This window comes from Carassius carassius, chromosome 15, assembly GCF_963082965.1.
Source record: "Carassius carassius chromosome 15, fCarCar2.1, whole genome shotgun sequence".
Taxonomy (NCBI): Eukaryota; Metazoa; Chordata; class Actinopteri; order Cypriniformes; family Cyprinidae; genus Carassius; species Carassius carassius.
The window spans coordinates 13,264,876-13,409,054 of record NC_081769.1 but is presented as its reverse complement, the minus strand read 5'-3'; the positions used below and the strand labels follow the sequence as shown (position 1 = coordinate 13,409,054).

At 36.6% G+C, this 144,179-nt stretch overlaps 10 protein-coding genes and 1 long non-coding RNA gene across 26 annotated transcripts in view; 7 read left to right on the top strand and 4 right to left on the bottom strand.

Moving 5' to 3' along the window:
- gsdmeb (gasdermin Eb) overlaps positions 1–4,901 on the top strand; it is a 7,849-nt gene extending 2,948 nt beyond the window's left edge. Inside the window, exons 4-10 of one of the 2 annotated variants that reach the window (XM_059567464.1) lie at positions 1,822–1,990; positions 2,147–2,273; positions 2,420–2,536; positions 3,444–3,571; positions 3,667–3,838; positions 4,005–4,078; positions 4,540–4,901. In XM_059567464.1, the coding sequence (XP_059423447.1) occupies positions 1,822–1,990; positions 2,147–2,273; positions 2,420–2,536; positions 3,444–3,571; positions 3,667–3,838; positions 4,005–4,078; positions 4,540–4,770 (1,018 nt within the window). In that variant the 3' untranslated portion in view covers positions 4,771–4,901. The remainder of the gene's footprint in view (positions 1–1,821; positions 1,991–2,146; positions 2,274–2,419; positions 2,537–3,443; positions 3,572–3,666; positions 3,839–4,004; positions 4,079–4,539) is intronic. The other variant, XM_059567463.1, reaches the window with a different exon arrangement.
- Positions 4,902–9,116: 4,215 nt separating this feature from the next.
- pals2a (protein associated with LIN7 2, MAGUK p55 family member a) lies at positions 9,117–23,668 on the bottom strand. 4 transcript variants are annotated; one of them, XM_059567459.1, is made up of 14 exons: positions 23,564–23,668; positions 21,383–21,460; positions 20,681–20,782; positions 19,361–19,479; positions 16,739–16,891; positions 16,393–16,542; positions 15,643–15,870; positions 13,413–13,544; positions 12,940–13,036; positions 12,739–12,810; positions 12,393–12,554; positions 11,984–12,186; positions 10,923–11,051; positions 9,117–9,868 (listed from the first exon to the last, which is right to left on the bottom strand). In XM_059567459.1, the coding sequence occupies exons 3-14, from the start codon at positions 20,709–20,711 to the stop codon at positions 9,692–9,694; spliced, it is 1,653 nt and encodes a 550-aa protein (XP_059423442.1). In that variant the 5' UTR covers positions 20,712–20,782; positions 21,383–21,460; positions 23,564–23,668; the 3' UTR covers positions 9,117–9,691. The 4 variants fall into 4 exon arrangements, with proteins under 4 accessions (XP_059423442.1, XP_059423443.1, XP_059423444.1 ...); XM_059567460.1 differs by having other exon boundaries at positions 21,383–21,442; positions 23,564–23,654; XM_059567461.1 differs by lacking the exon at positions 20,681–20,782.
- A 14,013-nt stretch (positions 23,669–37,681) lies between these two features.
- uts2r3 (urotensin-2 receptor 3) lies at positions 37,682–42,152 on the bottom strand. Of its 2 annotated transcripts, none has more exons than XM_059567004.1 (2): positions 41,950–42,152; positions 37,682–39,317 (listed from the first exon to the last, which is right to left on the bottom strand). In XM_059567004.1, the coding sequence occupies exon 2, from the start codon at positions 39,164–39,166 to the stop codon at positions 38,021–38,023; it is 1,146 nt and encodes a 381-aa protein (XP_059422987.1). In that variant the 5' UTR covers positions 39,167–39,317; positions 41,950–42,152; the 3' UTR covers positions 37,682–38,020. The 2 variants fall into 2 exon arrangements, with proteins under 2 accessions (XP_059422987.1, XP_059422988.1); XM_059567005.1 differs by having other exon boundaries at positions 37,682–39,314.
- A 10,956-nt stretch (positions 42,153–53,108) lies between these two features.
- On the top strand, positions 53,109–62,247 carry LOC132158152 (uncharacterized). 3 transcript variants are annotated; one of them, XR_009437670.1, is made up of 3 exons: positions 53,109–53,705; positions 61,204–61,271; positions 62,035–62,247. It is a non-coding gene; the product is annotated as an uncharacterized LOC132158152 (long non-coding RNA). The 3 variants fall into 3 exon arrangements; XR_009437669.1 differs by having other exon boundaries at positions 61,201–61,271; XR_009437668.1 differs by lacking the exon at positions 53,109–53,705 and adding an exon at positions 57,857–58,067 and having other exon boundaries at positions 61,201–61,271.
- A 33-nt stretch (positions 62,248–62,280) lies between these two features.
- On the top strand, positions 62,281–69,294 carry kcnj14 (potassium inwardly rectifying channel subfamily J member 14). Its single transcript, XM_059567443.1, has 4 exons — positions 62,281–62,351; positions 62,434–64,673; positions 67,222–67,539; positions 68,519–69,294. The coding sequence occupies exons 2-4, from the start codon at positions 63,462–63,464 to the stop codon at positions 68,777–68,779; spliced, it is 1,791 nt and encodes a 596-aa protein (XP_059423426.1). The 5' UTR covers positions 62,281–62,351; positions 62,434–63,461; the 3' UTR covers positions 68,780–69,294.
- An 8,966-nt stretch (positions 69,295–78,260) lies between these two features.
- myh14 (myosin, heavy chain 14, non-muscle) lies at positions 78,261–109,077 on the top strand. Of its 8 annotated transcripts, XM_059567435.1 has the most exons (44): positions 78,261–78,425; positions 82,057–82,263; positions 83,876–84,032; positions 84,772–84,799; positions 85,292–85,409; positions 86,051–86,098; positions 86,341–86,352; positions 87,406–87,498; positions 87,597–87,660; positions 87,900–87,998; positions 88,106–88,249; positions 88,360–88,574; positions 89,463–89,615; positions 89,699–89,872; positions 89,976–90,149; positions 90,238–90,352; positions 91,639–91,710; positions 92,194–92,399; positions 96,207–96,328; positions 96,460–96,529; positions 96,740–96,900; positions 96,983–97,091; positions 97,892–98,023; positions 98,135–98,341; positions 98,415–98,552; positions 98,634–98,757; positions 99,205–99,376; positions 99,484–99,696; positions 100,580–100,724; positions 100,839–101,045; positions 101,601–101,705; positions 102,428–102,580; positions 102,671–102,919; positions 103,526–103,738; positions 103,884–104,096; positions 104,206–104,367; positions 104,588–104,716; positions 104,807–104,895; positions 105,067–105,190; positions 105,272–105,480; positions 106,240–106,348; positions 106,737–106,909; positions 107,249–107,275; positions 108,371–109,077. In XM_059567435.1, exons 1-44 carry the CDS (start codon positions 78,267–78,269, stop codon positions 108,558–108,560), a joined length of 6,183 nt encoding a protein of 2,060 aa, XP_059423418.1. In that variant the 5' UTR covers positions 78,261–78,266; the 3' UTR covers positions 108,561–109,077. The 8 variants fall into 8 exon arrangements, with proteins under 8 accessions (XP_059423418.1, XP_059423421.1, XP_059423419.1 ...); XM_059567438.1 differs by lacking the exon at positions 86,051–86,098; XM_059567436.1 differs by lacking the exon at positions 86,341–86,352.
- A 3,586-nt stretch (positions 109,078–112,663) lies between these two features.
- LOC132157701 (uncharacterized) lies at positions 112,664–115,341 on the bottom strand. Its single transcript, XM_059567003.1, has 3 exons — positions 115,117–115,341; positions 114,440–114,573; positions 112,664–114,364 (listed from the first exon to the last, which is right to left on the bottom strand). The coding sequence occupies exons 1-3, from the start codon at positions 115,338–115,340 to the stop codon at positions 113,007–113,009; spliced, it is 1,716 nt and encodes a 571-aa protein (XP_059422986.1). The 5' UTR covers position 115,341; the 3' UTR covers positions 112,664–113,006.
- A 2,022-nt stretch (positions 115,342–117,363) lies between these two features.
- Positions 117,364–119,120, top strand: si:ch211-120k19.1 (uncharacterized protein LOC563199 homolog). Its single transcript, XM_059567002.1, has 5 exons — positions 117,364–117,509; positions 117,771–118,223; positions 118,356–118,426; positions 118,540–118,569; positions 118,643–119,120. The coding sequence occupies exons 2-5, from the start codon at positions 117,779–117,781 to the stop codon at positions 118,760–118,762; spliced, it is 666 nt and encodes a 221-aa protein (XP_059422985.1). The 5' UTR covers positions 117,364–117,509; positions 117,771–117,778; the 3' UTR covers positions 118,763–119,120.
- Positions 119,121–123,592: 4,472 nt separating this feature from the next.
- On the top strand, positions 123,593–129,521 carry rpl18 (ribosomal protein L18). The gene is made up of 7 exons (XM_059567458.1): positions 123,593–123,657; positions 124,270–124,356; positions 124,433–124,540; positions 124,692–124,790; positions 128,919–129,042; positions 129,226–129,295; positions 129,382–129,521. Exons 1-7 carry the CDS (start codon positions 123,655–123,657, stop codon positions 129,455–129,457), a joined length of 567 nt encoding a protein of 188 aa, XP_059423441.1. The 5' UTR covers positions 123,593–123,654; the 3' UTR covers positions 129,458–129,521.
- A 5,512-nt stretch (positions 129,522–135,033) lies between these two features.
- Positions 135,034–137,533, top strand: LOC132158144 (hemicentin-1-like). Its single transcript, XM_059567434.1, has 8 exons — positions 135,034–135,083; positions 135,189–135,312; positions 135,402–135,616; positions 135,706–135,927; positions 136,018–136,326; positions 136,512–136,769; positions 136,920–137,038; positions 137,181–137,533. The coding sequence occupies exons 1-8, from the start codon at positions 135,053–135,055 to the stop codon at positions 137,298–137,300; spliced, it is 1,398 nt and encodes a 465-aa protein (XP_059423417.1). The 5' UTR covers positions 135,034–135,052; the 3' UTR covers positions 137,301–137,533.
- A 59-nt stretch (positions 137,534–137,592) lies between these two features.
- The window catches only part of plekhg6 (pleckstrin homology domain containing, family G (with RhoGef domain) member 6), a 16,522-nt gene continuing 9,935 nt past the window's right edge, over positions 137,593–144,179 (bottom strand). Inside the window, exons 13-15 of one of the 2 annotated variants that reach the window (XM_059567432.1) lie at positions 142,678–142,793; positions 139,623–141,052; positions 137,593–138,002 (exon numbers count right to left, since the gene is read on the bottom strand). In XM_059567432.1, the coding sequence (XP_059423415.1) occupies positions 137,816–138,002; positions 139,623–141,052; positions 142,678–142,793 (1,733 nt within the window). In that variant the 3' untranslated portion in view covers positions 137,593–137,815. The remainder of the gene's footprint in view (positions 138,003–139,622; positions 141,053–142,677; positions 142,794–144,179) is intronic. The other variant, XM_059567433.1, reaches the window with a different exon arrangement.

Below are 144,179 nucleotides of genomic sequence, written 5' to 3'. Positions count from 1 at the left end.
TGCGAAAAATATGTTTATTCAAGTGTGCTATTAATATACTTCTTTTAAACTAAAAATAGGAAAGTATGCCTTTAGTTTACTTTTTATGTACTTCTCAGAAATGCGCTTACGTACTCCTCATTTAAGTATACATTTAAGTATAATTGACTTTATACTTACAAAAATTATAAATATATTTGAGCTATTACTAGAATCTGTGTTTTCATTATTATACGGTAGATGGCGCTAGTACACATCTTCTGCACAGAATTTCCCAAAAAAACACAAGTGAAGAAGAAAAAAGAAACACCAGATAATAACACATCAAAACTGTAACGTTATGGAATAAAATGTCGACCGATGAAGAGGTAATAATTACAGTCAAGTTTTGGAGTGTTGATCGACTCCATTTATGTTTTCATTATCATTCTGAATTCAATTCACAGTCTTTTTTCAGCTTTTCGTTCGAAATGTTATTCATTTTTTATGAAACGCATTAAAGTGTTAAAAAAATAATGCATGAAGCTAGTTTTTGTTTACGAGCAGATGCCCTGTTCTTTCTTTGGATGTTTTGTATGTTATACAAATTCAAACCTAAATAGGGACATAGTAGTATACTTATGTGTGATGTAAAGTTCACTTAAAGAAAACTTATGAGTATACCTGCAGTAAAAACTACTAAACTAGTAGTTTACTGAGACTATACTTCAAAGTGTACATAGTCTTTAATTAGTAAACTATCAGTGTACCTATAAGTTCACTTTTAGTATAATTGCAGTATAAACTACAAACATAGAGGAAAACTAGTTGTGTACTCAATGCTACAATGCTACTGTTATACTTAAAGGATACTTAAAAGTATACTTTTATATACTAGAAAATGGGCCAATTTAGTCCCAAGGAGTATTGAAATAGTACACTTACAAGTATACTACTAGAACTTTACTTAAGTATACTTAGTAAAATAAATTTGAAGTATACTACTTTTTTGTAAGGAATTGCAAGATAAAAACTTCTGAGGTAAAAAGTCACAATTACCTTTTTTAATTTCTTATTCAGTGGCAGGTTTCCGTAATAGACTCATGTATATATGTGTGGGGAAAAAAACAGTAATTGAACACTGTTTTTAGAAATTTTAAAACATTTCACAAGGTTTTATTTCTATGTGCAGATATGTAGATTTTCTTCTTTCATTGTCTTCTATGTCCTCATTTGTCATATATCTAAATCTCCTTTTACGCGTTCATGCTTTTTGAATGTTTTGTCATGTGACCTAAAAATATTCTTTGTCTAAATTGATTGGCTTATTTGTCTAAATCTTGACAACACCAGCAGGAGAAATGTAAAGCTAGATATATCTCCAACCGTTTCTTTTTTTAAAGTTAATCCAGGTGTATTGATGCAGGTGAAAAGTTTTAGACAATGAAGACTTGAGACACACCTTGCACGTGTAGACTCATGCATTTTTGACAGTAAATCCATGTCACACACTTGTTTATTGTGGGGAAGTTGTGGCCTAGTGGTCAGAGAGTTTGACTCCTAATCTTAAGGTTGTGGGTTTGAGTCTCGGGCCGCCAATACCACGACTGAGGTGCCCTTGAGCAAGGCACCAAAACCCCAACTGCTCCCCGTGTGCCGCAGCAAAAATGGCTGCCCACAGCTCCGTGTGTGTGTGTGTGTGTGTGTGTGTGTGTGTGCGCGCACTTTGGATTTGTTAAATGCAGAGCACGAATTCTGAGTATGGTGCACCATACTTAGCTGTATGTCACGTCACCTTTACTTTCATTGTGTTATTATTGTGACATAACTTTTGTCAAACTTGAATCTCTGCTGTGGTTGTAGAGTTCTGGACCTGACGCACTCTCTGATCAAGCAGACACGGGAGTCTCAGAGGGAGGTGCTGACGCTCGTGAAGGAGCGAATCGTCACCACTCAGCCCTGCACCATCACAGAGGACGTTCAGGAAGGTGGTACCTGCACTGGAATGTTTGGGTTCAATAAAACCATAAAGGTAGGGCTTTTGTGATCACACATTCTTCTTTTCTGATGACAGTCTTGGGTGTATCACCATCCAGTAACAACATTCCAGGGGGACGTGTCCGGTCCTGCCTCCTGTCTCCTCTCCTCCTAATACAAACTGTCCCGCCTGTCTCTTGTTTCTCCGCAGGTGTCAGTCAATGATAAAGAGAAGCCTTTTGTCGCGTATGACACTAATGTGTCGATCAACATCCCTCCCAAAACCACCATTGCTTACAGTGTGATTGAACTAGAAGTTGCTCAAACTGGACACTACGGTAAATCCTTCATTGGAAGTTTTGTACCAATTACATTCCAGAGGTTTTTGCTTGAGGATCCAGATTTAAGGTCATTGCACAGAGTCTGACATTTTTACACATAAACATAAATACAACCATGAATGTACTCTCATCCATTTTGTCAGAAATGTGCCTGCTGCCTAATGTCAAGGGTGGTTTTGAAGTTGACGGGCCAGTGAAGGTGCAGAAAGCAAGAACAGTTAGTGCTGCACCCGGGAAAACAACCAATAAACTACAGGAAGGTAACATCACAGTAGCTACTCTAACCATCTTTCATTGAAAACAACAGAAAAAAAATGTGACAATAAAATAAATCATTTTTTCTCAGAGTAATTATTCAACGATAACTGTTAAGTGTGCAACTGCAAAGTTAACTTCCCCAAGTGTAAAACAATGAATCTGTTATTTATATACATCACAGCTAGCCTAACACAGCAACCTTGGCTGCATCATAAATCGCACACTTCCCTACTATATAATAGGTGAAAAATGGGATGTGAAAGGGTGGTGTGTTTGAATTCACAGTATTCACAAAACAGGTGAAAGGAAGTGAATTCTTTACTAGTTGTGAATGGCTGTAAAGTGACACTGGTGGGTCACATGACCGTGCCAATATAGTCAATACAGAACGACTGGATTAATTTCATAACACATTCATAGTATATAGAACATAGGATTTCATGGTTGAGCATGAATTGCTTATTCAAAAGAAGTACCTACTTACTTTTATTCCTGGTTTATTAGTTGAATACGTTTTTGCCACCTGTTTTTTTTATCTTATGCATATTTGTCACACTTAAATGATTCAGATCATTAAACTAATTTTAATATTAAACAAAAATTACTTTTTCACATAGGGCCAGGTACAGTTTTTTTCCCTTAATAAATGAAATCATTTTATAACTGCATTTTGTATTTACTCGGATTATCTTTGTGTAATATTCAAAGTTGTTTGGTGATCTGAATCTTTTAAGTGTGACAAGTACGCAAAAAATTAAATAAAAGAACAGGAAGGGGGCAAATTTTATTTCACAGCACTGTATATTGCCCTAATGGAGTTTAAGTAAAGACAGTTGGTTAAAACTATAGAGTTTACATTATTTCCATAAATAAAAGCTTTGATAAAGTTGATTTACTTTCCCTCTTAAGATCTGGAAGGACTCCAGGGGCAGCTGACAGTTCTCTCTAAACTCCCATCCAGCACTCGCTCCTCATTATTCCAGCAGATCTCTCTGCTCCTGCAGGACAGTGCAGCCATCAGCGTGCTGGAGGACGCAGTGAGTGAGACACGGGACCTTACTGACCCCAAACTTTTGAACAGTAATAATAGACAGATGTTGGACAGCTTTAGACTTGTTTGTCTCTCTCTCAGCTAGAGGACCTGTGTGATGGGACGCAGCCTGAACCCAGTGCATTAGAGAAGGTGCCTGCTCTGAAGGCCACACTGGAGCTTGTACAGAAGACCGCTGGTTCTAGCCCCTCTGGAAAGCAGAAGAAACTCAGCACTCTGACTGCCACCCATCTGCTCATCAGCTCCTTAGTTGGTGAGTTCAGTTAAAGTGACAAATAAAGGTCATGGATTGTGTTTTGTATATTATTAACTGGTCATAAAAGCAATCAGTAGTTTCACTTTCAATGCATCGTCATTTTCCTGATGGTTGTTTGTTATCATACACCTTTGTTCTCACAACCAATCATGTGCTCATCTAGAGATGACTGACTCTGCGCTGCTTGAGCTCAAATCCTGCTGCAGTTACACAACCCTGCAAGCTTTACTTCATCTTGTGAGTATCTTCATATTAAGTAACTGTACTCCATATTAAGAACAGATTCATCAAAGAAAAGATCCATAAAAAAGGAAGCATAGCATTAAAGCCAAGTAACAAATAGGGCCTGTCTAAAGGGATAGTTCACCCAAAAAATGAAAATTAGCCCATGATTTAGTCCCCCCAAGCCATCCTGGGTGTATATGACTTTCTTCTTTAAGACAAATACAATCAAAGTTATATTTAAAATGTCTTGACTCTTCCAAGCTTTATAATGGCAGTGAATGGGTGTTGAGATTTAGAAGTCAAAAAAAGGTTGTGTTAAATACAGGCTTTAATCTGCTCATAAATACAGAGCCATCATTGTAAAAAAAATAAACAGTCCTAGGTGAAATCATTACCTTTACCATGCTAATTATGTACATGTAAGGAACAGAACTACCTTTTACTGCCTAGATGACGTGTTTATTGTCCTGCAGGTGCAAAATATGATTTCAAATAAGAAGTCCTCTCTGAAAGATGCTGCTCTGGCTGCGTTAACCGATGAGAAGGTTTTCAAGAACGTTACATCACTCTTTGCTTCCTGTAACGTGAAGCTGCTTAAGCAGAAGGACTCAGTTGCTACAAAAATCAGCAACCCACAGGATCGCCTTCCTCTCATACTGTGCATTGCTGTTAAAGGCTTGGCATCTCTAGTGCCCCCTGTCTGACTGGAGGACAACCGCAAAGCTAAAATATCTGATGTAAACTGTGGACCAAAGGGCACTTAAAGCTGTGGACAATCTACTATAAAAAATTATTAATCCTTAAGTGGCCTTTCAGTTGTTTTATAGAAATTTTCTATTCATTTTAAAACTTATTTTAAAGTATCAAACCTTTAAAGTGAAAATACAGTGTTGCCAAGTCCACGACCCCAATAACATGGTATTTATCCCCTGAAATGCAAATTTTACCACAGGAACCTTACCCAAAATTAGTCTTTTTTTTTTTTATTCCCCAGAATGTGATTTTTACCAGGGGAACCTCCTTGAAACGCGATTGGGCTGGTTCAGAGTAGCAACTTGGCGGAAATCTGGCAACCTTGGAAATACACTCTTATGTAAAAATGTGTGCAAATGCACAATAAATTGTTTACATCATATTTTGTCCATGTTTTCATAAATTCCTTAACTCAGTTTTTTTCCATCTAAACTTCAACAAGAGCAAATCTGCACCTTGGGCCTCATTTGTAAAACGTTGCACAGAAACCATTCTAAAACTAAGCTAACGATCAATTCTTATGCGTATGTGTGATTCATAGAATGAATGTATGCACAGAAAACACATACGCCTCTCTTTCAGATGTGAAATCAATGAATGGCAAATGATCTTTAACTTGCGCACAACTGGTTTCAGCTCTCTGCCTTCTAAATGACTCCTCATTAATGTCATTAACATATAAATGATCACCAGTCATCATCCAGATCCTTTTTAATGTGGAAGAGTGAGCTGCAAGAAAGCTTACAGGTGCTGGTCATATAATTAGAATATCATCAAAAAGTTGATTTATTTCACTAATTCCATTCAAAAAGTGAAACTTGTTTATTATATTCATTCATTACACACAGACTGATATATTTCAAATGCTTATTTCTTTAATTTTGATGTTTATAACTGACAACTAAGCAAAATCCCAAATTTAGTATCTCAGAAAATTTGAATATTGTGAAAAGGTTCAATATTGAAGACACCTGGTGCCACACTCTAATCAGCTAATTAACTCAAAACACCTGCAAAGGCCTTTAAATGGTCTCTCAGTCTAGTTCTGTTGGCTACACAATCATGGGGAAGACTGCTGACTTGACAGTTGTCCAAAAGATGACTATTGACACTTTGCACAAGGAGGGCAAGACACAAAAGGTCATTGCAAAAGAGGCTGGCTGTTCAGAGCTCTGTGTCCGAGCACATTAATAGAGAGGTGAAGGGAAAGAAAAGATGTGGTAGAAAAAAAGTGCTCAAACAATAGGGATAACTGCAGCCTGGAGAGGATTGTGAAACAAAACCCATTCAAAAATGTGGGGGAGATTCACAAAGAGTGGACTGCAGCTGGAGTCAGTGCTTCAAGAACCACTACGCACAGACGTATGCAAGACACGGGTTTCTGCTGTCGCATTCCTTGTGTCAAGCCACTCTTGAACAACAGACAGCGTCAGAAGCATCTAGCTTCAAATATACCAGGAATATAGACTTCCAGGTCCAGGTATACCAGGAAGATTTAGAGCACTTCCTGCTGCTGACCAACTTTATGGAGATTCAGATTTCATTTTCCAACAGGACTTGGCACCTGCACACAGTGCCAAAGCTACCTTTACCTGGTATAAGGACCATGGTATCCCTGTTCTTAATTGGCCAGCAAACTCGCCTGACCTTAACTCCATAGAAAATCTATGGGGTATTGTGAAGAGGAAGATGCGATATGCCAAATCCAACAATGCAGAAGAGCTGAAGGCCACTATCAGAGCAACCTGGGCTCTCATAACACCTGAGCAGTGCCACAGACTGATCGACTTCCTGCCACGCCGCATTGCTGCAGTAATTCAGGCAAAAAGGAGCCCTAACTAAGTATTGAGTGCTGTACATGCTCATACTTCATTTTCATACTTTTTAGTTGGCCAATATTTCTAAAAATCCTTTTTTTTTTTTATATTGGTCATTAGTAATATTCTAATTTTCTGACATACTGAATTTGGGATTTTCCTTAGTTGTCAGTTATAATCATCAAAATTAAAAGAAATAAACATTTGAAATATATCAGTCTGTGTGTAATAAAGGAATATAATATACAAGTTTCACTTTTTGAATGGAATTAGTAAAATAAATCAACTTTTAGATGAGATTCTAATTATATGACCAGCACCTGTACATTTCCAAAAACCGGCAGTACTCCTACATAAAAAGTGTACGTCTGCTCAGACCATGATGTGACGCTAAGCACCTTTCCACATCAGAGGCAGTTTTTATAAATAAGAGCATTGACGTGGATTTAAGTGTACGCACACCAAGATCAAATCTGAGTGTACGCACACTTTATAAATGAGACCCCAGAAAATAAAGACTTAAGTGATCCAAAATTAAGATTAATTTATTAGACAGTGGTTTAATTTGAGAAAATACAACTCTCTGTATCGCAAAATATAGAATTTTCAAGTGAATACACAACCTGGATAAAAATCAGTTACAAAGCCTTGAAAAAGACACTGGAGCAAGACACCAGAGACAGAGGTACATCACTACATACAGCTAGATGACAGGTTATGAATCTGTGAGGCCAGGTAGCTTGTGATCACGACACACTTGGTCTATATTCCATTGAATGTGAATTTGTGCCTGTGAGAAAGGCATTTAGCTAAATACGGTGCTGATTCTGTATACTAGGACATACAAGCAACACAATGACATTAGCTCATAATTCTATAAACCCATGATATTGCATGCACTTTATTTTATAGTACATGCACTTAATATAAAAGGTAATATAAATGTATGGTAACTTGGACTTGAGTTAAGGTTAGGTTTTAAGGTCGGTTTACACAGAACAGGCTTTTGCTTTTAAAAACTACAGATGCCACATAAAAATATCCAGATGCAGAGGTGCAGCACTGATAAAGAAAAAAAAAAAAATCAGCCAAGGTTGGCCATTTTGCACAAGACACTGAAAAGAAGCGAGACCCATGAATAAATGAAATATATATATATATATATAATGTGCAATGGAACACAAACTTGTTCTGTGTGAACTGGCCCTTAAGCCTAGAGTGTACTTTCTAATACTCCAAGTATATTATTTTTGCAGTACTTTTGCAGTACATGTGCATTTAAATTTTTTGTTTTTTAATGAGTGGCCAGGGATGTTGTTTAGAGTTGAAAAATAAATGAAAACAGAACAACAAATTACCGTAGAACACAATAACAATAAACACCTGCATTGACAAGCATTTGTGTGAGGTGGTTAAGAGACAAATGCAACTAATTTAAAAATTTTACACAGTGCATGTGACGTAAATTTTGTCATAAGCACAGTACTTGTGTACTGTATGCTGTCCTTGATCCAAATTCATGTCTCTGCAGGACAGTAATAGGTTACTAGATCAGAGGACGTGACCAAAATGAGGGCGTTTTCAACTGTGTAACCTGATTTGCTGCTGTGTTTAGGGGTGGGGTCAGGTAAGGGGCATCATTTTAATTGCATTATTTAGAAACACATACCAGTTAGAAAATGTTCACTTTCGTTTTGCAGAGATCAAGCTCTTGGTGCATCTGAAATCTCTGTTATGGGCATTACATTTGAATTGGAATTTACTTTGCAGAAGTATGTACTATATAATATGAGAATGGGTAGTATGAACGAAATTCAAACATACTACATCTGCCATGTTACTGTCTTGTGACCTACTCTCATCTGTTGCATTGCTTTACCGTCATAAATCCTCTGCCGAGGCCTCTTGGGATAGTAAAATGTCCATTGAATGCACACTATAGTTTGCGTACCATTTTAAAACAATTTTTTTTTTTGCATACTATGCAGTAGGGAAGTGTTTGATTTTGGGCACAGCATCTGTCTTGATACGTTTTTTTTTCTTCACAAGAATTGGTTTGTCCACAAGGTGGCAACACTGAACTGGCCCATCATTTCAGTAGAAATGTAGTAAAGTAGAAAAAACACACAAGGATGGGATGACGCAATGAAGCAGGAGTTCACAAAAGTTACAATTAAGTCATCATTCACTCACCCTAAAGTTGTTCCAAACCTGAATGCATTTCTTTCTTCTGCTAAACACAAAAGATGACATTTTAAAGAATGTGGGTCACCAAATGGTTTCTGGTCCCCTTTGACGTTCATAGTATTTTTCCATACCATGTAGGTAACCATACAACTGTTTGGTTAGTTACCCACACTCCTCAAAATATCAGTGGAAAGGAATTCAGAACTACATGAGGGTGAGTAAATAATTTTTTTAGTGAACCACCCCTTTAAGCATTCACGTCAAAACTGAAGTATACTCTGGGCTATAAATTTAGGTTCAGGATTAGTACCTAGTTATTATAGTACAAACATAACAGGACTGTAAAATAAAGTGCTATTGTGATTTTGTAAAAGTTAAATTTGGCTTTCTTGAATTGAACTGATAAGAAAGGATAACACTTAGAATAGAATGACACTTATAAAGATCTTATGTTTGAAGCTGAATAAACTAAAGCTGCTTGACACTGTAGTGACTGAACTGTATGACAGATAAAGAACTGTGAGATGAAGCCTGCACCGTAAACCAACGTTTGTAACACTAAAATTACAGCAAGAAAACAGCCCTCTACTTTAAATACTGTAATGCAGCTTATACTTACTTGGAAAACTGTTAAAATCACTATTTTAATGACAAAAAAATCCTATTTGCTTTTTCCCTCCCAAGTTTTTAAGTTTAGTCAGTAGAAAATAAAATAATGTTAATAAATAAGTACACTTCCCTTATGTCTGTCGTGACTGAATGGCTAGTGTACATTTGTATAGTGACTGCTGGGTCCGTTCAGTGTGAACTTGTGTTCTGTGCCTCAGATGATGATGATGATGATGGGGTGTTTGGACGGCTGTATGTCTCAGTAAACCCAGTTGACAGGGACCCACTGTGGTTGTGTGGTCAGCTGCTCCACAGCTGCCTGCAGTTTCTCAAAGGCCTTGTCCAGATTGTCATTAACTATAGTCAGATCAAAGTAGTGATTGTACGCCCGCTTGATCCTGGCACTTTCGTCCACTGTTTTCTTTAGGTCCGTTTCCTAAAAAGACAGAAACAGAAGTCGTCACACTTGAGGCTTCTAAAGAAACATGGGCCAGTTTTACTAAACGGGCCAATTCCAAAACAGCGTAGACGGGCGAGGAAAATTCAATAAGCAATGCAACATCCTAGTTACATATCTAATAATGTATTATACCAAGCGCAGAGCAAATTAGCATAGTCGCAAATAAAGAATGAACCAATAACAAAGCCACAGTACATTGTGAAGAACCAGAGGCCAAAAAATTTTGTTTTGATAGAGCTGGTATTGTGTGACTCCTAGTTGAGGATTCCAAGTCATCTTTTATTTCCTGAAGCGAATTAAAAATAACATGGCTTGGTAAACAATATGTATTCAAAATAAATTAATTCGTGAAAAAAAAAAAAAAATCCTCTCCCTTCTACCACTCGCTCTCTGTTCTCTGCGGTGCCTCTCCTAGCAACAATAAATAAAGCCTTTTTTGGGCGCTAAATAATGCCCAAATGCCAGTAATTTGACGAGCGCGAATGTTAGTAAAACGCATTGCGTGATTCATTTGAATACTCTCCTATAAATTTTGCATCGTTTGCAAACTCCTACAAATGCATATTTAAAGTCAAGTGCAAAAATAACTGTCCACAACTTTTCAGCAGCGTTGCCAATCCGTGTTTTTGCCGTGGAACTGGAGTACTTTAACACGGTTGCTTTTCATGTCTGTGGGTTGAAGCGACCCCAATAACAAAAACATGTATTTAGCCCCAGAATGTGATTTTTACCAGGAAACCCCTCTCGAAACACGATTGGGCTAGTTTTGAGTAGCAATTGGACCGGTTTTGTTGCAAAAACCTGGCAATCCTGCTTTTTAGTGCTAATTCTTCACATGTGCGTCTTAATTTTCAAGTAAATTCTGAAAGTATGATTATAAGAGCAAAAGATGGTTTACGCTTACACTGATGCAAGCTATTAGTAAAACTGGCCCCATCTCAAACTCTGAGCTTATGGTAACTCCACTGTTTTCTACATTATTGGGAAAGAAACTGAGAAAGTGAATTTGATGGACAGAAATGAGGCTGACCGTCAGTAGTTTGGTTGTGATCCCAGCATCCACCACAGCTTTGTGCATGTCCCGTAGTGTATCGAGCTCTGGGGCAGCAATGAAAACCACGAATGGCATAAACTCTGATGTCTTCAGTACCTTTAGCGCCTGCAGAGCACATTTATCAAACAAAGTCCAAGCGCAAGAAAAACTGTATAAATGACACCTTTCACAAACCAATTGCAAATGCTTTCAAAGTGTAATCTTCAAATAATTAAACACCATTAAATATGAAGGTTCTGTAAAATGTGTTTTATTCATTTGTAATTCTAATAGGGTAGGTGTGTGTTTTCAGACCAGGCTTGGCAAACTAGCTCAATTAGAAGCAATTAGGTATAATATTTCTTTCTGTATTATATATAAATCAAGCCCTTTAACAACAATTGACTTCAGGACAAGAACTGTCAATCGTCAAAAAGACAGATCTATTCCTATTTTCTTGCACAATATGCAACAATTATTGAACAAAAATAGCATTTTGCGGTATGAATTTTTGTAATGTATATCCAAGACCTAAAATGATCAGAAACCACAAGGGTTTTGAGAGTTCATAAAAAGCTGAACAAATAATTTTATTATTTAAATTATTTAATTAAATAAGAACTATTACTTTGGATATTTTTTTACTTTGCCACCAGGAAATAATGTATAATTTTGCAAATATCTTATTGTGAAGGTTTCAGTTTTTTTTTTTTTTTATCAAAATGTAATCTCAAGCTACCAGTAAATCATCAGACATCTCTCTGGTGACATATGCCACACTTTTCATACAATCAACTTCCATAATAAGTGTCAGATGGATTTACCTCATAATATGGAAGAAAATGTCTGTCGCTACTTCCATTTCATTACAACTTTAAAATCTAAGTAGATTTTTTAGGTCAAAGGGGTTAAGGAATCCCTGGACAGGATTATGAAAATATGTAGTTCATCCTTTAGCACATCCTCACCAGCTATTAATATGTAAAGACATCACAGATTACAATACACAGTACAATATCCAAGTAAAACATCTCTGTGTCATTAACAAAACCACTCACCTGTGGGTTGATGTCCAGTATGCAAGTCCGTCCTGTGTGAACGACTTCATGGATCGAGTCAATTTTGGTTCCATATAGATTGCCATCATATTCTCCATGCTCAAGGTAGCGACTTGCCTTGATGTCAGTCTCCATCTCCTCCCGGGACACAAAACGGTACGACTGGCCGTCCTTTTCATCATCGCGTGGATGCCGAGAAGTGACTGAGAAACAGATGAAATTGAGACGAGCCAGGCTTTTTATTAGTAAAATGACAAATGTAGTAATTAACAATATTAAAGGGGTAATTCACCTTCAGTTGGTCCCCATTGACTTGCACTGTGTTTTTCACCCTTACTATGGAAGTCAATGGAGATCATGGACTGAAGGTCAACTATCCCTTTAATGTTAATGTTAATTATATACTCACAAGGTACAGTGGTTCCATATTGCAGCGGGTTTAACACAATCAGGCGGTTCTTGAGGCTTCGGCGACCCACTCCTTGTGCACCAATCAGCACAAGAGTTTTTCTCTGGAATGGAGGCATCTTTGCCACTTCCTCATAGATCTGTAATTCATGGCGGTCAAATTCTATTACAAAGAGAGAAGTTTTGAAAGTTAATTTTTACATTTTAAAAATACTTGCACTACCATTCAACAGTTTGGATTTATTTTATTCATTCATTTATTTTTTTTAAATGGTAAGACTTATTTTTTACATTTCTGAAAGAAATCTCTCCTCCTTACCAAATACAACTTAAATTGCAAATCTAACCTGCATTTTTCGCGGTCAAGTACATCATTTTCTTTTTCTTCTTTTTTCCAGTTAATGTCCCGCAGAGGATTCCTAAAACAAACCCACAGGTGGAACTTTTACAGCATAAATGCAAATAGAAGGAACTTTGATATTCCTAAAATATTTGAATCCAGAACTAGGGAAGAAAAAAGAAGAAAAAAAAACCTTGAACCTCTGTACCTGATCCATCCAGGTCTCTCCTCACAAATGCCTTCCTCTTTTCCTCCAGAAACTGACTGGGGATCAAACCAGTGCGGCCTCCATTAATATTACATGCCTAGACAAAAAAACGTCAATGTCAAACATTTCAGAAAAAACGAAAACAAATCTGACAAAAGAACTGAAAACAATAATTAAAAAAAAAAATAATAATAAATGGAAACACTAGTTTGGGGGACCAATTCTCACTATTAACAAGTTGCTTAAAAGCATACCCATTAATATATTTATTATTACTTATAAAACACATTCTACATCCCCAATCCTTCCCAATACCCAAACTGAACTACCTCACTAACTATTAATAAGCAGAAAATGAGGAGTTTGAATGAAAAAAAAAAGTCATGGTTAATGGTTTGTTAACAGCGAGAACTGGACATTCAAATAAAGTGTGACCAAAATAAATAAATAAATAAATATCAAATGCTTCTCACTTGCCACCAATTGGGGTCCTCCTTGTTCACTATATGCAAAACATCTCCTTTAGAGAAAGCCAAACCAGCCTCTTTACAAGGGATCAGATTATCAGTGTCAGGATTGTAGTTGAAATGTGGCTTCAGATACACCTAAAGGGCAAAGAAAGTGTTGTTACACCAGTTTATTAACATCTGACTTATTTTAGGCGGCTAATTACAGCCTAAAAATACAATCCTGTCATAGCTTACAGAGAAAAGATATCTAAAAAAAAAAAAAAAAAATCCACGCCAAGACAAAAAAAAAAAGGCAGGCTAAAGCATTTTGATGTTGTATTGACAAAATCTTTGTTGTGTAATGCTAGGAGCCAATTCACATTGTCAATGTTTTGTCTATGGAATACTGCTTCCTCCTGGGAAATAAATGAATAGTAACAGAGGCGGTCTATGTTGGTGTGTGTTGTAAATTGGCTTCTCTATGAAGGACAACAGTATGTTTTTTTAAATGAAATATTTATTGATCCCGGTGGATGTTTATCAGTGAGGATTTCCCAACAGCAAACACACAGCGGTCATTCACTGCACATAACCAAGTCACGGAGTAAAGTTCAGGTCTAAAAAAGACAGAACTGAGGTTTGGCACAAGGAACAGGTCCCCAATGTTTGCTCTCGTGAGAGTTTTTCAGACAGCATTTATGCAAGGAAAGTGGGTAAAGGATATACTAGCTTAAAAGTACAAAAAAAAGGTAATGACTCTGAGAATTTGAGGATCTATTTCTCTCCAGGCCCAGATCTCCTTAGAGTAGAAAGTAAGGGTGTGCGCATGTTTAACTCCTCCCATCTGCCCTACTTAGCACCGGTTGTGTTATTAATAGGGATAACCATGTTCAGTTTCAGCCCGATGGCATTCTGAGTCACCAGAGGCCAGGCCTCTCCTTGTTCCTCCTCAAGGATTGTTCGAACCCATAAGCTATCAGGAGGTTATACAGACAATATACGGACAAGATTATTTTGTACTCTCAGCATCTGATTGTAGGGAAAGATACCAGCAGTTCAGATGAGGATGATCTTGTACAAACTCATGCCAGTTCTTCTTGCAGTCCACCAAATATGTGGTTGTATGGGTTTGTCCCGTAACAGTCACAAAAATTTTAGACAATGTAATAAATTAGGGATGCACCGATACTGATACTGTACTCGTTAAAATGCTCCTATAGCAAACACCGATACCACACAGCATGTGAAGAGATAAGAATCACAGACAAAAAAACAAACCGAATAGAATGGAGTTCTTAGAAATTAAGGATGTCTATTAAGTACATGCATGTAATTAATATAATGTTAAATATCCAATGTTCAAGCGAATATCCCTTTTTCACAGACGTCACTGGAAAGTTTGTAGTTTGGTCAGGTATGTCAAAAGCAAATAAGTAAAACAATGCACAAGTTACTCATTTGATGATAAGGTAAGAGAGAGAAACTTCTGTTGCATGATCGTTATTGCCGTTTGCTCACTTAGCATATGCATCATTAAAAATTTTAACTAAATCGTAAATAAAACAATTATAGGAGCAATTACTATAAACAACATTTATTTTAAATGTCAAGCATACATTTATCTAAATCAAAGCGAAACTAGCAGTCTGTGTGAAACCTGCTAGGATATATGCATCTCTCTCATTCTGCACCAATATAAATGTGTGATGAACAAGGTTTGATTGCATTATATGAGTCGCTTTGGAATATAAGTCGCAGCACATTTCAGATAAAGAAAAATGCGAATTATGTTTCAGAAAATGTTCATTATTTGTATATAAAGAGTGATTCCTTGCATTATTAGAGGAAGTCTTGTGATTACAGTACTGAGCCGCTACAATGGAGTAGCTCTAATGTGCTAGCAACTTGAATAAATCGTACCATAGGGGAAAAAAATTATTAAATGAAAAAAAAAAAAAGGGAAAGAAACAAAAGCTTGTAGAACACTGAGGAAATATTAATTTAATAAATGAACTAAGCCACATAACATTATACATATTTTAGTAGTTGTACCCAGTATTTCTAAGAATTATAAATGTAATGCAAAACAACAGAAAATTGGTTATGGGCAAGTAGTACCAAAAATAAAAGTATCGGTAAATTCTGGAAAAAGGGATATCTAAGAACCGCCGTGCATTAAAAGGTGGATGAATATTTTTTAACTGGGAGTCATTTAACTTTGACTGGGTTTGCTGTGAATGGGTGATGTGCTGACCTGTGCGGGTGGAGGTGTGTCCCTGTAGCTGGGCAGGATTTTGAGTGTGATGCCTCCATTGCAGTCCCTCAGCATGTGCTGTAATGCCATGGGGTCTTTGCCCACCTCTCGGCCATTCACCTCTCGGATGACATCACCTGCATGCAGCATTCCTTGCCTGTCAATCATGCTGCCGTGCAGAACACGCGCAATGACCAGGTCGCCATCCTCCACCCGGAATGTTACACCCTAAAAAAGACGACGCCATGAATTGCAGAAATGCCGGCACAACGAGTCTTAGAGACATACTTTTTATTAAGGGATTATGGGGAATTTTATATTATAAAAGCCACTGGAAAAAACATCATTCATTCATTTATTGAATATCGCATTATATTATTATATTAAAAGGCACTGAAAAAAAAAAACATTTCTTTCAGTGACTTTTTGTTTGAAATATTTCAAAACATCCCTACACATTTGTTAATTTCAGTGGCTTTTAATATAATGAAATGTGCAATCAATAAATGAAGGTTGTTTTCAGTGGGCTTTCTGACCTTGGCAGAGACACAATGACATTTTACTAGGTGTTAAAACACTGCCAACTATAGCTCTGCTGCTCGCGGCTGGTTGGCCTTTTTCAACGCAGACCAACCAAATGGCACTGCTTGGATTTGAACCACAAGCTGTTAGAAGAGGGACTCTACAGAGCTAAAGATCTGACCGTCTGTGGGATCTAATCCTGTGAAACTGAGAACATCTGTCACTCACCAGAGGCTCTCCAACCTTCTTCTGGATGCTGATCATGCGAACCGTGTCAGCCGGCATGAGGGATGAGCTGGTCATGCTGGTGGAATTGGTGCTGGTGGGAGGAGCTTCATATGACTTAGAGGCCACCTTGTCATGAGCTTCTAACAGGGACTGAAAATACATTACAAACAACAAATTACTAAATAAAATCAACTTCCTTGTCCAATACGATCAACTCATTTGTCCAATTTCTCAAGTGCTTGTAGGTAATCTTGCTTCCTTTTCTGCGAAGAAGGCTACATGATGAATAAACAGTTGTACATAAACAGTCAACATATTTTCATAGAGACACAAAGAGGTTAGGTACCTGGAAGTGTGGTTCCTTCAGGATCTTATAGAGTTCTGCTGCACTTTCATCATGAGTGGTCAGACTGCTCATGTCAGACAGGATCTCACTCACTAGCTCCACGTTATTACTTTGCACCGCCTCCAGCTTAACATCCTCCAATCGCTCGTGAGCCTGAGAGAGAGTGGGCGGAGACTAAATAACTTGAGTGTCTTTGCCAAGAAAGCGATTAATGGATTACATCCAGATTAACAAATGCACTGCCGGGTACACTTCAGAAGGGAGAGAGGGTTCTAACAACTGTACCAAGTCATTAAGAATAATGATTTAATCAAGCGTCTCAGTGCTTCATTTTTATTAAAACAGATTTTTTTAAATATGAAAAAATAAAACTGTATCAAGCCTTTGTTATTTTACCCAATATTCTATTAATACATTTGATTGTTTTACTCTTGATCAGACTTTAAATCTTAAATGTTAAAAGTCAGTCAGTCACTGAAATGCATGAATGAATAATTGTGTATGGTTTCAAAGTTGTAAAAAGCAAAATTTGTTCTCAAATCGTGCATATAACATACATAAAACTCAAAAACTTACGAAAAAATTCTGTAAAAAATGTTAGAAACGTCAATCTCACCAAATTATAAAAATGAATACATTGTTTGATATGTGCTTGAAATTGTACAGTGGTGGGAATTTTTAAGACTTTCAATTTGGGTTTTTATTTTTGAGTTCTACATGAATATGCACAGACACAGAATGTTATTAAACTAAAGTTAAACAATTTCTTGCTCTCTCAGTTTGCTCCTTATCAGGTGTTTGCAAGAATAACCTGCACAACACAAAAAAAAAGGAAATAGACTATACAAACTGGACATTAATGCAGATCAAACTGTCAGACACCTGTAAACTAGCTCTTACTAGAAAAATCAACAGTAACATGGACTATATGTTTCTCAGAAAGAAGTGTTAGTTCCTAATCAAACAACGTGAAACTCAACCAGTAGATCTCACAATCTAAACAATTTCACACAGCTATATTAAGAATAAGAAGAGGCCCCCTGTACATCACATTCTTATGACCTGTGACACAACAACTGATCCCTGGGCTCATGAATGTGTGCACATGTGAACGTTTATGTTGATATTTAGGAGGCAGATAAAAGCGGTCTTATTAATGAATAATTTAAATGGTTTAAAAAAGTAACATGTACAGTCGTGGCCAAAAGTTTTGAGAATTACATAAACATTGGAAATTGGAAAAGTTGCTGCTTAAGTTTTTATAATAGCAATTTACATATACTCCAGAATGTTATGAAGAGTGATCAGATGAATTGCATAGTCCTTCTTTGCCATGAAAATGAACTTAATCCCAAAAAAACCTTTCCACTGCATTTCATTGCTGTCATTAAAGGACCTGCTGAGATCATTTCAGTAATCGTCTTGTTAACTCAGGTGAGAATGTAGACGAGCACAAGGCTGGAGATCATTATGTCAGGCTGATTGGGTTAGAATGGCAGACTTGACATGTTAAAACGAGGGTGATGCTTGAAAGCATTGTTCTTCCATTGTTAACCATGGTGACCTGCAAAGAAACGCGTGCAGCCATCATTGCGTTGCATAAAAATGGCTTCACAGGCAAGGATATTGTGGCTACTAAGATTGCACCTAAATCAACAATTTATAGGATCATCAAGAACTTCAAGGAAAGAGGTTCAATTCTTGTAAAGAAGGCTTCAGGGCGTCCAAGAAAGTCCAGCAAGCGCCAGGATCTTCTCCTAAAGAGGATTCAGCTGCGGGATCGGAGTGCCACCAGTGCAGAGCTTGCTCAGGAATGGCAGCAGGCAGGTGTGAGCGCATCTGCACAAACAGTGAGGCCAAGACTTTTGGAAGATGGCCTGGTGTCAAGAAGGGCAGCAAAGAAGCCACTTCTCTCCAAAAAAAAACATCAGGGACAGATTGATCTTCTGCAGAAAGTATAGTGAATGGACTGTGAATGGAAGAATAAAGAATGGTACCAAAACACCCTCCAACAGCAACTTCTTCCAACAATCCAACAACAGTTTGGTGAAGAACAATGCATTTTCCAGCACGATGGAGCATCGTGCCATAAGGCAAAAGTGATAACTAAGTGGCTCGGGGACCAGAATGTTGAAATTTTGGGTCCATGGCCTGGAAACTCCCCAGATCTTAATCCCATTGAGAACTTGTGGTCAATCCAAAAGAGGCGGGTGGACAAACAAAACCCCACTAATTCTGACAAACTCCAAGAAGTGATTATGAAAGAATGGGTTGCTATCAGTCAGGATTTGGCCCAGAAGTTGATTGAGAGCATGTCCAGTCGAATTGCAGAGGTCCTGAAAAAGGGCCAACACTGCAAATACTGACTCTTTGCATAAATGTCATGTAATTGTCGATAAAAGCCTTTGAAACGTATGAAGTGCTTGTAATTATATTTCAGTACATCACAGAAACAACTGAAACAAAGATCTAATAGCAGTTTAGCAGCAAACTTTTTGAAAACTAATATTTATGTAATTCTCAAAACTTTTGGCCATGACTGTATAATGATAATCAATAATTCGATTACCTCTCCCGGTAGCTATCAAACTAAAGGAGTTCAAATGAAATATTAGTTTATACCTTAGCAAGGGACCGGACTATGGGACTCTCCATAATGCCACGGAGGAAGATGAGGTCGATGTCTTTGGCTCCTGTTGAAGGCGGCAGCTCCTTGAGGTTATCCAGCACCTCCTGCATGGCTGAGGGTCACCATTTCCATTTAAGACAAAATATAGTTTAGACGAAGTAATCAAGCAAAACAAATCATGTTTATCTGATCATATTTACAAAGTAAGGCCCAAAATGAACAAACAAGCTTCAAATTGGAGGATTTATTCTTTTTGACAGATAAATAAATATTAAATTGTTTAAATGTGGAGCTACAGTCAGTCACAACACATACTGAAATGGAGTCAAAATAGAATAAATACAATTAAGCACTTCTTGCATTGAAATTGGCTTACTCCAACAGTTGACACTGAAAATGATGCATTGGTTTTTTTTAGGGCATTGGTTAATTTCTTACCACTTTGACAGTGTCAGCTTGCATATTTTAATCATATTTGGGAATTCTCTTTAATGTATTTGCCCTGATTTGATCGGTTTCCATGAAAAATGTGGCCTATTTATTTTTATTTAGACCGTTAAAGTTTTGGGCCTTTTTTGTTGGGGTGGTGGGTGGTTTTAGCAATCTTTTGGGCTGGAAATAGTCCATACAATCTGGCAACACTGCCAATGGCCTACATGGATTATTAGTAATTCAACAAATGTGTCTAATGATGTGGTTTTTAAGGCATCATTTAAGTCCCATCTTGAATCATTGATGAAAACGGTTACAGCAACAAACTTAAAAAATATTCACTCCCTCTTACTGTTAGATGCAAAGATATATATATATAGGGTGACCAGAAGTTTTGTTGGAAGTGGACTTAAATTTACATGAATTGCAAGTCATAGGTCAACAACGAATGCATAGACTCCTGACATTAGTCAACACTACACAACCTAATGCTTTCCAGTAACAGAGAACGACAAAAATCCATGTGTATATTACTGCATCAGAAAGCACTCAGACAATTATAAACAACTTGAGAGCCTCAAAAAGGGCATATTCATCACGAAGTGGAGTAATTTGCATAATGAAAACAGTAACCATTTCGATGATGAACAAACCCACACAGAGACCTCTCCCTCAATTAGGCAACAAACCACACAAAACGGCAGAGAACGCACCTTTATTTTGTGCATAAGCAACGTTTATACATGAGGCCCCTGGTCACTAATAATAAATATTGAGGCATGCCGACTGTCCCATATAAGTGGATATCACAAACATCATGACCCTAATGATCTACTGTATAAAGCATCCTATAAACCTGTCAGAGGCTCTAAGGTGCTTACCTGTGCCAGACTTGGCATTGGCAACAGTCATTATTCCTATATTGCAGGGAAAGTTCACGGCTAAGACAAAATTAGTCTTTAATAGCAATGAGAACCATGCACCTGGGGACAGGAAGAAGCAGGTCCACATCAGAATGTTTATTCACTCCATCATTCTGTGCTACTTCTCCATTTTCATTAAAAACAGAATGATAAAGTCAAACGGTTATGATAAAAACCAGCCAGAGACATTGCTTTCCATGCAGTGTCAGCTAAGTGCATAAGAACCATCCATTAAGTAGTCTTTGAAATCTTGTATAACTGAGGGCCTTGAACTACGAATGAGGTGAAATTAAGAGAAAAGGACTTTACCCACAAAAGACCATCTTTACACACAACAGTCCATCCACATGATCAGAGACGAGCAAACAAATATATTCTACAAACTAAATCTGGAGCAGTTTCTGTTGAGTGCTGATTACAGCTATACAACCCTATAATGTGTGTGTTTATGAAGAAGCACATACAATATGTTTTGTGTAGAAACAAACCAAACAAGAAAATACTCAGTTGGACTTTACCAATGGCAACAGCTTTTACTTCAGCATCTCTGGATATAATAATACCACCCATAATCATTTGAGGAAATTTGTATTTTCATGCACGTCAATTCAGCACTGAAAAGAGGATACAGAATATAACAATACATATGCATTAACTCACCTGCAAAATTAATTTCAGGGCAGTTCACAGAACCTCTGCTCAGCCTCTTCTCATCTGGAGCTTATGAAGACAGAAAACCTTTAAGAGGTCAGATTTCCCACATTACTTAAAAACAGCAATACACAGACAAAGAGATTGACATCTGATTAAAATAACTAATACTTGTTTAATGTGGAAATAACTAAATGCAAGCAATATTAACATTCCATATTTTTATATATATATATATATATATATATATATATATATCTCACAAAAGACTGCAAAGTTTCTCTGAAAGTAGTAAAACACACTTCTGCATGATCACAGAAGATGGTGTTTCCACTAGACTTAACATGTGCTTAAGCAGAACACACATCATTAAGGAAACTAAAATCAAATTCAGATACGCTACCATTGAAAAGTTTGGGGTCAGTATATTAATACAGCATATTATTATAATTCAATAGGGACGCATTAAATTGCTAGTAAAAGTGACGGTTAAGAATGTTATGGTGACAAAAGATTTCCATTTCAAATAAATTCCAAATAAATGCCGAACATTTAAACTTTCTATTAATCAAATAGTCTTTTTAAAAAATAATGTAGAATGATTTTGTGGAAACCATTGCGGGCAGCACAACCGTTTTCAACATTGATAAACATTTCTGGAGCACCAAATTGTCCTATTAAAATGTTTTCACAGAAATCACTTCCATTTATAATTGTCATTTCAATCAAACACAGTATAAAACATGAATAGTAATGCACACCTGTAGCACAGGGCAAACAAATCATGTCTTAGAAATTCCAATAAAATACATATTCCATTTCAAGACTCTTGACTGGTTAAGGAAGTAGAACAATACTACAACTATGACGGCAGGTGTATGCGACAGATTACGAATAAGTGTGGAAATTTAATCTGATTGGGAGTCATTATGAGATCAAGACAGCAGGCTTCCCGTCTCACATCGCAGGGAGCAATTTTGTGTGAAACCAAAAGAAAAGACAAAGTCACACATACGGTTTCAATTACTCCATCCAACACCATTATTAATTGGAATAAGACTACTGTTTTTAGGAACCTAATTTTAAAGCCCATCACTGTTGCACAACTAACAGTATACTTGTGTGGGTGTGCTATGAATCATTGCACATGTGCTGTTGTAGAATAGTATGTTCACACTTACAGCTTGAGGCCGGGTGAGAATCTAACTAGGCCAAGCTGTTTCAAAGCAAAGAGAAGCTTGCATTCAACGCAACTCTAAAGTAAAAAAAAAAAATTATAATAAAATAAATAATAGCAGCTATATACACACATCAATATTGCTTTTTGGTTTCTGCTCTCCCTTAAATGTGATGTTCAAGAACATAACTACATGGAAAATATAATTAATTATGATTATGAGTCAATGAGATGATAAACAAATCACAGCTGTGCATGATTCAGTGTTTTTCCCTCTTGATTTGCTACTAAACTATGGTCATTCAGTAGGTTGAGAAACACGTAAAGTGCTAAACATGGTTGGCTAATAGTGAAATTTGAAATATACGTAAATGGCCCTACTAAAGTAGTATCTGTATAGCTGAAGTTCAGCTCTGCACTTGTCCTGTGTGTTGTAATTGAGTTAGAACGCGACAAAAGGCCAGTGAACTGCTCTCATTGTTACAGGCAACTCGCTCACAGATGACTGTCCTGGCAGTGGCTCGTTTATTCAGATACCGTTACAATTCATATAACCTACCATTTGTAAATGTTTCAGTCACGCTGGACAGTACGCATTAGATTTTTATGATGGAAAGAAGGGCACGTGCGGCCCATTCAACTTCAAGGAAACGCGCAGCGCGTGGCTCTCGCTGAGCTACTAACGTACAGCTTTTACAAACCGGCCCCTTTTTTTCCCCTAAGTTATAAAGTTAACATAATGGGTTCGGTCGGTTCTTTTTCATAGTTATTTCATTCATTCATTCATAGCTAGAATTGGCTGCAACGGTTAGCTTTAACAGTGTAACGTTAGCCGCGGAGCGCTAGCAGCAATCAGCTGTTTATTATTAGACTGCTAACTGGATTTAGCTGGTTAGCGCTCCAATCAAAAGTGTCCCCAGTGTGAGACAGCTGTATAGACAGCCACGTGTAGAGAACTGCTCACAGACACCCGCATTTACAATCCCAAATCATTCATAGTCCGCGAGACTTACCTCACTGACCCCCCTGGATGGACCTGTGTCCCGGTGACAAATTTAAAGCCCCATGAATTTCCCAAGCAAGCAGACAGAACAAGACACTTATCCTCTATAGTGCTCTATATGTCAGTCAAGACGGTCGGACCCGCCCCTTTCGTCGACGCATGTGTGGAATAACCAATCAGAGGCACGGGATGCGAGAGGACACGCCCACTGGCCGTGGACTGTTCCGTGGGATTACTATAAATTAGCATGCGCGACTCACTTGTGAAATATGTAAGACGTTATGCATTTTCTCCTTCCTTTTACTTGCTCAGGGTGTGTATGACCATGCACCAGTGTTGAATGTTATGACATGTATTTATAAATCATTCTAAATTGCAAATGTAGTATTCCCTTTATAAAGAATCGATTAGGGAACTAGAAGTTTAGACAACAGCCATATTACTAACCATTATCGTCATGACATATTCTGTTTACAATAATGGGATCACACTTTAAGCTGTGTACATCTTCAGTTGGTGACCTCTGTTTTAAAGAAGTAGGAAAAGTAAATAAGACACTTCTTCCTCGGCTGGGATCGTTTAGAGACGTTTGAAGATTAATTGAAACTGCATTTTGGATGTTCAAACGAGGGCAACATAGAAGTCCACTATATGGAGAAAATAATTTAAATGTTTTCCTCAAAAAAAAAATTCTTTACAAACTGAAGAAAGGCAGGATGCCTTTAATGTTATTGTCCAGAAGAGGGCGACAGCAACACATTTAAAGCATTTATGTGCAATAGATGTTGTATATAATGGAAGTTCTCTAAGCGGCCATGCATTATAATTTTTTTCCTTTTTGTTTTCTCGTTATAACGACTTAATTTTCTCGTTATCTCGACATAACGAAAGTCGTTTTCTCGTTATAACGACTTATTTTTGTCGTTATCTCGACATAACGAAAGTTTTTTTCTCGTTATAATGACATGACAGTTTTACTGTTGCTATAGTAACGAACTCAACTTTGACAGGCATCTGATGGACAACCATGCAGGCGCTCTTACTGTAGCATATATTTCAGCAAATTTTGCTTCGCCTAGGTAATAACGTCTACAATACTGTACATAAATAAAGACTGATCAATCACTGTTGATTTTTCCAGAGACAGTACACCAAACGTTTTTTTTTTTTTTGTAATTAACATGTTTAAATGGCAACACCGCGAACACAGACGGAGTGCCTTCTATGCAGAACTATTCTAAGATCTTGAGGTGCTTGGATTAAACTCACTTTTAATTTTCCCTTTATTTGAAATAAAATTATATATAATTTGTAATTTTTATTAGTCATTATATGCTGTGTTAGATATCATGTGCGTTACAAGCTTCTGTTTGAAAAGATCGTTCATGTGCAGTGTATGTGTGTGTGTGCAGAAAAAAACGATTATAACATTATAGAACAAAACTGAATTTAATTAGCCTATGCATTTTACATATACATCACATTTCTCATCAATATGGTTAACAAAAAAGATTAATAATAAGGGAAAAAAGCACATCACAAATAGCCTACATCGTTAAATCCTGTCCTACTGTAGATACACAGAACATTTCCGCTTATTAACTACCTAATCATGTGCCTAAAAGAAGCACAAATTAAAGATATAGGTGCAAACAGAATACAGTGACATCAACCTTGGTTTTGATAAGCAGTTATTTTATGACCCAGAACGCGTTGGTGAAATCCATGCATCTAGCAAGAACTTAATACACAAAATAATCATGTTGATTAATGCATTTAACATTTATGAATTAATTAAATGTCAGTAATGAACAAGACTGCACAAATTATAGCGATCACGAGGAAGGTCCGCGTACAGTAAAGTGGACAGTGTACAACACCCCATCAGTTATACTCAGGTCTATAGTGCCACCTGCTGGCGCAGTTTTGTAACTTATTAGAGAAAATTAAGTCGTTATAACGAGAAAACGACTTTCGTTATGTCGAGATAACGAGAAAATTAAGTCGAAAACAAAAAGGGAAAAAACTATAAAGCATGGCCGCTTAGAACTTCCGTAATATATTAACGTTTGAAAAATTATATATAATTTTATATATAAATTGAGGGACTCTAAAAGCTGATGTCCCACAAACTTCACCATACAAATGTGTTTATGAGAGATGACATTTCATATCATGGGCACTGACCTTTATTTAATCATATATCATATTGCATATATCCTAAGGAGTTTTAAATAAGTGTTTTGTTCTCTGTTGATATCATAATATATTTTAGAAATTCAAATTTCTTGTAAGGTCTGTAAAGTAGCCAAAACCGACGACTATATTCATGACATTTTCTGTATCCAGTTCACGTACACTCTGTTGCACCATAGCATATTTTCATGCATATTTATGTTTACATAATGTAGAATGTGTACATTCTGTGTATAATGTGTGTAGTGCTAACTGTAAGTATGTCTATTTTCAAGTAAGTAAGTAAGTAAGTATGTTTTCGTCTGTATGGTTATACGTTAATTGTTTCTGCAATTTTTTGAGCACGCTCCCAAGAATTTCACTCACTAAGGCACATGTGGTGTGGTGATGTGACAATAAAAGTGACTTGACTTCTAAAATGTTGTTAGTCTTTTATGAGGTTAAAAACGTGTTTGGTATTTAATTAGTATACAAAAACTATTATTAATTTCTTCAATGCATTTAATTCACAAACACTGCATAATAAATAATACAGAAGATAATGACCAAAGTGAATGAAAACAGTATCAGAGCAAAAGTTGCACACTGCCACTCTCTGGTCACCAATGATATCACTTAGTGGATGGCAAAAAACTGAAGACACATGAAAAAGAGAGGGAATATTATATATTTATATATATATATATATATATATATATATATATATATATATATATATATATATATATATATATATATATATATATATATAGTATATATATATATATATATATATATTAGGGGTGTAACGGTACGTGTATTCGGTACGTGTGACTGTTAATGTTTGCATTTCTTTCCCCTTACTGTACCGAAAATGAACCGAACCGTGACTTTAAAACCGAGGTACATAACGAACCGTGATTTTTGCGTAACATTACACCCCTAATATATACATATATATATATATATATATATATATATATATATATATATATATATATATATATATATATATATAGTACGAGTTTCATTATACAGTCATTATACAGTCATTTTACACAGTTTCCCCATGCATGTGTCTTTTATGTTCTTCTGACGAACTGAAGCCGATTGCTCTTGTTTTATATATGGAGGCATCTCAAGAACGACAAGACGGCATGTCATCATTGTTACACAAAGTCTAAGAGAGGTACTCTTAAGACAATATGTAAACTATTCGACAACTTTGCAGGGAAAAACTCTCAAACGCCCTGAATGCAACTACTAACAAGTAGGTTATTCAGACTTGTCGCATCATCTCACTTTAATCGATGCCAAATGTGCTTTAAAACCAAGTACTAAGTTAAATGGATAGTTCACAAACACACACACACACATATATATCATATTTTACTCAGCCTCATGTCGTTCGAAACCTGTTAAGACTTTTTTTCATCTGCTGAACACAAACTAAGATATTTTGAAGAATGCTGGTAAAGAAAACCCCTAAAACAAAACACTGAGACATTACGTTTAATATTTTTTTTTATGTTCCAGAACATGATTCAATCATACGGGGTTGACGACATGAGAGTAAATGACAATTTTCATTTACCAATGAACTATTCATTTTACCATGACTTTGTAAAATATGAAAAATGAAGGGGTCTGAATACTTATTGGATTTACTGTATGTCAAAAATCTCTCTTCAAAAGAAAATTTTAAAGCCTTATATTATATAGTGTTATATTGTAGTAAATGTACTTGGGTCATTCAATCAGACTACTCTGTAGTTTGATTTCCAATAAGTGAAAACCATTGTCACATAACACTTAAGATCTCACCCTGATGAGCTTCTTCTTAAGTGCCATATACTGTACCTTTCATCAATGCCAGGACTGATGCATTCAGAAAAACAAGAGTGTTTAGTGGAGTACCAACAACGATGGAAAAACCAGGTGACCTATCCAACTAAATCAAATCGACTGACAATCTCTGTATTTCCATTGTATTTTCATAGTCAACGTACAAAATGTAGAACAGAGAAAAAAAAGACAAAGCAAAAACCTAATATGTGATATTGGTGAGAACAAGAAAAAACAGCTCTGCATTTTGCCAATTATTCATGAAGTTGTCATTTAGTAGTCCTTGAAGTTCACTATAATAAAAACTACACCATAAGAAATTAAAACCACTTTTGATAAATGGGTTAAACCGATCATGCATCATGTTATGCATGTTGTTTTAGACAGGCTGCTATAATCAAAAAATACTTGATCATCTTACAGTTATGTGCAGGTAGTCTCTGAATAAATGAATCATGGGTGACTGCTGCTGAACGGGGTATTTTTTCTGCATTTCACCAATTTCAGCATAAAGTGTCATATCATCTAACAAAACAAATCATTTTTACCCACTTATACTTAATGAGTGCAACAAGTGGAGCACTTTGGTATATTTTTGGAGCATTGGTTCAGGAACTATTTTTCTCATTCATTTTACCCATAGGAATTTTTGTTTAGGAGTTAGAAATAAAATCTGGATTCACAGCTTTTTATGCACCTTGTCTTCTGTTTGCTGTTACACAGTACACCTGTACAAGCACTTGTCCTCCTATCGTGCCCCATAGACCTACAAACAAAATAGAAAAGAGATCTAACTTTTTTGACCTTTCCTATTTGACCATATATAACTTGCCTTGTGTGAACTCGGTCCTCCCATGAGTATAGGTGCACTGGGGCATTTTTCTGTCAGCATTATCTTCTCATTTATTTTGTCTGTCACATTCTGATGAAACAAACACCATAAAAATAAAAAAACACACTACATATTACAGCGGTTAACTATACTATAAAGCAAAAACCAGCAACTCTAAAAGAAATGTTGTAGCAGTTACCATTTTTGATTTCATAAACTAACAATACCATTCAGTTCAATATGGCATGATCAAAGGAAAAGTTTAACTTACCCCACTTAAACAATAGTAAACAATAAATATTCAAGCTTACCTGAGCCCAAAGCGCGATGTCATCCACAACATGAGTGACATCCATCAGTTCCACTGGATCACTAAAAACATAATTCATTGATCAAACATTAGCTCGAAGGCAGCGTTAAACCCATGAGAAAAGATGCCACTTACATGTTTCAGGCTGAATCACTGACTGATCCATGATATTTGCCTGAAGTCAACAACATGGCAGACATTATACTAGAAGTTTTAGCTTTCCGCTGGCTTCTAACTTTTAGTTTTATTTTGAATATGAAGACTTACCAACATTTAGCGACCTGCTACTGAAATGTCCCTTGATAGTCCACATATCGGTCAAAATCGGTCAATTGCGGTTTGTTAAATTTTTTTAAGTTAAATTGCTTGTGTATAGCCAAAAAATATACTGGTAATAATGCAAACTGTTCAGTTTTAAGAATGAGTAAAGTCACCAAAGTTGAATTAACTTAGATGTCAAGTTGTCTTGTCTTTTTATATGCAAATATTTCCACTGGGTAATATTTTATTTTGAACTACAACTGAACATTAATTTAGGTAAATGTAAATCCCAGGGAACACATGATAGTAGAAAATTGTTAGCCTGAATGCAATGTAAGTCGCTTTGGATAAAAGCGTCTGCTAAATGCATAAATTAAATGTAAAACAACAATTAAGAACCTTAATACAAAATCAAATAAAATAAAATCTTGTTTTTGTATTATGCGAACAACTCGATATTATAACTCAAATCTTTTCAATTAATCATTTGAATCAATCTGAACTAAATGATAAAGAATAATAATCCAAGCAACTTCACAAATCAACATCCGAAAACTGAATGAGCCAATAATTGATGCATGAAATTGAGACACATGCAATTAAACACTCTTACTGAAATCTTCTTATTGATACAACTTTAATATGATAAACAGCAATATGCGCACAAATATGTCTTCGAAAGAATCGATTTGCGAATTTTAATTGAAATAATATTGGTATTAAGTATGTTCCTGTAAAAATAATACATGATGTTGCTGTAAATATAATATAATATAATATAATATAATATAATATAATATAATATAATATAATATAATATAATATAATATAATATAATATAATATAATATAATATAATGCTTAACATATCCATTCATTAGGTTATAATGGTTATTTTGATATGATATGGTCAGTATGATACAGTATAAATGATAATACATAATGCAAATAAGTATTGAATTTAGTTTTTGGGACAAATTATTATAGCCATGTACAACATCTAACTCTTGTCTTACAATTTGCAGAAACATAAAGCTCTAACTAAACTAAATATAACTCTAAACTAGGCTATATATATATATATATATATATATATATATATATATATATATATATATTTTTTTTTTTTTTTATGTCAAACTATTTTACTATTCTCAGTAATAGAGGAGCTAAGCAAACAGTATGATACAGAGTTACAACTATTTGTACACTTTTAGATTTTTCATTCTAGCAAATGCTTTTGGTCCTTTTTCTTACACCTGAGCAGCAGCAAGATCATGATTTCATGGAAATGGAAATATTGTTTTAACTGAATTTACATTTCTGTAACAAGCATCTGCTATTGAGCAAACTACTGTTCCAGATGATACTTACTGGTTGAGCTGATTGGTTAAGTATTGTATATAAATTTTTTATCAATGATATTGATAAGATACTCTTTTGAGAGGACTCATATGTATGTGTCCACCCCCAGATACATTCTCCTTCAATGTGGACACTATGAAGCATGAAGATGACACAGATTGTTGGTGCTATAGCAGCATGCAGCAGGTTTCGGAGATGTCTGTGGATGTTGACACTTTCTCTCAACAAACTGAAAGAAGAAACTGATCTTTACTCTGGAAATGGCAAGTAATCTCTCACATTGTTATATGAATTTAATATGAATGACTTATTGATAACCAGAGAAGTGGGATATTTTGTGACAATATTCAATAAGAACAAAAATATTCAATAAGTATTTTTAAGGATGCACTAATTAAAATCCTGTTTAGATGTTAATATTTATTTTGAAAATTAATTTTAAACACTTCAAAACTACAGTATGAACAAATAAACTTTAGTTATAAATTAGCTTAAGATCATATTTAACAGTGTTATTGTATTATTTGTGTTTTTAAAGATTAAGCAAATATAACCTAAAATTAAGAAATAGGGCTGTCAAATCGATTAATTGTAATTAATCACATCGAAAATAAAAGTGTGTGAGTGTACTGTGTATATGTATATATAAATACACACACATACACATATTTAAGAAACATTAATATGTATATTCATATTTATATATGATTTATACTATATATAGATTACAAACATATATTACATACAGAGTTTGAAATTAACCTTTTCACTTACCAGCCAATTTAGCTAAAAAAAATGTATAACCTCAACTAGCCACCCCCCCCCGCCCCCAAAAAAGCAACAATACAGAAATAAACCAGATTAACAAGGTCACAAGTTCATATATAAATATATTTATTATACAATTTATATATATAAAGGTTAAGACTTTTTAAGACCTTTTTAAGTAATACAATTAATACCATACAGTTCAGTTACAGGTTTTCACACAAGCAAAAAGTTTTCTCCACACATTCCAGCCTTTAAAACTTTTTTTATATAAAGGGATGATTCAAAAGTATCAATTATTTATTACATTACTTTAAACAATTATTGCCAATTAATTTGTATATTAATTTAATAGCATTTAAATATATCCTAATGTCTTAATTGTTTGATTTTTAAAATGCATTAACTTCTTGTTGATCCACTGGTTCACATTTACAAGTGAGTGTTTGCTGCATAAAAATATGGGTTGATTTTCTTAGTGGTCTGCACAAAAATAGCAGAGGGGCTTATTGAAAATGCAGATTCATCCTCTGCCAGCAGGAGGCGCTTTTGGAGTGGAAGAATACAGCAGTTTCCATGGTAACAGCTGTACAGCAGCAGCTGACTTTAAAACTGGAGTGCTCATATTATTCAATGAAATCACAGCCTTTTTAAGTTTTATTATCACATTAAGCTATATTGCTGGGACCAAAGTGCAATGACATCAGGAGAGTTCAACTGGACAGTAAGAAAATTATTAAGAGAATTAATTATTAAGAGAATATTTTTTTTGCATAGTGAAGGGTGTGTACAGCTATGTAAATGTGCTGCACAATTAGGCTGTATTTAACATATCATGATTCCTCACGAGTTCAGTATTTGCGCTAAATCTGCGCAGATTTGGCTTACATTGATTTCCCCGAGAATTTAGTGAGTTAAGAAAAGTTACCCGCCAATTAATCGATTTGACTGCCCTATAAAAAAATAAAAATAAGTAAATAACCAATAATGACAAATAAATTAAAATACTATTCCACATATACCTTCAGAGAGTCTTTTACAACCTCTCAGAAGTCAAATGTTCAGGAAGATGACATTTTTTTTTTTTTTTTATAATGAGATGTCATCTAGTTCACTTAATATAAATCTTTAAAAACATTATTTAACAACACAGTAAATATCAATTCATTTAATATCCAGCTGTACAATTTTCAAGCTCTATAATATTATGATACTAACAATTTATTCACTAACAATTTATTTTGTGTTTAATTTTTCAATTATTTAGACAATATTTAGAATAAGTCCATAGTAATACTTCCTCCAGTTAAAAAGTCCCCTGTTGTCCTCATCCATCAAACCCAATGATATATTTGTTTAGAGCTGTTTTGGACTGTTTTCCCTAGTAAATGTAAATACAACAAATAAAATTATTACATTAAACAAAAACAAAAAACTTAACAATATTCCCAAGATATTCCAATTAGTGTGATACAGTACAGTATAGTACACTACATATTAATTATTTTCAGGAAACTGTAAAGAGGAATTATGGACTTTAGGGGAAGTAGAACTTATTCACTAAAAATTATCTGTGTTTTAAATGTATTACCATGAATAAGAAGTGGTCAAAATGTACAGTTCATCTAGGAGACCAGCTCAGAAAATGGCTCATATTTGTATTTTTTTAATTATTATTACACTGTACTTCAACACCATTCTGAAGGATTTATATGGAGAGTGAAGATGTTTCATTCAGTTTATTGACAAATTTATTATGGTGCTAGAGAGTGTTTACCTTTACATTCTTATCTTTTGTGTGTGTGTGATTTTTTATTTCATATACATTTTAAGCCTTAATTTCATGGTGAAATCAATTTAGAGACTCTATGAAAGGCTAAAACAATTAAGGAGTGATTTTCAGGTGCTGTCAGTTACATCAGACCACAAGGAGGTGCAATATCTCTACAAAAGCCCCAAGCATTATACAGTACAGCTGATAAGTTGTATTGCAGTGTCCATACTACAAGTCCAGTATTGAGAATTTTTGTCCGTAAAACCTAGAAATAAGTTTTCAAAAGCTGAGAAGTGTAATATAAAGTATGGCATGAAATTAAGACTTCTTAGTCACTAATCAAAAGTCTACACAATTATATTATTTTAACCCTGCCTCATTGTACAGAGTGTCATGTTCTTGCATTCATTGGATCATTCTCAAAAAGCATGATCATCAGGTTTGGCGAGAGGTGCAGACATGGCATTTTTACAGTTTTGCTGGTCAGAACCAGACTGTGAACAGTGGCTCTGATGTTCATTTATATAACCTCCAGCCTCCAAAGTACTCAAGCCAGGGTCTGGCCTGATCTTGGCGGCTGACATGGATGTGTGAAGACAGGGATTGAGGCAGGAGACGGGTGCTTTACGGCACCACAGCCCCATGGTCTACAAAGAGACACTTGTATTGCTGGCCTCTTCTGTTTGTTGGCAGTGTAAGACAGGTTTTCAGTCACATCTGCAAGATTTGCAACGTGCTGACATAAACGTTCTGGTGTATGTGTGTGAACATAAGTTATGGTAATAAATCAGCACCCTTGAGCAAGTCATTGTTGGTTGTTTCTTGCTTCAAGCATCTTTGTAAGCTGTCTCAAATAAACGTTACAAAAACTGATCAAATGCATCATACTATACATCATATCATACTTGATGACCAATGGCCCCATAAGTATTTGGCACTTCATAACTATTTATCTTGTCAAATTGATAGCTTATTCATAAACTCCCGCTGTCTTGTTTATATGTGTAGGTTGTAAACATATGTGAAGGTGGACCTTCATGCTTTTTCTAAAAATCATGTTTCCTTATGAACCACGTTGTACGAATTCACCTCATAAATTATTTTTTTCTCATTAAATTGGGTTGATTTGGACCCTTAAGCTTCTGATTGGCTGTATTGTGTTGCGTCATGCTCCATTTTGGCGTTCATTACATACAAAGCACACATTTTTATTTCTGTAAAATATATTACTAGAAGAATGCCTGTTTTTTTCAGTCAAGAATCAATTTTGCTTCGCAAAATGATTCAAAGCACTCAGAACATCTGGCTGAAGCCTTGTAAATGCAACAAGTAAAAACTCAGTAAATATCAAAAGTTTTATGACTTTTTATCAACTTTAATTACCTTACATTTTATACTGGCTCATTCATGAGTTCACTGATCAGCTGTAGGAATCCTCATTTACTCAAATCAGGTTTATTTTCATCTCAAAGCATTGATTTGTAAGGTTTGTGAAGTTTAGAAGCTTCTTAACTTGTGTTTCCTACCCCAAACTTTGATATTTTGTTTGCAATTACAAGCATATATTTAGGGGCAATTGTATAGGCTATTCTTTAACTGCTCTTAAAGAGGGGAAGAGGGATAGAAAGAGCAATGGGTGTACAAAGAAAGAGAGAGAGAGAAACCAGATGGGAATTTTGAATTTGAGTCTGTGTATGTGTATCTTAGAGAAAGGGAGCCTCTTATTCTCTCTCAGCAGGAGCTTGGCCTAAACTTCGGCCTAGTCTCGTCTGCCCAGCAGGAGACTTTCCTGAGCTGACTGCCCAAGGGAGGGGCACCTGCCCCTGCCACAAACACTGCAGCACAGGCAAGGGAGCGTGAGGATGGAAAGACACTCAGGATTCCAGGAACAGGAACATGTGTTGGATTTATGAAGCACGCAGGTAACACAAAACGATGCAGTGAAAAAAAAAGAAAACTATTTCCCCCATACGTACCTCTGAGGTCTGTCTTACTGCTGCCTCCTTCAAAACGAAAGGTTTCTCTCTGACACAGTCGCAGCGGTTATTGTTGGAAACCTCAACTATACCAGCTCTTGGTGACTACCAATATAAACTGACAGCTTATGGATTTGCTGCCCTCCTTCATGGCAATATTTTCCACTGTTTGGGTTTGCTGGATACTAGCATATGTCTGAAGTTTATCACATGCTCAATCATTCAGACCCTCTTGAGAGAGAACAACGGAGAGAGGGTCCGAGTTTAAGACCCCAGACTCCTCCAGCTGAACTTGAGTATTGTCATTAAACTATGCGGCACAGAACATTGCCCAGAAGACTTCATGTTAAATACTATTAAATGAATCTATCATCCCTGCAACCTAAATTAAAGGACCAGTTCTTCTCGTGAATTAACATTTACTTACCTCATTCTGACCTCTTATATTTTCCATTTCTTTTGTTAAACACAAAATGTTATGTTTGGCAAAATGTTCAAGCCTCTCTTTTCCTTACAGTGAAACATTGATTTATACTGCCAATCTCCAAAAAAGCAATATAATCTCACAGGAGTTATCCATATGATTAATGTGCTATATTTCAAGCTATATGGTAACTCTGTGTGAAAAACTGACCCAATTTTAAGCCATTATCCACTGATAATCTTCCCCGTCATTGAACATTGAAATAGCATATGGCTTCAGCAGACTTTAAATATAATGACTTAGTCTTAAGAGCTATTTTCAAGGAACTTTTTTGGAAGCTTATTAATCATTCCATTTTACTTGTTTGGAAGACAGAAGCTCAGACACGCTGCTTAAAATACACAGGAAATAATACATGGTTGCAACAACGTGGGGTGAGTAAATTGTAAACTATCATTTAATGTATAAAAATAACTAGATAAAATATGCACGCCAAACCTGTTTTTCACAGGTGCAGTGTGGATGAGTGGGACAAACTGAGCCATATTGAGAGGACATCATTTATGTCTTTCAACGGTCACTCTATGAGGTAGGAACATGTACATATAACTCCTTCAATGTGCTCTGATGTTCCTCAGGTAAATGGAAACACATGCCCAAGGAAAATGAAAAGAGTATAGAGAGGTGCACACATCAGGTCCTCATGGAGTCCCATGTTAGATGGCGTTCATCCAAACTACATCATACAGACTGGGTGGATGAGTTAAACCAAACGAGGAGAACATCAGTGTTGTATAAAAATTGTGCTTAAACACAGATTACAGTAGGTGTTTGATGATTAATTGTTTATGTATCCAGATTATCTATCTCAGGGTGTCCCACATACATTTGTCTTTAAAAAATACCTTCCATAACTGCCAAGTCCCAAAAAGATCCCCAAGGAGCTAAGGACACCCCATGACACCCAGACAGAAAGGTCTGCAGTATTTTCAACAATATTTGTTCATGTGCGTCACAGAGCAGCAGGCAACCACAAACCAATACAGTGCTGCCATTCAGCAATACGCATGAATTTCACACAGTGCAAAAACAAGATTTCTTCTGGGTAGTCTGTAGTTGTCTATGATGATGTCAATATGTCACAAACAGCATTACCAAGTTTGCTAACCTCGCATGAAGGCGCACACACATTTGTGTGTCAGTTTCAGAAAGTGCAAAAAAGCTGATACAGACTCAATAAGGCTCATATTATCCAATGAAAACACAGTCACATCCAAGCACTGCAGTGCAATACACACACACCCCATGCAAGACCCACAAAAAACTGAATGCTAGCAAAAGCATAGTCTGCCAATGCAGACACATAAATGAATGCTTCCTGAATGAAAACCATATTTCATTTTATTTCATTTGCAGTCTCTCTTGTTCTTTTCTGTGTTTTTCTCTTTATCTCTTATTAATTTCTCTCACATTCCCTCTCTCTTCACTGAAAAACTCACTCATCTGCTATTGTAATAAGGAGAGTATTGCTTTACAGTGTTACGTTTCTGCAGTATCATTTAGGCAGTGGGGTTCTTCAGGTCAGGAAATCTTCGAAAACTTCCCAAAGGACTCACTTAGTTCATAAACCATTCCGCTGGGGTTCTTGCATAGAATATTTCTTTATTGCATATTATGATAAGCACCAGATTTCATTTACAGATTATTTCAGGCGAGTTTTCTTGTGCAAAGCAATGCATTATTTAACAGGAAAACATAACAAATATAAAACAGATATGCCAGGATTTTTTTTTTTAATACAGTATGATTTAACATTTCAATATTTTTTTTTAGATATACAGAAATATTTCTCTATTGTCCATTAACATGCATAAACAAGAAAAGGGATGTAAATGGAACAAATGTGTCAAGATGTGCTACTGGGGAAAAAAAGTATAATTTTAAGATTTTCTAAATTTTGTTTAAAATCACATAATTCATTTAATAATAAAAAAAGACAAATTAGTCATATAAGGTGCCAATTAATACACAAAGTCAGTACTATAACAGATCTGTTGGCTAAAAATGAGGTTTTAGTTGAGAATAATGAAGTACCTCATGGAGAACGTAATGTCCTATTGGAGAATGGGAGATTGTGTACCTTGGCTTCATGACAGAAGTGATTTATCCTCCTCAACAGAGCAAACTCTGACACGTCCTTTAGCTTTGAGCCAAATCTTTACTATGTAATTTCTCCTTTGCACTTAGACTAATAAACCAATTTGGTATTTAAATGGTTCACACCTGTTGTCAGACCATCCCGGGGCAATTCATCCTGACAAAGCTTGTTTGTCCCTTTCAAGTTGCCCCATAAAACAGATGTTTCGCACATTTTAGTCCACTAATATTAAATAGCAGTTTGACCAGAATTGTTTGGTTTCTGCTTCAAAGGTGATGAACCCTAAATATTTCAGAAACACTTTCATAAGAACTCGTCACTTAGTATTTCATTTTGGACTGCAGGGACCTTAATACACTATGCTGGTCAGATTATCTATAATTATAGATGTAGTCCAGGGGGCAGAGAAGGTACACCATCATTGCCTTGGATTACAGAGTATTACTATTTGCACAACACATGTGTAAAGCTATAATCGTTAAGCCCTTAAGAACCAAAATTAGTAATCTGTTTAATAAAGATAACTATGCACAGTCTTACTGGTCATGGGCTGCATGGGGGACAAAAAAGTGGGCAGCTGTTATTGTTGTTCAGAGCTGCCCTTGTGACAAAGTGGGGCAGCCGCACTTATGGTCTTCCTGCTGGTCCGCCTGCGCTTGCCTGTCAGCAGTGTGTAGAAGAACGGATTCACACATGAGTTCCCATAAGTCAACCCTGTGAGGATGCGATTAATGGTCACCTGCGTGCCCACCGGCACCACACGCAGAACCTCAGGTCGGTACAGTGGTAGAAGCTGCCAGATCCAGAATGGAAGGAAACAAGCCCAGAAAGTCAGCACAATCCCCAGGATGAGGAGCAGGACTTTAGGGCGAGGTGCACGGGGTGGGTAGGCGTTGCCCCCTCCGACCCAAGCTGGTTGCGTCTGAGATACCCAGTAGAGTCTCCCTAAAGCTGCATACAAAGCTCCGATGGCCAGTCCTGGGCCTAGGATGCTGGTGCAGAAGAGCACACTGAGGTAAGCTTTTGAACTCTGTTCATCCCAGGCGGGAACGCACAACTTGCCTTCATGGTTCTCTCCATCTTCCAGGTGCAGAGTGATCATCATGGGCAAACTGAGAGCCACGGCAAAACCCCAGGCCAAAGCGACCCTCAGGAGTCCAGAGGAAGGTGTGGACGAGGCTGCCAATGGATCGGCCACAGCTCGATACCGATCCAGGCTCATAGCAGTGAGGGTGAAGATGCTTGCATGCATGGTGAGCAAGTCCAGGCTGAGTAGGAGCCGACAGCCTAGTTCACCGAAGGCCCAGTCAGATGCCAGGCTGTCGTACACAATGAAGGGGGCAGTGGAGAGGTACACCAGGTCTGCCAGAGCCAGACTCAGAACCTGCAGGTGGAGGGAAGAAGACGAGGAGGAGGAGGTGGGAGAGGAAGAGGGAGAGAAAGAAGGGGAGGAGGTGGCGAGGCAGGGGTAACAACAGGTAGGAGCGCTACGCCGCCTTCTTGACATCCTACGGCGGCGAATGAGAAGCCCTAGGGTGTAGAGGTTGCCAAGAATGCCCAGCAGAGAAAGAAGGGATAGGAAAAAGCAGAAGAGAGCTGTGGAGGCTACACTCGGGGATGGGGAGAGAGAAGGAGAGGACGAGGGAAGGGACAGGTTAGTGAGAAAGGGGAAGGTGTATGAAGGGGAAGGGGAAGAGGAAAAGGAAGTAGAGCCAGAGACGTCCATTTGTCCTGGACAGCAAGAGTCCCAAGATGAGTACCCGTCCGCTGAGAGAAGGAGCCCAATGGTAACTTCAGAAGAGTGTTTTAGAGTAACTAGCACTGAGCCCAGGTTATCAGGGAGTCCAAATTAGAAGGGGAGAGTTGTGAGTGGACTGCTTTAATGGGTGAGGTAGAAGAGAGAAACAAAAAAGAGAAAAGGAATTTTTTTATAAATTTTATAAACTTTTGCCTTTATAAAGTCTTTTTAACATCTCTACCTAGGTTGAGTCTGACAGGTTTAAAAAATGTATCTTTTAAGAGTGTTTTAAAGAAACTTTTCAGTATCAGACAAAAGTTACATGTTTGTCAGAGTGTGTTAATAGGCGCTTTTGAACGAATGTCATGTTGGTTTAAGGGGTAGTAAATATAGCAATAGCATGCTTAAGACGGAAAAACGTCAAAAGTACCCTATCATTATCACTTTATCGTAGATTTACACTTTTTTTTAAATAATTACGATAACTTCTATTTATTATTATCGTTCTTTTGTAAAAAGTCTTCAAGATTCTGAATTCATAATTTATGAAACAGAAATAATTGCGTGAAAAAAACTGCGCATGCAAAATAAATAGACAAAATAAATATTCACAGAAATAAGGCGACCCGTATACAATAATCATTTGAGGTATTTTTTTTTTTTTTTTTTTATTTTTTTATTACACCGAAATACACGAATAATAAAGACAGCAAATAGGGTTAATACAGGCTATGTATAGGCCTAACTAGACTAATAGCCTATTATTTTCAAATGATCCTTATTGTTTTTATTATTATAATTAATAGTATTATTGTTGTTGTTATTAGCCTATTATTATTATTACAGTTATTGGTCAAATATCCCACCATCACATGTAAAGTGCGCGATCATTTTCTTCACAAACTTTCGAAATTCCTGTCTGAAAAAAATAAATAATGAGAAACCCTTGCTTTGAATATGAAGAGTTTATTTGCAAAAACAAATAACTCCGTTTTTATTCATTTCCACGAATCATGTTTAATTTCTTTTTAATTATTATTATTGTGTTGTTATGTTTTTATTGAATTAGTTAGCTGTATTTTTAGTAGCTAGTTATTATTATTTAGTTTGATTAATATTAATTGAAGTGCAGGATAAAAAAAACCTTGATATTTGAAAATTTTTAGAGATATCTGTTTTTGCATATAAACTCTATATATAAGGTCTTTAATTCTTATGCAGCAGACGTCATAAAGCGCAAGGCTCTTGGGAATTCTATTCTTCATGACGGGTGTGAAGATCAAAGCCCTGCCGGGGGGCGCGCGGACGCTCGGGGGAAAGAATGTAGGTGGCACATGGTGACCCTGAGAGACGGGTTACGAGCTGCTGTTGAAGTGACCCACTGGCACAGGCACAGCACCCCTTTACCAGAGGGCTTTAAATAACACATTTCTTAATAGACTGACACAGCGACTGACAGATTTGCTAAAGTTAATTCTTTTTTTATTCAATACAAGTACGTTTTAGATAATCATAAAATACGCAGTAAGGCAATTTAATACACAAAACAATGATATTGTTCGTAATAAAACTAATTTTTGACCAATTTTAGGCACTGAGAGTTAACAGTGCCAAATGATTCCAACTCTCAGCATAGCAATTTTAGTTAATGTAATTTATTGTTTTCATAATATAATAATGTCGAACACGTTAGGCCTATATCTGCGCTGAATTATGAAGGGGAGATCGGGAATGTTGGGACACGTAGTGAGCTGTAACACTATCAGTGAGTAAAAATGAACGGCAGGGGTGACATCACTCATTGATGAGGTGACAGCAAAAGTATGTATTGCGTGTAGAACATTTAAACGTTTTACAGAGGGGAAAATTATACTGCGGTAAGAAAGTATAATGCTAATAAATATAAAAATAAATGTTAAATGACATAGCAGAAACGCATAGATTATCATGTGCTATTACTGTCATCTTGTTTAAACTGAATATAAGCTCAAATTCACACAAGCGCTTCACCTGTTAAAAATAAATAAATAAATAAATAAGCTAGTACCAGTTGACCAGACGGGGAGGACTGTAACACTTTCCATACTTCTATGCTTTAGGCTACCGAAAAACTGGACAGTGTCATTTGACAAACATAGCCTACACTGTTTGTTATGTTAGCATGTTTTATGGATTTCTCTATTTGTTTCCATGTTAGAGCCTACTCTAAGTTCTTTGTTTGTTTTATCTGAAATAAGTGAAATGAGTTTCGGTGTGCGATAATTATTTTGAACAAGTAAAATTAATAAGCACAATAAATTCATGTAGCCTAGACTATAGGCTTCAACATGTAAAACGTCGTGGCTTACTATTAACCCGATAGTGGGAGAGATTAAAAGAACACTCTTTTTACTTGACATGAATTTAGTTTAAAGATATGACTTCGTTGTAGATTTCTAAATTACATATAGCAGACAAATGTGGTGACATATAGCTAGCCTATCAAAGTTATCAAAACGCAAAAAAAAAAAAAAATGTCACAACACTTTCCGGTCGTCCCTTGTATTAATTCGAAATTAAAAGGCTTCATGGTTGTCGCATGTGAGAACGACATTTTCATAGACAAGACATCTGAGATTGTCATTTGTTATTCTGACATAATTTCTATATAAGAAACAAGACTGTAATAAATACAACAGTTGCTAATTTATGTAATTTATTTGACTAATATGCTAATAGGCTACTGTAACCTACCTAAACGATATTTTTTTATAATCCGAAAATCATCTTACCCTTAATTGAGTATTCAGAGATGGCATGTTCCATACGTCGACCTATATCCACACTTCAAGAGACGAAAATCCCACTCTGGGATATCCTAATTAAATTGTGTCTTTACAAGGTATAAATCAAGAAGCCCAGCGAGATGTTAATGTTCCTCTAAGGACAAACTTTAGGATGGTGTAGAATATCTCTGAGTCGCAGCCAGTCCACTCCTCTTCCTCTCACTCTTATGTTGTCTGAAGCAAATGAAGGAGGGATGAGGAGAATGTGCTGAAAGACTGAAGAAAGAAGGGTGTCTTTAACAAAAGACCCACACGATTATGAATTGCCTTGGATGGAGACAATTGATCTTCATTGGCAAAGGACTGAATGTGATTTAAGGATTTAGTCTATAACCCTGACTGATGTTTGTGGTGTTATCATTAACTTCTCTCTTGTGATTAGATACCTTCAGCTCATTCTTAACCAACACTTTTATGAGCGAAAAGTCAGTGCTTTGGGGCAGTATTTACTAGTGCCAAAAGCAATACAGTCAGTATACCATAGGAAAAACACTTGTAAATGTCAGAGAACGATATTTATGTCCACCATCCATCAAAGTTATTTGGGTTTGGGAGCATGCAAGGAACATTTTAGGAAGCATTTATTAGATAATTGTAAGAATTAAAACAACAAACATGAAAAGGTGCATGAAATGTTTTCAGTTACAGGTACTCGGAGGACAAATGAACATATTATTAAACCCATTATTTGAGGCTGAACTGAATCATGCGTGAAAAATGTTGGATGACATTTTGATATGCGTCACAATCCAAACCACAGCTGAGGCAGTGAAAACCATTTAATCACTTGAAATATTGTATCGCTCTCTAACGACCATACAGAAATACATAACCATTAATGGACAGAAAACGTTTCAGTGGAAAGACATTTTCACCTCCTTAGTCATGCATGGTGGTGATATCTTGCATTTCTGATCAGACTACAGTATGCTGTCCTTTAGGACCACATGAATGGATTCTTAAAGGGATAGTATACAAAAAAAGAAAGAAAAAAAAGTGATTTATGCACCTCGTATCATTTTAAACCTTTATGATACGTTCTTCGATGGAACACAGGAGATGTTTTGAAAATGCTAGTTTTTTGTCATACAATGAAAGTCAATGGGGTCTAATGTTGTTTCCGACTTCATGCACTGACTTGAACTACCCTGTCAGGAAAAAAAGGTACAAAAGCTGTCACTGGGTCAGTAACTTTTTAAAAGGTTCACTTTTGTACCTTTTAGATACTACTTTTGGTACTACAGTTCTTCTACAGTAATATAGAATAAGAGGGTCCGCCCCACAAAACAGTAAGATTTTTATTCACATAATATTTTAATTTCTTATTGATTTAAGCAGATTGTGTGCATTTTGGCACGTGTACAAAAGAGTCATTTGCACAATAACTAAATGCATATGGCTTGTTGATCAAAACTGATGAGTTGATTCTCAATAAAATTTCCAAAATTTTCAGAACTTCTAAACATTCTCTCATCGTGTCAGCCGTCTCATGCAAAACGATCCATCCAGTTATTAAAATCTGTCAGACATGAGTGTACAGTATATCCATAAATATCATGGACATGGAATGCCTAATTGCCAATTTGGCAAATGGAAAACCTTCTGGAAACTTTACCGAATTTTTAAAGACTTTCGGGAATCTTCAGAAATTTACAAATTTCAGTTCAGTTCCTTTGCCATTGTACTAAGAATCACAATCTTACCAATCAATCAAGTTTGGAAGCATATATATATATATATATATATATATATATATATGGAGTTTGTCCAGCACAATCACCATCATTTTTTAACAAGGAGGAACATCACAACCCTAAACAGCAGCAGCCACACCAGTGCTGTATAAATAAATTTATATTTGTACAGTACATTTATCTGAAAAATGTGTTACATGTAAACTGAAATTTCACAGTTGCTTGTTATGGAAGAGCAATAGGAAGAACTATTGTAAGAATGTGTGGTGGTGGTGTTAGCGGAAGACAATAGAGTGTGTACAAATTAAAAAGCAATGGTGAATTTTCAGTTGACGTAACACATTTCTACAAAAATAAAGGTACTGTATAAATAAAAATGTTCATTTTCTTTTAATGTACTACTTAATTGACTTTCCCCAATACATTCTTAACTCTTTGATGTGTTACACAGTCAAACCTGACATTCTTGTATCCTATAAAATCAGCTTGTCAACAAAAGAAAATTTAGCATATAACAAATATGGAATAAAATTGCATATAACAAAATGAAATTTGCATATAATAAATATTTTTATGCTGAAAAAGCATCTAAAGATTTTGACCAGCATGGCTTACACAATGACAAAAACTATTTTTATGGTGGTTTTGAAGCATTGCTCTTACAGTTAAATTTTGTACAAAGCGATTCAGGAAGACTCTAATATGAAGCTTTACCAATATGGACCCTTTAGGTACAGGGTGTGCCTTTTGAAAACTATTCCAGTGACTGAGAATGCCTGGAAAAACTATTCTTTAAAATATCTTCTTTTGTACTCTACAAAAGACTGAAAATCCTGCAGGTTTGGAATGACATGAGGGTGAATAAATGATGACAGAATATTAATTTTTTAAGTAAACCATCCCTTTGAACTTTTGTTAAACCTAGAAGGGAAACAAAAAATTGGGAAAGTGATACTTGAGCTCCATACAGTTTTGATTATGGTGACTGGTTTTCCTTTGTTTTTATATAATTTTGGTCGGAATGTATAATCCACATAAATACCAAAATCGCGTTAGATTCTAACTGGGAAAATAAAATAAAATAAAATAAAGTTATTTCACGTAACCGAGATTTATTATACAGAATATCTATTAATGTTAATTTATTTCAATTATTTATAAAGTGATCTTGAATGAGCTCTACTGTTTCTAGATCTTTGAAGCACATGAGCAGTTGGGTCAGCAGACATATGTTCTTTCCTGTAAGATGAATATGACTCATAAGATGAAGGAGGTCCAGGGTAAAGCAACAACCGGCATAAATTACTGCCTAGTGAGAAAGAAAGAGTAATAGAGTGAGAGAAAGAGACAGACAGAGAGCAAAAGTTATAACCCCGTCTCTTTGTGAGCTACTGACACCAAATTCAGCGCTGCACTGCGTGCCAACACACATCTACACGAGGCCAACACACACATATCTGCTCATCTACAACACTCCCGCCAACACACACACCGCAGACACACTTCAACTTAACACCACCTCTGAACACCCGATACGGTCAACACTCAAACACATCTAATCAATGAAGTAAGAAGAGTATGTGTGAAGTTGACTGCAAGAGACCAGCAGCCAACTGGCTCATCATAGCAGTCTATGGAGCTTCTGCTTAATGAATTAACTCTTCAGTATTTTTCAATACACTTATTTTGTGACCGCAGTAAAATAAGTGGAAATGAAGGCATTTGAGTCACGAAAATATACACTCAAAGACTGAACTACTGTCAGACTGCTAAAGTTTTGCGAGAGTTAAAATATACTTATAGAGCTTAAAAAGTGTCAGACCACTTTTCTTCAGTCCGAAATGGTTATTTTGTAACACTAAATTCATACTTTTAATACTGCACTGTGATGTCAAGTTGTATGAAATGTATGCAACCACATGTTAGTTGTTCAGTAATATGAAAATATGTTGGGTATTATGAAGATTTTAATATAATTAGTTTTTGATCTTTTTAAGTTGCTGTTTTTTTATTTCTTTTATTATAAGTTTTTTTTCACTTTTCAAATTGATAATTTAATTGCGCTCCTGTTAATTGCACTCAGGTGTCTTCACTTGTTAGTCATTATCCTCCCTATATTAACCAGTCCTTTTCTGTTTGTCTGCATGGAGTCCTTTCTTTCCGTCACCCAGTTTCCTTGCCTTCCGAGTTCCTCGTCTTCCGAGTTCCTGTTCCAGTTCCTATTCCTGTTTATTTGTTTGTTTAGATGGATTTTTGGTTTTGACCCCTGCTTGTTGATTTTGTATTTGGATTACCCATTAAAACCCCTCTGTTACGATCGGAGACCCAGGGAAACACAGGAGACAAGAGATCCAATCGCAGTGAGGGGTTTTAATGGGTAATCCAAATACGAAATCAACAAGCAGGGGTCAAAACCAAAAATCCATCCAAACAAACAAATAAATAAACAGGAACGGGAACAGGAACTCGGAAGGCGAGGAAACTGGGTGACGGAAAGAAAGAACCCCATGCAGACAAACAGAAAAGGACTGGTTAATATAGGGAGGATAATGACTAACAAGTGAAGACACCTGAGTGCAATTAACAGGAGCGCAATTACTGTGATGAAGGGACAAGGCTTTGTGGGAATTGTAGTGCCTACGGTGAGGTGACAGAAACAGAGACCAGACAGCGTGACACAGTTCTTCTAAAATCAGTTTTTAACATTTTAAAACTGCAGTGGAAGTTAAGATAACCAGTGAATAATTTTTATTTCAGTCTGTTACTCTCACAAGCTATCATACGGCTTCAGAAAACCTTGAATATGATCTAAGTGTATGGCATTTTCAAGATTTCTTTGTTTGGTTTAAATGGGTAGTACAATCAACAAAATTTATATCCTGTCATCATTTAGCTTTTCCAAGATTGTATTACTTTTGGAACACAAAATAGGTTTTATTTTTTTTTTTTTTTATTAACAATGAAAATCATTGAGACCCAGTGTTGTTTTGGACCCCGCTGAATTTCATTTTCTTGGACAAACATAGTTAAAATATTATTCTAAATATCTTTTGTAGCAGCCAAGGTCACTATGAACTTCTGGAAAAGAACTTTACGTTGCTTTATTAAATTGTTGTAAATAACAGCACACCGGTTTGGAACAAAGTGAGGGGGAGTAAATAATAAAAGGATTTTAATGTTCATATTATGCGTGTTGAGGCATTAAACTGATAATCCTTTCTCAGACCACGGCTGTGTTGGTCTAAAATGGGTTCTTACTCTTGTGTGAAGTCTGCAGGATTTAGAGAGGTGATCTGGGCTTAGCGTGTCCCAGGCATGTGCTGTATATTTGAGAACACAAGATGGACAGAGACAGGCACCAGGGCCAAGACGAGAAGAAGGGCAACATACCTCTCCCTGCGGGGTGTGTGGAATTTCAACAAATACCTGGCACAGGCCTGCCAAAATAGGCAAAGAAGAGAGAGATTAATAGAAAGAGAGACAGGCGGGACAGAGACCAAAAAGCAAGAGAGAGACAGAACGTTTGTCTGATGTCTTAGTAAAGAAAAAAAAAACAGACCTGATGTGACAAAGATGAAAATACAACAAAAGCATCATCCTTACCTAGGAAAATATGATGTAGATATATATATAGATAGATAGATAGATAGATAGATAGATAGATAGATAGATAGATAGATAGATAGATAGATAGATAGATAGATAGATAGATAGATAGATAGATAGATAGAGTTGGGGTTTTGTGTAAATTTTGTTTACTTTAATATTTTCTCATTTGAATGTTCCTCATTTGGAAGTGAAAACATTTTTGAAGGGTTTCCAAATCAAGAACATTAATCATGCAACTGCTTTTAAATTTTCAGGTTAACATTGCCCTTTTCAACCCCTCATAAATTTCTGAATAAAAAGACATTCTCATTTCTCACTGATTGCTGGCGTGAGGCTTCTGTGTAGATTAACACATCAGATTTCCTGGTGGTCTTGATGTCTAAAGCTTAAGGGTAAGGTCCTGCCCTTCCCAGGGTGTCTGCCTTCACATCAAAGGGATCATAATTGCCAGACACACTTGCCCAGCCCCACGAGACCCCATGTTGAACCTGCGTGTGTGTTTCTGTGCTGTGCCTGTGCACAGGGGGTTCTAACAAAAAACAATCTGATTATGGTACATTGACATAAATAATCACAGACCCTTTAAATGGCTGTGAACCGCCCTTGTGCTTTGCTTACATTATGTTAATTAATTCTCCAAAGTCTTCATCAGCCTATTGAGAGATTGCCCACTTGTTTGACTTCTCCGTACAGCAGATTTAATTAAATGGGCGGACATTTTTGCGCATAATAAATGGTTTTGTTTCCCTGCAGACTGATTAGTGGAGCTCAAGATGAAATACTGATCCTCCATCTCTGGTGTTGACGTTTATAGTCACGTCACTTTCAGTAGTCCTCTGTAATAAAGACAAAAGACTGACATTCCTCCAAAACAGTCTGATTAATGCTCGACTTGCATGTTAATTAGATGCATCGAAAATCTTTAGACGTTCTTTTGCTGTATCTATGCTTCAAGTACCATGCATGTTTACGCACATACACGTCTGTTTTTATCAATTCATAATTTTGACCAAAAACTTGATCAGTGAGCAAAGCAGGCAGACGTAATATCACACAAGCTGTTATTCACAAGCAACACTCAAAGTACCATCACTAAATGAATCAGTGGTTTTGAATTAATAGGTTATGTGAATAATTCAATGACTGTTGGGGAGTAACTAGTTACATGTAACCGCATTGTGTGCATTTGTTTGCACACAGCATAAATGTAACTGTAATCTGTTACAGTTACTGAGAAAAGTGTGTAATTACATCTGAATCATTTTTAAGCTAGTTATATAACATTAATTCGTTGCTTTGCATTTTTTAATGTGCACAATGCCTCATTCCAAATGTAATCAGTTACATTACTTTAATAAATTAATTGAAATAGTCACTACTAATTACATTCTGAATAGGGAGATTTGTAATCTGTAACCTAATGCGGTCCGTGTAGTTTTGCATCCATTAATTTTTCACTTTTTAACCATGAAAAAAAAAAAAAAGGAATGGCTGTTGTCTTTTTAAAATGCAGTGCTGAAAAACGGAATTGAAATTAAAATTGTACACAAAATGCTGCCCTAAGAAAAGTTAAATATTATATGTTTTTGTCTTTTTGAAAACTTTAATAAACATGTGAACAATGCTCAAATTAATATAGAAAACTGTCAATTTTAACCAATTTTCTTTTGCAAAATAAGAAAGTGGTTCATTTGACAAAGCCTAATCATCACTGCAGAATCCTTTACAGAGCTTTCGTCATGAAATTATATTTTGGGGTAGCCTATAGTTTTTCAAATTGTGTGATATTGGAGAGGACCATGCATGGTTGCTGAAAGAACATAGATCACATTGTGTTAGAGCACTACAAGGATTTTGTCATGTCCGCTGTCTGATCACCCCGTTCTTCAGTGTGTGTGTGTTTTTGTATATGTCTGCATTTCGTGTGCACATGGTGTTTTGTTTTGGTTTTGATCGTTCGTCTTGCACCTATCAGTGGCGTTCCTCCCTCCCCCTCATTACTACAGTTTCCGCTTCTAATTGTTTGACTCCACTCACCTGAATTCAATGTCTGTCCATCTCTTGCTCTATTTATTCCCATCTGTCGCGCCAATCGGTGCCAGATCGTTGTTCTACTATAGTCCATGTGTAGCCATTCTGTCTAGTCTTGTTCTGTCGTGCCATTGTCTGCTGCTACTGGTTTTGTTTTGTTTTCTATTTTTTCCCCTCCCTCATTTCCTAGACCGGGCACCTAAGAAAAAAAAAAAAGTATATCTAAATTAACAATATTTATTAAACAGTATAGACAAAAACTACCTGGAGCACCTATACTAGCTTTGGCAAAATTTTGAAGTGTACGCTATCTCACGAGGACAAAGGAGAGGATTTGACATTAAAGATATTTGAGGTAGGACACATGACAATGACAACATGCTGAATGTCATAAGTCCAGAATACATTCATACCACACACATTCATATTATATACAACAGAGATAAACAGTTATGAAGTAATTCCTTAAAAGAAGTAGGCTACCTACTCAGAGAGTATGTGATTTTGGACACAGCATAGATACAGCAAAAGAAAGTCCAATGATTTTCAGTGCTTCTAATTTATGTTCAAGCCGACCATTAAACAGACTGTGTTGGAGGAATGTCTAACGCATGCCTAACAAATTGGTTTACTTGAATGATTTAACATCTCACTCAAAATAGAGGTACTTAGCTGATTTACTATGCACTTACTAAGCACTTTGTAGGGAAGGGTTTCTTTCTTTCAGAGGTCAACTTTCTAGCTAGGTCTAAAAACTTTCTAGCTAGGTCCAACCCTAATTAAACACAACTAAACAAGCTAATCAAGGCCTTCAGGATTACTAGAAAGTCCCAAGCATGTGGGTTTGATCAAGGATGGATCTCCAGATTAGATTAGAGTTGATAACCCCTGATGGCCCTGTCCCAAATGGCGAACTTCATGTGGACTTTCGGTCTCGTGGACTTAAATTGTGCGTGGTCACCGAGTCTACGAGTCCGTAGGCCATCCCATTCAGCATTTTAACGCTCTGAAGTGTGCTCAGCTAGGGGGCCTTTGTACCCTTGAAGCGGTCTTCAGCGAAGCCTGCATAGATGCAGGCTCCGCACACTTTAACTACCCAGGAATCCTTGCGAAATGCCAATTAGACAACGGATGGGAGGAGATTTCGCTCAAGAGCAATTGATGACATGGCTGAGAAGAAAATATTTAAGTGTAGGTATCATTACGGTTTTTATGACCTAGGTGTACCAGTTGTTACCTACAGTTTATACAAACATTATGGTCATCGACCAGTGGTTGATATCGCAAACATAATAATAGCGCATTGAATAATACGATCGCATTATGATTCATTAAATAAATAGAACGGAATGTCAGGGCTTTACTGAGTCGTATGTAAAACTACTATTTATATTTAAACCTTCATCTAGAACTCACGCACATTTATTATGTGTTAAAATTGTAATCTTAGTTCAAAAGGAACATTATGTATTATTACAGCTGTATACATTATTTAAATAATCATGTATATATTGTCTAATGCCCAGGTGGCATAAGCAAAAGCAACCAGACCATACCAGACCAGACTGTTATTTCCGGCGTGACGATCAAGTCTGTCCCAAAAATACCGGGACTAGCGCCAAGGGCCCTAGGTCTGCACTAGATGACGTCACCCTGAGGAAGTCCACAAGTCTGGAGTGTGCCATTTGGGACAGGGCCGATGTAGGGTTAATTCAAGATAACTGGACTATTTTTTTTTAAGTTTCCACTTTTTTGGAATTTTCTGTGTGGGGACACTCACTACTTAAATGGCGAAAAAAATTTGGGACACACCTCTTGTTTCATTCCTGAAAGAATCAGTGCATTTAAACTAATCGTTTAACTGAATGATTCAATGACTTGATTCAATGATTGAATGATGAAGTCGCTTGTTATCACCATCTATTGGCATTTCAAAGTAACCTGCAGAAATGACTCACTAAAAATCTCCATCCAGTATGTAATCTTTAATTTCACTTAAACTAAGAAGTGTGCATTTGTTTTATGAGACTGAATTAATTTTTGAAATTGAATCCAGGGTTTTACTAGGCCAGCCGATGACAAAAAAATTTTTTATAAATCCATCATTTAAATTTTTGCTAAATTGTCTATTTTTTTACCCCGGCCATACAGGAACATTGTCTTCAGAGAAATGACGTTCACACATTTTCTAAATATGTTGACTGGCAGAATTTCAGTAGTAGTTCGCTCTTATTCTATTACTCAAAACAGAGCATGCCAAAAGTAAAAGGCTTCTACTACTACTACTTTTTTTGATGGTGACATGAAGAAATTAGTTAAAGGCTAGTTAACTCAAATTTATCTCAAAATTGTGTTGTTTTGGATCTTTTTCCACTGCTAGAACAAAAAGCAAACTCAGTGAATCTGACTTTCAGTTCAGCGTTTTATAGATCTGGCAACCCAAGGTTCAGCGAGTGGATCAGACTCCAGTGGAGATTGGCTTCTGTTCAGCTGGATGTTTATCTTATTCCAGGACCACACTGAACATGTGCTGAAAGCTAGCACAGGATTACATCTGCATTCATGAAAGTTAGATTATATAATCCCTGTTTCCATTGAAATTAACCAGTCATGCTTTCTGAGAACTGACATGTGTTGAGATGCATCACTTAAGTGGGCTATTTGCATAATGAAATACCATTTTTATTAATTGGGCAATTTTCCAATCATATAATGAATCTGGCCATTTCATGACATAATAGCCAAAAGCAGTTTGTGCGTGCCCTTGCCTAACATCATTGTACTTGATTACAGACAGAAAAGCCACACAGAGTTCAGACATTATGTGAGTAGAAGGACACTTAATTCCATGCCCCTTCAGAAGTGGAAAGTGGCAGTTTATTGTTTATAGCCTATATCACTTTATACAGTGGTATTAAATAATTATATTTTTATTTAATTAATTTACTGCAATTTTAATTTTTTATTGAAAGCATATCATCCAGTCAGGCAGAACAAATTATAATGAAGAAGTGTGGAAAAACAGACTAAAAACAGAGAGTGGTACCGGAGGGAATCGGCATTTCTCGAAAACAAGTCCAAATGTCCTAAAGTTTATTAGGCTGTACAAAAAAATAATAGTACATGGATATATTGTAAATGGGACGTTAAAACTGTGAATGTACATGGCTGTTAAAGCCACCGTTATCTTGTTAAACTTAAAACAGATCCATTTTATTGTAAAACCACACATTCTTTTACATTTTGAGGCACATTCATTCCACCCTCTAAGTCAGTCACAGTATAACCATGTCCAGGTGAGTTTCTTTTTTCTTCTTCTTGGTTTTTTTTTTTTTTGCACTTATATAACAAGCCACCTTTTCACAGTGAACCGTGTTAGCTGTAAAAATGTATACTGGTTCAGCAAGTGCACAACTCCTTTGGATGAAAACAGTATTCTCTCTCACTGAAACAGTATTTTCACACCGAAAATGGAGAAAAATAGAAACATCCCGCCCTCTAGCGGTTTATATGCGCAACCTCAGCTCACGTGAAAATAAATGAGGTTGACTGTTGGTGTCATTTGAATCATCAGTTGAATTACTTAAATGTATTTGTATCAGCTAATCCAACACCTCCACATATTTGGTCATTTGTAAAATATAATCCAATCGTTTCATATTTATGACCAACACACGTTGGCTATACAGGTTAACCAAATATTTAATAATGTCATAAATAAAACATTACTTAACAGTGGATAACCAATCACTTCTCTGCAGTCACGTCAGCCTGTCGGTCTCTATCAGCCTCTCTTTGCTTTCTGTTTCCGTGCCTGGAGAGCATTTTCCATTGATCAATCTCAGTCTTTTTTCTTTTTTGGACTCATGCGAGCTATTTAAAGTAGGCATTTTTTAACATACACATTTTATACTCTGCTGCTTTATGTGTCTGTCATATCCACTTTAGAGTTTAGATATAAGCCTATTGTACTTACTGTGTTACTGCGATCCAAACACACTGCTGATGATGTGACGTAACATTACTTCACCAAACCATTCAGATTACCGTTACTGTAAATTCAGTGGCATGAGACAAGGACTAAGTAAAAAGGGAGAGTTAGACTGAAAAGATGCAGAGAGGGTGAGGAGAGGATGCAGCTTCCACTTAAGTTTTTCGTGTGTGCTGGTGAGCGCGCGAGGAGCAGAGCGCGCGGACAGCGCCCACGCAACACTTCCACGCGCTGCAAATCTTCTTAAATGCGACGCATCCTAAATCAGGAGACGCTTTATCTTCTGAACAGGAAAAGTTTTATATAAATTAAATAGAAACTGAAAAGAAATAACGCTCATTTGGACTATAATGTGATGACAAGTTGTGCACGAGCCGGTGAGTGTCGTTTTTGTTCTTCTAACTTCAGATTTGACTTCCACTGTCAGTGCTGTTTATATACTATTAAAGTAAACCGATTGTACATATACTATAGTTGTGAATGACATAGCTCATTACTATGCCTACCAAATTAAGCCATATAGCCTGTCTGGTAATGGTTTAGAAAACACGAAACAAAAAACATTTCATAGTGGATTTGCTCAACATGTAGGTCAATTGTTTTTAGTATGCTTTTGAGGTCTTTGTTACAACACAAAAATATTTACATTACATTTTACATTTACATTTAATCATTTAGCAGACGCTTTTATCCAAAGCGACTTACAAATGAGAACAATAGAAGCAGTCAGGTCAACAAGAGAACAACAACAGTATACAAGTGCCATGACAAGTCTCAGTTAGTCTAGTATAGAACGCATAGGTAGGTTTTTTTTTTTTAAAGACCAAAATATGAGTATGAGAATACCAAAATATGAGTAATAAAACTAGTTAACACTCAAGTCTCAAGGTGAAAGGCATTTCAGTCAGGCATCATTCACAGCAGCCTTTTTCAGCAAAACACTGTCAGCTTTATAGGCCTAATAACCTTCATTAATCATTAAGTAATTAAAAATATTGTCGAAAATATGTCTCACGTTCAGTTGCATACGTTTTTATGAATGTACTCTTTAAATATATGATATATTCATATATATATATATATATATTCATAATATGAAATATAAAATACGAAATCTGTGAAAGCTTTCATAACATTTATATTATAATGTTTGTTAATATAATTATTAAAAGTTATAAAAACGGTTCCTCAAGGCTTATACTGTAGATTTAATAGTAGCTATATTTATAGTATTCTACATGAAGAGGTCTAGATTTGTAGTTGATACTGTAGTTTGTAATATTATAGTCTAATTTTTTGCATAGCATTTATAAACTGCTGCATTAACTTTTTATTAAACTACACAGAAAGACAATTGCACACTAAATTTGGCCTTTTCCACCTTTTAGGATCGAAATAACTGTCCTCCTTTAGTGCCACTGCAACGAGGATTTTTGTTTCATTTCTCTCTTCTTCATCTGGTGCTGTTTACAGTATTATTAGTTTGTAGTTGAGAGATTAACCTCAAGGTCATTAGTTCTAAGAATCAGCGCTTTCTTTATTTGACTCACAGAGAGAGTAAAAAGGTTGATTTCTGTAGAAATGATTTTATAGCAATGTCATGATCACTTTTATTAGGAGAATTTGTGCTTGAGTTTATGTGGTGATGTGAAAATGAACCCTGAACTATTTGAGACTAAAGGATTAGTTCTTTATCTCCCATCCTCTTCTCCTCCACGTGATCGAGAGAATCTGAAAGCGATAGCGTGAGAGAGTGTTATGCTTTCTCCCATTTAATCTAGCCATTATTATTATGCAGTGTATAGTTATGTATTAATTTGACTTTTCATACATCACATGAGAATGAGCCTACGATATGTGTCTGACAAACAACATTTTTTAATTTCTTTTCATGTGTGCAGAGGATGAGCAGAAGAAACGCTGCAAAGTAAAAATAACAATGAGATGAAAAGATTGATGCATTATTTCAGTCCAACAATTAATCTTCGAGAATGCGAGAGGCAGAGCTGTAGGAGGTACAGAGACAAATTGAGTCTGAGATGGTTGAGATGATGAACATCGGAGAAGAGATATTTCTATTAAAATATACTCGCATGTAAGATTTGTGGAATATAATCAGCATTAATCAAAAATCTATAGGCTTCAGCAGTCTTGGAATTGTACTCCATCTAGACAATCTGTCAGTCTTTTAGTGGGGATTTTTCATTGAAACATTTTTCGGGTAACTTTATTTAGACAGTAGGTGGAAGTAAGTGACTGTCTTTATCATGAGGAGCCATGAGTCATTGAATCATCAATTCAACCAAATTACATCGCCTGCAACTTTCAAATTTGTTCATTTCTGATTGGATGTCAGTTATGTTTTTGTTCATCAGCTGGAAAATATTCTTCTGAAAGTGATTCCAACAATTATTTCCCTTTATAATTTTTGTTATCGTACAATAAAGTTTCAATTTGCCATTCTAATTCAATGAGAATAGGGAGGTCCAAAGCACAGCTATAGTGATAACACAGAGGATCGTTGGAATCTCATTGAGCTGATGAATGATGAAAAGAGTGACAGCCAATCAGAATTCAGAGCATTTAAAGTGACATAACTTTATAGATCTGGAGACATAGGAGACTATAGATCTATTTTAGTGACAAATTATAATACATTGGTGTGGGCACTAATTAAACTTTTGTTTTAGCAATCTTTATAGTTATCGTTTTTGGATTTTTGGTTATTTGGATTTAAATATTGTTGGCAACTTTTTCTAAATGATTTGGACCTTATGATACGGACCTTCTCGGACATCCACAATAAAGGTCTGCAGGGTGTCCCGTGTGTCATTGAATGATTCAGAGCGGTGCTCATGAGTACCATTTGAGCAACAGGGCCTTTGACAATAGGTGTTTCTTTCCATGTCAACCTGTGTTCTTGAGCTGTTGTTCGAAAGTACAATTTAATTTCCTCGCCAACTAAACATGCACTAGCTTGCTCTTATCATAATGAATATGTGCACACTATTGGTTCTATGATAAGACACCATGAGGCAGTTCCTCATTGAATTCATAACCCATAAAGTCAATGTAGTGTCCTATAGAAATAAGGTTGCAAAAACCAAGAAATAGAGTAAGTTCTGTCAGCGCTGGCTCGTCCATACAAATTCAGCACTCCCACGTATATCTAAGGTAACACAACATTTTAGAAGCTCTTGGGGTTGAAGTGGTGCTGTCTCAGCAGCACCAGACCACTGTGTGGAAACCAGGGAGACAGAGAAGTGAATGAGGAGCACCATAATATGTTCAGGAGAGACTTTAGCAGAATTAGGCATATGCTATGTTACACTATGGAGAAAGACAGGCATAAAGAATGATTATGTATTCGAAAATGTATTCATTAAGGAATATTCAGGGTTTACTTCAAGTTTAGCTCAATTGATAGAAGAAAGAAAAACAACAACAACAACAAAACTAAAAGAAATGTAGATTAAGATTAAAAAAGTAAATGTGGCCAGTATTTGTAAGTTTTAAAAACAGAAATCTGCGTATGAGCTCTAAAAAAATATATTTTAGGCTTGACAAGTTAAAGTTAAATTAGATATATCTTTAGACAGAAAATTGTAGCACAAAAGTGTTTTAGTAACACTTTACTTAAAGCCTTTATGTTTAAAGGGTATAATGCATTATAATTATTTATAATGTGCATTATAATACATTATATTTTGTCATAATTTTAACTGAATTTAAAACACATGGTGTAACAATGAATTAATAAGTTTACCAGTGTTTTTTTTTTTGCAAAAATGTAGAGCTAATAATTCCATAATTATTTTTTTAAAATTTGTGTATTATTAGAGCTGCTTAAATTACAGTCATGTTTGTATAATCAAATGACAAAGTTGTAAAATTGGATATACATTTATACAGAAAAGGTTAATAAGGAATGGAGAATTTATAAATGTATGAAATCATTAACATTAATTATTCTGTTAAAACTTGAGTATTATTTGAGCTGTAAAGCAGTTTAAATTACAGTCGTTTTTGTGTTGTCATGGCGTCAAAGTTGTAAAACTTCATGTTTGTTTAACAGAATAAAATCATGTTAACATGCAAATTGTTTACATTGTGTGGCAATAACGGTCCGAATTTTAACACTTATGAACTGGCCTCTATCATGTCTGTTATTGTAATGGGTGAGTTGAAATGATTTTTGTGGTAATTAATTACCATAACACAAATGCTCTTGAATGATCTTAACTTGTTCCGAACTCAGAATATTCCTTCGAGATTAAAAATAACGGTCATTACTCTTTCATGCATTTAACAGATTTAGTTTGGCTCTTCTTGGCATACATTAGGTTCTAATGATTACGAGACTGCACTGAAGCCTATTGTGTAGAAATGCAGTGAGTGGTGATGTTATCTGTAGTTAATACTTTTCCCATTACTCCACTCAGATTAACATGAGTTAGTTCCAGCCGGGCTTCTGCAGGCTGACTGGATCATATAATCTCATCGCACACTTCTGGCATATCTAGACTGAGAGAGATGGAAGCAGACAGAAAATCAGGGAATGAAAGTGAGTTAGAGATATCGAGAGTGAGTCAGAGAGGGAAACTGAGAGAGACACAGCCTGGCCATGTGAATCCATGGACATTTTGTGGCCTCATTTCGTGGCATAGAGGAATCGATGACACTATGGATTGGTTGTGCTGAATGTGGGCTGTTGGATTACTGCATGTGTTCTGCTGCAGGTGACATAGCATGCATTTCCACCATCTACCAATACTACTGATGTTGTTACAGTAAATCAGCATTATCATTTGAAAACAATTAGTTCTTTTCTAATAACGTTTTATTCACTTAATCAGCATTTCCAGTACGTCTCTGGTCAGTGTAGTTTTAGGCGTTGATTTTCTGCAAATTAAATTTTGCCTGTTTTACATTGTTATTGCTCTCAGTATGAATCTTGTGTTTGTTGCATGTGCAGCTATAAATGTTTAAAAATATGGGTAACACTTTACATTTCCCATCAATGCATTAACTAATATAACTAATGAGCAATATATTGGTTACTGTATACTGGTTACTGTACTGTTAATCTTTGTCAGTATTAGTCAGTAAAAATACAAATATTCACAGTTAGTTGTTAATGTCAGCTCAAGTACATTAAATAAAATGAACATACAAACATAATGCATTAGTAAATTTAGAAATTAACGTTAATAACTAACTATAATAAATACAATTATTTTTAGATAAACGATAGGTTTTTATGTTTTCAATGTCAGTGAAAAGTAAACACTTTATTTATTCATACAAGAATTATATTAAATGTATTTCTTATTTGTTATACTGTGTTTGTTATTCAGTTGAAATCTCAGATTATCTAATTTGGCAATTAATTGCTGAGGACAATCAAAATTGCATTCTATTGTTCCAAATGTTTTTGTAAAAATAATTTATGGAAACATTCAGGAACCAAAACTGTTCAAAAGTATCAAATCAAAACCAAAAATAATATTCCCATGGTGGTTTAGAACAAAACCCTTTTTGGTGGAAGTATGCTGCCATGTATAATTATGCCGCTCCTTGGTTACGTAAAGTTTATTTGTCTTTATTTGTTTATTTGTCATACTATTTGTCAATTTACAAACAAATGTTTATCATATGCAAAGTGCCTGTAAAAGCATAAAGTGTATAGAATATGAGTCTGTATTGTCAGTCCTTGATAAAGTAAAATGACTTTCACATACAGTACTTTAGAAATCATCATGACCTCAGCCATGTGATGTAATAACAGCATACATCTAGAGTTTCTCCAGAAGATTATCCCCATCAGATTTGTGAAAAGGTGAAATAGAGAGTATGTTGGAGAGAAAAGTTCAAAAGGTTATTCACTGTGCAGAATATTATTGAAATGATTTTCACAGGGACTTAATCTCTCTTCATAACTCTTGAACATGGACATGTAATCTGGGAGAGTGATAGAAAGACAGAGAGAGAGAATTCAGGATGGATAGAGTGACAAATGCAATCTGAGTGTCATAGAGATGAGAGAAAATACACTTGTGCTGTTGAAAACAATGAGATTCATAGAGCACTGGGAAATTTGTTGAAATAGCTTATCCTTAAAAAAAATTCAACTTCTGTTATTAAAATATTCTGGAGTCAGATGGGGCAGGTACAGCTATTAAGCTTGTTATGTAGTCTAAGTTGATTGTTGTGTAACCTCTGAGCTGATTTACATAGATTTCAATAGTTTCCTGTTAATTGCTCCCGACATAAGTCTGGCACTGCTGCATTGTTGCTTTGCCAGCAATTATTCTAGAATGTCCCGTATCACGCTGACCTTGGTCCCATATCTCACACATCTGAACACTGCACATGCTGGAGAGGATCAGGGGTGTTTGAGGAGCACTCAGCTCTCATTAACAGCATGGGAGATTTCACCAGACACCTCCAACATGAGGCACAGAAAGATAAGGAGAGAGAAAGTTAGAGAGTCTGACTGGTTTTTTTTTATTAATCTGAGACCACTAGTGGAAATTTAGTTTTTTTTTGCTTTACAAATTATATTATCATAATGCTTTAATTTGCTTTAGTTCTCAAGCATCTTGTGCTTCAGAGGACACAAGAACGTCTGACCTTTTGTAAAAAGAAATTCACAAATAATAAAAAAAATTGCTTAGAAATAGTGGAAATTGCAAAATATAGCTTATTTTTTACAGGCTTTTTTGTTTGTTCGTTTGTTCATTTTACTTATACTTTTTATATTTCAATGCTTTAATTTGATTTTTACATCCTTTCAGTATTTTGTTTGCATAATAATTCAGTATGAGGTCAAAAAGACCTCCAGTCCACACACAATAATTAAACAGTTATAAAGTATTTAAAGGTTGTTTTTTATTATAGTGTTAAAGTGTATTATATGCTAAGGTTACTTTAGAAACAGGATTGTTGCACTCAATTGTCACTTATTTTCATTATTTGAGCACAATACATACAAGTGTTATTAAAATAATATCTGTTGCACGTGAGCTTTTTTAAAAGGAGCAACATTTCATTATTCGTATTAGTCTTTATTAGAGATAACTTATTACAATATGCATAGTTAACTGCTGCAGATGATCTTATTAGAGAAAATGAATACCGTATAGCTCTGTGTCCATGGCATATTTTCAGCAGCATTGGTGCATGTGTTAATCAATAGGTTTGGTGCTCTAATGAGATCTCTCTCATACACACAGCCCTAGGTTACAGTGTGTAGAGGTTAGAGTCAGAGGTCAAAGACTGGTGGTGAGATAAGATGTGACTCACACACTCTCCAAATCCTTTAGTGAACCACACACATGGCACTAAGAGCAAAATATATTTGCTTAAAAATTACTTGTGACTTGTGTATTTAAACTTATTCAAAGTCAAGGCCAAGGTGGTTTTTCATATATATATATCAGAATCAGAATCAGAAAGAGCTTTATTGCCTTTATATATATATATATATATATATATATATATATTGGGGCACAGGGTGGAATTAAAAATATATAATTAGCAATCATAATCATAATGGAAAGTATTGTAACATTTGACATTTTATTTTGGTTAAAGTCTGTGCAGTTTACATTGAAAGTCTATTTATTAAACAAATTGAAATATAGTTTTTTTATATGTTTGATATTAGAAATAAACAAATACTACATTTATAATTTGTATTACTGAAATATGGAATTACTCATCTATGGTTTACAACTACAGAATTACTTTTTATCATTTTTTTTTTAATTAATGGATCGATCAATTAATTAATTAATACATTTTCAATTTGAGGGGCCGGTGACTTTTTAGGAAACACTTATCTTTTACATAATATTTGTTCTTTTTCAGCAGATTTCTGCTGACCGAAAGGGCAAAGAAGACACGGGATGATCTATGCACTTCATTTACTGCCAGCACTGGTAATTATATTTTTTATTTATATACAGTACAGACCAAAAGTTTGGACACACCTTCTCATTCAAAGAGTTTTCTTTATTTTCATGACTATGCAAATTGTAGATTCAGACTGAAGGCATCAAAACTATGAATTAACACATGTGGAATTATATATGGAATTATATACATAACAAAAAAAAGTGAAAAAACTGAAAATATGTCATATTCTAGGTTCTTCAAAGTAGCCACCTTTTGCTTTGATTACTGCTTTGCACACTCTTGGCATTCTCTTGATGAGCTTCAAGAGGTAGTCACCTGAAATGGTCTTCCAACAGTCTTGAAGAAGTTCCCCGAGAGATGCTTAGCACTTGTTGGCCCTTTTGCCTTCTGTCTGCGGTCCAGCTCACCCCTAAACCATCTCGATTGGGTTCAGGTCCGGTGACTGTGGAGGCCAGGTCATCTGGCGCAGAACCCCATCACTCTCCTTCTTGGTCAAATAGCCCTTGATGCCTTCAGTGTGACTCTACAATTTTCATAGTCATGAAAATAAAGAAAACTCTGTAAATGAGAAGGTGTGTCCAAACTTTTATATATATACTTATATATATATATAAATTATATATATATATATAAAAAGTTTGTTAGAATTTTGAAATGGAATTACAACATTTTCTTGGAGATAAATAATCAGACTTAATCAGCATATATGTCACATAGCGATACATTTATTAGTTTTATCTAGTCCTTAAATTTCATTTTAACTTTCATATTATGCTTTCTCTCTAGGAGTTAACAGAGACTGTGATGTCCTCAATGCAAAAACCGCAGATTCGAATAATAAGGAACGTGACAGGGCCCTGACAAACTGTTCTTGAGTTGTATTTGCCGTGGATATATTCTACCACAAATATTTGAAGATGAAACTTTGTCATCTCTCACTTTAGAAATTTTCTTTTTCTTTTGAGTGTTTTGTTTTCTAATTTCATCCTTGAATAAGCTCCTGTTCAAGTGGACTTTTCATGACTAGACACTGTTTTTAAAAATTCTCTTTCACATTCATTCAGCCTCGAACTACAGGTTCCTCAAAGGAGGTGTATGAAAAGGTAACACCACTTCAGTTCTCCTATCATTTTATTTTTAAATCTACGACATTAAAAATTTATCTGACTTAATGTTCATTTTTAGGAACATTTCACCAGTTGTATGTGTTTTGTTGATGACCAAACTGGACTTGGACTCTGAAGAAGATCTCAAAGAATCTCCTAGCTTTTTTAAGCTTTTGGAGAGATCAAAGTGAATCAACAAGTCATAATTCAATTCACTCTAAACCTCTTACTATTGTTTTATGCGCACTATAGTAATTCAGTTATAGAACTTCAATCAAGAGTTTTTCTTGAGCAAAATTATGCTTTCTTTTGGAGAACTGGGCTCTTGGTGTTTGGAGATTGGAGATGGAAACATGACTGTAACAGAATGTCACTGTTTGACTGTTTAAATTGTTCTGATGTCTAATATGATTGAGAAATGGACTTGTTCTGTTCCAGAGTTATATTTGCACAATATTGAAGGCAAAGAGGTCCCATTTGTGAAGTATTAGGAAATGTTGACTAGTTCTCATATTAATTGCACGTCTCTCTTGTGTCTTTAAACATCTCACCATTTAAATAAGGAAAGCTGAAGAGGTCCCAAAGGGAAAGATTGGTCTGTATATGCACGTTGTTATTTATTACACACATATGTTCTAGACAGTTTAGTGCATGTTCTTTTCAGTTTCCCTCTATATGTGAGGCTTGTTTATGCTTTTCCTTCATGTTATGTAAGTTCAGTTTTCCTTCATCCTTCTGCTCTGCCTGAGCATCGCCTTGTTTGTTTGTGCCTTTTAGTTGCTCACTTTCTTATGAAGCTGCTATATGTTACGCATAGACCTAAAGCAGCACGGTTTTCCTCTGTCTAGTCTCTGCCCACCTCCTAACCTTAGCAAAACTACTGCTAAAGCTGAGAAACTGCATTGAAACTGGATTTTTTATTTTTCTTTATTTACTGCATCTAACAACTTTGGAACTTTGCGTTCAGTACAATAGTCCAGGAATGCTGGTTTATTACTAGCAGACAGTGGACGGACCACTCAAGTGGAGACTCTTTGATGATGTCAGAGATGATCTCTAATGCGATTGTGTTCCGACTCTGGGCAACGATTGGGTGCCGGGATCTGAATGATTATACGGTCTCTTTCAAGCCATAAGCCTCACTGTAGAATACAGTCTACAATTCATAGTTTGGATATATATCATTGCGTCTCTATATTGACCCTGGATTTAGCTGGCAAGGCTTATTTTCCTGAACATTTTGTAGTCACCTTGCTGTCACCAATAATGGGCGCTGCTCGGGTAAAGAGGCGCTTCAGTGCGGTTGTGGACACCCCGCTGGATGAGGAGGAAGTCATGAGGCTTGCACAGTGTGATGATGTCACTTCCTCCCAGTCGGGCACACTTCCGTCACCCAACTGTAATGGCAAAGTGCTCAACCATCACCATAGCAATAGAGGAAGGAGCGGAGAGAGGGATGAGGATGATGATGATGCAGAGGATGACGATAATGATGAAGAAGGGGGAGGGAGGAGGGGAGGAGGAGGAGGGCATGGCCCGGCGCTCAGGGGGGAGTCTGGGGCAGAAGGGAGGTGGGAGAGGAGCAAGAGAAAGTCCTCGTCTGCCCTCTCGCCCTTGCCACCCCACGAACGCCGCAGCCAGTCCCGCCGGCCCCGACGGCGCTTTGTAGGCAAGGACGGGCGCTGCAACGTCACCTTCGTCAACATGAGCGAAAGGGGCCAGCGCTACCTCACCGACCTCTTCACCACCTGCGTGGACATCCGCTGGCGCTGGATGCTCGTGGTGTTCACCCTCTCCTTCTTGCTCTCCTGGCTTCTCTTTGGTTTCACATTCTGGCTCATCGCCGCCGCTCATGGGGACCTGGTGCCGCCCCTGACATCATCTTCCTCATCTACTCCTTTATCTGTTTCCTCCTCGCTGGCTCCTCTGGAACCCGTAGGAGATTCCGGTCGAGTGGAGATGGTGGCAGAGACAGAGGAACGCTGCTTTCAGCAGGTGAACAGTTTCATGGCGGCGTTCCTCTTCTCTCTGGAGACGCAGACGTCTATAGGATATGGCTTCCGGAGCGTTACCGAGGCCTGCCCCCTGGCGGTGCTGGCTGTCGTGTTGCAGTGCATTGTGGGCTGCATCATCGACGCTTTCATCATTGGGGCGGTAATGGCTAAGATCGCCAAGCCCAAGAAGCGCAATGAGACACTGGTGTTCTCGGATGTGGCCGTGGTGGCCATGAGGGACGGGAAACTCTGCATGATGTGGCGAGTGGGAAACTTGCGCAAGAGCCACCTGGTGGAGGCCCATGTGCGAGCACAGATACTGAAGGTCAGTGAGATGCTTTGTTTGTGTCTTGTCCTGTCTGTTCATTTAAACAGAATAAAAATGCAATTCACACATTACATAAATGGCACTTTTCCACTGCGTGGTACGGCTCGGCTCTGCATGGTTTGCATTTCCACTGCAATTAAGAATCAGTGGGCAGGATTATTCACATCGTTATAGTTGTGCCGCCTCTACTCTTTTCATTCTGCATCACCCCATCACGCTCTCAATGGATCCACTCCTCTGCTATCAATGAGAGGAACATCTGTACTTCCACAACAGACAACAACATTTTTTGGTTGTTTAAAAAAGGTGCGCTCGTTCAAAATAGTTGCGTTTCGATCCATCGCTGGCTGTACTTATTTAAATCTAGCGGTTCTTTATGTGTTTGTGTCACAAGTTCAGTGACGCAAGTAATGACAACTCTCTCCGGCCAATATGTGATCAGCAGAGTTTACACGTCATGTTTTGTTAATGGTACGGTTCACTTGGAAACTCAACCGACGTGGTACTAAAAAGTACCAGGTACTGTACCCAGTGGAAAACCCCTCAAAAGTGAACCGTACTGAGCCGTACCATGCAGTGGAAAAGCGCCAAAAGTGACTTATACCAAAATACCTATTCTTTTGATTAAATTCTGAATTAAAACTCTTTGAAAAGAAACAAAAGATAATTTGACAATGCAAGGTTAGTTCTGGTTGGAAACTGTCCCCAAAACAAGAGCTAATTTCAACCCCAGTTTTGAAGTAAATTTTAAAGTGGATGTTGATTTTGCTTTGAGGTCAGAATAATTGGAAAGGGTGAAACAGAGGGAAAATAAACACTGACAGAGATGCTAGCAAATATGACTGTACCTTGGTACAGTGATGGTAATACTGTACCGTTGTATTGTAATTAGTGCTGTCAAATGATTAGTCGCAATTAATTGCATCCAAAATAAAAGGTTTTGTTTACATTCACACATACAGCTTATATTTTGAAAATATTTACATGTATATATATATATATATTCATACAATTTTCATCATATAAAGATACATTTGATAAACGTTACATATATTCATTAAATATATACATGTATGTGTGTATTGATATACACATAATAAATATACCTAGTACACACACATATTATGTAAACAATTTTTTTTTATTTTGGATGCGATTAATTGTTTGACAGCACTAATTGTAATATTTATTTTTTTTATAAATGATCACCATACTGATTCCATATGCTCTTTATTTGATATTCCAAGGTATTTCAAAGAACTCCGTAGCATTACCATAACGGGTTACCATTTCTAATGATCCATGGCATTACTGTGGTACTTTTGAAGGTACACTACCATTCAAAGGTTTGAGGACTGTAAGATTTTTATTTATTTATTTATTTAGGGAATGCTTTTAATTCAGCGAGGTTGCATTACATTGATCAAATTTTGCAGTAAAGACATCTTAAAAACATTTATATTTCAAATAAATATTGTTCTTTTAAACTTTCTTTTCATAAAAATGTAGAACCGTGTTTAACATTGATAATAATAAGAAAGGTTCATTTAGGAACAAATCATCATATTAGAATGATTTCTGAAGGATCATGTGACACTTAAGACTGGAGTAATGATGCTGAAAATACAGCTTTGCCATCACAGGAATAAATGACATTTTGTTATACGTAATAGTATTTAATAATATGTCACAATATTACCATTTCTACTGTATTTTGATTAAATAAATGGATCTTTGGTGAGCATAAAATACATTTTTCAATAATTTATAACCATAAAATCTTACCAAACTTTTGAAGGGTAGTCTAGTGTATAAGAAAAAGAAATACCTTGCATGACGGTAGAATACATGGTAAGATGAGTAAATGAAAGAGAAAAAAGAATGAGAGAGATTGACATCTGGACAGTTGGTGTGGTTAATAACGGCTTGTTTTGTTCAAGCTCATACCAGAGGTTTATAAGATTTGCAGAGGGGATTAATTTTACCAGAGCAAACCATTGTGTGTGTGTGTGTAAGAGAGAGAGAGAGACTTAATTTAACGGCCTGGTTAAATTATTTGCGTTGATATGCTTTTTTTTTAAGAGTGAATTAAATCTTATTGTCGTAAATGTATTCAAATGTGTCACTGTGTTTGTGAATGTCACTGAGGATCATGTTTATATTAGTCTTTTATTGTATTTCATATCCACATGCAGTTCTAATGTTTCTAACACATCCTGATGTCACTACAAAACACAGACTGGATTTGTCCATGGAAGACAGCTTTTAAAATTTTTTATCATAAAATGTGTGATTACGACATATAACATCGACTTGGAGGTCGAAATTACTGGCAGAAATTTTGTGAACTTTGAAATCTGTGATATGTGTAAAAACACATTTATAACTTGTTCAAAATTGTGGAAAATTTCGTTCAAGTTTGGTATGTTAGACACGTTTTCCCCATATATTATCATCAGCTAAAATGTTTTCATTGACAAAAATTGTGCCGTTGATCTACTGTACAGTATGTAAAACTTAACAGTGCTTTTGACCTTTCCTGCAGCCACGGGTGACCCCTGAGGGTGAGTTCCTGCCACTGGACAATGCAGACCTCAATGTCGGTTTTGACACAGGAACAGATCGCATCTTTTTGGTGTCACCTGTGACAATTGTGCATGAAATTAATGAGGAGAGCCCTTTCTTTGAGGTGGACAAACATACACTAGAGGAAGACAAAGATATGGAAGTGGTGGTGATTCTGGAGGGTATGGTGGAGGCCACTGCAATGACAACCCAATGCCGGTCTTCATACCTGGCCTCTGAGATCCTCTGGGGTCACCGCTTTGAACCTGTGCTCTATGAAAGGAAGAACTGCTACCAGGTGAGACACAGAGAGAAAAAAAGGGTGGAGGGTGGAAAGTGACGGATGTGTAAGGAAATGTAGTGGTTGTAAATGTAAAGTGTAGAAGTAACAGATTGGACTCATTACTGTGTTTGTAAGGCTACATTATATTGATATTTCTCAAACATTCTGGTTAGATTTTTAATTTTGTTTAAACCTATGTAATACAGCTCTATTTAACTTACCACAATCCATCAATCCATCCAACAACAAATCTGTTGACTAATAGAATTATTGCCATTTAAGTTCTAACCAACAGCAATCACATTGTAATATTCTGATTCTGTTCACATACTCAGTTGTGATTGGACTGGTTTCTTTACAGTGTTGCCAGATTTATAGAAAAATAAGCAATCTCTAAAACTTTACTCACTAAACAACCACAATAAGCAACCCCGTATCAGTGTTTGTGTTGATAAGAAATAGGGTCAGGCCAAATTCAAAATTCATAATTTGGAATTAATTGGCCATTTTCCACAAGAATTTCAATTGAAATGACTGCACAAAGAATTTGCTGTAGAAATGCAAATCAGAAAAAAAATTATGAATATGAAATAAAATATGATAAACCTGATCTCATGAGAAATGTTAATGAAAATATTAATATAGTATTTTTTTCAAGCATTTTTAAATTCAAATTTCAGTTCCGGCCATCTGCTTTAACCTGAGTTTTAATTAATTGGAACTGAATTGAAATTTAAAAAGGCTTTCTTAATTCCCTTCTGAATATCAGTCAATTCTAAATAAATAAGAACTCTTGAAACCATCTATAGCCAACTTCATGCTGCAAAGATGGTGTTGTGTATAGTGCTAATTCTCCTGCTTAATTTATTTTTTATGTAAAACTAATCCCCAAAACTTGTCCTGTAACTAAAATAACAATATTCCTTTCATGACTCTTTTAGAAATGCAAATCTAGTTATGCCTTGTGCTTGTCGTGTGTCCTCCCCACCTCTAGGTGGACTACTCATACTTCAACAGGACTTACGAGGTCCCGGACACGCCCACCTGCAGTGCTAAAGAGTTAGCCGAGAATAAGTACATCTTAGGCTCCCGTTCCTCCTTCTGTTACGAGAACGAGGTGGCTCTGCAGCTCTCCCCCTCTGTCCCTCCCTGCCCTGACCAGTTCTCTCCATCCCCCTGTTCTTCCCCCTCTCTCGTTCGGCCCACACAACCACCTCGTCAAGACTCCTGCAGTGAGCACCCACACATACACTGAGCCATGCGGCAGGGATGAAAGGGCACAAGGGAAAGCAGCGGTCAAAGAAAGAAAGGGAGATAGATAGAGAAAGAAAGGGAAAGGGTCAGGATGGAGGGTGGAGTTCGGGAGAAAGAGACAGAACCAAAGGGCTGGAGAGACAGACTTGGACAGGGGACTAAGACAAAGAGGGCCGTAAAGGGACAATGTAGGACTGATTAATGACAATAGGTCATGCATAGGATGGGCTGAGAGAAGACAGAATGCACAAAATATGGAGAATAGAAGAGGGAAAGGGGCCTCTCACCGCCTGGGAGAAGAGAACGAAAGAGCAAGATATCAAGACAGTGGGGTGAATTCACTAATCCATTGCACTAGTGCAGTATTTCTGGATGTGTCTTCTTCACTAACCCCTGTAATCCTGTTTTATCAGACGCTATCAAAGTATCTTTCAAAGCAAGTCAATTCAGGTGGCCATCTTGGAAACAGCTATTTTAGTCATACATAGGTCCTATCAAATTGGGTAGGGAAACACTGAAGTCTCACAATTCAATGACATTTTAAAATCAGCAATATATACTGACATGAATGATAAAAAATATATTTTAGGATGGTACAGCTGTTAGAGCACTTTAGGAATGATACATTTTTGTTGGCCAACCTCGAAATTAGCATCACCGATTTTGGTGTGAACTGGGCTGTACAGGTTTTGAACCACATAATGAGTAATTAATTACACGTGAGTAATTAATGACAGAATTTTCATTTTTGAGTAAACTATCCCTTTAAGGGCGACAGATCCAGAAGTAAAAAAATTTGGGGGGATGTGGATCTTTATATACTAGAGACGCCATATTGGAAATTTCGTCATTCTGTTCGGCCTGTTTCTGTTGCAGATTTAACTGGTTCAGCAGTGCACTACTTAAATGAACTCATTGATACTTCATTCATTTTTAATGAATTCCCCCTGAAAAGTAGGAGCTTTGTAGGTAAAGAGCTTTCAGATGGGTTTCAGAAAGGATGAAGGTAGCTAATGTTTAAGTCAGAGTGCAGAGGAAGGTAGCAGTAACACAGGAGATTCAGGTCAGTCACACTGAAATGAGGTCAAAGACTGTGGAGTGGGGGAATATAGAGGAATTGATGGAAAAGGTCATTTTGACATGAGGAGAGCTGCAACACCGACCCAGTGTGCTGATTGAACCTGGCGATCTTCTAGAATCAACATGAGCTGCGGTGGCTCCAGCATGTGTACCTGATCAAGACACAACAGTGGCCTCTTGGGGCCGCAACCAGTATGAGTGATTTCACAATAACACATTTTGAAGGAAATACCTATTGGAAATAACTTCTTATGACAGTATCATACACTAGTAAGAAAGAAAAAACAAGTCAAAAATCAAATTACTTGTTGCGAGAGCTTTTGTGTCTTACTGAATGTCGGAATGCCTGCTAGAGTCACTGCAAAATAGGAAACTACTGAAAATCTGCAGCATTTCCAAGTCGTTTCTCTTATGTACTGTATTTTTTTTTATATTTATTCAAGTTAATGCATTTTTGTATCATAATACACATAGAAGATTATGTGAAGCACTTATTACATTATTTAATTTGTAATAATGTAACATATTTGTCACAATTGCACAGACCTGATAGTATGTATGGGTATATTTATATTTTGGATTGTTGACTTTAATTTTTTTTTCTCTCAGTGTTTCATAACTGTGTAGTAGTAACTATGGAAAATTTAGTAAGGTAAATGGCTTATTACAGTTTGTAGTACAGTATTGTTATGTAATGACTGGGGCATTATTATTATTTTTTCTGGCTTCCATTCATTCTTAAACGACCACACAAACATTCTGACCTAAAGCATGTTGCTGGACAGGTTTCTTCTTGTGTGTTTTTGTAATTAGTTTGCCGGCGGTGTGCCTTTGAAAGTGAAGCCTGCTTGTTTTGAGGTTTTAGGGAATAATGGAGAAATGTAGGTTGTATTATGCTGATGTTACAGGCACATATGGAACCTGTAGACATTTTCCATGCTTGTCTTTTGAGAAAAATCTATTTGAGTCTATATATGAATATGGTAAAATGTGTTACATAGAGCTGAGACACTTGCCAAGTTTTCATCCAAGTATTTTTTGTTAAAAAAGATTTAATGATCATTTAAATGAGGGAAAAAAGCAAACATCGAATCAATTTCTCTTTGCAAATGACAAATTATTATCATTATTTTGTATTTATTTATTTTACTTATGCAACTGTTTCATCATCAGTAAAAGGCCAACTGGAAGGAAACAGGCAGGAGACAGCATTTTAATGCAGTTTTTTTACATGCATTTTAACAATAAACAGCACAAAATGTGGAAGAAAACTTGGCTATTGGTAGCTGCATGCATAATCATATTACACAAAATATGTATTAAACTAATATGCAAAGGTTAAGAGTTGTAGAACGTTTTTGAATGCAGTGTTATTGAACAGAGTCTCTTATGGTCAGCAAGGCTGCATTTATTTGATATAAAATACAGTAAAAACAGTAATATATTATTACATTATAAAATAACTGTTTTCTATTTGAATATATTTAAAAATGCTATTTATTGTTCTCATATAGCAAGCAATTTTGTTTCAAGAAAGCATTCTAATATGCTAATTTGGTGTAGCTTATCTTATTATTACAATGGAAAACAGTCATGCTTCTCAATATTTTTATATTATATATTTCCCCTCAGGTTTCTTTGATTGATAATACAGATAAAAAGAACAACATTTAATTTAAACACAAATATTTTGTAACACTGTAAATGTATTTACTGTTTACTGTCAATTTAATACATCCTTGCTGAACAAACTATTAATTACTGGCCCCAAACTTCTGAACAGTAATGTACATTGCCTATGCTTAAATATATGATTGCACAGCATTGCTATAACAGACATTTTTATGGATATTTGGCTAAATTAAGTCATACAAATCAATATTCATAGTATAATAATGAGCAACAATAAATTGTCTCTGTCTCTCAAGTTGTGTCTCTGTACTCTTGTAGTTTTAGGTGTGGACTAAAAAATACATACACTTGACTGAACCCTATCACAGATTAAACTTAGGGCTATGTACAGTTGTTATCTTAGGACAATCTTAGACATCTAGCCCTCTATTTGAATAGAAAATCTATCCACTTATTTGCTATTGTCATCTGTTTAAATTTTTCTGTTTCTCTGCATGTAAGCTTGCTTGGACATCATTAGTCTTCATGACCCCAAAATGATTTTAATAGGCCCGTGTGAGTACTGTTGTGTGTGTGCGCTTGTCTGTCAGTCCGGTTACCCTAGTTTGACATCTAACTGGACCTATCACTTGCATTTTGACCTCATTTTTGTTTTATACATTTATAAATACTAAAGGAAAACCATCACCCTGACGAATTATCAGATGCTTTTATCAGTCCATGATTCAGTAATGCCTGAGTTCACCATGGCATCCAGAGGTTCATGTTCTATTTGTATTTATTTTCTTAATGCAGTTATTGCAATGTATTGGTCAATCAGTGTCCAGGCCTCTGTGCTGTTCCATTCACATTTCTACTTTGTAAGACAAAATGTGCTTCATGGACATGTGTAGAATAAAAAAAAAATTATAATTAAAAAAAAACATGCTTTCTTGACTTGTCTCCTACATTTCTATTCATATTCCAAATTTGTTGTGCTTAAAAAAAGTATTCATTTTTATAAGAAAGGACTTCTGAATAGTAGCCTTATAATAAGTGAGTGAGTGACGTGACATTCAGCCAAGTATGGTGACCCATACTCAGAATTTGTGCTCTGCATTTAACCCATCCGAAATGCACACACACAGAGCAGTGAACACACACACACACACTGTGAGCACACACCCGGAGCAGTGGGCAGCCATTTATGCTGCGGCGCCCGGGGAGCAGTTGGGGGTTTGATGCCTTGCTCAAGGGCACCTAAGTCGTGGTATTGAAGGTGGAGAGAGAACTGTACATGCACTCCCCCCACCCACAATTCCTGCCGGCCCGGGACTCAAACTCACAACCTTTCGATTGGGAGTCCGACTCTCTAACCATTAGGCCACGACTTCCCTAAATACAATAATTGGGGTAATGTCAGTATTCGGCCTACATACTTATAGTAACAACATGTTAATTATTAAATTAAATGAAAATAATAATATTATATATAATAATAATATATGCTAAATGGTCATTGTATTTATCAGTGCATTTATGCTCAATTTAAACAGCTGTAATCATCTAGAATGTTTCTGACTTGTGTAATTACTATATTAATTAAAAATAATAAAATAATCATCATCATTATTTGTCAATTTGTCACATGTTATGTATAACTATTAGGTCAATACATAATATGCTAAATTGTCATTTAATTTTCTGTATGGTGTATTTATGCTCAATTTAAACAGCTGTAGTCACCTCAGATTTGGTTCCATGACCATTTCTGACTTCTGACTTTACGGTAATTGTTAGGCGCGGACATCCAGACCTTGATCTTCAGATTCCTCGGCATTAATGCGGAATCTGGGGCGTCCAGCATCAGACAGACACACTGCGCTGCTGTCAACAAAGAGCGCGCAGCTCTCTACACCACCGCGCGACAGTCCTGCAGCGGCACCTGCTGCTCTTCTGCCATTGGCCTGCTGCCACGTCAATCTAGACAAGCGTCACCCATTCCACGCCATTCATTGGTCGTTTAGCCCTGTCAATCTAACCATCGCGCGTCTAATTGGCTGTCGAGCGAGAAGCCGCCAGTGCAAAGGCGTGGCCGCTCTGTCCTATTCACGAGGCGGGTTCAAAGGGATAGTGAGGGCTTTAATTAGCTTCTATTTTCTGGAGGGCGGGATTAAGCTTCTAAATCCTAAACGCCATTGGTCAATAGCGAGGAAGCGTCGGCGTTTCGGTGAAGTTCTCCGTTTGCCATCACTTCGCTTCGTTCCCTGTCTGTTTTATTCTCAGTGTGAATGAGTTTGCGGCTTCACGGGAGCGCTGTAATGCGAAAAGCCGCATTTGCGCTATTAGTTCTCTCACACTGAAAAGAAAAACAAAACAAAACACGAGAGCACGTTTCTTTCCTCTTCACATCTGTAGTCATATCCTGAGAGTGGATTAACACATTTCAGGTAAGACACGCGTTGGCTTGTGTTAGGTCCGTATCTCCTTATTCTGTGCCGTGCGCGTGATCATGTTTCAGTGGGTTATAGGGCCTCGAAATAAAGCCGAAAAGGACTCCGGGGAAGGACAGTTCCCCCGAGAATGTGTATAAAGATCTGGAAAGACCCCGGCGTTAAAATGCATGATAAAAAACAGCCACATCGCGGGCGCGTTAACTCGAATTTGCGGTATCAAAACGTTTTATTAATTATGTATTAAGTCTATTCAAATAGCACGCTCTTTGAGAATCAAGTGAATAGATATATAGTAAATAATTCAAACGCATACAGAGACAATAATGTTTCCTCTTCATATGCAGATACAGTCAGTCAGTAATCACCGTTAAAGGGTGTTTCCCTGAGCCATCTTAAGAAAGTATGAACCGTTCTTGCCGTTCTTCCATGCTGCATTAACCATCAGAGGTGCTCTATTTATGTCACATACAGCCTAATGCCCGAGGTGTGGTTTCTCCTCTTTGTGGGCTATTGTAGGTCTTCTATAATGAGAACAGATCAGCTTTGCTAGACCTACACAGAACAGACACGGACCCAGCCTGGCTACCGGCGCAGTGTCTCAAAACCTAGTGCACACACTACCTAGACAGCATTTCGAGGCAGCTAGGCGCGTTCTGGCTGAGTCAGACTGGAACGCGCCTATAATACTCCAAAAATGATTTATATACATTCTTATAAAACTAGTCTGAAATCAAAGACCAGCATTAAAATACTCTAATTTGTGTATATGAGTGAATGATCTGTCACAGCCAAATTTATATATGAACTGCATATACCACTCACTGCTCTAAAATCCATAGTGACTTCATTGTCTGTACAACAGAGCAGTCTTAATTAACTTATATTTTCCTAAAATCACTGTCACTTTATCCTTATTTCTTTCATAATATCTCATGCTAAACAAAGAATCATTCCAATAAAATACAATTCACATTCAAATTTTTGAGAGAAAGAGAGTGAAACGGACAGAACAAAAGAGGTACACCCTCAATCTTCTCATATTTGTCATCTCTTGTGAGCAAGACATTTAAGTGATGTCATCAGATGGTGTGGATGGGTAAGGTGTGCAACCTGGGTCCATACTTTCCTGTGTTGCATGCACCACACAAATATTTAGGGGCAAATATCATTATTTGATAGTCAAACATTGAAGAATGTTATGGCACTGCATCTTATGTTTTGCAGTGAGATTTATCACAGGTCGTTTGGAAGTTCATCAAAGTGTCTGAATTGTAAAATTGCGTTAATCGTTATGTTTTGGATGCTGCCAACACACTTATAGGAAAACACACCCAAGTGATTGACATGCATAGACTAAACCAGCCAGCGTTTACGATCACTCTGAGTTACATGGAAAAGAGCTGTGAAGCCCTCTGGGGAATTTTGTGGACTGGGACAAAGAGCAGATGACAAGAAAAAAAACAAGAATTCAGCTAGTACATACACATTCCCTTTGTGTTGCACAATCTTAGTCAGAAAACTTGGAAGAGTTTTACATTGGTGAAGTTCCTGCTTTCGTAACGAAATTTCTTGAAACAGCATCGGGTGAGGTCACTACCGCGTCCAGTCAAACGGGCTGTATTGCCCACAGGCTCACAGCCTCCTTCAGTGCCTGGATGTCACAACAGAGGGCTTTGTTATGTAGCCTGATTGATGTGAATATGGATTTATACTGCATATAACAATACTCTTTTAATCAGGGAGCCTGTTTATCTGAGCGATACTGAAGTTCAGAATGGTTTATGATGATCCTTTCTTCTCTAGGGCACTCAAATGAAGTGGAAAGGTGGAAGAGATGCCCCAATAGACCTTAGACTATAATTATTTTTTGACAGGATAGAAGATGTACTGGATTTATAAAACATAACTTTTGTTCAGCTGACAAAATGTATATTCACCCTCATGTTGTTCCAAACCTATATACGCCTTTTTTTTATTCTGTATGAACACAAAAGGACACACTTTGCAGAAAATATCCATGATGCTCATTTCCAAACAATAAAAGAATGAATGGGGATGTGAAAACAATGTATTTGGAGCATTTATGATTTTAGTGCTGTATTGCAAACTTTACTTTACATATAGTACATACATTAGTCTAACTATTAAATAAATATATTTAAAATCATGACCAATTTTCTTGATGTTTATGTATATTTTAAATGCATATTCCTTGCAATGCAAGACAGTCTGCTTTACTATTACACAGCTATATAGCTATTACATAACGTATTTTAAGATTATTTTTATTGCTTTACTGAACTAATTATTATTGCCCCAGTGTTGTTTATATATGTATTTAAAGTCATTTCAAAGGCTATTGGGTAACACGTTATTGTACAGTGTCCTTGACACCCATGTTATGTATTTACTATAGTAATAACAGTAAATTATACATAATTACAAAAACCAAACACTAATCCTAGCCCTATAGTATGTTAATCACTATTACTCAGTACTTAATTGTATAATTACACGGTAACAACAACACCTTAAATGAAGTGTAGCTGGTTATTACTTGCTAACAATACTTGATTGATTGCCAAAATAATCTGGAGATTACTGGATTATCAAAATAAACAATCGGTAACAATACATTTTTGGAGCTCAACATCTAGCATCCCTATTCACTTTTTAATAAAGAGCAGCAAGGAAATGCTGTGAAACCTCTCTTTTTGTGTTGCATGGAGCAAAGTGGGTTTTGAAACATGAGTCTGAGTGAATGGGTGAAATAGATCTTTTATATTCTTAGTGTTCAGATGACTTTAAGATGTAGTCCACCCCCCCCCCCCCCCCACTATAATCCACTAGGTTATAAAATGCAATGATGTCGAATGCGCTGTTTGATAGTATACAACATGGAAAGGAATATGTGTTCTGAATGGCCTGTTTTTTCCTGTAAGGTTAGACCTCATTTCCACTCTTTGCTTTCTGGCCTGGTTGTCACTTCACCGATCCATCAAATTCAGAACATGCACATCGTCCCTCTATCCACCTCAGACACACATGCATTCAGGCACATACACACACTGAGAGGAACAGCACTGCATCAAACCCACGGAAAAAGACCAAGTGTGTCATTTCTGTCTGTGCTACAATACTTGCTTCCTCTCCCAGTTTAACATGCTATTTCTAGGGTGATTTCCAGCATAAATCTAAACACTGTGGTGGTAGAAAACATTGCTCTGATTTAACCATAGAGACCAGGTTTAGCTGGTTAGCATGGTTCTGCTAGCTGATACTGGTAGTTGTAACTAGACCATCTGGCTGCATCAAGGTGTCATCAGATTAAGAAAGTACATTTTAAAATATATATAAAACAGTTATTTTAAGTTGTAAAAATATTTAACAATTTTACTGTTTTATTGTATTTTAAATCATAGAAAGGCAGTGTTAGTGAGCATAAGAGACTTCTTTCAAAAACAGTAAAAAATCTTCCCGACCCCAAACATTTGAACTTTTGTCTTTCAACATGATGTGTTTTTCCAGCATCCATGGAGCATTAGCATTAGTCACATTTACATCTCATGTGATTGATGGCAGATATTGTGTTCGCCTGTGTCAGCCAAGCAACTGCCATTAAAATGAATAGGAATGCTAATGGAAAGCTCTCTCCATCTGTGTGCATCCCAAACAGCCTGACAAAACTTTATTGGTTCAACAAACAGATAAACTTACTTTTGGTCTGATAAGAAGTAGATGGGTGAAGTGTTCACTAAACTATATGTTAAATGTTCTCCGGTAATGCTGTGGTGCAGAATCTTAATCTAGGTAGTTATCTAATAAAGCTGGCATTTTATATTCCAAATGTTGTTGGCTCTTTGGAAATGGCTTTTGTTCCTGTTGGATCTTTGGATCAAAAGCATCTCCTCAATGCATAAATGTCAATGCAAATGCAGATATTCAACAGCAAGACCCAAAATACATGAATGTATACAGTATGTTGGTGTGCATTTTCGCAATCAGATTTGTACAGCCTTTGCACAGTCACGTGCATATTTTCTCATTTGCATACTGTTATTGAGGCTCTCAATCAGACAGTGCTTCAGTATAACCCCAATATTAAATGTCACAATACTGTAATTCTCTTTCTGTTTCTCTCTCCAGCACTCTTTGTCTGTTGGTTTGTCTCTCAGCATTCCTTTCTGTTCTTTGTGATTGATGGACTTGTTGATTGCCTCAGTGGCATCATAATGATGATGGGTATAATTCTATAAAGGGTAATGATCGGTTGTCTCTGCTGTGCTTCCTCCATAAAGAGTTACAACTCTCTCTTTCTTTCTCCTACACAGTGCTACAACCATGTCCAGGCCAGCGGGAGGCAATGTTAATGATGTCACCCGCTTCCTGTCCACGGGGGCGGGGCCTGGGTCACCAACCACAGTGTTCTCCGCCTCCAGCCAAGCTGATTGGGCGGCTAAGAGACTCGTATGGGTGCCTTCAGAGAAACATGGGTTTGAGGTAACATTGATACAAAGTGTGGTTGAGCAGTATGTATTTTTAAATTTGTTGACGATATTTCAGAGAGTATTATGGACAAAATATGGACAAAAATAACATACCAGTACAGCTGAACACACCGGTAAAACTCACTGCCTGATGTAGCCTAAATAAGGCACTTATATGCCCTAGAATTCAAGAGATTGGGGAAAATGCCCATGTATGAGATTTTGTCTCATGTTTATATCATATGATATAGTTAAAGGTGCTGTATGTAGGATTAACACCGAGTGGTTGAACTAGGTATTTAAGTCCAAATTCAAAATATTAGTGAGTTTTTTTCACCCGGCCCCTCCTCTTCAGGCTTGACGCATACGCAGGTTGCCAGATTGGTGACACATACAGGAACGAGCACACTTGACGATGAATGAAATGAAATATGCTGTGTTTTCCGGCAGCTGGCAACCCAGGGTGACAAAATACAAATTGAGTAAACTGGCAGTGGGCGGGTTTCACAAACCAAAACAAAGATCAACATTCGGGCCCGGAATGCATATTTTCAAAGAAGAATAACTGACTGTAGCATTGTTTTTCATATAAAAGAGTATGTTAATTTAGCATGTTTCTTAAATATCTGCAAACATATTATGGTATTTTTATGCTTTAGTAGAGTCAAAATCTTACATACAGTCCCTTTAAGCAATATAACATGAACAATGAGTGCAATATCACACGAGTGCTGTTTTTTTTCCCAAATAGCAAGAGTGCAAGTGTGATACTGATTTTATACAACAATTCAGTAAATACGAACTTAATATTGTTATATTTTAGACACAGTATTGTCTGTTTTTGATCAGCTTTGCCAATGCAAATATTACCTATTAAAGCCACATCAGAAGTGTTGTGCACCTCCAAGTAACGCAGTTTCTGAATGAGTCCGCGTTCTAAAAGAATCAGTGCAATTTACTTATTTCTTGAATGATTCTACCATTTAAACAAACGGCTGAATGAATGAATGAATGAATGTCTTATTCATTAAAACATTTACTGCTACCTACTGGCAGTTTTAGATTCTTACTTAAAGTCTCATTTCATTAAAAGACTTTCATATTTACTTATTCATAAAAAAAAATCTGAAAAAAACAAAAAATCATATTAATTAAAAAACTTTTTGAATTTTTTTTTCAAATATGTATTTCATGCTTTTCTCATATAACAAAATAATGGCTTTAAATTCTTTAAAATTTTAATTCCAATTTCTAATTCTAATTTATCTATCTATCTATCTATCTATCTATCTATCTATCTATCTATCTATCTATCTATCTATCTATCTATCTATCTATCTATCTATCTATCTGTCTGTCTGTCTGTCTGTCTGTCTATCTGTCTGTCTGTCTGTCTGTCTGTCTGTCTGTCTGTCTATATGTGTGTATGTAAGTTTATTTGACATAATATTTACTAAATTAGAAAGAAATAATTTGAACATGGTGAAAAGAAAATGAAAAAGAAAACAAATACTTTAAATAGAAACTTCTTGATTCTGTAATCCTGTTATAGTATAATCCTAGTATATTAAAAAATGTTACTAAAAAGAAAGCAGTCATTGTAAGCGACAGTGCACTCAGTAATCTGATTATGTCTGGGTGCACTGGGAATCACATGTAGGCAAATAAAGACCAGGTAACACATACAGAACGCAGTGAATATATGTCATGATAATAATAAGAAATATAATATTAAATTATCAGGCAGAAAGTAGCCAGTATGAAAACAAAGGAAACAGGATGTTTTTTTAACAAACTGTGACAACAGTGACTTCAAGAAGAATTCAAAGAAAATAAAGAAAATAAAAAATCACTACATAAAATTGGTCCATGTGACTTATAAGCTGCATTCAAAAGACTTTGTCACAGGAATGATTTTTGTGTCTGACATTTTTTAAGGTTGTTGATGACTGAAAATCTTCGCCTTCACCACTTTTAAATCTCATTGGTCGTGCTAGGTTTGGTTCTGTGTCTTTTGTGACCACAGATTGAATATTCTTCAAAATTCTTCAGTTCCGCTGAATAACTAAAGGCACATCATTAAGATTTAAAACTTAATAACAGTAAGCAAATGATCACAAAATGAGCCAGATCTACTAGATGGTCAGGTTCTTGAGGAGCAGATTACAACCCATGACAGGAAGCTCTAATCTGCTGCTCACCTTTTGACCTTGTTTATGTTGTTCTCCGTCTAGTTGAAAAGCTACTTCTGTGCAGCCCACCCACCAAACACGTGTTTGAGTCAGGGCTTTAGTGCTTGGATATGACACTATTAATAGCGCAATGCACTTGTTGAGCCAGTGGTTGCAAAACATCACCGCAATTCAAAACGAGGCCTGGTCATGAAGTGTCCCATGTTGAGAATGTGACTGACTGCCGGAGAGAACAGAGAGGGAGATCTCAGCACTTCCTGTTGGAGGTCACTCTATACACTCTCTCTCTATGTCTCAGTATATCTATTTCTGTTTCTCAATCTCTGACACACTCCCCCTCAGACTGTCTGTCTCCATCAAACATGAATGTATTCCCTGTTTCCTACAAAGTGACTATGCCTGTGTGAGAAAGGCAGTCTGAGTATTAAACATCATTATCAGTCTCTGAAATACTGAAACTGTGTGTGTTTATCTCACAGTGTTGTTTGAATAAACCCATTAAAGTCCCACTGTGCATTGGTAACATTTTTGGGAGCATTAAGAAAAAATAAATCAAAATAAATATGTAAGTAAATATTTTTAATTTGGTATAATTTAAAAAATATTTTTAATAATATAATAATCTCTCTAACTGATCTAAAAAAAGACTAATATGAAAACATAATAGTGTGTTTTATATAGTTTTAGTTTTATGTTTTATACTAAATATATTAAGTTTTTGTTGCAAATGTGTTTACTTGTCATGAAAATAATGTAATTCTATATAATTTATATATATATATATATATATATATATATATATATATAAATACGTGATTAGTCACATCCAAAATAAAGTTTTTTTTTTACATAATATGTGTGTGTACTGTGTATATTTATTATGTACATGTAAATATTTTCAAAATATATGCCATATGTGTGTGTCTTTATAAATGCAGAATAAATATACACAGTACACACACATACATTATTTAAATATTTTTTTTAATTTTATTTTAAATACATACTTTTATTTTATATATGTATATATGTGCAAACTTTAAAAAACATATATATTTGTTTTTTGCATCGACGTAACATTTTTCTAAACGCTAAAAAAGTATATATTAATATATTATTTACATTTAGATAACATTTGTAAATAAATATTATAGTATCACGTTGTACTTTATTTATTTTATGCGATACTGAATTTTTATTTAATTATTTAATGCATTATAGTACCAACCGAGTCATAAATGTGCTTACTTGTCATTAAAAAATGTTGCTCGTTATTTGTTGGAGTGAAATATGATCAGAGGACATTTGACAGTGATCATGACTTTAATAAAGGACAGTGACACATCAGCTGCAAATGTGTTGATAGCACGTTCCATAAAAAACGTTTTACAAAGAGCACATTTTACGTAGTCTCTCATCTTTTATTTTTCTGCCTGTGTTTCCTTTGGTCAGTCTGCAAGCATACGCGAGGAGCGAGGCGACGAGGTGGAGGTGGAGCTTACAGAGAGTGGGAAGAAGCTGAAGCTTTCGAGGGAGGAGCTCCAGCGGATGAACCCACCTCGATTCAGTAAAGTTGAAGATATGGCCGATCTCACGTGCCTCAATGAGGCCTCTGTCTTAAACAACCTACGAGAGAGATACTATTCAGGACTCATATATGTGAGTGTTTCCCTTTAGTCAGAATTGTTCCTCACGTGTGTTTAGCAAGCATTCAATCCTGACACATGCCTGCCACTGTGCCCTGCCATCAGATGAGTGTGTGTGGGCATGTGTGAGTAAGCAAGAAGGATAGTGTTACACACACACACACACACACAGATACACACGCGTGTTTGTTCATCACAGGTTCACAGTTCAAATTTCTGCTCAGGTTTCATGCTGAACGCAGCCAAGAAAGTACAAACACTCATGCACAGATGCACTCATGCACACATAAGATCAAGGGCCCTTCTTCATAACAAATCTGTCAAAAGAGTCACTTGAGCCCAGTGTTGACTTCATGGTACAGTAATCAAATTTAAATGAGTGCATAAAATCATGTTGATATATATATTTCTGATCATTGTGTACAGTGGCAAGCATGCCTCTTTTGACTATAAGCATGACGTCTGGTCCACTTCACCCAAAAAATGTTGCTGGGTTTATATCCAACTATTTTGTAAGGTTTGGAAAATTGCACTTAAAATGAAATGGAAATAATCAATATGTGTATAAACTCTGAGGATTTGCATAAAATTTTCCATGCTTGGATGAGCAAGAGCAGTTTGACATGCTGTTTTTGTTAAATAGAAGTATATAACGTACAATTAATACATAAAAATTATTAAATAGTTGATTAAGTTTTTTTTTTTATGTCAAATGTTATTTCTAAAATGATATGATGTTTTATTAAAATTGACTAAAGTAATATGTTAAATGTATTATTATTATTATTAATAGTAACATAACTGCAAAAATAAGTTCTGCTTATGAATATTTAATTTACTTGCGACTAAGTGCCTCAAAAACACTAGGGCTGAACAGTTAATCAAAATAAAATTGAAATCATGATGTGGCCTTGTTTGATTATCAAAATTAATTTATTTAAATAAATATGTTCGCTAGTAACCCTTTGATTTTCCACCAGAATAAACGATTAATCAAAGCTTAAATAAGAAAATTAAGACACAAATATTATTATTGTCATTTTACAGTTGTACTGTAAAACAAATGTATTATTATTATTTAAACTATTTTTAATTTTGCACCGAGATCCTTTTAAAAAAAGTAATATAATAATTCATATTTTGTTTAATATTTAATTTAGTAATAATAAAAATCATCACATTAATTTATAATCGCTAATTTTTTCGTAAATTGTACAACCATTTTTTGTAGTATTTAATTTAATAATAATAATAACAATTGTAACATTGATTTATAATCAAACATTTCTGGATAAATTTGGCAACCCGCGCATCAAACCTAAAGCTCATAAGCTCGTAATTCTTCCTTAAAATGGCTTATTGTACCAGCCCACTCTCCAAATGTGTTTTAGACTGATAAAAACCTGAGCACTCTGACTTCAGCAAGCTGGCTGAAGGCAGCCAATCAGATCTCAGCTTCTGATTTTTGCAAGTACTGTTAGTGCTAGTGTTGTGTGCGGTGTCCATCAGGTGGTCTGTGGGTGGTCTGTCTGGGCAGCTCTGCCAAAAATAGATTCTACATCCATTATTCAACATCATTGTTTCCATCTGTCTGAATTCTTGTGTTTGTGTGTGACGCCCGACAGACATACTCCGGCCTGTTTTGTGTGGTGATCAACCCCTATAAGAACCTGCCCGTCTATACAGATTCCATCATAGAGATGTATCGTGGGAAGAAACGCCACGAGATGCCTCCACATATCTATGCCATATCGGAGGCGGCCTACAGGAGCATGCTGCAAGGTACCATGGCAACCTGCTAACCTGCTTCAGTTGATGTGAATTTATTCATACACCTCTGCATCGCAGTATTTAGACAGAAGAGCCAGTTACATGTTGCTGCATGACGATTGAATTCTTTCACATACTTAGTACTAACAGTGTGAAACCACAGGCATGACTGAGACACTGAGATTCAGCATTTTCACCCTGTTTCCTGCTTTTCAGGGAGTGTCTGTGTTTAATAAACTGGCCTGACCGGTGTTTGTGTGTGTGTGTGTGTGTGTGTGTGTGTTTGTGTGTGTGTGTGTGTGTGTGTTGAAGTGAAAAAAGAGCCATGGCAATTATGCCATGTGTCTTAACTCATTTCTTTTAAATGACATAATGTTATTTTAACTGTTTAACTGACAGAAAGATTTACTGTCTAATCTTTTTAAACACTTTGAGAGAAAATATACAGAAAATACAACTGGAGGACAATTTATAAATATGAATTATTCATTTAATTTGTTAATGAATTAATGAACCAGTCTTCAAAATCAAAAGTAGATGCTCCCAATATTATTATATTTGTGTTTCATGTAGAGTAACATTCAGTGTACTGCCTTAGAATCCTTATAATTAAGTTATTATTTCTGAGCATAGGTTCATGTTTCTTCTGTCATATAAAACATTTTTCATATTCAGTTACACAATTCACATAATTCAAAGTCACTGTAATTGTTGATTTGTTATGATAATGTGTGTTGTTTTCCTCACACAGACAGAGAAGATCAGTCCATCCTGTGCACGTGAGTTTCAACCAGCTGCATGTTTGGCTTCGACTACATATTTCAGCAGAAAGTACAGAAAACATGCTTTTTCAGACCATTAAAACAAATGATTTCTAATGATTAGAAATCAGTCAACACTTAACTGAACATTTAAGGTGGAGAAGTTAGACAGTTTTACAGCATAAGGGAGAAATGTAGCTATTTGATCCATCAGAAGCCTATTGGCTGTAAAAACAGTAAGTTACCAGAAGATTTTGCTCTGTTTGTTCTCTCAACCCTGGTATAATGCATATACATTTCATGTAGACAGACAATCGAAACATGTTTTTTCCATCATTATGGCGTGTGTTGCTAATTTTATTTCAGCATATGTGTTTTGTATCTTGTTAAAATCTAAGCCATCTGCTAGTATCTGTTTGAATAACACTGAAAATAGACTATACCTATTTCACAGCAGAAGGTGGTTTATTTGTAGTGTTTATATACGTGTGTGTGTGTGTGTGTGTTTAGAGGGGAATCTGGTGCAGGAAAGACGGAGAACACAAAAAAAGTGATTCAGTATCTGGCACATGTTGCGTCCTCACACAAGTCTGGAACTCTGGGTCGTCCCAAAGACAGCGCCCTACAGGTAAACATGGGGACTTATAAGGGAGAGAAAAGGCAGCTATTTCTACTTTCTGCTTTTCTAACAAGTCAGCACATGCTTACCTTGCGATTCTTCTGCAGATCCAGTGTTTGTACTTGCCTTGCCAATACATTCATCAATAAAAATGCTGTTGGTTATATTTTTTCGACATTTTATATTGAATCTGCAAAAAACATATTTTGCATTAAATGTTAAGTTTTGTGTATTAGTAAAATTCTGGCCAATAAGGAATGATAATTTGTTCTGCTGTTGCTGATAACCAAAAAAATGGCAGATAATATAATTAAAATGATACTATTTTATGGAAATCTAAATTTATATATATAATCGGTAAAATAAAAATAACGAGTTATTTGAAATATTGTTTATAATGTCAGCTGGAACTCTTGGTCTAAAGCTTTCACTCTTGCCTCAGTTTATCGTTATTGAATTATAACTCTTGAATTATAAAGCTGTAACTGCTGGTGTATCTATGGGCTATATGCAGCTTTTCTCTAATATGTGGATTTTGGCTCTTCTTGGTTGCTTTTCTCTCCCCGTCTCCTCTCTTTCCTGGGTCCTGCTGTTTCTTTCTGCTCTGCTCTTCTTTTCTCTTTCTCTTTGTCCTCTGCTCTGTGCTGAAGATGGATGGGACGCGCTCTCTGGGTCGTGGCAGTAGTGCTGTGAACAGGGTGAGTGGGGGCTTTTCTCTTCTTGACTGACACATCCGGCTAACAGGAAAGAGTTCAGACTACAGACATTCTAATTCATGTCCTGCCACTTTAACCTCATAATTTGTGGATTTATTTGTTTTGTTTTGTTAACCATGTTTTTATGTTTTTTGCTCACCAGTATGTTATATTTTTTGTCCCCTGTTTGTCCTGTTCACTTGTTCAACCACCACATCTCTCTCTTATTTTGTGGACTCTAACAGACTATGCAGTATGTGAGTATGGGTGCTCTAATACTTCCACTAGGGGCCTACAGGGGGCGCTGTATGCATATTACTGTAAAGCTTTGCAATGGTTTATTTTTGAGAGCATAGAGCATACTGTTCTTTGAGGGTAAGAGCAAAACCTCAGAGCCAAAACAGATTATCTAGCTTGTACATATTTTTTGTTGTTGTATTGTTTTCATCTGAAGGCTGTGGCTGAGCTGCAGTTTTATGAGTTTGCACTTTCAACTGTGTGTGTGTGTGTGTTTTAGACCTAGCTTTAATTTAGGACAACCTTTTGTATTTTTTTTAAATTTCCTTTTTATTGTCCACAATTTTCTTTTAGGGTTTGGTTTAGGGCAGTGGTTTTTAAATTTTGTTTTACCTGATTTATATGTATTTATTTATTTATTTAATTTGTATTCATGAAACATGTTTTATGCAATTTTGTCCTCTGACTTTTTATCACTTTTTGTAATAATAATAATAATAAAATCAAATTACATTGTTGAATTAAACATTTGGATTAAACGTCAAATGTCAAAAATGCCTAGATTGATCTTTTATTTTCTTTATACCTAAATAATAAATAATACCTTAACTTTTTTATTTATAGACCTAATTTGCATAGAAATATGTAAATATTTTATTTTTAAATAAAAAAATATTTTTTGTGCATTATCATACAGTGATGTTTTTTTTTTTTGTGAAATTGACAAACAAGACTTAAGATCACGTCACCTTACAATATATCTGCACTCCTTTTTTTGTGGGGGAACACCCTTCATCTTTATAATCACTGAGTTAATGTTTGGAGTCTATAGTAATTATAATTTGCTTTATTCAAAAATAATATAATTCTGTGCCAAGTCTCCATTTAGTGAAGTAAACATGTATGTGTGTTTGTGTGAGAGTTGTTTGGCTGCAGTTATATGCTGATGCTGATGCTGATGTTGGTGCTGATACTGTGGGGTCTCTGCATTCAGAGGTTTCCTTTGAGCTTTTTTTCTGTGGTTTTGGTAATATTCCTGCACTGACATGCTGTTCTTTCTGTCCTGTGTCTAGGGGGAACTGGAGAGACAGCTACTGCAAGCAAACCCCATTCTTGAAGCCTTCGGCAATGCCAAAACCGTCAAAAATGACAACTCTTCCAGATTTGTAAGCCCTGCCATGGCACATCCAACCATCATCACTTGAACTGAGATATTAAACTTGATGTTTTGATCGGTTCTAACATGCTTTTATATTTGTTTTAGGGCAAATTCATCAGAATCAATTTTGATGTTGCTGGATATATTGTTGGTGCTAATATTGAGACCTGTATCCTTTATACATCTACTAAAAATCACCAGTCAACAATTGAAACTAAATTTCTCTGAAAAGTAAAGTTATAGAATCTTTGTTTGCAGATACTGCTTTATATTTTGTTATGTTATGCAATGATATTCTGAAATTTGGGCTGATTTTCTTCATTCAGTTAATGATAGCCTAGAATGTATGTAGAATATATAAACAAGGTTTCTATTGGTGCATTTTTCTTTAACCCACACGTGTATCAGATTTGCTGGAGAAGTCCCGAGCCATTCGTCAGGCTAAAGAAGAGCGAACCTTCCATATCTTCTACCAGCTCCTCTCTGGAGCTTCTGAGGCCATGAGAAGTCAGTAGATCACAAACACACACATAACACAGCTTCACAATATAAAGGTTTTCATTCTCTTTCATTGAAACATTGTCACTGTTATTATTTCTTCACTCTCTCTGTAGAGGAGCTTCTGCTGGGCAGTGCGGATCAGTACCGCTTTATCTGTGGGGGGTCACTTCCTGTTCCAGGTCAGAGTGATTCAGAAAACTTTACGCAGACAATGGACTCAGTGACTATCATGGGTTTCACCCCGGAAGAATCCACATGTAAGAGAGGAGGTTCTCAAATAGATGGAGAAGAAAACATATACCACATACTTGACCACTGAACAAAAGGAACTGATTTTCCATCCTGCTCCGTCTCTGTCTTTTTTCAGCTATGTTAAAGGTGATCTCTGCAGTGCTGCAGTTTGGGAACATCACGTTTCAGAAAGAGAAGAACACAGATCAGGCCTCGATGCCGGACGACACAGCAGCGCAGAAACTCTGCCACCTGTTGGGCATCAGTGTCCTGGAGTTCAGCCGAGCAATTCTCACTCCACGCATCAAAGTGGGCCGCGAGTACGTGCAGAAAGCCCAGACCAAGCAGCAGGTGAGTGTTTGTGTGGCTTCATGAAGATTTCAACTACAAATACATAGAAAGGAACCGTTTTTATTACACTGCAGTGTTACTTCAGCACATTTAATGCACAGTTAACCTACGGTAGGTGTAAGAGATGTTTAACTCAGTTAATTAGTTATGCAAAAATGACGCGATTAAAATATTTTAACGCAGTTAGCATGGTGGCCTGTATGTCATCTTACATTTCATACAGTGGACTGTTGACGAATGTGATGCAGGACAACAACTACATAAATTCAGTCATGCCCTAAAAATTCAAGATACTGGGGCAAAAAATCATTTGTATGAGTTTTTGTCTCATATTTATATCATATGATAAGCGATTTCACACCAGCAGCGAGAGCAATCACAAGAATACTGTTTATTACACAAAGAACATGTGCGCAAATGTGATTTTATACAACAGTTCGGTAAATAAGAAGTTAATATTGTGCAAAATTGAAACACAATGTTGTGCGTTTTGTTCAATTTTGTCAACGAAAATATTATCTATAAAGCCACAGCAGCCACAGCAGTCGTGCATCTCTGATTCTAAATGAATCCATGTTTTGAACAAATCGTATGAAGCAATGATTCAGTAGCCCATTTATAGAGAGAGAGCCATTAACTGTATCCCTGAATGAATGAAATGTTTTGGTTTTTTTCTTTGCATGAACAGAAAATACTATTCATCAGAGATCCCTGAAAATTTTTTTTATCACAGTTTCCATACATATATTAAGCAGCAAAACCATTTAAAACATTGATTATGATTAAAAATGTTTCTTGAAGCAAACCAGCATATTAGAATGATTTCTGAAGGATCGTGAAAGGTGCTGTACAATAGAAACGTTTTTGTTTATGTCTGTGCACGTTAAGGCTGATTTCGCAGTGGAAGCTTTGGCGAAGGCCACATATGAGCGTCTGTTCCGCTGGCTGGTGCACCGGATCAACAGAGCGCTGGACCGCAGACAGCGTCAGGGCGCCTCGTTCATCGGGATCCTGGACATCGCTGGATTTGAGATCTTCCAGGTGAGCGAGCTCTGAGAGTCTTAATGCTTGTTTATTACTCAGCTGATAAATATTAATCTCTCTCTGCCTCTCTCTCTGAACAGCTGAACTCATTCGAGCAGTTATGTATCAATTACACTAACGAGAAGCTACAGCAGCTGTTCAATCACACCATGTTTGTACTGGAGCAAGAGGAGTACCAGCGAGAGGGCATCGAGTGGAACTTCATCGACTTCGGTCTGGATCTTCAGCCCTGTATCGACCTCATCGAGAGACCGGTCAGTGTGTGCGTTTGTGTGTACATCTTAATTCACATCAGGTAGAACCACCTGATTTGACATGCGGTGTCTTTAAAGTGTTTCTGACTGGTTTGCTCCACAGGCTCATCCTCCTGGCGTCCTGGCACTGTTGGATGAGGAGTGTTGGTTTCCGAGGGCGACTGATCGCTCATTTGTGGACAAGCTGTCAGCTGAGCAGGGATCACACTCAAAGTTCATGCGGCCGCGGCAGCTTAAAGAAGAGGCCGACTTCTCCATTATACACTATGCTGGCAAGGTCAGATGAATTTTTTTTACTATGGTGTAGTCTCCATTTCTTGGTTTTCTAGTCAACGTGCAGTCATAATACTTTCTTATTCTGCCAGGTGGACTATAAGGCAGATGAGTGGCTGATAAAGAACATGGATCCATTGAATGATAATGTTGCATCTCTCCTGCATCAGTCATCTGATCCCTTCATCTCTGAGCTGTGGAGGGAGGGTGAGTAAAATAAAATAAAATAAAATAATTATTAAGGATAAATAACTAAATAAATAAATAAATTTGAATAAATAAATATATTATTATTATTATTATTATTATTATTATTATTATTATTATAATTAATATCTACAACACCACCAACAATCAATGAATTGCTTCATACAATAACAAACTGGTACAAACAATACAAACCTTAAAGCGGCTTAATCACAGCCTTAAAGTTTTTAGTACAAACAAAATGCTGATATTTATTAGCATTAGTTATTAATAAATGGTTATTAATTTTTTTTTATTTGCTTATTTAAAGCAGAAATACAAAAGTAAACAAATAATATTAGTGTTGTTGTTGGTATTATTATTAATTTCCATAAATGTCAGAAGGAAATAAATAAATAAAATAAATAATAATAATAATATTAATTATTATTTCCCAAGATTTTACATTCAGAAGCAAGAAAACTACTACTACTACTATAATAATAATAATTAGTTTGTTTAAATAAATATAATTGTTATTATTATTAATATTAACAATAACATTAAATAAATAGAATAATCGCTTGATACAATTACAAACTGGTAAGGTTACACTTTATTTTAAGTTGATCTTGTTATAGTGTAATTATACTATATTATTAAAAATTGTGTTTTTAATAAATGTTTGATAATGCAGTATTAATAATTAATTTTTCACTCTATTACTAATATTTAATATTGTAATCTACAATAGACTAACGCTTAGCTTTCTCTTTTCTTCTCCCCTCTCCTCTCCTCCTCTCCTCTCCTCTCTACTTCTCTAATCCTCTCCTCTCTTCTTCTCTCCTCTTCTTCTCTTCTCTTCTCCCCTCTCCTCCTCTCCTCTCCTCCTCTTCTCCTCTCCTCTTTTCTCCTCTCCTCTTTTCTTCTCTTCTCTTCTCTTCTTCTCTTCTCCCCTCTCCTCTCCTCTCCTCCTCTCCTCTCCTCTCCTCTCCTCTCCTCTCCTCTCCTCTCCTCTCCTCTCCTCTCTACTTCTCTAATCTTCTCCTCTTCTTCTCTTCTCTCCTCTTCTTCTCTTCTCCCCTCTCCTCTCCTCCTCTCCTCTCCTCTCTACTTCTCTAATCTTCTCCTCTCTTCTTCTCTCCTCTTCTTCTCTTCTCTTCTCCCCTCTCCTCCTCTTCTCCTCTCCTCTCCTCTCTTCTTCTCTTCTCCTCTCCTCTCTACTTCTCTCCTCTCCTCTCTTCTTGTCTTCTCTCCTCTCCTCTCCTCCTCTTCTCCTCTTCTTTCCTCTCCTCTCCTCTCCTCAGATATTCAAACTCTTCCTCGCGTGTACTTTTTTGACTCTTATGCCACACTGCAAACCAATGGCACTGACAGCAGTAGGTTTTTCTGCTCTTCCTTTTTAATCTCTTCATCAGTTCATCTAACTGTTGATTAACATTCTACTCTTTCTTTCATCTCTCGATCATAGCAACAGATTGTGATGTGATGTGTGGGTTGCTGTTTTGCACTGTAGTTTAGTAGAAAGCATTGTTTGTTTTCCATGGGTTGCTATAGAGCTTGTTCTAGTTAGTTTAGTTGAGTTTAACATTAGATGGATGTGATCTGCTTGTCTCTAGTTTATTCTTCATAAAGCATTCTTAATGTTCTTTAAATACAGAAATATATTTTTTTCTGTTTGGAGAAATGTAAAGACAACACACAGAACAACACATTCATACTAAGACTTTTACCAAAACAGAAAAAAAATATTTCTGGTTCTTGTATGTTTTAATAGCTCTAATATAGAGTCATAGTGCTGTCTGAACATGCCATACACATGTCCATTTTATATGTTAACATCTCTGTTTTGTGCTTGTCAGTGGAGAGGATTGTGGGTCTGGATCAGGTGTCATCTGGTGAGAGCAGTGGACCGGTGAGTTTTGGGGCCGGCAGGTTCAAGACAAAGAAGGGCATGTTTCGGACGGTGGGACAGCTCTATAAAGAGTCTCTCACTAAACTGATGGCCACTCTCCGCAACACCAACCCCAACTTCCTGCGCTGCATCATCCCTAACCATGAGAAAAAGGTAAAAAAAAGGCAAAAAAAAATTAAAGAATCTTAATAGAAATTGAAAAGTTGCCATGGGACTTCTCTTTACTTTAACTTAAAGGGTTAGTTCACCCAAATATTAAAATATAAGAGCTTAAAGGGTTAGTTCACCCAAATATTGAAATATAAGAGCTTAAAGGGTTAGTTCACCCAAATATTAAAATTATATTATTAATGACTCACCCTCATGTTCCAAACAAGTGAGATCTCCGTTCATCTTCGGAACACAGTTTAAGATATTTTAGATTTAGTCCGAGAGCTTTCTGTCCCTCCATTGAAACTGTGTGTACGGTCTCCTGTCCATTAGGGCTGTCACTTTTGTGAAAAAATCATTTTCGATTTTTAAGACATAAGTGTTCATAGAATCGATTGTAAAATCCAAATTATTATTTTTATTGAACGTAACCGACACTTAGGCTAGGCGGCACTAGGCAGGCATAATTAAAGGCTAGGGCCATTACAAATTTATTGGACAGGAAAACAAGTCGATCAACATTTTCGGGGTCCAGAGCAGAGCGTTTTTTATTCACTATATGTCCAGCTGTTGAGAAGACACGCTCCGACCGCACTGATGTCCCAGGGACACTCAGGTACAGCTGCGCAAGGCGGGGGTATCGCTGTCAAATTGCAATGGTCCTTTTCTTAACACAGAATCTCCTGTAACTAGATGCGCGAATGAGGCGAATTCGCGTCTACCGTGCCGCGAGACCTTCAGACGCACGTAAACGCGTCTTTACATTGACTTAACATTGAAATCATTCGCGCCAGACGCTCTATTCGCGTTTGGTATGAACGCATCATAAGAGGTCGCTTTCAACGTCACTGGGTCTTACAGGCGTGTAAAATTGCTGGTATTTTCTGTCTAGCTTTCGCAACGCATACTGCACTTTCGGAATTCTTTATTTTCTTTTTCTGCTTGTTTTTGAGTTTTGTTACATCTATATTTTTTAATTGTTTAATTATTTTAAAAAATTAATAGTGTACATATTTGGTTAAAATTCCCTATTTTCATTTTCGAAACTTTTTTTGGTTGGTCCGATCGATTGTGCAATCGATTTTCGAACTAAAAGTGACAGCCCTACTGTCCATGTCCAGAAAGGTAAGAAAAACATCTTCAAAGTAGTCCATGTGACATCAGAGGGTCAGTTAGAATTTGTTGAAGAACTACAAATACATTTTGGTCCAAAAATAGCAAAAACTACGACTTTATTCAGCAATGTCTTCTCTTCCGTGTCTGTTGTGAGAGTTCAAAACACTGCAGTGTAGTGATATCCGGTTCGCGAACAAATCATTCGATGTAACCGGATCTTCTTGAACCAGTTCACCAAATCGAACTGAATCGTTTTAAACGGTTCGTGTCTCCAATACGCATTAATTCACAAATGACTTAAGCTGTTAACTTTTTTAATGTGGCTGACACTCCGTCTGAGTTCAAACAAACCAATATCCCGGAGTAATTCATGTACTCAAACAGTACACTGACTGAACTGCTGTGAAGAGAGAACTGAAGATGAACACCGAGCCGAGCCAGATAACAAACGAAAGATGGACTCGTTCTCCAGTCAAGAACCATTTCTGTTGGACGCATCCAATTCGAGAACCGAGGAACTGATAATAACTGCGCATGTGTGATTCAGCGTGAAGCAGACCGACACACAGAGCGTCTGAACCGAACTGATTCTTTTGGTGATTGATTCTGAACTGATTCTGTGCTTAATGCGTATTGGACACATGAACCGTGTGACGAGTGGGGCGGGGCCGAGGGACATGGGAGCGAGGCCGGGGGAGTGATTGGAGATGAACTACACCTGTTCGACCCACCGGTCTCGAGGCCCACGGAGGAGATGGAAGGATATAAAACTGGAGCGACGACAGTGAAGGACGAGAGAGGACCAGGCCTGGGCTTTTAGTTGTGTTTTGGGTTTTATTTGCGCGCACCAGTCGTCCGTGAGGGGCTGGTGCGCTGTTTTTGTGTTTATTTTGTTATTAAAATGTTTTTGATTGTCCGCCGGTTCCCGCCTCCTTCTTCCGGATGAATATGAAGGTTGATATCGTTACAGTGGTGCCGAAACCCGGGAGAAGGAGGGACGCGCTGCTGAAGATCCCTCGCCGCTGTGGTGAATCCGCGGTGCCATCGAGCTGGCGAGGAGTGTGCCGCCATGGACGCTCGAGGCGGTGGGCTGGAGCGAGTTGCCGGGGACGGGCAAGCTCGCTACCGGCCGCCCACGATGTGGAGAGATGGCTGCCGTCCGTGAGGGAGCGGAGGAGTCGGCGCCGTTCGCCAGGTGGCCGGAGCCTGCTGCCATCCGCCGGAACGGGGAGGAGCAGGGAACGGGGGACTCCTGCCGGCTGCCCAAAACCGGAGAAGCCATTGCCGTCCACCGGGCGGCGGAGGAGTGTCGTGCCGTCCGCCGAGGGCCGTCCAGTGCCACCGCCAGGCACCGCGGAGGAGATCGCCCAGCTGGTGGAGGGCCGAGCAGCGGTGCGTCTGGGAACCGGAATTTTTATTTTTTTTTTCTCTCTCCCCTCTCTCGTCTCTGTCGCTCCTCCTTCCATCTCCTTTTCTCTCGCCTCGTCTGTCCTACCCCCAGGTTCCCGCAGGTCCCCGTGAGCGGCCCCCCCGGAGGGAGGGGGGGGGGGGGGGGGAGTAGAGCGCAGTCTCGGGAGTACCCCCCGGCCTGCGAGGGGCGTAGGGGTATGTGACGAGGGGGGTGGGGCCGAGGGACATGGGAGCGAGGCCGGTGGAGTGATTGGAGATGAACTACACCTGTTCGACCCACCGGTCTCAAGGCCCATGGAGGAGATGGAAGGATATAAAACTGGAGCGACGACAGTGAAGGACGAGAGAGGACCAGGCCTGGGCTTTTAGTTGTGTTTTGGGTTTTATTTGCGCGCACCAGTCGTCCGTGAGGGGCTGGTGCGCTGTTTTTGTGTTTATTTTGTTATTAAAATGTTTTTGATTGTCCGCCGGTTCCCGCCTCCTTCTTCCGGATGAATATGAAGGTTGATATCGTTACAAACCGTTTAAAACGATTCAGTTTGATTTGGTGAACAGGTTCAAAAAGATCCAGTTACATCGAGTGATTCGTTCGCAAACTGGATATCACAAACTGCTTTGTTTTGAACTCTCTCTCACAACAGACACTGAAGAGAAGACAATGCTGAATAAAGTTGTAGTTTTTGCTATTTTTAGACCAAAATGTATTTTCGATGCTTCAAAAAATTCTAGCTGACCCTCTGATGTCACATGGACTACTTTGATGATGTTTTTCTTACCTTTCTGGACATGGACAGTATACCGTACACACAGTTTCAATGGAGGGACTGAGAGCTCTCGGACTAAATCTAAAATATCTTAAACTGAGTTCCGAAGATGAATGGAGGTCTCATGGGTTTGGAACGACATGAGGGTGAGTCATTAATGACATAATTTAAATATTTGGGTAAACTAACCCTTTAGCATCTTAACATTTACATTTTTTAAAGTTCTTTTTGAGAGTTACACATATAGTTAGGGGTCTAACATATGTACAGCAGGAGGAAAAAAAACTTTTTTGCTTTAAAACTAAATGTTATGCATGCTCATTTTGATTATATTTGCTGTCATCTGACACTCTGCCATTGCTGTCATTGTAAAAGCAAATCTCATTTTACATTGTGCAACATTTCAAATATATATTTTAATTCAATCTTTAGTGGTTTATTTTTGATTTATTTACACTGTAAACTTTTAATCATTTAATATCGTAGCATCCCTAATTTTTTGTTCTTGAAATTGTCACAGGCAGGGAAGTTGAGTCCTCATTTGGTTCTGGATCAGTTAAGGTGTAATGGGGTGCTGGAGGGAATCAGGATCTGCAGACAGGGCTTCCCGAACCGCATCCCATTCCAGGAGTTCAGACAGAGGTGTGTGTATTCTACCTAACCATATTTTAAGGAAAAACCTGTAAACAGAAGTGAGCTAAATCAGACAAAACGTGTGTGTATATAGGTATAGCTTGCATAAATAAAAAATCTTATATTGTCTTCTGTCTCAGGTATGAGATCTTAACTCCAAATGCTATTCCTCGAACCTTTATGGATGGCAAACAGGCGTGTGAGCTAATGGTAAGTGATTCTATTTAAACTTAAACCTATTGAGTTCACAACATTGATTTGATAGAGGATATTATACACAAGTGTTTCTGATCAATAAACGTGAACAGCACACATGCTTTAGGATGAGTGGTGTTTAAGTGTTTTATTCAGAACTCTGATTGGTATTCTGGAGTTTAGTCAGTACAGGTTGTTGATTATGTGTTGTTACTTGACTTACAGATCAGTGCTTTGGAGCTGGACAAGAACCTTTTCCGGGTGGGACAGAGTAAGGTGTTCTTCCGGGCTGGAGTTTTGGCTCATCTGGAGGAAGAACGAGACTTGAAGATCACTGACACTATCATCCACTTCCAGAGCGTGGCCCGTGGATATCTTGCCAGGAGGTAATCATCTGTGTGTGTGAGTGTGTGTGTGTGTGTGTGTGTGTGTGTGTATGTATGCACATTAACTGACCTGTTCTTTCAGGGCTTTCCATAAGAAACAGCAGCAGCTCAGCGCTCTGCGTGTGATGCAGAGGAACTGTGCTGCGTACCTGAAGCTCAGAAACTGGCAGTGGTGGAGACTCTTCACCAAGGTAACACACCTCACTACATAATCATTTTATATAAAAAATTAAGTAGGGTTAATTGAACTTTAAGGTAATGCATTTAGTTCAAATGTAGTTAAGGCTAACATGCAAACACAAATAGTATATAATTTTTTGTTAAATGAAGTAGTAATATACTCTTTTACTGCATACTTACAAATTCAAAGGTTTGACATTTTTTAAGGTTTTTGATGCAAGTCCAAGGCTGCATTCATTTGATCAAACACAGTAAAAACTGTCATAGTGTGAAATATTATTATAATTTAAAGTAACTGTTTTCTATTTACTATATATTTCAAAGTGCAATTTATTTTGGGATTAAAGCTGATATGAAAGCAAATTTTCAGCAGCTATTACTTCTGTCTACACTATCATGATCTATTAGAAATCATTTTAATATACTGATTTTATGCGCAAGAAACATGTCATATTATCACACTTGAAGATGATTGTTTTGTTTAATATTTCTGTGGAAACTGTGATACTTTTTTTCATGATTCTTTGATAAATTGAAAGTTTAAAATAACATTGTTTATTTGATGTATTTTTTTGTAACAATTAACAAATGATTATTATTAAATAATTATCATTACTATAAAAATACAGGGGAAAAATAACATAATATTAATTATTATAAAATAAAGTATAAAAAGTATCAACATTTATTGATATTTGCTGAATAAAGTATATCACTTAACCCTTGCAGATTTCCACATTTTGGAAAATGAGATTTGGAATGGGTGTCTTTTTGTGTTTATTTGCTTTGTGACCTTTGACCTCTTATCCAGGTGAAGCCCTTGCTGCAGGTGACCCGCCAGGATGAAGAGATTCAAGCTCGGGAAGCACAGCTTCAGAAAGCCAAAGACAATCTGAGTAAATTAGAGCATGACTTCTCTGAACTGGACAGAAAAAACCAACAGGTAACTTTATTTCCTTGTTTCACTCATTTTTGTTGAGCATATTAGGAATCCAAAACAAGAAAGTGTTTATTTGTTTGATTTCCACATTCATCTTGATGTCCTCTTTGAAAGCTGATGGAGGAGAAGTCAGTGCTGACTGACCAGCTGCAGGCGGAGGCCGAGTTATTCGCAGAGGCAGAGGAAATGAGAGCGCGGCTGGCCAGTCGCAAACAGGAGCTTGAAGATGTCTTGGGGGAGCTTGAGAGCCGATTGGAGGAGGAAGAGGAGAGGGCCCTTCAGCTGACCAATGAGAAGAAGCGAATGCAGCAACATGTGCAGGTGAGGAGGATGGGTGTTTCTGGCTGCGTCTGATGTCCACTATTCTGTCAACATCACCGTCTCTTTCTCTCAGGATCTGGAGGAACAGCTCGAGGAGGAAGAGGGTACACGTCAGCGCCTCCAGCTGGAGAAAGTCACCCTGGAGAGCAAAGTGAAGAGTCTGGAGGCCGAGACGCTGACTGTGGGAGAGCAGAGAGACAGATTAAGCAAGGTAGGTAAAGAGAAGAGGACTGTTGTTTGAATGAAGCTAGAATGGTACAGCGGTTCAAGAATTTGTCTTTCCCATTCTCAGGAGAAAAAACATCTGGAAGAGAGACTGAACGAAGTGGCAGATCAACTCACAGAAGAAGAGGAGAAGGTGAAGAGTCTTAACAAGCTGAAAAACAAACAGGAAGCTGTCATCGCTGATTTAGAAGGTAACAGTCCTTGTGTTAATTATGCTTTTAAATACTTTGTTGATGATTCATTAGATCTAATTTGCTCTTTGTTTTGGAGATTTCAAGACTGCATTTATTACATTTGGCAGAAACACAATTATGGAATTCATTATTTACATCACTTTGGGATCATTTTATATATATATATATATATATATAGTGGAGAACAAAAAACAAATCACATGAACTGCTTTTATGGCGAACCTTTTTGAACCTCGTCTTACATGCTCAATATAAACACCGTAGTATGCAAAAGGACAGCATCAAGATTCTTTAAAACATTTCCTTTTGTCTTCCTGTTACTGGGATTGTTGGGGTTGGAATATCATAATGGTAAATAAATAACTTTTTTTTTTTTATTTTGGGGTGGACTATTCTTTTATAAAAACACAAACAGGTACAGAAATGTCTTTCCCTTTCCCTCAGAGCGTCTGAAGAGGGAAGAGCAGGGCCGTCTGGAACAGGAGAAGTGGAAGAGGCGGATGGAAGGAGAGGCAGTGGAGGCCCAAGAGCAGCTGTCTGACCTGAGCTTACTCGTCACTGAGCTGAGAGGCAGCCTGAGCCAGAGAGAGAAAGAGATCACCACACTACAGACACGGTACTTGCACAGACATAAGTCTATCTTAGAGCGATTCCTTGTAGCACAGCCACTTTAAGAAGTAATACTCCTTAACTATGACATCTCTTACATTTACTCTCCCTCAGGCTGGAAGAAGAGGGGGCACGTCGTGCAGAGGCTCAGAGAGCCCTGAGAGAGGCCATGTCTCAGGTCTCTGAGCTCAAAGAGGAGGTGGACAATGAAAAAGGAATGAGGGAGAGAGCTGAGAAACAGAGGAGAGATCTGGGAGAGGAGTTAGAAGCGTTGAGGACTGAACTAGAAGATACATTGGACACTACAGCTGCTCAGCAAGAGCTCAGGTGTGTGTGTGTCTGTGTGTGTGTGTGTGTGTGTGTTTTTGTGTGCTATTTTAAATACCATTTACTGAAAATCTTTACATACTGCATAAACTGTCGAACTAAAAGACAAATATTGATATTAAATTGTCACAAACAAATGAGAAAACGCTTAAACCCTTGTAAAAAAAGAAATACGAATACTTAATATACTTTAAAACTTTGTAATAAATAAATAATTATGCAAATAAATAATAATGTATGATAGTTTCAATTTATACAAATCTATTAAAAATATCACACTGTATAATATAATTTTTTTCAGTTTGAGTGTAACTTCAGTATGCTGTTTTGAGCCACTTTAACAGGACTTAAGTACACTTTCATATGTAATTGATATTTTCATATATTATTTCATAATCACTTTAATTGTGTGGTTTAAAATAGTGTACTGCCAAATGTAGTGACAAGCATTTATGGTAAACTACAATATACTTTCATCACATTTTTAATGAAGATGTTACTTTACTCAGCACACTACTAAGTACTTTACATGTGCTTTAGTACGTAACATAAGTGTACTTTAAAACACAACAAAAGATTAAAACGACGATTTGTACTTTAAAACCTCTAATTGTGCACTTTTTAAATGTGTACTTAAGTGTTCTTAAAGACAGTAGAGTTTCATGATACACACTTAAGTGGCCTTTTATTTATTTAATATTATATTACCTACAAGTACAATAAATAAAAAAAAAAAAAAAAATATATATATATATATATATTAAGATTTGAAGTACACTTCAAGTGCACATTTAAACAATTATCAGAAAGGTAGACTTTATTTAAATGCAGGCATTTTGGACAGCTTTATTTATCCTGATTTGAAGCATGTGTGTTTGTTTAGGTCTCGCCGTGAGGCTGAATTAGGAGAGCTTCAGAGATGTTTGGAGGAGGAGACCCGTCGTCACGAAGCCCAGCTGTCAGAGCTCCGCATCAAACACACTGCTGCTATAGACTCCCTACAGGAGCAGCTGGACAACGCCAAAAGAGTGCGTCTCTTTGCATTTACGTCAAATGCAACATGTTTACAAGCTGTTGTTACACTGGGAAGTCAGGTTTGTATTTCTAAGTTGCCAACCTTTGATGTGCGTGTATGTTCACAGTCCCGTCAGTCTCTGGAGAAGGCGAAGGCCATTCTGGAGGAGGAGCGGATGAACCTGAGCGCTGAGCTAAAGACTTTACAGGGAGGGAAGATGGAGAGCGAGAGGGGCAGAAAGCGAGCAGAGGGACAGTTACAGGAACTCAACGCACGCCTCGCACAGGCTGAGAGAGAAAGAGAGGAGCGAGAGGAGCGACTCAGTAAACTCCAGGTAGAAATGAGCCTTTCAACTAGGGCCACTAATTTCACAGTGTGGACCCAAAACTATTTTACATCAGAGTTCAAAATCTTGGTTTATGGAAAATAAACATTTTTTTTTTTACTGATTTCTGGTGGGCACCTGGGAACAGCACCTGATAAACTCAGCTTGTGTTTTGGGCCAATTTTTACAGTTAAAATCCAGAAATCTGTTTCAGTTGGATTCTATGCAAGTTGGTTAAGTGAATTAGCTGCGTTGAACAATGGAAAACAACTTGGTTTGAAAGTGAGTTCTCTGAGAGCTATGCTTCATACAGTACATTGCTACACTATTGACAGTAGACAATGGCAAAAACGTTTTGCCCACAGAAATCCTTCCCATTCTGGAAAATCTAGTTTAAGCTGGTAGCAGTTTTGTTACATGGTATCTGGTTTCTAATTGGTCCAAACTGGTCATTAGCTGGTCCAAGCTGGTAATTGGCTTGTTTACCAACCACAATGTTACAAACTAACCAATAAATCAAACCAGTTTTAAAAACATCCAAACACTGAATTCTCTCCCTCTCAGTCGGAGCTCGAGTCTCTGTCCAGTTCCCTATTCTCATCTGAGTCCAAATCTCACCGCCTAAGTAAGGAGGTCAGCAGTCTGGAGAGCCAACTACATGATGTGCAGGTAACTTGTGTCTGTGTTTTAACTGTGTTTTTGCACTCTTCCGCTACATATTAATAGGCTAATAGGACTTAAAGGTTTAGTTCAGCCAAAAATGAAAATTAAGCCATAAATTACTCACCCTGAAGTCATCCTAGGTGTATATGACTTTCTTCTTTCAGACGAATTCAGTCAGAGTTATTTTAAAAAATGTCTTTGATCTTTCAAGCTGTTTGATGCCACTCAGTGGGTGTTGCTCTGCATCGGTCCATGAGAAGTTTAATAGAAAGCACATACATTTAAAAAAAAAGCATTACTTTCTCACATGGCTCTGGGGGGTGAACAAAGGCCTCCTGTAGCGAATAAATGCATTTTTGTAAGAAATATTTCCATATTCAAAACGTAATAATCACTTTAATCTAAAGATCAATGACCATTTTTGAAATAACTCTGACTGGATTCGTATGAAAGAAGAAAGTCATATACACCTAGGATGACTTCAAGGTGAGTCATTTTTGGGCTAATTTTCATTTTTGGGTGAACTAACCATTTAATTCAACTGCTTTTGAAGAAAAACTGAAGAAACACATTGTATGATGGTTGGATGGATGAATAGGAAATGAAATCCTCTGATTGTTTTTAAATTTTAAAGCAGATCTTAGAGACTGTGATGTCTCTCTGACTGTGAATATGATGGCTTCTTAAGCATGCTTAATGTATGTGTGTGTGTGTGTGCTATTTTTTAGGATCTACTGCAGGAAGAGACACGGCAGAAGTTGGCACTGGGCTCACGTGTGCGTGCTCTAGAGGAAGAAAAAGCTGGATTGATGGAGAGACTAGAGGAGGAGGAGGAGAAGACCAGAGAACTTACACGCCAGATTCAGAACCACACACAACAAGTACACATCCATGTTTCACTCATCTAAAAACCTGTTGTTGTATCTTTCCTCTGTTTTATGATATTACTGTATGCTTATGTGTCCATGCAGCTGTCTGATCTAAAGAGGCAGACAGAGGAAGTGAATACAGCGGTGGAGGTCGGGGAGGAGGCCAGGAGGAAGATGCAGAGAGAGCTGGAGAACGCCATACAGAGAGAGAGAGCCAAAGAAGAAGAGAAAGAACGCATAGAGAGACAGAAAGAACGGCTGAGAGAAGAGATAGAGGACATGACAATTGCTTTGCAGAGAGAAAGACAGAACTGCACTGCTCTGGAGAAACGACAGAAGAAATTTGATCAGGTACAGTAGGAAACACTGAGAGAGAGGGAGGGATGGTTGGATGGATGGATAGATGTTAGATTGATTGGATGATTGGAAGGATGGATTGACTGAATACATGGATGGTCTGACTGGTGGATCAAAGGGTTGGATGGATGGTTCGACTAAATGAATGCATGCATAAAGAGAGGGATGGAATGATGGAGTGATTGACTTGTGGATGGAAGGATTAATTTATGGGATGGTGGAGGGATGGATGGTTTGACTTGATGAATAGATACATGAATGGATTAACTTGGATGGCTGGAGAGATGAAAGGAATGATGGATGGATTGACAGGTGGATGGACGAATGTTAGATAGAGTGACTGGTGGATGGATGGATGATAAATGGATGAACTGATGGATGGATTGAATGGTGGATGGATGGACTGACTGGTGGATGAATGGATGGATGATAAATGGAAGTATGTATGGATAGATGTAATGGTGGATAGATGGATGGATGGAGAGATTGGCTGGTTGCTGATGGATAGATGGCTGGATTGACTATGGGCAAAAGTAAAAAGCCTTGAAAATGAGAAGTGCAGCTCAAGAGGTTCCTCACCCTTTGACCCTTAACCTTCAGTGTTTGGCAGAGGAGAAAGCAGTTAGTGCTCGGCTGCTGGAGGAACGGGACCGCGCAGAAGCAGAGAGTCGAGAGAAGGAGACGCGTTTCCTGTCCCTCTCAAGGGCATTGCAGGAAGCAACAGAGCAGAGAGATGAGCTGGAGAGAACCAATAAGCAGCTCCGCCTGGAGATGGAGCAGCTCGTCAACGCCCAAGATGACGTGGGCAAAAATGTACAGCTTGCTTTTTACCAATGCACTCTCATATGATATTTAGTAACATTTATTTATAGTGTATACATAACAAGAGCTTATTCTGTTCTAAAAAAATCACGAGTTTCTTTATTTTTGCCTGTTTGCCTTTGTCACGCCTCTTCAGGTTCATGAGCTAGAACGTTCTCGACGGACTTTGGAAACAGAAGCCCAGTCTCTGAAAGAACAGACCCAGGAACTGGAGGATGAGCTGACAGAAGCTGAGAACGCTCGCCTCAGACTGGAAGTCACCCTACAGGCTCTTAGAGCTCAGTTTGAGAGAGAGATCAGCACTAAAGAGGAGAAAGGAGAAGAAAAGAGGAGAGCACTCAACAAACAGGTAAACTGCCTTCTGCAGAAGTGAAGCGATGAGAATATATTTGAAAAGAATTGATATTAACCGCCTTTTTTCTCCTGCTCTTTATTTGTTTCTTCTGTCACTTGTTCAGGTGCGAGAACTTGAAACAATGCTTGAAGAGGAGAAGACTCAGAGAGCTCAGGCTTTGACTGTCAAAAAACAACTGGAGACAGAGCTGCAGGAGGCGGAGACTCAGGTGGAAGCAGCCAATCGGGGCAGAGAGGAAGCACTAAGACAGATGAAACGTCTCCAGGTTCGTCAATTTAATTGATCATTAGATAAATCACAATAAATGATAAAAATGGGTTGCTGTGAGTTAAGTTATTATAACTAGTTGTGTATCAGAAGTGATGTTTGGAATATTTATTGTAAACCAAAAGGACAGATTTCATTCAAATAAACCAAAGTAGTCGTAAAAAATCAGCTCAAAAGCCCTGATGTGAATATTCAGTGTGTGCCTCTGTGTTTTCCAGACTCAGATGAAGGAGCTTATCCGTGAACTTGATGAGACCAAGTTGGCTCGAGACGAGATTGTTGCCCAGTCAAAGGACAGCGAGAAACGGCTGCAGACGCTGGAAGCAGAACTATTACAGCTGACAGAGGTGTGTTACTCTGCCTGTGTAACACAGATGTTTTAACTACTTTGAGTCTCTTATTCTTTTTTTTGTGCCCTTCTTATGACATTCTCTCAGGAGCTGTCCGTTTCTGAGAGGCAGCGGAGACAGGCCCAACAGGAGAGAGAAGAACTGGCAGATGAAATCATCAACAGTACAACTGGAAAGTCAGTATCTGTGCTTGTGCTGAGGTCCAGTGATGATGAAATTACAATTTCCCCATTCTTACTTTCTTAATACATGTTCCTTGTCATACATAGGTCCACATTATTGAACACCAGACCTATTTATTAGAAAAGTAAATAGGATTCATGTTGTGAAACTTCTTTCCCCTGCAGATCTGCACTGTTGGAAGAGAAGCGGCGTCTTGAGGCCAGAATCACTCAACTGGAGGAAGAGTTGGAGGAGGAACAAAGTAACGCTGAACTACTAGCCGAGAGGCAGAGGAAGAGTACCTTGCAGGTAGACAAAGAAACACACAAACACAGACTATACTACCAGACAAATACACAGAGACAGAGCCCTTCTCTCTGTTTCTTTTAGGTTGAGACACTTACAGTCCAGTTATCTGGAGAGAGGACGCTGGCGCAGAAGAGCGAGAGCGCACGAGAGACTCTGGAGAGGCAGAATAAAGAGCTGAAAACTCGTCTCAGTGAGATGGAGGGGACTGTGAAGGGAAAACATCGCCTCAGTGTCGCCGCCCTGGAGGCCAAGATAGAATCTGTGGAGGAACAACTGGAGCAGGAGAGACAGTAAGAAAACAGAGGGGGAGCTAAAGAAAAACGGGGAAGTCGAATGTACAGATGTCTTTCCAAAACAGTATGGTTTCTTATTCAAGTCAATTCAAATGAAGTCATATTGTTATAGCATTTAATACGATGCAGATTGCTTCAAAGCCACTTCACATTATTAAAACAGGAAAAGAAAATTGCTAATGTTGTAAGATTAGTCAGTTTTGAAATTATTCATGGATTTAAACTGTAAAGCAGTTTTACTGAAGATAATAGTGTCAATATCTAGCTCAACTTCTGCAGAAGGTAAACGATAATGTTAATGTGAGATAATGTTCTCATCTGATAGTGTCAGTACAGTTAAAGCAGTCATTTTATTGGTCTTTTAAAACCCTTATTCCATGAAAAAAAGTAGCAGAATGTCAGAACTGTTCTTTTATTAATAGTTCAGGTCGAAATCTAAACGGGACGAAACGTTTCATTAAAATTATTTTAAATATGGCCTATACAACTTACGTGTAATATTTAATGTGCTTGAAAGCCATCTGATAGCTTTGTGTGACAAACAAACTAAGATTATTCACTAAAAATAATGCTCGAAATCTATGGTTACTATTAAATTTCATCATATCTTCAAGAGCGTACAGTTTCTAAAAAAAGCAAAAAATGATGACAGATTTTTTTGTGTGAATTAGATTTTTAAGGATCTAAATTCACTGTAGAGATCAAACCAGCAATGTGACTGTTTGTGTGTCTTCTCTCCCTTATCTCTCTTCCTAGGGAGCGAGCCATGGCCAATAAGCTTGTGAGGAAAACAGAGAAGAAACTGAAAGAAGTTCTGATACAGGTGGAAGATGAAAGGAGACATGCAGATCAGTATAGAGAACAGGTACTCCTAAAAAAAAAAATCATCAGTGCCTCTCTGGAGAACTGTGTAGGATTTAGACCTTCTTTAAAGCAATTCTCCATGTAACATTTCAATAAAGGGTTCTAAAGTCTCAGCCAAATCAATCAGCTTGAGATAAAATAAACTCATCCCACAAAGCATTGCTAATTATCCATTCAGTCTGTATTTCTTCTTTTAAATGCATTTTCTTGTCAGAAACATAATTGCTAAACTCCACAACAGCTTATATTACATAACTTAAGTAGCTAATGCTACCTTGCCAGCCTTCATTAACTTCTGAAAACTCATCACATGATTTGCAGGATGCATAGGGTTATGGATAGCATAGTACACATGAAATTGTACAGTTCTAAAATCTCTCTTTTTGTAGTTGGATAAGTCTATGGGACGTCTCCGTCAGCTGAAGAGGCAGTTAGAGGAGGTGGAGGAAGAGAACTCTCGCTCCAACGCTCAGCGCAGGAAGCTACAGCGAGAGCTGGAGGAAATGAGCGACAGCATGCAGATCATGAACCGTGAGCTCAACACTCTCCGCTCTCAACTCAGGTAAAGATTAGGATGGTTATGACAGTGCTATTTTAAGTATAAAATTCAAAGCCAGACAGCTAAAAAGCAACAAGCAGCCCAGACCATGACAAGATACTTATTTTTACAATATGTATCAAATATCACAGAACAGAACAAAATAGGAAACTTGCCACATTTTGTGCTTATAGGACCAGTGGAAGATCTAGTCATTCTGTTCATATATAAATACTGTATATGTGCATGTCATCAAACCATTTCTTCACTGTATGTACATGTTTCATTCACTCATTGCCTCATCTAATGTGTCTGATTGTGTGTCCATCCATATTTGTCTGTCTGTCTCCTACACCCACTCAGCATCACAGAACGGCAGAAGTCAGAACAGTAGGTTTTCGTGTGTGACCATTGTGTGTTTTATGTTCCTCTCTGAGCAATTATCCTTTCTCATTTTGATTCTAGTGGTGTAGAGGTGCCCTGTTGAGACTGTAAAGGGGTGTAGAGGTGCCCTTTTTAGTCCTTTGTAACTGATTTTTTTCAATAGCATATAAAGATGGTGTAGTCTACATTGAATTGTGGGTCACTTCGTGATTATAGATGGTGATGAATCACAGCTTCTCTCTTCCACCAATCATGGACTTAGTTTCACTCTTTCAGCGTCCTCTCTTTTTTCCTTTCTTTCTTCCAGTTTGTAAACAGTGAACCCAAAAAGTATTTTTTTACACTTAATTGGGCAACAAAATATCAAAACAAGTTGTTTTGTATTGATTTGTTTTGTTTTGTTTATAGGACAAAATGTTTTAGGGCAAAATATATGACAAAAAAAAGTTATTACACTGTTTTGGCTTTTTTTTCTTGTGTTTATTAGACAAAATGTGTTAAAGCAAAACATCTGACAAAAACGTTATTACACTGTATTTTGGCTTGTGTTTTTTGTTTGCTTGTTTTGTTTATTGGACAAAACATCTTAAAGCTATAGGCTATTTTGGCTGTTTTTTTGTGTGTGTGTTTATATTGCATTTGGCTCAAACTCAATTCCTGGAGGGCCACAGCTCTGCACAGTTTAGCTCCAACCCTAATCAAACACACCTGATCCAGTTAATCAAGCTCTTCAGGATCACTAGAAACTTCCAAGCAGGTGCAGAGCTGTGGCCCTCCAGGAATTGAGTTCGAGAACACTGGTTAAATGTTAAAACAAAACACTTGACAAAAATGTTATTAAACAGTAAAAACTTTTGTTTTTGTTTATAGCACAATTGTTTTAAAGCAAAATGTTGTTTGGTTTATGTGTGTTTTTTTTTTTTTATATTGTCAAATCACTTCTGATCTTAACAGCTATGTGTGAAGATGTCTAGAAAAGTCAAAACTTGCTTTGATATTTTGTGTCGAATTCATATATAATGGTTTGGGGACACTGTATATGTATATTATATTTTGTGCATGAATTGCAGTTAATTCTCTATATCTGTGTTTGTGTCTCAGGCGAGCTCCGCTCCCTATCTCCATGCGTGCTGGCCGCAGGGCTCTGGTGGATGACCTTTCTCAGGAGAACTCTGATTCTGAGGATCCAGGTGCTTCTCCCACCCCGTCCAGCGGCCCGCCGGGTACCCCCACACCCTCAGACAACGCCCTGGGCCCTCCTCCTCCATACAGCCTTACCAACGCTGAATAAGAAGGGGAGAGTGTGATAGATGGACAGTTTTACTGGTTTAACTTACATAGCTTTCGCAATCGTAAACATAACAGAACATCCGTGCTGTCACACATACAGTAACTTGAAGCTAGTTAATGTGATTTATTGATTTGAAATGAACAGATGAATTAGCATGCAAGATGGAGAAAGACTGGTGCAGTACTCTTATAGTACTATTTAAACCAAGCAAGCAGTCAGTAAAGACTTCAGTTTTAAGTTCAGGAGAAAAGAAAATGGCATTTCCCAGCATTCCTTGGGAAATACAAGTACTGTATATCGGTGAAGTATATCAGGCTTGTTGTGGCAAAATTATGACGGCCATCTCAAGCTCTCTCTCAATCAATCAAAAGCCATGTGTTTAGGAGAAATTTGCATGTTGATGGCAATCAAAGGCCATCGGGTATTGCACAGAGGATCCACGATCAGGCTAGAATGCATCATCTGTGCTCGCACAAGCCATCAAACCCTCGAAGCACTGAGAAACTTTCTCTCTCTCTCACTCCTAAAATGATATAATGTTTTAAGAAATTGAGAGTTGAACAGGATCAAGGTATTATAGAATATCTCTGTGTTTAAATTTTAAAAGTGATCGCTATTCTTCAGATAAATAGAGAACAATGCTTTTTGTTATACATAATTAGGCAGAGAGGATGATTATGGAAGCCCATTTCCACCCCAGTAAAGAAAAAAAAAGGTAATAGCAATTTTATGTCACTACCGCAATTTTGATTATCGTAATTGTGACTTTATATCACAATGTGACTATACCTCACAACTGCAACTTTCTTTCTTAATATTGTGACTGTATATGTCACAAATTAAAGTTTGTTTTTCGCAATCGCGATGAATGACTTCATATATTGTCACTTTACGTCTCACGAACAGGTTTTTTTTTTTTTTTTACAATTGCAGTTTTATAACTCACATTTGTGGTCTTATATCTCAAAATGTGACTATGTCTCAAGGTTTGACTATATACCTCGCAATTGCAACGTTACATCTCGCAGTTGCGAGTTTGTTTCCACTAATTGTAACTTTGTAACTTTAAATTTGACACAATGTCTTTCTATCGTGCAGTAACACTTTATGGGCCAGATTTACTAAACAGGGCAAATTAGCGTTAGAGAGCACTTTAATAAAAGTGCAGATGGTAGAGAAAAATTATGCAGGTTATTTACTGATAAGATGCACATTAAAGAACACAGACATATTTCATTTCCATGATGAAAATGCAAATTACTGCCTGCTATAAAACATGCTTTTTTGTGCTTTAAATAATGGAGCAAATTCCAGTGAACTTTCAACGCTAGTAAATCGCGTTGAGTGGTTCTTTTAAATACTTACCTTCGATAATTTTACAGATTAAAAGAGAAACTCCTACAAATGCATATTAAATAAGGTGAATCGCAAAAATAACTGCGCCCATGCCTTTTCAGCGCTAATTTCTCACTGCTTGTCTTTAGTAAATCCTGACAGTTGGTTTTTTAACTCCAAATGAGGGTTTGCGCTGGCGCAAGCTGATTGTAAATCTGCCCTTATAACTCATAATTGTGACTTTATATCTCACAGTGTGACTTTATTTCTTATTTTAAAATGTCACAGTTATCTTTTTTATTTTTTACTCTGAGGTAAAAAGGGGCTTCCATAGATGGCTATGATTATATAAAACAAAGACAGACAAGTGAGAAAGAGAAAAATGCTTTTCTATTAAATGAATATGCTACAAATTTGAGCTGGCCATTATAGCTTTTACATCTTAGCCATAACCTGACCATAAGAAAATTAAAAAATACATAAATGGTCAAACAGATACTGGACTTATAGCAGAAAACAAAAGAAAAGCAGCCACCTCCATGTAGATTTAACAGTAACGACTCTTAGGTATCTGAAAAATACCTGCTGTGATCTCCTTCAAACTTTAGTATTCAGTTCAGCTCTCTATTAAGTTCAGGGTGTCTGTGCTGCAGATCAGACCCTTTCAGATACTGTGTGTAGATAGTTAGGTAACTCTAAAGGGACGCCTTTGTTAGTAGTGACATAGATAGGTAGTTAGGATTTCTTAATTTATGTCTTAACACATCGGCTCCAGACTTGTTGTAATTTTTATCAAATAAGAGAATTCTAGTATGCAGTCTATTTATTTTGTTTTGTATTGATTTTTTGTCTGCACATAGACATGTCATGGTTGTTGTATAGTTTGCAATATTAAGTGAAAACAAGGCAAAATGAAAGAGATTTGAGGGTAAGGATGGGTTTACAGTTAGCAAGGTGTCAGTCAGTAACACTGGACAGAATAAAAAAATACATTTTCACTAAATAAGCTGCAGCGGACCTCAAAGAATGTAACATTGACACTGGGCAAGAGTGAGAAGTCTGTTATCAGGATTTCTGAGTCTCATGGTGTGAACTTGGAAGATATAAACATATAATATCTTGCCTGTTTTCCCAGGGTTTGAAGGCTGGTAGTTATTACTTATCTCATTATATCAATGCAACTTTTTTTTTTTTTTTAATCAAAAGGACATATTATATTTTTGTTTTTATTGTTTGTTTGTTAATTTTTGAATGTGGTGAATATTTATAGATCAAAGCGTTTGTTACACACAATCTTGTGCATATGACTAAAGGGACATTATTTTAGCTGTATGCATGTCAACAGTGCCTGTAGTATCTGCAGAAAACACACGCGGTCTGGAATTTGATAAATAAATGACAATATTAGGTCTCCCTGAACAGCAATCTGACTCAGACATCCTTCTCATAGAAACTTTTTGGATTAAAGTTGTTGATTGGATCTGAAATGTTTTTTAGTTTCTTGTTTTTTAATTGATGAATTCATGAAAAATGCAAGTTTCCTTAACCTTGACTAAACGCAAGTCTCTAATATTGTCATTCATAGATATTGTTAAGGTGATAAGCATTTTAATACACTGCTCTAGTTTTTCCAGCGATAACGGTGTTAAATTGTGAATAATTGTCTGTCGCCATTAAGTATTTGAACATATTTAAGATCTGTTCAGCCTGTGAGATTACAATTTGATGCACTGAAGAGTTTATTACACTGTTATTAGCGCAGTTATTACCACCTGTGTGGTTCAGCAACAGTATCTGCCCTAGAAATTGTATTTAGTTGTAAAATGTTGACTGAAATGAAGGAAACCACACTGTTAAGACAAAAGGGTAAGAGCGCACACACAAGCCAAAAGACTCAAGCCTTGTACAACAGATTGTTTTTATTCTTCTTATTTGTCCATGTTCCTAAATTACATCTGCCTATAATCTGACTGTTTGCCTTTCAAGCAACTGAACAACAATGTGATTCATTTTAATTGATTTGTACATTTAGCGGACAGATTTCCAGAGATGTTCAAACTCATAAAATCAATTTGGAGTGCATTTGAATAAAAAAAAACAGTCGTGTTTTCTCTGAATCCTATATTTTAGTTTGATAAATGAGCCTTGTTATACTGAACCTGTGCTTGATAATGCAGCTTTGATGAGTCAAATGAGTGGACAATAGCTGAGAATATGTATGAAAAGGAATTAAAACTCCAGCAGAGAAACATGTTTGTATCTGAAGTGTTTCTGAAGAGGTGCTTTATTGCATTTGTGGATCTTGAATTTTGAACCATGTTGTTTATTTGATCTTTTGCTTTATTTTGCTATAATGATAAATTGAGACTGGGGTGAATTTTAATATACCATTGGTTTTGAAATCAGTGTGGTTTATTTTCACGCTAACACACTATCGATTCACCATCAGCATAGTGCCACTTAAAATTACAGCGAGGGAATGAAATACACTTAAAAACAAACAGAATGAATCCGTTTATTAACCAAAAACAGAAATCACAGTTGAATTTGACAAATTATTAGACATTTTAAATTGTTTTGCAGTATGCCAAGTTTTAAAACATCTTTATATCTAACAATAAAATAAACTAATAATAATCAATTTAAAAGAAATTTAAAATGTCATTATACATTATAAAGCGTGGTTATGTATAACAATAAAATTATAAATTAATAAATCACTTTAAATTGATAAATAAAGAGACATTTAAAATTGTGTAATTCATGTAACTTAAATGCAAAAATACAATAATATATTAATAACTTTTAAAGCATTTTTTTAAGCCTTCCCAACCATATCGGACCAAAGATAATAAAACACTGAACTGGCTCTTTAAATAAAATCAGTTTAAATTTAAAAAGTAAATTGATTCATTAAAATATTGGATTTTTTTTCCTTTTTTTTCTTTTTGTATTATGTCACAATACTCATACAGTTTTTATTTCAGAAAACACTGAATATTTCACACCTCAGACATGAACATTTCACAGAAATTATCATAAAAATCACAAAAGTTTACCAAACAATGAAATTCATGAATACAGTTCATACAATTACTGTCCAGTGACTGATCAGTACTTTCCAAATGTATTATTCATGGTATTAACCTCTTCCTCCGCCACAATATTACCAAACAACCAATCATCATCTAGAGGCGGAGTCGGAATTGGAGTGGGGTGGAGCTTATGCAGTGTGGCTGGGAAAGATGTAGCCACGCCCTCAAAGTTGTGACTGCCTCTGAATTTTGTGTAAAAACCAGAGTCTTTTTTATGATAACAAAAGCCTTCAAGGCAGCATGTTATCGGGCACTGGGGGCCTGATAAAGTCTGGTTGAGATTCTCAACCTGCACAGTGTTTTTGTCAACATTTCTGACACCAGTGCCTTGCATCATAATCTGATCTGGACTTGTATAGTTCTTGTATGAGCTTTTAAGAGATTGTTGTTCCCAGTTTTCATAAAGAATCCTTTTGCATTGGTCCAACTGTCTCTCAAATACTGGGAACATGTGATTACCATCCATGACAGAAAAATCTGTATCTAAATAACCATCCTCCTTTCCAATCGTCTTCATGCAAGGTTCAACCTGACCGAACCAGTCTTCTAGAATCATATTGTGGTTCATAGCATAGTTTATTTCTTCATGATGGAAACTACATCTATATGGCTCTTGACTACAGAGAACATTAGCAAAACATTCATGACCTGTTTGGCCCAAATTGGACATGGAGTTATTGGCCCCACCACCAGAACCTGTTAGTTTCTCTAGATCCGAATCCAGAGAGCTTGGAAACTCTTCACTGTGATCCATCCACTCAGCCGTTTTAGCCAGATCTCTATGAGTACCAGAACAATCCAGTAGGTCAAGGTCATCCACCATATCCATTTGGAGACTCTCTCCGATGGTGGCATCTTGCATTTGGTTCACATTGTGCTCTGCATCTATAAGCATCTGAACCTCCAAATCACATGAATCCAAAGACAAGAGTGAAATCACTGGAGAAGGAGGTGACAGGTCTTGAACATCAACATCTGTGGGGAGCAACTTCACGTCATGGCACTTGGTGAGACGTGGTTTTGAATATGATCTTGTTCTTTCAGTGGACCCAAACCAGGAGGACACGCTGTCCTCTAGGAGACTGTTGTTCATATGTGTCAGGCTTTCTAAATCAGTAGATGCTGGCTGCCTTTCGAAGCTGAAGCTGAAGTCGATGTCCTTCTCCATTGAGCTTGCAGGGATGTTTTCCAAAGCTTTGCCGTCCGTCTCAGTTCTCGAATTCATTCTTCTACTGTTGGAGAACTTGCACGGTGAGAAACTTTTATCAGCCACACGGGTGTCCAAAAGACTGTCCAATGTCCAGAGGTCACACACATCCTCTTGTTGTTCAGGAAGCGCTTCAGTTTTGTCAGCATTTATATAAGATTCAATAGCTTAGAAAACAGAACAAGGAGTCACCAAACTTATACCAAACCAGAACAAACAATAAAAAAGTAAGGCTCTTTTACCTTTTTTTGAAGGTTTGGGTGACTGGTCTGTTACAATGTGAGATAATCTGGGAGTGAGATGATCGGGGGGGTTATCAGTTGAACATAAAGCAGACGCCAGCTGATGGTTCGCTGCCTCTATTTCAGCAAATTTTCTGTGTAGACGCAAATGGAATATTAATTATAATGATAAAAATATATATATAAATTTACAGCCAAAAGTTTGGGGTCGGTCAATTTGTATTTTTTTTATTTTTTAAGAAATTAATACATTCAACAAGGCCACATTCAATGAATCAAAAATGACAGTATAGACCTTTAAAAAAAGTGTATTTAAAAAAAAAAAATATATATATATATATATATATATATTTTAAACTTTCTGTTTATTAATGAATCCTCCATTTAAAAAACAGAAATGAAATAACTGTATGCAACATTGATAATAAAAAGAAACATTTCTTGAGCGCCAAATCAGCATATTACAATCATTTCTGTAGGATCATGTGACATTAAAGACTGTATGTATGTGAGTAATGATGCTGAAAATTCAGCTTTGCCATCACAGGAAAAAAAATAATTTTAAATTATATTAAAATAGAAAACGGTTATTTTATTTTAAATTAAAACAATATTACTGTTCTACTGTGGTTTTGTTCATATCTTTGAACAATATGAATATATCCAGTATAGCATACCTCTGTATCATGTTGTGCAGAAACCTGCGATGATTGACTTGTCGTTTTGATGGCTTGTTTTTCCGTGGTCTTTGCAAAGTCCTCATCATGTGACCAGCTGCTGAAGTCACAAAAGTAAAAAGATCACGGCCCCATGGCACTCCAGCCTCCAAACCCGGTTCAAAGGTCAAAATACTGGATGGACGCATAGCTTTGGAAATAGAACGAGGGTTAAATATAAGCATGACAGAGAGATCATATTCAACATCAGATTCAGTTACTTTTCTAAATTGTCAAAGAATGTCAAAATAGCTTATGTTCACCATTTTGCAATCATGTACCACAAAAAACGAAAGGGAGCAGAACTACTCCAACGCTGCATTTAAACAAGATTTAGATCGCTACAAGCTAATGGTAACCAAATTCAATCTTTCTATATGAAAGCTCAACTTACCTTCTGTTGCTCAATAAGAATCCACTTTGAAATGATGTGCACAGAGAAGCAAAAGGCTTTGCTCAGGTTATGTACCCTGACTGACCAAGAAACCAAAAGAGAGAGAGCGAATGATGAGAGGAGGGTGGCATCGATTCATTGAATGAGCGATTCTTTGTCTGCTTAGATAAAGGATGGCAAGACAGCACCATTAAAGAGGACAGAAGTGCAGCCAAATAAAAAGAAAAGCAATTACCAAGAAGTCTACTGGTGAAGCTCTGTCAGAAACAGCAGCGCTTGTTAAGTGTTAGCAAACACAGCGCTTAACGGGCCTTTAATTGATCTCTCATTAACACATTCTCCTGTCTGAGAGCTCCGCTGGTTGCCACTGACAAATTGCCTTCGCCCTAGGACAAAAGGTTGTTTTTAAATATCTGTGGGGGTATTCAACATAATGGAACGCAGTCCAGAGGACAGGATTCATAGCAGCAGATACATATTCATTTGAACTATGCATGCTTAATTTGTGATGCCAAAGAAAATGAAAAATTCAACACCCACATATAGCATTTTATATTTGAAATTAGATTCTTTTTTAAAGGGATAGTTAATATAAAAGGAAAGAATTCTGCAGTGATGTATGTATGTTCTCTGTTGGACAATTGTTAATAGACAAACTAGTGCCAAATAGTGCAAAATTTTACATTTGTCATCGTTTACTCACCATTGTGTTCCAACCCTGTTTAGAAGAGATGGTCCTTCTTCTGTGGAACATTTGATTTTATTTTTTTCATGAGAATGACACCAAGGTGTAGCTTTATTCACATCTGAAATAATGCATCATGTTTGATAGCATTCAGTTGTGGAAACAGTATTTATACACACAATTACACATTTATGTACATAATTTGACAAAGTTATGAACTTTATTGAAATAAAAGCATAATAATAGCATATATTACTATTATATGAAATAATGCATCATGTTTGATAGCATTCAGTTGTGGAAACAGTATTTATACACACAATTAGACATCTATGTAATTTGACAAAGTTATGCGCTTTATTGAAAAAAAATCATAATAATAGCATATATTACTATTATATTCATTACCTTAATTTTAATTGTTTCCTTCTCACAAAATAACTTCATATAATGAAAAAAGGAAATCACAAAGGTATTTCTGTTAATTTTAATTTTAATAGCTAAGTGTTATTTTAATTTATACATTTATTCCCATTTCAAATGAGTTTTTATTCTTATCTTTTCAGTTTTCATTTTAATTTAAATTTTAGTCACTTGTTTAGTTGTGTTTTATGTAATTTTTATTAGTTTGCTTATAGCTAATATTTCTATAGCGTTAATAAAATTTTTTAATATGAATTCTAGTACTTTAGCTTATTTTATTTCAGTTAGTTAACAAGGCAGCATTTCTAATATTCATTTAATAATTTTTGTCCTCTAATGCATATTTTAGTTCTGTCTTATTTGAAGTAATAAATGATTTTCAGTAGTTTTGGATTATAACACTCTGATGGTAAATTGGTAATATCATCTTGTTGGAATGTAGTTATATTAATCATTATTGGTCCATTATCATTCAGCACTATGGTAACATTTGCAGTTGTCTGTGGACATAACATTTAACATTGGTGAGCTTCATACTTCATATTGTGCATCTGATTTCTGCATTTAATTTTGTATGATTATCATGAGAAAACTGTATACAGATTATCAGCTTAATGCCTTTCCCTTTCCTAACTTACATTCCCTGGTTCTCACCATGTGCTTTTTTCTCAAATTCTTTCTCTGACTGATAAACGTTATCATAAACACTCATTCTTGCTACTAGAACTTTGTACCACAGAACAAACAGGTCCGATTTGTCTGTGTTTGACCAATCAGCCTGCTTGTTTACGAGGGATCCAACAAAGTGAACCTTGTGATTTGTCATTCATTCTGAAACTGGACAGCTACATGGTGAGTTACTGTAAAAGCAGTGTGTTTTTACACTCTTTAAAAATCATTAAGAATCTGTCTGTCTCTCTCTCTCTCTCTCTCTCTCTCTTTCTCTCTCTCTCTCTCTCTCTCTCTCTCTCTCTCTCTCTATCTATCTATCTATCTATCTGTCATTGTCATTTGTAAACATAAAAATTTCACATTCATGTGAAATTACTTTTAGATCCGACCAAACCAGTGTGCATTTTTCAGTGTAATAACATATCTGTTATCCTTGTTCAGCGGTCATCATGAACAGAGCATGGGTTTTGTTCAAATCCCACCCATACATCTCCAATGTGGTGGGATACACAACGCTTTTTGCCACAGCAGACCTCATTCAGCAAAGCATGATGAGAAAACCTCAGGACAAAGGGACAGTTCACAAACCGGATCCAGTGGGACAAGATACCTCCAACACCACTGAAGAATTTCCTGTGGCTGGAGAAGCAAACGCAGAGGATGATAGCAAAATAAGGGCTCCAGTACAACATGCTCCTCAGCAACACAGCATCGACTGGGCCCAGACTGCTCGGGTGGCACTGGTTGGCTTCTGTTTTCATGCCAACTTCAATTACCATTGGCTACGAGGGCTGGAGAGGATGTTTCCAGGAGGAGGGATCAGAAGAGTGTCACTTAAAGTGTTTCTTGACCAGCTATTTGCAGCCCCTATGACAATAAGTGCTTTCTACATTGGTGAGAACCAGCGGATTTTCATCATACTTCCGCTTCTGCTTTCATAATTGAACGAAATAATGCACACATATCTGTGCATATGAAATCATAGTTGGAAATGTTTTACTGTAAGGGTTTATTACTCTTCTAAAGGGCTGAGCACATTGGAGGGCGCAGAGGATCCCCTTGAAGACTGGAGAACTAAATTTTGGACCTCTTATAAGGTAACCAAAAAAACATAGAAAGAACACTAGAAGTATTCAACATAAATGTAAATATTAAAGGTTCAGGATCATTTCTTACACACTGATTTACTTTCTCTCTCTCTCTCTGGTAGACTGGAGTTGTGTATTGGTCAGCAATGCAGGTACTGTTAGTCCATACATTTGTTCTGTTCACCTGTTTTCTCATTTTCTCCATAAATGATATTCTTGTTTCAGGCTGTGAACTTCTCGCTGATCCCACCGGTGGCTCGTACTGTTTTTGTTGGAGGAGTTGCTCTTGGCTGGACTGTCTTCTTGTGTCATTTCAAGCAACAGAAGAGTGACTTCCTGACTTAGGCTTTATTCTGCAGCTGCTTGGCTTTGAATTTAGCCAAAACATAGACTGGTCTTTAATCAACATATGCAACATACTATCTCCATTTTTACTGACAGCCAGTAGTGTATTGAACCCAGATTTAGAAGCATACCTCACAGTAAAAGAAAAGGCGTTCAAGTGTTTCAGGAAAAGAAGAACAGAAACCACAAGGATTCAACTCGAAATGAAATTGTTGTTGTATAAAGTCACTAACTGGGTAAATCCTAAACATGATTTTGTAATGAGTCTCCTTGACCTTTGGAGCAACTGGTTATGCCATATAACGGGTAAAAGCTTTGTCCTTTACCAAGGTTTTTAACATCTCCCAGAAAATAACACTGATAAGTGATAATGCGTTTAAGTTCTCTGTAAAAACATTTGTTATTACACTTACTGTCAAAAGGTCAACATTACATATTTTCAAAGAGGGAAGAGAAAGGTCTAAATAAAAGATCAGAAAAACCACTTTGGATTATTCTTAACAATCGAGTGGGTATAGCATTGCATACCTTGTTAAAACCTTTTATTGTAATTCTAACTCTGTATTTTTTAATGCAATCATTATAAGATAGGAAAAAGCCATTATCATCTAATGAAAATTAGATACCTTCAGAGGAATTTCGCAAGGGTCGACATCACATCTCAACACAAAATCAAGGCCGGCAATATTTTTAATAATGTGGGTCCGTTTATCTTTTGGTCATTTGATTTTCTATTTAAAAATAAATAAAGATAAATGAGAAACGGTTTGATTTAAGAAACGCAAAACGAAAATGTAGCTGGATTTTTCGTATTTTTGTTTGTGGGTAAAAAATGAGATTATGCTTTAATATTTGTTTGAATGTGTGGGCGGCGCTGAAACGCCCCTTTCATCCCTTCTGTACTGCACCGACAAGCGGCAACCGCAAACTCAGTTCATTTTCACCAGGAGAGAAGCGGCAGACAGCAGAGCATATTAATCCCGCGGATTCTTTGGTAGTGGTGCTTGCAAGACAAAATAATAATAATAATAATTAATTAATTAATTAATTAAATTAATAATAAAATAAAAAATAATATTATAATTTTCCAGCTGCTGCATGTTATTGACAAAGCAGACTTGACAACTTTATTATTTTAATTATTTTAATTTTTATTTATTTTATTCTAGGCCATTCATAAAAAAAATAAAATGGGAAAAACCCAACCCCACATTTATAATAAAATTTATATTAAAATAAGTTAAGTTTTCCCCATAATTAGTCTACTTTAAATGTTTTAATTATAGGCTATAGGCTACTTAGAATTATGAACTGAATTCACGAATTCTGTAGATGACAGTATGAATATAGTGATGGTGTGACATCATTACAGATAATGAGTTCAGACGGGAAACACTGCACCTCTCCTTGGTTTCATTTGAATTACATAGGCCTAAATATAAAATTATTATTATTATTTTTCTATTTAAATGGATTATTTTAAAAGTAGACATGTCCAGCTAGACATGGTTCGTCTGATGCATGAGCCTGGTTCATTTCTGACGTTTCAGAAAGAAGTTAATGTAGACCGAGATGGCAGAAAGCACATCGTGTTGAGTTTTGTAAGGTTTTCGTGTTATTTAGGGTGTTTTACGATCCAAACTGACGGAGCTGAAGCTCTTTCCCCTGTTTTCGGGATGGAAGGTGTGGATCGGGATCCGCCGATCAGAGAAGTGCAGCAGACTACACTCTACAAGATAAAGCTTCAGTTGCTGTTGTTTGTAATAGCAAATGAAAACATAGGCTACTTGTGAGGTTTTTCTTAAATAGGTATAGAATAAAATTATTAGGCTAAAAATCCGCATATTTCATGTCATTGTAGATCATATAGGCCTACAGTAAAATTCAAATGTCATTGAATAAATTAATTTCTGTTTGGTCAAAAAAAAATTATTATATATATATAAAGCTTGCAAGCACCACTAGCAAAGAATCCGCGGGATTAATATGCTCTGCTGTCTGCCGCTTCTCTCCTGGTGAAAATGAACTGAGTTTGCGGTTGCCGCTTGTCGGTGCAGTACAGAAGGGATGAAAGGGGCGTTTCAGCGCCGCCCACACATTCAAACAAATATTAAAGCATAATCTCATTTTTTACCCACAAACAAAAATACGAAAAATGCAGCTAAATTTTCGTTTTCCGTTTCTTAAACAAAACGAAAAAACGAAAATCAAACCGTTTCTCATTTATCTTTATTTATTTTTAAATAGAAAATCAAATGACCAAAATATACACGGACCAATGTGGTTAGGAATATGGTACCATATTGAGTTTGACTTTGTTAAACACTCTTTCAGCATTTTATTCTGAATGTACCAAAAGGAGATTCAAAATCAATGGCTCTTAAGCCTCCATGTTCATACTTTTTCACCATATGGAATTTATGTAAATAATGTTTCAAAATGTTTAATGTTTTCCAAATAAACGATTTAACTACTCTTGGGGCAGATATATAAAGCATGAGATAAATAAGTTTAGATATTCCCTCATTTTTAGTCAAGATAATTCTACCCAATACAGATAGTTCTCGAGCTAACCAATAATTGAAGGATTTAAAGGGATAGTTCACCCAAAAAGGAAAATTATGTCATTAATGACTCACCCTCATGTCGTTCCAAACCCATAAGTCCTCCGTTCATCTTCGGAACACAGTTTAAGATATTTTAGATTTAGTCCGAGAGCTCTCATTCCCTCCATTGAAGCTGTGTGTACGGTATACTGTCCATGTCCAGAAAGGTAAGAAAAACATCATCAAAGTAGTCCATGTGACATCAGAGGGTCAGCTAGAATTTGTTGAAGCATCGAAAATACATTTTGGTCCAAAAATAGCAAAAACTGCGACTTTATTCAGCATTGTCTTCTCTTCCGTGTCTGTTGTGAGCGAGTTCAAAACTCTGCAGTGTAGTGATATCCGGTTCGCGAACGAATCATTCGATGTAACCGGAACTTCTTGAACCAGTTCACCAAATCGAACTGAATCGTTTTAAACGGTGCGCGTCTCCAATAAGCATTAGTCCACAAATTACTTAAGCTGTTAACTTTTTTAACGTGGCTGACACTCCCTCTGAGTTCAAACAAACCAATATCCCGGAGTAATGCATGCACTCAAACAGTACACTGACTGAACTGCTGTGAAGAGAGAACTGAAGATGAACAACGAGCCGAGCCAGATAACGAACGAAAGATTGACTCAGATCTCGAGTCAAGAACCGGTTTCGGATCACCAGTAGTGATGGGAAGTTCGGTTCTTTTCCGTGAACCGGTTATTCCGGACAGTTCGATTCAATAAACCAGTTGAAGAAAAGAAGATGATGTCATTGGTGATGATTGCTCTTGATTCAAGCCTTCTGTTTACACGCTTATAACATTAGCACAGAATCAGTTCAGAATCAATCACCAAAAGAATCAGTTCGGTTCAGACACATCAGTGTGTCGGTCTGTTTCAAGCTGAATCACACATGCGCAGTATCATCAGCTCCTCAGTTCTCGAATTGGATGCGTCTGACAGAACTGGTTCTTGACTCGAGAACGAGTCAATCTTTCGTTTGTTATCTGGCTCGACTCGGTGTTCATCTTCAGTTCTCTCTTCACAGAAGTTCAGTCAGTGTACTGTTTGAGTAAATGAATTACTCCGTAATATTGGTTTGTTTTAACTCAGACGGAGTGTCAGCCACATTAAAAAAGTTAACAGCTTAAGTCATTTGTGGATTACTGCTTATTGGAGACGCGAACCGTTTTTTTAAACGATTCAGATCGATTTGGTGAACTGGTTGAAGAAGATCCGGTTACATCGAGTGTTTCATTCACAAACTGGATATCACTAGACTGCAGTGTTTTGAACTCGCTCACAACAGACACGGAAGAAAAGACAATGCTGAATAAAGTCGCAGTTTTTGCTATTTTTGGACCAAAATGTATTTTCGATGCTTCAAAAAATTCTAACTGACCCTCTGATGTCACATGGACTACTTTGATGATGTTTTTATTACCTTTCTGGACATGGACAGTATACCGTACACACAGTTTCAATGGAGGGACTGAGAGCTCTTGGACTAAATCTAAAATATCTTAAACTGTGTTCCAAAGATGAACGGAGGTCTCACTGGTTTGGAACATGAGTGAGTTATTAATTACATAATTTACATTTTTCGAAGATCTAACCCTTTAACTCTATTTCAGAGTTAAAATTTGAGTGCTCTCTATTAACAACATTTTTAGTAATCATAACCCCTAAATACCATAGCCTACCTATTTTTTCACTGGAATGCCCTCTATATCGACTAAGTTACAATTATGGATCGCCATTAATTCACATTTTTTAAAGTTTAGAGTCAGACCTGATGCCTTTGAGAAGAACGATTATTTTCAATGACTCTGGTTGCACCTCTTTAATTTTAGGGAGGGGGGGGGGGGGGGGTTAATCTGCAAATCGGCTTATAGAAAAGGTCCCTCCAAGAATGTCTATGCCTATATTTTCCTCAAAATGTTTAATGAATAAAGACACTAGTTCGACTACAAGATTCAAAAGTAATGGTGAGATAGAGTAACTAGTTGATTTTTGTAACTAAAATAGAGACTGAGTACATACTTATATTTTCAACTATTTGTTTGGTTAAATGCGTTTTAGAAATACTTTCAATAAATAGTGTACTTAATGTTTAAGTGTGTTTTCTCTGTATGACAAACCTTTCTGTAACCATCCATGACGTCATTGGCAAGCTCACGGTTTTTTTAATGAGAGGAAGCTTGCACCACTCCGGACTCGCCTTTCCAGTCACATGACCCATAGCCTTCCGTGATCTCGCTATACGTCCTCTCGCGAGCTTTCCTTTTCCCTTTTCACTCTGAGTCCGAGATGGTAGGTAGCTTGATTTCTTAAGGAATGTACCAGTTTCCAAAATCTGCCACCATCCTCAGCTATAGTTCTTCTAAATCTGCTGCAGATGATGTTTAGAAGCATTACATAGTATTACACGTCAAAAAATATGTGTATTGTAGAGTATTGTGTGTGGCTTTAGTAAGTAAATGTCGGCTGGCGCACATCGGGCCGCGAAGCGGAGGTTTCCATTCATATGTTTTGAAAAACTTAAAGATGTCCACTGACAACGTGTTACTCCCTTATTAAAATTTCGTATACACAGATATTCGGCAAATATTTGCTGATATTTATTTTATGTTGCCTGGACGCTGAATCAAACTCGTGTTGGCTAAGCTAATTCTGCTAGCTCTGGCAGTGCGCGTTTCTCTGAGCCACATGTATCTGATACCGATGTATTAATATGTATCGTATGAAGTTCTCTTCATTTCACGTTGGGTTTGTAGTTATTATAGCCATTATTTCACAAATATACATCATTATGGCTAGTGTAATCTATTGAGAACTTACTGAATCTAACACAGCTCCACGTTTTTTTTTATAATTAATCTTTTTATTTGTGTGTAACGTTAAATATTGTGTTCGATCTAAAAGGGAGTTGACATCAGACACAACAAGGACCGTAAGGTTCACAGGAAGGAGCCCAAAAGTCAGGATATTTACCTGAGGCTCTTGGTCAAGGTAAGAACCATAATGAAACTTAAGACACACGAGTTGTCTGTTGCTTTCATTTTATACTAATGCATTTCTGCTGTAGTTGTACAGATTCCTGTCTCGCCGTTCTGATGCCCCCTTCAACAAGGTCATCCTGAGGAGGCTCTTCATGAGCAAGACCAACCGTCCCCCTATGGCCTTGTCCCGACTGGTGAGATGAACCCCAATTTTACTCCTGTATATGCATCTCATTTACATTTGCCCTGTTATGTTAAGCCTTGTCACATAAGTAAACATCTGTTATGTTCAAAAGATATATATTTTTTTTTGTAAACTAATTTCTTTTTTTTTTTTGCTTCTAGATCCGTAAGATGAAGCATCCAGGCCGTGAAAACCTGACTGCTGTTGTTGTGGGAACTATTACTGATGACGTCAGGATTCAGAAAATCCCTAAACTGAAGGTAAGACCAGACAATGAAATCCGTATAACATTGTCATAAAGCCTTTGAGTTCAAGGTCTGTCTGGCCACACATCTGTCTTGCTTCTGATTCTTACCACTTGTTCATAAGAAATTTGTTTTTAAGAGATGCTGAACTGCATGATTGCTAAATGTGAAAAGTTAAATGTGTCCTCCTTTTTATTGAAGTATGCTGTCTTTTTAATGTTCTGATTAGGGCTGCATGAAAAATCGCATGCAATATTTAATGTGCATCTCGTCAGTAAAGCCAGTTCTGGAATCAACTGTAAATCTCCATCACCTGCACTATTTCACATGGAGCAGCATTAACTACACAGAGCCATTGTTCACTGACAAGCTGCGTAAAAGATGCACAAAATATTCTCGTGTTTTTACGCAGCTTGTCAGTGAACAATGGATCTGTGTAGTTAATGCTGCTCCATGTGAAATTTTTTTTTTTTTTTATGCATAATCAGGTATACAATGCATTTTCTGCTGGTTGATATTCCAAGACGTGCTTGCGGCTAAGGTGCTGGAGAAAATTGCTCGTGTTGCCGCCTTTGGCGACAATTTTAGCCCGACAGCACTTGCATAAAATGGATATTATATATGCATAATCTGCCTGCAGTGCATATGCAGTCCGCAGCACAGACTCATTGTGTTTTCACACAGGACGTGTTTGCAGTCCGCTACTGATCCGCGTCTATTTAGTCCACAAACACAACATTTGTTCATTGTTTTGATTTCATATCATGTAAAATATATATATATATATATATATATATATTTTTTTTTTTTTTCAGCATTGTAAGTCTTTTATCATAGAACAGTAACAATCTTTCATATAGACATTAGTTTAAACTCAATAAATATAAACAACGCATTATTCATGCATTTTACTTCTAGGTTTGTATAATAAGCTGCTCAAGCAAGCAGCAAAACATTTAAACACAATAATTAGCCTACTTGTTAAAATATTTAAAACTAAAACACCATAGACAGAAAGTCTCATGGATTTTGCATTTAAATCTTTTATCACAAGCAATCCCACGGGTCTCAATGAACTTTGTTTTTCTGCTTCCATAAAAGTGAACATATATATATATATATTGTTTTCTTTGTTTATCTAAAAGTGCTCTTTTTCTTGTTTTAAACCTAGCCAAAAACCCATCTGACAGCCTTTCCATGTCAATCCATGTTCATTTTTCCCACGAACAATGTGTTTTCACTTTAATCAGTGCCTGCAGCACAGCAGAAATGGACTCCGTACATTAACAATCGCTGCACTGCTCCTTGAACACCCTGATGGCAACCTCGTGCAGCTGGAATCCGTTAATACGCACAGCAGACGGACTATGTGTGAAACAGGCGTTATAACGTAACACCAGAGCACTGCTGAGTTTACCCTCACCATACCTAGCAGTCGCTGCTTAGAAGTGCAACATTGTAAAGGGTCCGTCTGAAACAGTGTCGCGCGGCCGCGGAGTAATTAAATACACCGGTATGGCGGTATATTCAAAATTAACATCGTAACGAAAATATACACCGGTTTTCGGTATGAACTGGTTTACCGCCCAGCACTTCAATGACGCATTATGTGTATGATAGAATAAACTGTAATAGCACGTGCAGCTGCAGCAGTGACAGCCTCCCCCGGGTCCTAATGCCTGTTCGGTAAGGCATTTCTAATCCATAGGTGGCACTGTTATTCTACTTTTAACAAAGAGTATAGAAGCCCAAGAGGCGAAACTCAATAGAACTCTCCATAGCAACAGTTACCCCCATTACGTGACGGTGCGGCTGCCATTATGGACTGAAAACTGAAGGAAAACGCCGAGAAATAATGGGAGTCAATGGCACTGAAAAACTTAACATAACAAAAACTTAACAGAACTTAATTTTTTCTGGCCATCTTATCTAAATATGAAAACAATTTAAAATGCATTGAGGATGACTGACGTTAAATGACAGAAAATATACGTCTATGTGTTGGTTATGCATGGCCTAATTACCCTTAGGAAAACAGTATTTTGGAACAAAATATTACTATGGAAGTACTATAAGACTACTATAGAAATACTATAGCAGCTCTAGGATATTATAGAGGTATTACAGAACATAACATACTTCTGTGATGTTCTGTAATACCTCTATAATATTTTAAAGCTGCTATAGTATTTCTATAGTAGTCTTATCGTACTTCTGTAGTATGTCCCAGATTACTATAGGCCTAGTATTCCTATAAGATTACTATAATATTTTGATTCCTATATAATATAAGATTCCTATAGCACTTTTTTTGTAAGGGTATGTCCCCCACCGAATCGACTTCATTAGCCTACCACTAATGGTTTGCAAAGATACAATTATAAAATTATTGCAAACCTTTAATCTATCAATATTTATGTTGATAGATAATAAAAAAAATATGAACAACTTGTTTTTCAACATCTTCAGTGAAAGTGCACACAGTGAATGTTTCAATGGCAAGAACAAAAACAATCTGTGAATGTCCTATTACAGGCGGAAAGGTACAAAAAAAAGATGTGCAATCTAGCAAGTGCACACATGAACTATAAACAGTACTAAAATGGAAGTGGTGCCATAAGATCGCAGTAATCAGACACCACCATCTATTGTGTGTGCATTTGTGTATAAGTTTGTTTGTTTGTTTTTTTCTTTTTGTGAGAGAAGAGCAATTGACATAGAATGGAAGCATTAGTCAAAAAGGTGTAAAATCTAGCAAATGCACACATGAACAAAAAAGAACTCTGACCATCTTTCGGAAACTAGTGTACTATTAGCTAGCTACTTGCTAGCCAGCTACTAGCCAGTTCAAGTTTTGTATAGATTTCTAAAAACAAACAGCAAAACCTCTACACTCGAACTGGCGCTAACGATTTCAGCAGCTTTCAGTCCATAATGGTGGCTGCGCCTCCGTAGCGCCATCTACAGACTGTTACCCATAACACAACAGAGTTTCGCGTCTTGGGGTTCTATACTCTTTGCTTTTAATAAAATGAAAGTAAAATACAAATAATAATAAGACTATTTCTGATTAAATAAAAGCAGTAATTGATGTCATAAAATGAGTATGTTTTGATTTAAAGGTCAGAAGCTATAGCTTGCATGAATTTAAAAAAAAATCACAAACATGACACAATATTATGTAAATGTAAATAATTTTATATAGCCTGTACTGATGTTCATTAATGTGTAATATGTCATTTTTAAACAAACTATAAGCTCTAAAATATTTTCAGGATTTTACAACTCTTGCTTTAGACCATCTACAAATGTTAAATCTTAAAATAAAATGTTAAGGTTACTGCTAAATCTTTCTAAAAAAAAAAAAAAAAAAAAAAAAAAATGCAGCCATTTGATCGTTTTATTGTTGTTTTCAAAATGTACTGTCACTATAAAATAACTTAATTATTGTTTAGTTCTAACAAATATGTTCTTGTTACAAACTAACCTAAATTTTAAATAATTATAATTTCCACACAGGAGAGAACTTGGTGTTGTTTCCAAATAAAATGAAATGTATCCGCATCAGTTATCGGCCAAAAAGAGTTGAAAAATTTAAGCATATCAGATATCGGCAAATATCTCATATTGTGCATGCCTAGTTAACATGTTTTCTTAATTTCTTTATTGATGTTGTATAAGGTGCATTTTGCTTTGGTTTATAATAAAATGCATAAATTATAGTTATATAATTGGATGTGTATAGTTGTATTAAGTATATAGTAAATGTATTCAAATGATGAAATGTTTCTTGGTGTTTCATAACACATGTTTTATATTTGCTGTAAATGCTTAATAGTATTGGCATGCATAAAAAGTAGCCAGTTGCTATATCATATTTAAAAAAAAAAAGAATACAAGAAAGGAAATTATAATGTGAATCATATATGTAAGTTTTCTTTACAGTTGAGAATTACTTTGTGTTACAAAGATAATTATGCTTTTAATAATCCGATGCAAGTAATGGTGTGTTTCTTGATTTTTTTTTTTTCACACAAACATTTCTGAAGTCTCTTTCTGTTGACACCTGCCGATGAGAGCACAGAGTTATGAGATGGTCTGAATGTCCAAATGCTCATTTCTCTATCCTGTGTTGTCTCACAGGTTTGTGCCCTAAAGTTGACCGACCGTGCTCGTAGCAGGATCTTGAAGGCTGGTGGACAGATCATGACCTTTGACCAGCTGGCGCTTACTGCACCTAGAGGACAGGGCACCGTTCTGTTGTCAGGTACGTGTTCGTAAAGCAAGGATTCAACTTGAGTAAAAATTGTATTTAGTCAGATTGGTCTTCATAACCACCTCCGTATTTAATTTTGTTTTACTGCTTATGTCCTGAATTAATTTTCTACATAGGTATTTTGTTTTCCGCTAAGCTCAGGGTTGTTAAAGTTCTTGTCTTGTTTGTCTGCAGGACCCCGTAAGGCCAGAGAGGTGTACAGGCATTTTGGCAAAGCTCCTGGAACCCCCCACAGCCATACCAAGTAAGGAAACTATATGCACTTTGAGTTAAACTGTTCATCAAAAGGATCAACGGCCTTAAATTAAAGCATGTTTCTCTGTTCTCTAGACCCTATGTGCGCTCCAAAGGCAGGAAGTTCGAGCGTGCCCGTGGTCGCAGAGCCAGCCGAGGATACAAGAACTAAACATCTGTCTTTTTGTATTCAATATTGTAATGCAAATAAAGATTGGATAATAGTCCAAGAGCAATCTTTGAATTCATCTGTGCTCTATTCAAAAAAGCTTAGTGTTTTGCAGAAATGTACTGGCTTTTTTTTCCTTTTTGAATCCTCTTTACTTGTGAAATTGACACCCTGCATGCACCTGAAGCACTGAAATGACTGTGACTTAACCACAACAGGTGGAAAAAGCAAACCTAATGATGAAATTTTGTTTTGTAACTACATGTGTGTATGCACGTTTTCCAATACAGTTTCAGAATTAACTCTAAGAATTATTATTGTCAAGTTACAAGAAGTTAACGTCAGAGGACAGGTGCGCAGATCTTAAATGTTCCATTTTAATTTGCATGTACGTTTGCACAAAACAAACACAACCGTTTGTTAAACATTTATGGAAATTTTCCAAGTGAGTGATAAATTTGTGTAAATCTAATTTAGCTCACAATTTTTGAAATACATAAGAAAAATGTTTTTTAAATTGTCTTATCAGGCAAGATTAGGGCCATTTTAACCACGTTTTTTGCAACATATTTCAATAATCGACAATTGGTCAAATGTATTTTTAAAAGTAGAAATAGTTTAATTCCCTTCCAATAGTTAAATTCGTTTTAGATGAAGTAGAGTTGGACTGGCATTATCACTGCAATGCCATATCGGTTTGCAAAAAAAAAAAGTAAATAAGTGCAAGTATGCTATTTTTTTTTTATCTGTTTTTTAAATGAGTAACATTTTTGAGTAAACTACTAATTCAATCAATGCAGATCACTTCAGGGGTTTTGAGAGAAAGCAATAGAAAATGCAATGCCCCCAATTCAAATTCGAAATTATTGACATGTAGGATGTCTATGCAAATACCAAAAATAACGATGCAACTAAGATGAGCAATGCGACAGCAGAAGTGTGTGGAAACAAAAATGAAGTGAAGTGCTTGGCCGGTAATCAAAGCACTTTTGCTATTGGTGAGTAAACACTTTTCAGAAACTGACTTCATTTGATCCGCAAATCCGCGGTTGTTGTTTCCAGTATATAGCGGACAAATTAAACACTTCGGTAGACAGTTATAGTTTCAGCCACATGTGATGGTATAATAACTAACGATGAATATTAATTTCTGAAATTCCACTGATAATTTCAAACTTCATTTCTAAATGGTTTTAAATGAGGAAATCTGAAGCCCTTGTGAAGAGCGGGTTCTCAAACTCTAAACCCCTTTAAGAAATCACACTGAAGTCTGTTGAATTTAAAACACATTTAGGGGTTTCTATATAAGGACAAAACTTTCTAGAAGAAACGCATCAATGCCATGATGTAAGAAACGGTAAGAGGCCGACAAATCTGCTGAAAGACTGCCGCTCAGAGACTCGTCATCTATTCATATAATCTATAAAGCTCTTGTTTCAAATAAGTTCTATGGAGAAATGTTCTGTGTGAGTCAAAGTTTTGAATGAAACAGCTCATGTGATCTATTGTTGGCTTTCGTGGAACTTTGGCTACTAAAAGAGGCTGCAAGACATTAAATAACAAATTATTTGCATGGGTTTCTGAATTAAATGCGTCACTGGGGTGTTTATGAATATGCATTTAAGGCCTCTTACAATACCAATTTCATTCGAAATCCACTTTTTTAAATATTAAATATAATTAAAAATCTATAAAATTTTGCAATCATAAATATATTTACCAATTGAATCGAAAAGTATATGGCGAACATCTTTAATGTTTAGCTGATTGCAAAAATCACACTACTGCTTTTTTACATAATTAACAATTACAACTTTTCTCTCTTTTTTAAATTAATTAATTTATTTTTTATTACGGATTACATTATGTTGTGTTTTACAGTTGAAATAAATATGTAAACAGATAATGTCCCTGCAGAAAATTACCATTAAAAAAAAGAAAAAGAAAGAAAGAAAGAAAGTTCACTTCCATTTTAAGGCAAAGTTTAAATTATTTTATGATTTTATAATGAAAAAAGAAAAACTACAATACTAAGAGACAACTTTAGTAAGAACTTGTGACACTTACTGTCACTAAAATTGGCATATATAATTTTTCCATGCATAAGATGCATTTGACAGTTGCTAAAGTCTGTTCAAGTGTATATTCAAATAATTCAATTCAGCATGTTCAAGAAAGCACATACAGATGAATCTGGAGAATGCTGGTGTCTGTTCTTCTGAGAAAAGGACTTACGGGGTCAAAGGGGAAGGAATATATAATATCTGTCATAATCCCTCCATCAAGCATAATCAGTGTTAATACGTTCCATTCTCGCTGCTATCTGCATGCACACAATATTCCCACTCATGACTCTCTCTTGTTTCCATGCACATCACAAAGGGGCTCAGAAAGTTCTTCCCCAGCTCTTCTGTTATTCAAATCAGCTGTATCAGATATCATATACAGTAAATAGGAAAGACCCCATCACTCGCTCTTATCGCCCCTTCTGTTCTGAAGAGAAGGAGAGCATGAAAGGGAACGCTGATATCTGTGCGCTGTATGCAACCACAACATAGCCCAGATACATAGCACCGTTCAGGTCGATCAAGGTCGATATTTTGGATGTTTATGTGTGAAATGTGGGCCTGATGGGCATGAGAGCTCACATTATGCAGACAGGAAGGAAATGATGAGAATCTAAGAATGAAAGAGTCTGAAGATCTGCGGTTATCCTCCCATACTTTACCTCATGAAGGCATACCTAGGGCCTACCTTCTGCTTTTTCCATGGATTAACATATTTGCATATTCAATAGCCAGCTTACTACTGTTTCCACTTGGCGAGATGTTCAAACGTCACTAAGCTGGCATAGAGCAGCCTCGGAAATCCAATTTTTTAAAAATGATCCCTTATACAGATAGATATCAAGAGATATACAATTTATGGTTGCCAAATTTTAATAAAACAAACATATTGTAAATGTGAACACCAGTGAGAACTTCACAAATTCATTAATAAACACCTTGAGATCATTTGGTTGAGACATTTATTTGGATAATTACTTAGCTTAATATTTTGTATCTCATTCAAAGAAATTGACTGAATTTAAATTGAATTAAGATCCTAAACATAAACTTTTTTCTGGGTTACTTTACAACAAGGAAGGAAATTTGATGCCTCCGATTCTTAGAGTCGTACACGGGATGCTAAGAACACAAAAGATGCCTCTTCTTGAACTGGATTGTGAGAGATAGGAGGAGTGAAAAACAAAGCGTAAATGGGAGGGGAGCGACTGAGTCAGCCACGAACTCTTTCTTCATCAAAACAACTCCAGCCCCCATATTCATGTCACTCACACACAGTGTCTCTGCCTTTACTGGAAGTGGTGCTGTTTTAGAATATGCTGATCGCACATCCGCATATCTACGGCTGAATCAAATGCATTCCGAAGCTCAGCTCTAAAACTAGGCTGACATAACAGAAAGCACACTTACACAACCACATAAACAAACAATGATGCCATGGTGCAGGCTAAAACTATACATGCCATTTGTGTTTTTATCCATTGGTTAAGGGTGGGCTAGTTTCAGTACAAAAATTATTTATGCTGTCTTGGCATTCATATTGGCATTTATATATATATATTTGTATAGTGCCTTGCGAAAATATTCAAACCCCTTCATTTTTTTTTATTTATTGCAGACTTATGTTTAATTGCTTTAAATGACTTTTTCCCCTATCAGTCTACACTCCATTCACCATAATGGCAAAGCAAAAACAGAACTGTCACAGCTTTGTAAATTTATATATATATATATATATATATATATATATATATATATATATATATATATATATATATATATATATATAAATAAGTACTTGCATAAGTATTCAAACCCTTAAGTCAGTACTAAGCTGAAGCACAGCTTCAAGTATTTTGGGATATGATGCGACAAGCTTTGCATATCAGCATTTGGCAATTATCTGCCATTCTTCACCTCACCTGTTCACCTCTCAAGCTCTGTCAGGTTGGCTGGCAGCAGATGCACATTTTTTTAGGTTTCTCCAGAAATATTTGATTGGGTTTAAGTTCAATCAAGCTTGCTCTCTATTTTGGTGCATTGAGCTTTTCTTCTACTCTGACGAGTCCCTCAGTCCCTGCCCTTGAAAAACAGCCCCACAGCATGAGGCTGCTACCAGCACACTTTACTTTTGGGATGGTACTCTGCAGGTGATGAGCAATCGTGTTTCTCACAATCTGAGGGTCCTTTAGGTGCTTTTTTGCTAATTCCAAGTGTGTTTTCATGCGTGCATCTTCACTGAGGAGAAGACTGAGTTTGCCCACACCGGCATAAAGCTCAGATTGGTGAAGTGTTGTGACATTTGTCCTTCTGTAGACTTCTCCTATCTCCACATATGATCCTCGAGCTCAGCTGTAGTGACCATCGGGTTCTTGGTCACTACACTAACCAAAGCCCTTCTTCTGCTAATTTTGGCCAGAAGGCCAGGTTTAAGCTCCAAACATCTTCCATTATGTGTGGTTTGATGCAATCCTGTCTCTGAGCTCTATAGGCAGTGTTTTTTATTTGTTTGTTTTTTTGGTCTTTGCTTCACTTTCACCTTTTAGATATTTTATTTAGACGTGTGTGCCTTTCCAAATCATACCCATCCAATTGAATTTGCCACAGGTTAACGTAATTAAAAGTGTGGTAAAATTTACAAGCAAAATTAATGCTCCTAAGTTTTTTTTATGTTTAATAAATTTGCAAAGATGTTAAAAACCTGTTATTTGCTTTTTCATTTTTCATTTCATTTTCATTATTTTTGAGTTTTACCAATATTTTGAATGACTCATTGCATTGTAGGGTGTTCTAGGGTTAAAGGAAATGTCTGTCAATTTAACAGAAAATGTACTTGCAATTTTCCGCTCTAGTTTTCTAAGTGTTTTCTTCTTACAGTGCATGCATTTTGCGTAAAGCTGATTTGAAGCAATATGCATTGTGTAAAGCACCATGCAGATAAATTCAATTACATACAGTATGCATATATATATGCATATATATATATATACAACAATGTATAGGAATCTAATTATTTATAAACACAGACATTCTTGCTTGTGTACATTTTCCATGTTAATTTTTTATATCAACACATTTGTTTCCATTCTTTGAAGTTTGACATACTTTCAGATAAACTTTTTCACATGGTGAGAGAAAATTCAAGATAAACCTGGTGAATCCGTGGGAGAATTGAACCCCAAGAGTTGCCTCTCCCTCGTTCTATTACTCTCTGAGCATCTCTCTGTCTCTCTAACTTTTTCCAAAGTACGTCAGTCAGACCGCACAGCAACAGTTTCACTAATGCATCTTTAGAAGTCATGTGATGTTGAGAAGAAGAGGAACTACCTACAGCAAGCAACCCCCCGACTACACTGCAACCCACACAACCACCCACAAGACTATATAATCAAGAACAAAGACCAGAGACGGCACACATGAACGCAGAGACGGGATTAAACGCACAAGGGTTTTTAGGGGAAAACAACTAGAAGATAAAAGAAGAAGAAACATCTGCTTGGAAGAGCTAAACATGAATAAGAAACAGTTTCTGATGATTCTGGGGTTAGCGCTGGTTTTTGATGGTGAGCATGTCATTTTAGAGTAGAGAAAAATATTGATTGATCTCTCTCACCTAGTTTGAAATTTTTTGTGTAGATTTAAATGTGCCGTCTTTCTGTGTTCTGCAGGTGCTCAGTGTCAGGAACAAGATGTGTTTGTAGCTCATGGTTCTCTAGCGGTGCTGCCATGTAGGGATGAGACATCTGCGCTCTCACATCCTACCGCAGTCTACTGGAGCAGGATAGTCGGAAAGTAAGAACATTTCATCCATCCACAAACACAACTATCCAAAACCTGACAATCGGCATTTTAATATCTCGCTCTCTTTCTCAATTTCCTAGTGTCCTGAAGACAGTTTGGCGGCGAGAGAAGAGCGGGTTAGAGTTTCGTCCGGTTAGAAACCCACCACATGCTAACTGTCCCGTCCCGAAATCTGGAAAGGCTGATTACAGCCTTCACATCGCTGAAACGACAATCGAGGATGCAGGAAAGTACATCTGTGAAGTCGATGGAAAGATTCGGATGCTGAAGGTCATCAATCTCAGAGTTGTAAGAGGTAATAACCAAGAATTGCCACTTATTCTTTATGAAGTCATTGGCTGTCTTCTGGTAGAAATATCAGTAATATTTTCTCTTTCTTCGCAGTGTCATTTTCTCCTGCAGTAGTGGTGGAAGGATTAAGAATGGAGGCAACGTGTCATGTCAGTCCTGGGACACAGTCTGTAAGAATCAACTGGAAACGAAACGGCAAATTAACATGGAGAACCAGCCTCTCCAACGTGTCTCAAAAAGATGGAGGAGACTGGACCTGTCAGGTTACATACAATGGTGGAGTGGTAGAGGCAACCGCTTCCTTACAGGTCAAAGGTGAGTGTCCGTTTAAAATACAACAACAGCTTTTTCTTTCAAATAACGTCTGCAGGAGTTGCTCATCCACCTTATCCGTTGGTTTCCCAGGAATCGTCACTCCTCAGAACGACTCTTCAGTGGTGTACGCTGCAGTGGGTTCCTCCGTCTCCTTGCCCTGCGTCTTCACCGATGGTCTGATCCCTTACACTGCGACGTGGAACAGAACCTCCACAACATCATACTCTCCTCTTCCTCTCCCTGAATCTTTCAACAAGTCTGCTGGGCCCTCAGCATCAGCTGCTATACAGACAGTGCAGGATGGAGATGAAGGGATGTACACATGCTCAGGAACGATAAAGGGATTGAATGGAGAGACGAATAAAGTACTAAGAAGGATGGAGCTAGTTGTAGCTCGAGGTGAGAAGAAGAATATATCACTCAGAATACTGGGTGAAGTTGCTACATAAAATTATATATAGTTTTAATATAATAATACTATATTTATACGATTGTACATTTAATGTTAAATAGTACTAATAACTTACTTCTAAGAACTAATAACTGAATTTGCTGAATGCTGCATTTCTCTGAATTCTGTTTAGTTTTGAGTTCGTCATCATCCAGTGGTAACGGTCCCATGTCCCTGAGCTGCCATCTCAGCAACTCCAGCCAGATCACTTCCTATGAGTGGCTCCGTGTGAATTACGGCCCAAACGACACTCAAATGGTGACCTCTGTTCAAAAGACAAAGAGCGTCAGGATTCAAGAAGTCAGTGAGAAAGATGCTGGTGAATGGGTTTGTCGCTACTACGGGGAGCAAGGAGTTCTGGGGAACGTGACTTACGAACTTCATGTGATGGGTAGGTAGAGCAGTTATATTACAGTTAATGATCTTTGCATAAGCATTTACACAGCAGTAAATAAAAGCAGCATGCTGTCAGTCCATTACATAAATGAACCCTAGAAGCAGTACATTTGGATTGATTCTCTGTTTTGTTCATTTTTTCCAGGTGCTGTAAAGAGTGAAAATTCAAGTTCTGGCAACAAAACCGCTATGGTTGTAGGATTAGGGTTTTTCTTCTTGGTGGCATTCCTGGTTGTGTTCCAGATGTACAGGAACTACCGCCGGGTATGTTTCAGTCTCCTCAAGTATTGATTTAACAAGGCATTGCTTCATACTGATATTTCAAAGCTGCAAAAGACAAAAGCTCTCTAAAAATAAATATTTGTATCTCGTTTTTCATATTCATCTCATTAATTCCTCCTTACAGAAGAAGATGATCCTTCTTTACCCTGCGATGGAAACCATCGTCCATCAGGCCGCCACTGAACGAGAGCAGAGAGAGAGGAGCAGGCCAAAAATGACTGAAGCGTGTGTCGGAGATCTCTAACCAGTGTGTGTGTAAACGTGTGTGTGTGTGTTTGTGTGTTATGGTAGATGCCTATGTGGATGTGTGTGTGAGTTAGTTTTAAACACAGACAACTGTAGCAGTCCATTTAAACTGTAAATACATCACTGACATATAAATGTATACATTTTGTAAAAACGAATTTTGGTGCAAATATGTTTTAAATATAAATGTAGAATCTATGTAAATAAAGGGGAAACATAATTCATATATCATGTTTTAATTGATTTTTGTTTCTTTTGCACAGTAAATACAATATAAACAGGTTCTTGATATCGCTATACAGAGAAAACGTTCTGTACACAGATACATTTAAGAAAATATATTAATAAAAATAGACACAAAATTAATCTTTAATAAAAATAAAATAAAAAAACCTTGCAGGCTGTATGTATCACTCAAATATATTTGACCATAATAGTCATGCTACATAATCCTTAAACAACACAAAATAATTGTACATTGTATTTCTCCAAGCACTTTACAGATTTAATAGTCTACACCTCACTACATTCGGTTTCATCTTGCCTCTCTGACGGTTTCGTCTCTGACCTGCTGGGCTCGTTTGTGTTCAGCGTCTCGTTAAACCAGTCTTCATCTTCTAAGTCCTCAAAGTCAAACACCTCCTCATCATCAAAACACCAGCCTGGCCAGTCCACGCTGATGCCCTCTAGGACATTACTGCTTCAAGGGAGAGAACAGTGGTTTATGGGTAAATGTCTTCAAAAAAGTAAAGGTTAATGTCCTTTCTTACACTGTAGAAAATGATTTTTCAAAGTTGTTTACAAGAAAATACTATTCCAGTATTTTTCCTTCATTATGTACAGTAATTTTCAGTTCTGTGTTACTTAGTGTTTCTTTGTAATTATTTGTGAGTGCAAACACTTTTTTCAATACAGTAAAATTTAATTTTTAGTAAAAAAAGGGCTGATAATCAATTATTATTAACAAAAAAGCTCAAGCTGCATTCAAATAATCTGAAATGTCATGCAACTTTAATTCATGTGTTTCTAATATACCCTGTACTGAGAATTGCATAGCTTTTGATGAGTTATTAAAGAAGTGTTCTAAGTGCAATATCATTGCATGCAATAATTTTTCAGGGGAAAGCCTGACTCCTAATGGTCCTAATGAAGAACTAATTTGTCTATCATCCAAAAGAAGTAACAAGTGCTTATATATCATTTCAGGACAATGATGTTGTCAAATTTGAATACAATTTGCAGGGAAGGTTTGAATGTAATAATTTAGAAAGAATTTTATGTAACAGTACATGGATGAATTGTGCGTGTGGGCAGAGAGAAGAAATAACGCACATGAAACTGTCAAGTTCCTCAACACAGAAAGGACTCTCTACAGTCATATCATTCCATCAATCTCTCACAAATGGAACAAATATACTTAAAATGAAAATGATTGATTTTCCACTGGACAGTTAAGGTGATTTTTGGGGTTAATTTGAAAGGAAAGAATGGTATATCATAAGCAAAAAATAATAATAAATCACACAAACACATGAATACACATTCAAAGTTGAGTTTTATACTCGACATATGCAGTATGATTTATAGGGTTCATATCACATATTTATGCATATATTTATCACATATTTTGCATATTATTTCATAACTGAGGCTGAGATTGAATGCTAATAACAAAAGTATATATAAAATAATATATATATAGGTTATACCTTAAGTTTATTTCATAATTTTTCATCCTCTCTCGGACCCTTTTTAACTGCTATGCTTCCTTTCTATGTAAATGATCAATTATATTGTATATTATACAAAGTTAAATGACAAAAATTCATTTAATTAAATATATATAACCTTACTTATATATAATATATATATAACCTTGTATCTGAAAATAAACTGAAAATCCTGGGAAAATCATGACCTCTCATGCTTCACTTATCATTGCTGTCATATTACTCGTTTTCCATTTAACACAAAATTATTGACTATTAAAATGCAAAAGCTATATCAATGCTAAAAACAAGGTGATCACTGTTAGTCCAGTTAAAACAACAACAGCATCATACAATATGTTACTGTAGGTTGGGATTTGAATAGAATTTTGTGCACTTTTAAAATAAATAGCCAGAACTGAAACCGGTTCCCCAAAAATGGTTGCATGACGCCATCTGATGGTTTTAAAGTATAACAAACTCTTTCTATCTCAGAAGATCAAGAGAAAAATATATTCTTCATGATACAACCATGCTAAGAACTCATTTCAGATTGTGCTTTCACCTTTAGCAGTGACTCACAGAGAGGAGGAGACAACATGTAGACTCACCTCTCTTTCATCTCATCCTCACTTCCATCCACGTTCCCCTCCCTCCATCCATGAGCAGATGTCATCCCATCTTCTGTCGACTCCTCTCTTTCTGCCGCTCTCTCTCCTTCACTAACTGACGGTGATGGAGAGGCAGAAACAGTAGGAGAATTTTGTAGAGGGAATTTTTTCCTTCCCTCTCTTTTTCCCAGTCCACGTTCTCTTTCCCGTTCCTTTGCCCTCTGCAGCAGGCCCTGGAGTGGAGAAGGGTGAATCTGGGGGTCCAGGCCTGCTGGGGGCGAGGGGCTGCGCCTGTGAGAAGGTGGAAGGGAACTCTGAGAGGAGCTGATTTTAGGGTTGGAGGCTCTCCTCCGTGTCTTCAGTTTGATTGGTTTCACTTTAACATTCCCATCACGCGTCTGCTCAGGTTCAGAGTGCGTCTGAGGGTCTGGTGACAATCTTTTTTCAGGAACATACCATAACGTTCCATGGTTGTTTTTTAGAGATCCCAGCTTTAGCACTCGGTGGGAATCTTGGGGTTTAATGCAAGGGGTGGATGCTCTTCTCTGGTTTCCACTGGAGTTTGGATCGGAGGTGAGTTCTAAACTGTTCACAGGGTTGGATGCTCTTCTCTGGTTTCCATTGGAGTTTGCATGGGGAGTAAGTTCCAATCCGTTCACATCTGTCCTGGAAATGTCTGAGGGAACAGATGGTTGCAAATTATTGGCACGTTTTTTCCAAATGCGAGGAGACTTCAGTTTCCTGGAAAACCTCCGTGATTCTGTGAGGAGCCCTACGTCATCTCCTGACCGACTGTATAAAGAGTCCCTCCTGATTTCTTTAGAGTCATCATCTGGATCCTGATGCACTGGTTCCTCTGTTTCTGCAGTTGTCCCATATGACGATGCAGTTATTAGAGACTTGTTTGATGCAGCAGTGCTTGGCAGGGATTGAATAGAAGTGCTATTGTTCTCCACATCTCCACCAGACATCAAGTATGATCCATTCAACTGGTTTCTCACAAGTAAGTCCTGTTGTGTATTGTCATTAGAATTTACAGATGACCGTCGTCCACGTTTCCATGTAACTCGCCTTTCTGATATTTTTCTTCCTTTTTCAGTTTTTAATCCAGATGAATTAGTCGTTGCCGCAACGTCATTCGATTGACCAATCAGTGGAGAGTTCCTATCCTCTGGCAGCTGCTGAACCTTACTTTGTTCTTCTTCCATCATCATTTCTTCCTCAGGCTTGTGCCTATGGTAAGGATATAGCCTCCCCAACTCAGAATCACTATCAGATCTATCAGATATTGATTGGTCATCAGGATCCTCTATGACTTTGTCAGACAGTTCGTCCTGAATTGGAAGTTTCTCTGAACCCCCAAACTTTGTCGTACTTGTTGTCTTCAGTGTTTTGTTGTTCTCATTTTTCCTCAAGGTCTCTAAGGCCGTCTGTGATCATCAACAAGAACCAGTTTATAGTTGCAAACTTTCTACAGTATACAGTATTCTGCTCCCAAACTGTACTGCACATAAAGTATATGGTATATAAAACTCAATGATACAAAGACACACTCCAATTACTTTTGGTTAAGCATTAACTGCACAAATCTCATGTTTATCTCTTCAGAAATAAACAAATTTTAATTACAAGAAACATAAATAAATTGTCAATACAGTGTAATATGGGCATTACCTGTTTGTCACATTATACATGCACCTATTATTGCATGATTTTCCCCAAGTACAAAGAATTTTAATGTCAGTAGTTCCTCTTTAAAGCATGGAGTGAAGAAAACTAAATATTATCATTCAATATTCTCAAATTCGACTAATTGTAATGTTTACTGCATTTGTGAGGCGCAACCTTATAGATCCCTACTGAGTGGCAGCTTAATCATAGGGAAAATCTGCATTAAAATCCCTGTTAGTTTCTACTCTGTTACCTAATAAGAATAAACTATCAATAAATATTTTTCCTTAGTTTATTAAATAGAAGTTTAATAAAATCTATAAAACAATATATTTAAGACTAACTAGCCTAACTGATCGACCATGTAATTTAGTCCAAATTTACAACCCTGTTACATTTAACTCTGTTACCTTTTCTGGTGTAGCTTATTATTGTTGTTGTTGTTGTTATTATTACTTCATATGCTTTGTCTATTTCATTTAGATTTTAATTCAATAATTATAGATAAAATTTCTAGGATCTGTGGCAACACAGTTGCAAAAATAGCAAAACCTAATTTAAAATATTTGAAAATATTTTTCTTTAGTTTATTAAATAGAAGTATAATAACGACTATAAAACAATACATTTTAAGTCTAATAGCCTAACTGAGTGACAGTGTGAGTTAGGCCAAATTTACAACACTGTTACATGCAACCCTATTACCTATTCTTGTGTAGTTTATTGTTGTTGTTGTTATTGTTATTACTTTGTATACTGTGTCTATTTAACTTAGATTTTAATTCAATAATCATTGATAAGAATTTCTAGGATCTGTGGCAACAGGGTTGAAAAAAATAGCAAAACCTAATTTTAAATATTTTTCTTTAAATTATTAAATAGAAGTTTAACAATAACTTTTAAATAAATATATTGTGAGTCTGATTAGCCTTTATTGAGTGACAGTGTCATTTAGGCTAAATTTACAACCATGTTACCCATTCTGGTATAGTTTATTTATTATTATTATTATTACTTCATATATTTTGTCTATTTTATTTAGATTTTAATTCAATGATTATTCATATACATTCTAGGATCTGTGGCTTGGTTGAAAAAAAAAAAACGCACAACCTCGATTTAAAATAAACTAACAATAAAACTCAACTTAATAAATAAATTGTATATAAATTAGTCTGAGCAGCTCCTAAGATCAACAGTCAACATTTTCCTAGTCATAAAAAATGAATTCATGTTTTACACTTTTTCAAACTTTTTTATACCCTATTCGTGTGGCAAAAGTAGATAGTACCAAGAACTCTTTTGGGAAAAAAGAATGACATTTCTTCAGGGTTGGGCTTGTATATTCTGTCGCACTGGTGTCGAGTGTGTTTGCTGCAAGTACCTGAGTCTCACGCAGAGCAGACACCCATGACGTGCAGCTGTCTGGACTCGGTGTGGACAGGAAGTTCACACTGACAGCACAACCGAGATCACCGACCTCCACCAGCACAAACGAATCTGCGGGGAGAAACAGATATAGCGTGACAATTAATCTAGCTTCATATAATACATATTTATATGAAAAAAAAGATGTCTCTGTTCTAAGTTCTCTTGAGGTCATAATGTGCACCAGACTACAAATTCCATGTTCAGGTAACGTTCATGTTTGAATTCACAACTACATAATCATAATGAATATTTTGTGACAATGTACCAGGACTTACCCTAGGTGGAGTCATTCTCAAAAAGCCAATCAAAAACAAGCTTATCAAGTAATATGCCATGCTCTGCCCTGACATGCTAAGAATAGAATGCTTACATAGAGCTATCTGAAAAGCCTTTTCTATGTGGAAAATCAATGTGCATTTTGAAATTTGCATTTTGCGTCTTGATGCTTTTGAGGCAGTATATTACACTTTTAGGTTGTAGTTCTTTTATGCCTGTGTTCATGATTATCACTTTATTAAATAACACTGTAGTTGCTCTCTGAGACCCCCTTTGTTACATGAGAGTATATAGAAACTAAAACAAACTGATTTACAAATTTCTATATGCATATAAGGCTCACTGACTTTTTTTTTTTTGTATCAGCACAACAATTTAAAAATAATAAAATGAATTCAATATTTACTTATTATTTGGTTAATAGTGACAGCAGCCCTCGAGCTGCATAAATGTTAGGTAAACCCAGCATAATTTATCACCTGTCAGACATCTTATTCTTTAATGAGAAGAAAAACATGATCTTTTGTAGGAGTTTGAATAAAAGATGTCACAGATTTGCTTATTTGTTTAGTGACCTAAAAAGTGGGAAACTCCTAAATGTTTCGTTTTTTACATTTTTGATAATCATAAAACTTGTTTATGGTAAACTATGCTTATGGTTTAAATTCAATTCAATTAAAGTCCCAGACTTTGGTACCACATCGTATATGGTAATCACAAAAGTCAGTTAAAACAGACCCATGCGGTGTTAATACAAAGAAATTGATTTAATGCTAGTATTTTAAAATACACATTGCTTTGTGTTGTGTTTTGGTGTTAAAAAATGTTTATAAACTTAACTGATAATGTCTTGGCAGAAAATTACCTGTACGTTAAGATTTTTTCACACACTGCATAGGACAAAATACATATGATGTATCAGATCTTTTTGATACAGTTTAAAGTATATAATAAGTGTGACCCTGGACCACAAAAACAGTCTTGAGTCGCTGGGGTATATTTTTAGCAATAGCAAAAAAAAAAACATTGAATGGATCAAAATGATCGATTTTTCTTTTATGCCAAAAATCATTAGGATATTAAGTAAAGATCATATTCCATGAAGATATTTAGTAAATTTCCTACCGTAAATATATCAAAGCTTCATTTTTGATTAGTAATATGCATTGCTAAGAATTC

Bases quoted from the DNA above. Each gene is read 5' to 3' on its own strand.
- pals2a (XM_059567459.1), bottom strand. From the start codon at position 20,711: ATGACTGTTGCCAATGCCAAGTCTGGCACAG. The intron at 12,555-12,738 runs GTTAGATTTGCA...TCTTTGTAATAG, and splicing joins CTTGACCGCGAAAAATGCAG to AATTTGACCGCCATGAATTA. The intron at 12,187-12,392 runs GTGAGTATATAA...TCTGTTTCTCAG, and splicing joins ATATGGAACCACTGTACCTT to TCACTTCTCGGCATCCACGC.
- uts2r3 (XM_059567004.1), bottom strand. From the start codon at position 39,166: ATGGACGTCTCTGGCTCTACTTCCTTTTCCTCTTCCCCTTCCCCTTCA.
- kcnj14 (XM_059567443.1), top strand. From the start codon at position 63,462: ATGATTATACGGTCTCTTTCAAGCCATAAGCCTCACTGTAGAATACAG. The intron at 64,674-67,221 runs GTCAGTGAGATG...CCTTTCCTGCAG, and splicing joins TGCGAGCACAGATACTGAAG to CCACGGGTGACCCCTGAGGG. The intron at 67,540-68,518 runs GTGAGACACAGA...CCCCACCTCTAG, and splicing joins AAAGGAAGAACTGCTACCAG to GTGGACTACTCATACTTCAA.
- myh14 (XM_059567435.1), top strand. From the start codon at position 78,267: ATGTCCAGGCCAGCGGGAGGCAATGTTAATGATGTCACCCGCTTCCTG. The intron at 87,499-87,596 runs GTAAGCCCTGCC...TATTTGTTTTAG, and splicing joins ATGACAACTCTTCCAGATTT to GGCAAATTCATCAGAATCAA. The intron at 98,342-98,414 runs GTGAGGAGGATG...TCTTTCTCTCAG, and splicing joins GAATGCAGCAACATGTGCAG to GATCTGGAGGAACAGCTCGA.
- LOC132157701 (XM_059567003.1), bottom strand. From the start codon at position 115,340: ATGCTTATATTTAACCCTCGTTCTATTTCCAAAGCTATGCGTCCATCC. The intron at 114,574-115,116 runs GTATGCTATACT...GCGTCTACACAG, and splicing joins CTGCACAACATGATACAGAG to AAAATTTGCTGAAATAGAGG. The intron at 114,365-114,439 runs GTAAAAGAGCCT...CTGTTTTCTAAG, and splicing joins ACCCAAACCTTCAAAAAAAG to CTATTGAATCTTATATAAAT.
- si:ch211-120k19.1 (XM_059567002.1), top strand. From the start codon at position 117,779: ATGAACAGAGCATGGGTTTTGTTCAAATCCCACCCATACATCTCCAAT. The intron at 118,427-118,539 runs GTAACCAAAAAA...TCTCTCTGGTAG, and splicing joins AATTTTGGACCTCTTATAAG to ACTGGAGTTGTGTATTGGTC. The intron at 118,570-118,642 runs GTACTGTTAGTC...TTCTTGTTTCAG, and splicing joins TGTATTGGTCAGCAATGCAG to GCTGTGAACTTCTCGCTGAT.
- rpl18 (XM_059567458.1), top strand. The intron at 124,791-128,918 runs GTAAGACCAGAC...GTTGTCTCACAG, and splicing joins AGAAAATCCCTAAACTGAAG to GTTTGTGCCCTAAAGTTGAC. The intron at 129,296-129,381 runs GTAAGGAAACTA...TCTGTTCTCTAG, and splicing joins ACCCCCCACAGCCATACCAA to ACCCTATGTGCGCTCCAAAG.
- LOC132158144 (XM_059567434.1), top strand. From the start codon at position 135,053: ATGATTCTGGGGTTAGCGCTGGTTTTTGATG. The intron at 135,084-135,188 runs GTGAGCATGTCA...TGTGTTCTGCAG, and splicing joins GTTAGCGCTGGTTTTTGATG to GTGCTCAGTGTCAGGAACAA. The intron at 137,039-137,180 runs GTATGTTTCAGT...TCCTCCTTACAG, and splicing joins TGTACAGGAACTACCGCCGG to AAGAAGATGATCCTTCTTTA.